At 42.4% G+C, this 144,179-nt stretch overlaps 2 protein-coding genes and 4 long non-coding RNA genes across 20 annotated transcripts in view; 3 read left to right on the plus strand and 3 right to left on the minus strand.

Moving 5' to 3' along the window:
* Positions 1–16,308: 16,308 nt before the first annotated feature.
* gareml (GRB2 associated, regulator of MAPK1-like) lies at positions 16,309–109,111 on the plus strand. 5 transcript variants are annotated; one of them, XM_052501237.1, is made up of 9 exons: positions 16,309–17,017; positions 17,233–19,210; positions 32,550–32,690; positions 55,972–56,102; positions 56,401–56,566; positions 57,060–57,274; positions 104,227–104,862; positions 107,764–107,924; positions 108,052–109,111. In XM_052501237.1, exons 2-9 carry the CDS (start codon positions 19,096–19,098, stop codon positions 108,638–108,640), a joined length of 2,154 nt encoding a protein of 717 aa, XP_052357197.1. In that variant the 5' UTR covers positions 16,309–17,017; positions 17,233–19,095; the 3' UTR covers positions 108,641–109,111. The 5 variants fall into 5 exon arrangements, with proteins under 5 accessions (XP_052357197.1, XP_052357198.1, XP_052357200.1 ...); XM_052501238.1 differs by having other exon boundaries at positions 16,309–16,945; XM_052501240.1 differs by having other exon boundaries at positions 16,309–16,873.
* Positions 108,872–109,660, minus strand: LOC127918039 (uncharacterized). Its single transcript, XR_008098529.1, has 3 exons — positions 109,602–109,660; positions 109,191–109,415; positions 108,872–109,017 (listed from the first exon to the last, which is right to left on the minus strand). It is a non-coding gene; the product is annotated as an uncharacterized LOC127918039 (long non-coding RNA).
* A 3,355-nt stretch (positions 109,661–113,015) lies between these two features.
* On the minus strand, positions 113,016–114,513 carry LOC127918040 (uncharacterized). 5 transcript variants are annotated; one of them, XR_008098530.1, is made up of 4 exons: positions 114,402–114,513; positions 114,039–114,368; positions 113,808–113,939; positions 113,016–113,191 (listed from the first exon to the last, which is right to left on the minus strand). It is a non-coding gene; the product is annotated as an uncharacterized LOC127918040 (long non-coding RNA). The 5 variants fall into 5 exon arrangements; XR_008098533.1 differs by having other exon boundaries at positions 114,039–114,236; positions 114,336–114,474; XR_008098535.1 differs by lacking the exon at positions 114,402–114,513 and having other exon boundaries at positions 113,841–114,005; positions 114,237–114,369.
* Positions 113,596–114,607, plus strand: LOC127918041 (uncharacterized). Of its 6 annotated transcripts, none has more exons than XR_008098538.1 (4): positions 113,596–113,659; positions 113,798–113,995; positions 114,029–114,160; positions 114,194–114,607. It is a non-coding gene; the product is annotated as an uncharacterized LOC127918041 (long non-coding RNA). The 6 variants fall into 6 exon arrangements; XR_008098541.1 differs by having other exon boundaries at positions 113,798–113,896; positions 113,930–114,061; XR_008098537.1 differs by having other exon boundaries at positions 113,798–114,061.
* An 11,695-nt stretch (positions 114,608–126,302) lies between these two features.
* Positions 126,303–144,179, plus strand: part of hadhb (hydroxyacyl-CoA dehydrogenase trifunctional multienzyme complex subunit beta) — a 24,272-nt gene continuing 6,395 nt past the window's right edge. The window contains exons 1-13 of the mRNA XM_035765197.2: positions 126,303–126,440; positions 126,920–126,994; positions 132,919–132,960; positions 133,046–133,142; positions 133,223–133,267; positions 133,486–133,585; positions 133,672–133,759; positions 139,950–140,137; positions 141,645–141,825; positions 142,075–142,196; positions 142,406–142,485; positions 142,583–142,630; positions 142,746–142,833. Coding sequence (XP_035621090.1) covers positions 126,925–126,994; positions 132,919–132,960; positions 133,046–133,142; positions 133,223–133,267; positions 133,486–133,585; positions 133,672–133,759; positions 139,950–140,137; positions 141,645–141,825; positions 142,075–142,196; positions 142,406–142,485; positions 142,583–142,630; positions 142,746–142,833 — 1,149 coding nt within the window. The 5' untranslated portion in view covers positions 126,303–126,440; positions 126,920–126,924. The remainder of the gene's footprint in view (positions 126,441–126,919; positions 126,995–132,918; positions 132,961–133,045; positions 133,143–133,222; positions 133,268–133,485; positions 133,586–133,671; positions 133,760–139,949; positions 140,138–141,644; positions 141,826–142,074; positions 142,197–142,405; positions 142,486–142,582; positions 142,631–142,745; positions 142,834–144,179) is intronic.
* Positions 143,415–144,179, minus strand: part of LOC127918042 (uncharacterized) — a 3,728-nt gene continuing 2,963 nt past the window's right edge. Inside the window, exons 3-4 of one of the 2 annotated variants that reach the window (XR_008098543.1) lie at positions 143,688–144,153; positions 143,415–143,624 (exon numbers count right to left, since the gene is read on the minus strand). This is a non-coding gene — a long non-coding RNA (uncharacterized LOC127918042). Of the gene's footprint in view, positions 144,154–144,179 lie in introns of both variants that reach the window. The other variant, XR_008098542.1, reaches the window with a different exon arrangement.

The following is a 144,179-nucleotide window of genomic DNA, read 5'->3' on the forward strand; positions in this document are numbered from 1 at the left end:
AGCAATAACATATCACATATATACAGCAATAACATATCACATATATACAGCAATAACATATATCACATATATACAGCAATAACATATATACAGCAATAACATATCACATATATACAGCAATAACATATCACATATATACAGCAATAACATATATACAGCAATAACATATCACATATATACAGCAATAACATATATACAGCAATAACATATCACATATATACAGCAATAACATATCACATATATACAGCAATAACATATATACAGCAATAACATATCACATATATACAGCAATAACATATCACATATATACAGCAATAACATATCACATATATACAGCAATAACATATCATATATACAGCAATAACATATCACATATATACCGCAATAACATATCACATATATACAGCAATAACATATCACATATATACAGCAATAACATATCACATATATACCGCAATAACATATCACATATATACCGCAATAACATATATACCAGCAATAACATATCACATATATACGCAATAACATATCATATATACAGCAATAACATATCACATATATACAGCAATAACATATCACATATATACAGCAATAACATATATACAGCAATAACATATCACATATATACAGCAATAACATATCACATATATACAGCAATAACATATCACATATATACAGCAATAACATATCACATATATACAGCAATAACATATCACATATATACAGCAATAACATATCACATATATACAGCAATCACATATATACAGCAATAACATATCACATATATACAGCAATAACATATATACAGCAATAACATATATACAGCAATAACATATCACATATATACAGCAATAACATATCATATATACAGCAATCACATATATACAGCAATAACATATCACATATATACAGCAATAACATATATACAGCAATAACATATCACATATATACAGCAATAACATATCACATATATACAGCAATAACATATCACATATATACAGCAATAACATATCACATATATACCGCAATAACATATCACATATATACAGCAATAACATATCACATATATACAGCAATAACATATCACATATATACAGCAATAACATATATACAGCAATAACATATATACAGCAATAACATATCACATATATACAGCAATAACATATCACATATATACAGCAATAACATATCACATATATACCGCAATAACATATCACATATATACAGCAATAACATATATACCGCAATAACATATCACATATATACCGCAATAACATATATACAGCAATAACATATCACATATATACCGCAATAACATATATACCGCAATAACATATCACATATATACAGCAATAACATATCACATATATACAGCAATAACATATCACATATATACAGCAATAACATATCATATATACAGCAATAACATATATACCGCAATAACATATATACAGCAATAACATATATACAGCAATAACATATCACATATATACAGCAATAACATATCATATGTATACAGCAATAACATATCACATATATACAGCAATAACATATCACATATATACAGCAATAACATATCATATATATACAGCAATAACATATCATATATACAGCAATAACATATATACAGCAATCACATATCACATATATACAGCAATAACACATATCACATATATACAGCAATAACATATCACATATATACAGCAATAACATATCACATATATACAGCAATAACATATCACATATATACAGCAATAACATATCATATATACAGCAATAACATATATACAGCAATCACATATCACATATATACAGCAATAACACATATCACATATATACAGCAATAACATATCATATATACAGCAATAACATATATACAGCAATAACATGTATACAGCAATAACATATCACATATATACAGCAATAACATATCACATATATACAGCAATAACATATCATATATATACAGCAATAACACATATCACATATATACAGCAATAACATATCATATATACAGCAATAACATATATACAGCAATAACACATATCACATATATACAGCAATAACACATATCACATATATACAGCAATAACATATCACATATATACAGCAATAACATATCATATATACAGCAATAACATATATACAGCAATAACACATATCACATATATACAGCAATCACATATATACAGCAATAACATATCACATATATACAGCAATAACATATATACAGCAATAACATATATACAGCAATAACATATCACATATATACAGCAATAACATATCATATATACAGCAATAACATATCATATATACAGCAATAACATATCACATATATACAGCAATAACATATCACATATATACAGCAATAACATATATACAGCAATAACATATATACAGCAATAACATATCACATATATACAGCAATAACATATCATATATACAGCAATAACATATATACAGCAATAACATATCACATATATACAGCAATAACATATATATACAGCAATAACATATCACATATATACAGCAATAACATATATACAGCAATAACATATCATATATACAGCAATAACATGTATACAGCAATAACATGTATACAGCAATAACATGTATACAGCAATAACATATATACAGCAATAACATGTATACAGCAATAACATATCACATGTATACAGCAATAACATGTATACAGCAATAACATGTATACAGCAATAACATGTATACAGCAATAACATATCACATGTATACAGCAATAACATGTATACAGCAATAACATATACAGCATAACATATACAGCAATAACATGTATACAGCAATAACATGTATACAGCAATAACATATCACATGTATACAGCAATAACATGTATACAGCAATAACATGTATACAGCAATAACATGTATACAGCAATAACATGTATACAGCAATAACATATCACATGTATACAGCAATAACATGTATACAGCAATAACATGTATACAGCAATAACATGTATACAGCAATAACATATATACAGCAATAACATATCACATATATACAGCAATAACATGTATACAGCAATAACATATCATATATACAGCAATAACATATCACATATATACAGCAATAACATATCATATATACAGCAATAACATATATACAGCAATAACATATCACATATATACAGCAATAACATATCACATATATACCGCAATAACATATACAGCAATAACATATATACAGCAATAACATATCATATATACAGCAATAACATATCACATATATACAGCAATAACATATCACATATATACAGCAATAACATATATACAGCAATCACATATCACATATATACAGCAATAACACATATCACATATATACAGCAATAACATATCATATATACAGCAATAACATATATACAGCAATAACATATATACAGCAATAACATATCATATATACAGCAATAACATATATACAGCAATAACATATATACAGCAATAACATATCACATATATACAGCAATAACATATCATATATACAGCAATAACATATCACATATATACAGCAATAACATATATACAGCAATAACATATATACAGCAATCACATATCACATATATACAGCAATAACATATCATATATACAGCAATCACATATATACAGCAATAACATATCACATATATACAGCAATAACATATATACAGCAATAACATATCACATATATACAGCAATAACATATCACATATATACAGCAATAACATATCACATATATACAGCAATAACATATCACATATATACAGCAATAACATATCACATATATACAGCAATAACATATCATATATACAGCAATAACATATATACAGCAATAACATATCATATATACAGCAATAACATATAATATATACAGCAATAACATATATACAGCAATAACATATATCATATATACAGCAATAACATATATACAGCAATAACATATATCACATATATACAGCAATAACATATCACATATATACAGCAATAACATATCATATATACAGCAATAACATATCACATATATACAGCAATAACATATCACATATATACAGCAATAACATATCATATATACAGCAATAACATATCACATATATACAGCAATAACATATCACATATATACAGCAATAACATATATACAGCAATAACACATATCACATATATACAGCAATAACATATCACATATATACAGCAATAACATATCATATATACAGCAATAACATATCATATATACAGCAATAACATATATACAGCAATAACATATATACAGCAATCACATATCACATATATACAGCAATAACACATATCACATATATACAGCAATAACATATATACAGCAATAACATATCACATATATACAGCAATAACATATCACATATATACAGCAATAACATATATACAGCAATAACATATCACATATATACAGCAATAACATATCATATATACAGCAATAACATATATACAGCAATAACATATATACAGCAATAACATATCACATATATACAGCAATAACATATATACAGCAATAACATATCACATATATACAGCAATAACATATCACATATATACAGCAATAACATATCATATATACAGCAATAACATATATACAGCAATAACATATCACATATATACAGCAATAACATATCATATATACAGCAATAACATATCATATATACAGCAATAACATATATACAGCAATAACATATATACAGCAATAACATATATACAGCAATAACATATCATATATACAGCAATAACATATCACATATATACAGCAATAACATATCACATATATACAGCAATCACATATATACAGCAATAACATATCACATATATACAGCAATAACATATATACAGCAATAACATATCACATATATACAGCAATAACATATATACAGCAATAACATATCACATATATACAGCAATAACATATCATATATACAGCAATCACATATATACAGCAATAACATATATACAGCAATAACATATATACAGCAATAACATATATACAGCAATAACATATCACATATATACAGCAATAACATATCACATATATACAGCAATAACATATCACATATATACAGCAATAACATATCACATATATACAGCAATAACATATATACAGCAATAACATATCACATATATACAGCAATAACATATCATATATACAGCAATAACATATATACAGCAATAACATATATACAGCAATAACATATCACATATATACAGCAATAACATATCATATATACAGCAATAACATATCACATATATACAGCAATAACATATCACATATATACAGCAATAACATATATACAGCAATAACATATATACAGCAATCACATATCACATATATACAGCAATAACATATCATATATACAGCAATCACATATATACAGCAATAACATATCACATATATACAGCAATAACATATATACAGCAATAACATATCACATATATACAGCAATAACATATCACATATATACAGCAATAACATATCACATATATACAGCAATAACATATCACATATATACAGCAATAACATATCACATATATACAGCAATAACATATCACATATATACAGCAATAACATATCACATATACAGCAATAACATATCACATATATACAGCAATAACATATCATATATACAGCAATAACATATATACAGCAATCACATATCATATATACAGCAATAACATATCACATATATACAGCAATAACATATCACATATATACAGCAATAACATATCACATATATACAGCAATAACATATCACATATACAGCAATAACATATCACATATACAGCAATAACATATCATATATACAGCAATAACATATATACAGCAATCACATATATACAGCAATAACATATCATATATACAGCAATAACATATCATATATACAGCAATAACATATATACAGCAATAACATATATACAGCAATCACATATCACATATATACAGCAATAACATATCATATATACAGCAATCACATATATACAGCAATAACATATCACATATATACAGCAATAACATATATACAGCAATAACATATCACATATATACAGCAATAACATATCACATATATACAGCAATAACATATCACATATACAGCAATAACATATCACATATATACAGCAATAACATATCATATATACAGCAATAACATATATACAGCAATCACATATCATATATACAGCAATAACATATCACATATATACAGCAATAACATATCACATATATACAGCAATAACATATCACATATATACAGCAATAACATATCACATATATACAGCAATAACATATCACATATATACAGCAATAACATATCACATATACAGCAATAACATATCATATATACAGCAATAACATATCATATATACAGCAATAACATATATACAGCAATAACATATATACAGCAATAACATATCACATATATACAGCAATAACATATCATATACAGCAATAACATAACATATATACAGCAATAACATGTATACAGCAATAACATATATACAGCAATAACATATATACAGCAATAACATATCACATATATACAGCAATAACATATCATATACACAGCAATAACATAACATATATACAGCAATAACATATATACAGCAATAACATATATCACATATATACAGCAATAACATATCACATATATACAGCAATAACATATCACATATATACAGCAATAACATATCACATATATATAGCAATCACATATCATATATACAGCAATAACATATATACAGCAATAACATATATCATATATACAGCAATAACATATCATATATACAGCAATAACATATCACATATACAGCAATAACATATCATATATATACAGCAATAACATATCACATATATACAGCAATAACATATCATATATACAATAACATATCACATATATACAGCAATAACATATATACAGCAATAACATATATACAGCAATAACATATCACATATATACAGCAATAACATATCATATATACAGCAATCACATATATACAGCAATAACATATATACAGCAATAACATATATACAGCAATAACATATATACAGCAATAACATATCATATATACAGCAATAACATATCATATATACAGCAATAACATATATACAGCAATAACATATATACAGCAATAACATATCACATATATACAGCAATAACATATCATATATACAGCAATCACATATATACAGCAATAACATATATACAGCAATAACATATATACAGCAATAACATATCACATATACAGCAATAACATATATACAGCAATCACATATATATAGCAATAACATATATACAGCAATAACATATCATATATACAGCAATAACATATCACATATATACAGCAATAACATATCACATATACAGCAATAACATATCACATATACAGCAATAACATATCACATATATACAGCAATAACATATCACATATATACAGCAATAACATATCACATATATACAGCAATAACATATCACATATATACAGCAATCACATATCATATATACAGCAATAACATATATACAGCAATATCATATATACAGCAATAACATGTATTATATATACAGCAATAACATATCACATATACAGCAATAACATATCATATATACAGCAATAACATATCACATATATACAGCAATAACATATCATATATACAATAACATATCACATATATACAGCAATAACATATATACAGCAATAACATATCATATATACAGCAATAACATATCACATATATACAGCAATAACATATATACAGCAATATCATATATACAGCAATAACATATATACAGCAATAACATATATACAGCAATAACATATATACAGCAATATCATATATACAGCAATAACATATCATATATACAGCAATAACATATATACAGCAATAACATATATACAGCAATAACATATATACAGCAATAACATATCATATATACAGCAATAACATATATACAGCAATAACATATATACAGCAATAACATATCACATATATACAGCAATAACATATCACATATATACAGCAATAACATATCATATATACAGCAATAACATATATACAGCAATCACATATCATATATACAGCAATAACATATCACATATATACAGCAATAACATATCACATATATACAGCAATAACATATCACATATATACAGCAATAACATATCACATATATACAGCAATAACATATCACATATACAGCAATAACATATCATATATACAGCAATAACATATCATATATACAGCAATAACATATATACAGCAATAACATATATACAGCAATAACATATATACAGCAATAACATATATACAGCAATAACATATATACAGCAATAACATATATACAGCAATAACATATCATATACACAGCAATAACATATCATATATACAGCAATAACATATATACAGCAATAACATATATCACATATATACAGCAATAACATATATACAGCAATAACATATCACATATATACAGCAATAACATATCACATATATACAGCAATAACATATCATATATACATCAATAACATATATACAGCAATATCATATATACAGCAATAACATGTATCATATATACAGCAATAACATATCACATATACAGCAATAACATATCATATATATACAGCAATAACATATCACATATATACAGCAATAACATATCATATATACAATAACATATCACATATATACAGCAATAACATATATACAGCAATAACATATCATATATACAGCAATAACATATCACATATATACAGCAATATCATATATACAGCAATCACATATCATATATACAGCAATAACATATATACAGCAATAACATGTATCATATATACAGCAATAACATATATACAGCAATAACATATCACATATATACAGCAATATCATATATACAGCAATAACATATATACAGCAATAACATATATACAGCAATAACATATCACATATATACAGCAATATCATATATACAGCAATAACATATATACAGCAATATCATATATACAGCAATAACATATATACAGCAATAACATGTATCATATATACAGCAATATCATATATACAGCAATAACATATATACAGCACATAACATATATACAGCAATAACATGTATCATATATACAGCAATAACATATATACATATATAACATATATACAGCAATCACATATATACAGCAATATCATATATACAGCAATAACATATCATATATACAGCAATAACATATCACATATATACAGCAATAACATATATACAGCAATAACATATCATATATACAGCAATAACATATCACATATATACAGCAATATCATATATACAGCAATCACATATCATATATACAGCAATAACATATCATATATACAGCAATAACATATATACAGCATAACATGTATCATATATACAGCAATCACATATCATATATACAGCAATAACATATCATATATACAGCAATAACATGTATCATATATACAGCAATAACATATATATAGCAATAACATATCACATATACAGCAATAATATATCATATATACAGCAATAACATATCATATATACAGCAATAACATATCATATATACAGCAATAACATATATACAGCAATATCATATTTACAGCAATAACATATCATATATACAGCAATAACATATATACAGCAATATCATATATACAGCAATAACATATATACAGCAATAACATATCATATATACAGCAATAACATATATACAGCAATAACATAACATATATACAGCAATAACATATCACATATATACAGCAATAACATATATACAGCAATAACATATATACAGCAATATCATATATACAGCAATAACATATATACAGCAATAACATATCATATATACAGCAATATCATATATACAGCAATAACATATATACAGCAATAACATATATACAGCAATATCATATATACAGCAATAACATATATACAGCAATAACATATATACAGCAATAACATATATACAGCAATATCATATTTACAGCAATAACATATCATATATACAGCAATAACATATCACATATATACAGCAATAACATATATACAGCAATAACATATCATATATACAGCAATAACATATCACATATATACAGCAATATCATATATACAGCAATCACATATCATATACAGCAATAACATATCATATATACAGCAATAACATATATACAGCAATAACATGTATCATATATACAGCAATCACATATCATATATACAGCAATAACATATCATATATACAGCAATAACATGTATCATATATACAGCAATAACATATATATAGCAATAACATATCACATATACAGCAATAATATATCATATATACAGCAATAACATATCATATATACAGCAATAACATGTATCATATATACAGCAATATCATATATACAGCAATAACATATATACAGCAATAACATATATACAGCAATAACATGTATCATATATACAGCAATAACATATATACAGCAATAACATATATACAGCAATAACATATATACAGCAATATCATATATACAGCAATAACATATCATATATACAGCAATAACATATCACATATATACAGCAATAACATATATACAGCAATAACATATCATATATACAGCAATAACATATCACATATATACAGCAATATCATATATACAGCAATCACATATCATATATACAGCAATAACATAACATATATACAGCAATAACATGTATCATATATACAGCAATCACATATCATATATACAGCAATAACATATCATATATACAGCAATAACATGTATCATATATACAGCAATAACATATATATAGCAATAACATATCACATATACAGCAATAATATATCATATATACAGCAATAACATATCATATATACAGCAATAACATATCATATATACAGCAATATCATATATACAGCAATAACATATATACAGCAATCACATATCATATATACAGCAATAACATATAACATATATACAGCAATAACATATCATATATACAGCAATAACATATATACAGCAATAACATATCACATATATACAGCAATCACATATCATATATACAGCAATAACATATATACAGCAATATCATATATACAGCAATAACATATCATATATACAGCAATAACATATCATATAACATATAACATATCACATATATACAGCAATAACATATCACATATATACAGCAATAACATATCATATATACAGCAATAACATATCACATATATACAGCAATAACATATATACAGCAATAACATATATCACATATATACAGCAATAACATGTATCATATACAGCAATAACATATATCACATATATACAGCAATAACATATCATATATACAGCAATAACATATATACAGCAATCACATATATACAGCAATAACATATCATATATACAGCAATAACATATCATATATACAGCAATAACATATATACAGCAATAACATATATACAGCAATCACATATCACATATATACAGCAATAACATATCATATATATAGCAATCGCATATATACAGCAATAACATATCACATATATACAGCAATAACATATATACAGCAATAACATATCACATATATACAGCAATAACATATCACATATATACAGCAATAACATATCATATATACAGAAATCACATATATCATATATCATATATACAGCAATAACATATCACATATATACAGCAATAACACATATCACATATATACAGCAATAACATATATACAGCAATAACATATATACAGCAATAACATATATACAGCAATAACATATATACAGCAATAACATATATACAGCAATAACATATCATATATACAGCAATAACATATATACAGCAATAACATATCATATATACAGCAATAACATATCATATATACAGCAATATCATATATACAGCAATAACATATATATAGCAATAACATATATACAGCAATCACATATCATATATACAGCAATAACATATCATATATACAGCAATAACATATATACAGCAATCACATATCATATATACAGCAATAACATATCATATATACAGCAATAACATATATACAGCAATAACATATCACATATATACAGCAATCACATATCATATATACAGCAATAACATATATACAGCAATATCATATATACAGCAATAACATGTATCATATATACAGCAATAACATGTATCATATATACAGTTATAACATATCACATATATACAGCAATAACATATCACATATATACAGCAATAACATATCATATATACAGCAATAACATATCACATATATACAGCAATAACATATATACAGCAATAACATGTATCATATATACAGCAATAACATGTATCATATATACAGTTATAACATATCACATATATACAGCAATAACATATATACAGCAATAACATATCACATATATACAGCAATAACATATAAACAGCAATAACATATATACAGCAATAACATATCATATATACAGCAATAACATATCATATATACAGCAATAACATATCATATATACAGCAATAACATATCATATATACAGCAATAACATATATACAGCAATAACATATCACATATATACAGCAATAACATATCATATATACAGCAATCACATATATACAGCAATAACATATATACAGCAATAACATATATACAGCAATAACATATCACATATATACAGCAATAACATATCACATATATACAGCAATAACATATCACATATATACAGCAATAACATATCACATATATACAGCAATAACATATCACATATATACAGCAATAACATATATACAGCAATAACATATATACAGCAATAACATATACAGCAATAAATATATCACATATATACAGCAATAACATATCACATATATACAGCAATATCATATCATATATACAGAAATCACATATATCATATATACAGCAATAACATATATCACATATATACAGCAATAACATATCACATATATACAGCAATAACATATCATATATACAGCAATAACATATATATATATATACAGCAATAACATATATACAGCAATAACATATATACAGCAATCACATATCATATATACAGCAATAATATATCACATATATACAGCAATAACATATCATATATACAGCAATAACATATCACATATATACAGCAATGACATATCATATATACAGAAATCACATATATCATATATACAGCAATAACATATCACATATATACAGCAATAACATATCACATATATACAGCAATAACATATCACATATATACCGCAATAACATATCATATATACAGCAATAACATATCATATATACAGCAATAACATATATACAGCAATAACATATATACAGCAATAACATATCATATATACAGCAATAACATATCATATATACAGCAATAACATATCATATATACAGCAATATCATATATCATATATCATATATACAGCAATAACATATCACATATATACCGCAATAACATATCATATATACAGCAATAACATATAATATATATATATATACAGCAATAACATATCATATATACAGAAATAACATATATACAGCAATAACATATCATATATACAGCAATAACATATCATATATACAGCAATATCATATATACAGCAATAACATATATATAGCAATAACATATATACAGCAATCACATATCACATATATACAGCAATAACATATCATATATACAGCAATCACATATATACAGCAATCACATATATACAGCAATCACATATATACAGCAATCACATATATACAGCAATAACATATATATAGCAATAACATATCACATATATACAGCAATAACATATATACAGCAATAACATATCACATATATACAGCAATAACATATCACATATATACAGCAATAACATATCACATATATACAGTAATAACATATATACAGCAATAACATATATATATAGCAATCACATATATACAGCAATCACATATCACATATATACAGCAATAACATATATACAGCAATAACATATCACATATATACATCAATAACATATATACAGCAATCACATATATACAGCAATAACATATATACAGCAATAACATATCACATATATACAGCAATAACATATATACAGCAATAACATATCACATATATACAGCAATAACATATCACATATATACAGCAATAACATATCACATATATACAGCAATAACATATCACATATATACAGCAATAACATATATACAGCAATAACATATCACATATATACAGCAATAACATATCACATATATACAGCAATAACATATCACATATATACAGCAATAACATATCACATATATACAGCAATAACATATATACAGCAATAACATATATACAGCAATAACATATCACATATATACAGCAATAACATATCATATATACAGCAATAACATATATACAGCAATAACATATCACATATATACAGCAATAACATATCATATATACAGCAATAACATATATATCATATATCACATATATAACATATAACATATAACATATATACAGCAATAACATATCATATATACAGCATATAACATATCATATATACAGCAATAACATATATACAGCAATAACATATCATATATATAGCAATAACATATATACAGCAATAACATATCACATATATACAGCAATCACATATATACAGCAATAACATATCATATATGCAGCAATAACATATCATATATACAGCAATAACATATATACAGCAATAACATATCACACATATACAGCAATCACATATATACAGCAATAACATAACATATATACAGCAATAACATATCACATATATACAGCAATAACATATCATATATACAGCAATAACATATCATATATACAGCAATATCATATATGCAGCAATAACATGTATCATATATACAGCAATATAGCGAGAGTTGCACCCCTTCTGAAAAAACCTACACTCGATCCCTCCGATGTCAACAACTACAGACCAGTATCCCTTCTCTCTTTTCTCTCCAAAACTCTTGAGCGTGCCGTCCTTGGCCAGCTCTACCGCTATTTTTCTCAGAATGACCTTCTTGATCCAAATCAGTCAGGTTTCAAGACTAGTCATTCAACTGAGACTGCTCTTCTCTGCATCACGGAGGCGCTCCGCACTGCTAAAGCTAACTCTCTCTCCTCTGCTCTCATCCTTCTAGACCTATCGGCTGCCTTCGATACTGTGAACCATCAGATCCTCCTCTCCACCCTCTCCGAGTCGGGCATCTCCGGCGCGGCCCACGCTTGGATTGCGTCCTACCTGACAGGTCGCTCCTACCAGGTGGCGTGGCGAGAATCTGTCTCCTCACCACGCGCTCTCACCACTGGTGTCCCCCAGGGCTCTGTTCTAGGCCCTCTCCTATTCTCGCTATACACCAAGTCACTTGGCTCTGTCATAACCTCACATGGTCTCTCCTATCATTGCTATGCAGACGACACACAATTAATCTTCTCCTTTCCCCCTTCTGATGACCAGGTGGCGAATCGCATCTCTGCATGTCTGGCAGACATATCAGTGTGGATGACGGATCACCACCTCAAGCTGAACCTCGGCAAGACGGAGCTCCTCTTCCTCCCGGGGAAGGACTGCCCGTTCCATGATCTCGCCATCACGGTTGACAACTCCATTGTGTCCTCCTCCCAGAGCGCTAAGAACCTTGGCGTGATCCTGGACAACACCCTGTCGTTCTCAACTAACATCAAGGCGGTGGCCCGTTCCTGTAGGTTCATGCTCTACAACATCCGCAGAGTACGACCCTGCCTCACACAGGAAGCGGCGCAGGTCCTAATCCAGGCACTTGTCATCTCCCGTCTGGATTACTGCAACTCGCTGTTGGCTGGGCTCCCTGCCTGTGCCATTAAACCCTACAACTCATCCAGAACGCCGCAGCCCGTCTGGTGTTCAACCTTCCCAAGTTCTCTCACGTCACCCCGCTCCTCCGCTCTCTCCACTGGCTTCCAGTTGAAGCTCGCATCCGCTACAAGACCATGGTGCTTGCCTACGGAGCTGTGAGGGGAACGGCACCTCAGTACCTCCAGGCTCTGATCAGGCCCTACACCCAAACAAGGGCACTGCGTTCATCCACCTCTGGCCTGCTCGCCTCCCTACCACTGAGGAAGTACAGTTCCCGCTCAGCCCAGTCAAAACTGTTCGCTGCTCTGGCCCCCCAATGGTGGAACAAACTCCCTCACGACGCCAGGACAGCGGAGTCAATCACCACCTTCCGGAGACACCTGAAACCCAAACCCCACCTCTTTAAGGAATACCTAGGATAGGATAAGTAATCCTTCTCACCCCCCCTAAAAGATCTAGATGCACTATTGTAAAGTGGCTGTTCCACTGGATGTCATAAGGTGTATGCACCAATTTGTAAGTCGCTCTGGATAAGAGCGTCTGCTAAATGACTTAAATGTAAATGTAATGTATGTATGTATATGCAATAACATATCATATATACAGCAATAACATATCACATATATACAGCAATAACATATATGCAGCAATAACATGTATCATATATACAGCAATAACATCATATATACTAAGAATTTGTTCTTAACTGACTTGCCTGGTAAAATAAGGGTTACATTTTTAAAAGAAACACACCTTGCCATTTTCATGTCCTCTAATTCTGAATAGCCCAGCTGAAGTAGATATCCCAACCGCCCATGAGGGCTTACTGTTTCTATGCTGAAGTAGATATCCCAACCGCCCATGAGGGCTTACTGTTTCTATGCTGAAGTAGATATCCCAACCGCCCATGAGGGCTTACTGTTTGGCACCAGATAGGACCCAGCTTTATTCTATGTTGAAGTAGATATCCCAACCGCCCATGAGGGCTTACTGTTTGGCACCAGATAGGACCCAGCTTTATTCTATGTTGAAGTAGATATCCCAACCGCCCATGAGGGCTTACTGTTTGGCACCAGATAGGACCCAGCTTTATTCTATGTTGAAGTAGATATCCCAACCGCCCATGAGGGCTTACTGTTTGGCACCAGATAGGACCCAGCTTTATTCTATGTTGAAGTAGATATCCCAACCGCCCATGAGGGCTTACTGTTTGGCACCAGATAGGACCCAGCTTTGTTCTATGTTGAAGTAGATATCCCAACCACCCATGAGGGCTTACTGTTTGGCACCAGATAGGACCCAGCTTTATTCTATGTTGAAGTAGATATCTCAACCGCCCATGAGGGCTTACTGTTTGGCACCAGATAGGACCCAGCTTTATTTATGTTGAGTCTGAAAATACAATGAATCAGTCTGTTCTCATTGGAAGAAAGGAAACTTGGCAGGTGTTATGTTCTTTTTAACAATGCCTTAAGTTACTTTGAGTTGCTAACATGTCTTCCATCCTCTTATCCTGACAAAAGGGAGCAATCGCACATGTAAAAACAAACAGCTCTTATCATGCAGTCAACTTCCCTCATCAGACTACCATAAAGGCCTGATTGGTGGAGGGCTGTAGAGATGGCTGTCCTTCTGGAAGGTTCTCCCATCCCTACAGAGGAACTCTAGAGCTCTGTCAGAGTGACCGTCTGGTTCTTGGTCACCTCTCTGACCAAGGACCTTCTCCCCCGATTGCTCAGTTTGACTGGGCAGCCAGCTCTAAGAAGAGTCTTAGTGGTTCCAAACTTCTTCCATTTAATAATGATGGAGGCCACTGTGTTCTTGGGGACCTTCAATGCTGCAGAAATGTTTTGGTACCCTTCCCCAGATCTGTACCTCGCCCCAAAAATTCCTTCGACCTCAAGGCTTGGTTTTTGCTCTGACATGCCCTGTCAACTGTGGGACCTTATATAGACAGGTGAGTGCCTTTCCAAATCATGTCCAATCAATTGAATTTATCACAGTTGGACTCCAATCAAGTTGTAGAAACATCTCAAGGATGATCAATGGAAACAGGATGCACCTGAGCTCAATTTCAAGTCTCATAGTAAAGGGTCTGAATACTAAATAAGGTATTTCTGTTTTTATTTGTAATACATTTGCAAAAATGTTTCAACCTTTTTTCACTTTGTCATTATGCGGTATTGTGATGTCATTATGGGTTATTGTGATGTCATTATGGGGTATTGTGATGTCATTATGGGGTATTGTGTGTAGATTGATGAGGGGAAAATAATATTGAATCCATTTTAGAATAAGGCTGTAACGTACCAAAATGTGGAAAAAATCAAGGGGGGTCTGAATACTTTCTGAATGCACTGTACATAAAATGTCTTAAGACATGGCATGAGTGTCTTGACAGGCTGTCTCTGGAAATCTCTTCAAGATGTGTTTTGAGACATGTCTTGAATGTAAGTATCTTGAGATGTCTCCATTGCATGTCTCAAGACAAAGGTGATGGCTGGGTAATTTACTTTGTGATTGGCTGGAGTGAAAACAACATTACTTCTCTGTAGTGAAGTACAACTATGTAGAAACAGGTCTGCAGTAGAACTCAGAAACCAATTACCTATATAAACCCTGGATCACTGTGTGTTGGCCATTGAGAGGCTTTGATGCCACCGGTTGGACATAGTAGGAGCAGTCCTCCATGGGAATGAATGCAATTCTACCGTTTTTCAATAAAATGTTTCAAGGAGAAAATGACGTGTATTTAACTCTTTTTGTTGTAATAGTACAATTACCAATCGTAAAAAATATACTTGAAGGAAAATGTCATTTTTGTTTAGCTCAAATACTGTATAATTTAAAAGTGTTCATTAAGGTGTGTAATAGAAACCAAGATTGATATTTAGATTCCATTAGAGTCATTCACCGTCGCACCGGTTTCAGCCCGCTTCCTCGCGAGGCAGTTGGTTTGAGCCTGTCAATTCTCCCGGCGGAGCTCATTCAGTAAACAACCAGCCTGGAGAATCCGCTGATGATTGGCTATTCGAGGGGAGGGAGTGACGCTTAGAGAGAGATGGGAGGAGGAGTAGAGATGTCCGCAAGAAGAACAGGAACAGAGCTCGCTAGTTCCCCCGCCCACACTCCGTGCACTTTCTCTCAAATCAACTTTCTCTCGCTCTCCAAAAAATGGTGAGACTGAGCGAAGAGCTGCACCATCCCGGACCTCTCCCGGTGTGGGGTGTGATGACGTAGTGCCAGTATGAGATATGATGGAGAAGCTTTGGACCAGCCTGTCGGAGGTGTCTTGGAGCTCCGTGTCGGTTCCATTAGATGCTGTGGTCAGTAAGGTCCGCTTGCCCTGTCTGGTCCGCCTGGCGCCTGGTAAGACCTTCGAGGACACACCTCACTGACTCCTCTATCCATCCTTCTCTTAGCCTACTACACCATCTTCTCCATCTTAACACAATATTCCTTCCTAAACACTAAACTGGCTCTATAACAGTATTATCCGTGTGGAGAATAATAATGATTGATTGAATTAGGAGAGTTTGGAAACTGTTTGGGAACTGGACACTAAAGAAGCAGCACTGGACACAAATAGTTTATAAACGTGTAAACGTTTGGGCAGGTCTACTGGTATGTCGACTACTCGGTCTGTAATAAAGATGACTTGTTGCAGCAGCTTCAATTGAACCCCTCACGGTAGCAAGTCTGTTATTTAACAGTATGGCCAAACCACCACAAAGTGTCTGTTGTGTCGCTAAAGTCCTGCTCTGCTTTTCATATGTAAATTCTGTAATCTGCCGGTGAGTGTTCTGAATACTAACGAGCAGTGCAAGGAAACCGAACGCCAGGTTTGAGGCATTTTACACTGGACAAAAAGCGTGCCCCCACCCCCCCTATGACAACACCCCCCTAGGTTTACAGAGATCTGACGACACCCTTTAGGTTTACATCGATCTGACTACAGCCCAGAGGTTTACATAGATCTGACAACACCCCCCTAAGTTTACATAGATCTGACAACACCGCCCTAGGTACCATAGAACTGACTACACCCCCCCAGGTTTACATAGATCTGACTACACCCCCCTAGGTTTACATAGATCTGACAACACCCCCCTTGGTTTACATAGATCTGACAACACCCCCCTAGGTTTACATAGATCTGACAACACCCCCCTAGGTACCATAGATCTGACTACACCCTCCTAGATTTACATAGATCTGACAACACCCCCCTAGGTACCATAGATCTGACTACACCCTCCGAGGTTTACATAGATCTGACAACATCCCCCTAGGTACTATAGATCTGACTAAACCCCCCCAGGTTTACATAGATCTGACTACACCCCCCTAGGTTTACATAGATCTGACTACACCCCCTAGGTTTACATAGATCTGACAACACCCCCCTAGGTTTACATAGTACTGACAACACCCCCCTAGGTTTACATAGTACTGACTACACCCCCTAGGTTTACATAGATCTGACAACACCCCCAAGGTTTACATAGATCTGACACACCCCCCTAGGTACCATAGATCTGACAACACCCCCCTAGGTTTACATAGATCTGACAACACCCCCAAGGTTTACATAGATCTGACACCCCCCCTAGGTACCATAGATCTGACTACACCCCCCTAGGTTTACATAGATCTGACAACACCCCCCTAGGTTTACATAGATCTGACAACACCCCCAAGGTTTACATAGTACTGACGACACCCCCAAGGTTTACATAGATCTGACTACACCCTCCTAGGTTTACATAGATCTGACAACATCCCCCTAGGTACTATAGATCTGACAACAGCCCCCTAGGTACCATAGATCTGACTAAACCCCCCCAGGTTTACATAGATCTGACTACACCCCCTAGGTTTACATAGATCTGACTACACCCCCCTAGGTTTACATAGATCTGACAACACCCCCCTAGGTTTACATAGTACTGACAACACCCCCCTAGGTTTACATAGTACTGACTACACCCCCTAGGTTTACATAGATCTGACAACACCCCCAAGGTTTACATAGATCTGACACACCCCCCTAGGTACCATAGATCTGACAACACCCCCCTAGGTTTACATAGATCTGACAACACCCCCAAGGTTTACATAGATCTGACACACCCCCTAGGTACCATAGATCTGACTACACCCCCCTAGGTTTACATAGATCTGACAACACCCCCCTTGGTTTACATAGATCTGACAACACCCCCCTAGGTTTACATAGTACTGACGACACCCCCAAGGTTTACATAGATCTGACAACACCCCCCAGGTTTACATAGATCTGACTACACCCCCCTAGGTTTACATAGATCTGACAACACCCCCCAAGGTTTAAAGAGATCTGACTACACCCCCTAGGTTTACATAGATTTGACAACACCCCCCTAGGTTTACATAGATCTGACAACACCGCCCAAGGTACCATAGAACTGACAACACCCCCAGGTTTACATAGATCTGACAACACCCCCCTAGGTTTACATAGTACTGACCACACCCCCAGGTTTACATAGTACTGACGACACCCCCAAGGTTTACATAGATCTGACAACACCCCCTAGGTTTACATAGATCTGACAACACCCCCTAGCTACCATAGATCTGACAACACCCCCTAGGTTTACATAGATCTGACAACACCCGCCGAGGTACCATAGATCTGACAACACCCCCTAGGTTTACATAGATCTGACAACACCCCCCTAGGTTTACATAGTACTAACTACACCCCCTAGGTTTACATAGATCGGACAACAACCCCTAGGTTTACATAGATCTGACAACACCCCCCTAGGTTTACATAGATCTAACTACACCCCCTAGGTTTACATAGATCGGACAACAACCCCTAGGTTTACATAGATCTGACAACACCCCCCTAAGTACCATAGATCTAACTACACCCTACTAGGTTTACATAGATCTGACAACACCGCCCTAGGTACCATAGAACTGACTATACCCCCCAGATTTACATAGATCTGACTACACCCCCCTAGGTTTACATAGATCTGACTACACCCCCCCAGGTTTACATAGATCTGACAACACCCCCCTAGGTTTAAATAGATCTGACTACACCCCCCTAGGTTTAAATAGATCTGACAAAAACCCCCCAGGTTTACATAGATCTGACAACACCCCCCAAGGTTTACATAGATCTGACTACACCCCCAAGGTTTACATAGATCTGACTACACCCCCCTAGTTTACATAGATCTGACTACACCCCCCTAGGTTTACATAGATCTGACAATACCCCCCTAGGTTTACATAGATCTGACTACACCCCCCTTGGTTTACATATACCTGACAACACCCCCCTAGGTTTAAAGAGATCTGACTGCACCCCCCTAGGTTTACATAGTACTGACAACACCCCCCTAGGTTTACATAGATCTGACAACACCGCCCAAGGTACCATAGAACTGACTCCACCCCCAGGTTTACATAGATCTGACTACACCCCCCTAGGTTTACATAGTACTGACAACAACCCCCTAGGTTTACATAGTACTGACTACACCCCCTAGGTACCATAGATCTGACAACACCCCCTAGGTTTACATAGATCTGACTTCACCCCCCTAGCTACCATAGATCTGACAACACCCCCTAGGTTTAAATAGATCTGACTACACCCCCCTAGGTTTACATAGATCTGACTACACCCCCTAGGTTGACATAGATTTGACAACACCCCCCTAGGTTTACATAGATCTGACAACACCCCCTAGGTTTACATAGATCTGACAACACCCCCCTAGCTACCATAGATCTGACAACACCCCCTAGGTTTACATAGATCTGACAACACCCGCCGAGGTACCATAGATCTGACAACACCCCCTAGGTTTACATCGATCTGACAACACCCCCCTAGGTTTACATAGTACTAACTACAAGACCTAGGTTGACATAGATCTAACTACACCCCCTAGGTTTACATAGATCGCACAACAACCCCTAGGTTTACATAGATCTGACAACACCCCCCTAAGTACCATAGATCTAACTACACCCTCCTAGGTTTACATAGATCTGACAAAACCCCCCTAGGTACCATAGATCTGACAACACCTCCCTTGGTACCATAGATCTGACAACACCCCACTAGGTTTACATAGATCTGACAACACCGCCCTAGGTACCATAGAACTGACTACACCCCCCAGATTTACATAGATCTGACTACACCCCCCTAGGTTTACATAGATCTGACTACACCCCCCTAGGTTTACATAGATCTGACAACACCCCCTAGGTTTAAATAGATCTGACAACAACCCCCCAGGTTTACATAGATCTGACAACACCCCCCAAGGTTTACATAGATCTGACTACACCCCCAAGGTTTACATAGATCTGACTACACCCCCCTAGTTTACATAGATCTGACTACACCCCCCTAGGTTTACATAGATCTGATTACACCCCCTAGGTTTACATATACCTGACTACACCCCCCTAGGTTTACATAGTACTGACAACAACCCCCTAGGTTTACATAGTACAGACTACACCCCCTAGGTACCATAGATCTGACAACACCCCCTAGGTTTACATAGATCTGACAACACCCCCCTAGCTACCATAGATCTGACAACACCCACTAGGTTTAAATAGATCTGACTACACCCCCCTAGGTTTACATAGATCTGACAACACCCCCCAAGGCTTACATAGATCTGACTACACCCCCCTAGGTTTACATAGATCTGACTACACCCCCCCCCAGTTTACATAGATCTGACTACACTCCCCTAGGTTTACATAGATCTGACTACACCCCCCTAGGTTTACATAGATCTGACTTCACCCCCCAAGGTTTACATATACCTGACAACACCCCCCAGGGTTGACAGAGATCTGACTACACACCCTAGGTTTACATAGATCTGACAACACCCCCCTAGGTTTACATAGATCTGACAACACCGCCCAAGGTACCATAGAAATGACTACACCCCCCAGGTTTACATAGATCTGACTACACCCCCCTAGGTTTACATAGTACTGACAACACCCCCCAATGTTTACATAGTACTGACTGCACCCCCTAATTACCATCGATCTGACAACACCCCCTCGGTTTAAATAGATCTGACTACACCCCCCTAGGTTTACATAGCTCTGACAACACCCCCCTAAGTACCATAGATCTGACAACACCCCCTCGGTTTAAATAGATCTGACTACACCCCCCTAGGTTTACATAGCTCTGACAACACCCCCCTAGGTACCATAGATCTGACAACACCCCCTCGGTTTAAATAGATCTGACTACACCCCCTAGGTTTACATAGCTCTGACAACACCCCCCTAAGTACCATAGATCTGACTACACCCTCCTAGGTTTACATAGATCTGACAACACCCCCTAGGTACCATAGATCTGACTACACCCCCCAGGTTTACATAGATCTGACTACACCCCCCTAGGTTTACATAGATCTGACAACACCCCCCAAGGTTTACATAGATCTGACTACACCCCCCTAGGTTTACATAGATCTGACTACACCCCCCTAGTTTACATAGATCTGACTACACCCCCCTAGGTTTACATAGATCTGACAACACCCCCTAGGTTTACATATATCTGACTTCACCCCCTAGGTTTACATATACCTGACAACACCCCCCAAGGTTTAAAGAGATCTGACTACACCCCCTAGGTTTACATAGATCTGACTACACCCCCCTAGTTTACATAGATCTGACTACACCCCCTAGGTACCATAGATCTGACAACACCCCCCTAGGTTTACATAGATCTGACAACACCCCCCAAGTTTACATAGATCTGACAACACCCCTCTAGGTTTACATAGATCTGACAACACCCCCCAAGGTACCATAGATCTGACTACACCCTCCTAGGTTTACATAGATCTGACAACACCCCCCAAGGTACCATAGATCTGACAACACCCTCCTAGGTTTACATAGATCTGACAACATCCCCCTAGGTACTATAGATCTGACAACACCTCCCAAGGTACCATAGATCTGACAACACCCCCCAAGGTTTACATAGATCTGACAACACCCCCCTAAGTTTACATAGTACTGACCACACCCCCCAGGTTTACATAGATCTGACAACACCCCCCAAGGTTTACATAGATCTGACTACACCCCCCTAGGTTTACATAGATCTGACTACACCCCCTAGTTTACATAGATCTGACTACACCCCCCTAGGTTTACATAGATCTGACAACACCCCCCTAGCTACCATATATCTGACAACACCCCCTAGGTTTACATAGATCTGACAACACCCGCCGAGGTACCATAGATCTGACAACACCCCCTAGGTTTACATAGATCTGACAACACCCCCCTACGTTTACATAGTACTAACTACACCACCTAGGTTTACATAGATCTAACTACACCCCCTAGGTTTACATAGATCGGACAACAACCCCTAGGTTTACATAGATCTGACAACACCCCCCTTGGTACCATAGATCTGACAACACCTCCCTTGGTACCATAGATCTGACAACACCCCACTAGGTTTACATAGATCTGACAACACCGCCCTAGGTACCATAGAACTGACTACACCCCCAGATTTACATAGATCTGACTACACCCCCCTAGGTTTACATAGATCTGACTACACCCCCCCAGGTTTACATAGATCTGACAACACCCCCCTAGGTTTAAATAGATCTGACAACAACCCCCCAGGTTTACATATATCTGACAACACCCCCCAAGGTTTACATAGATCTGACTACACCCCCAAGGTTTACATAGATCTGACTACACCCCACTAGTTTACATAGATCTGACTACACCCCCCTAGGTTTACATAGATCTGACAACACCCCCTAGGTTTACATAGATCTGACTACACCCCCCCCCCAGGTTTACATATACCTGACAACACCCCCCTAGGTTTAAAGAGATCTGACAACACCCCCTAGGTTTACATAGATCTGACAACACCCCCTAGCTACCATAGATCTGACAACACCCCCCTAGGTCTACATAGATCTGACTACACCCCCCAAGGTTTACATAGATCTGACAACACCCCCAAGGTTTACATAGATCTGACTGACACCCCCCAGTTTACATAGATCTGACTACACCCCCCAAGGTTTACATAGATCTGACTACACCCCCCAAGGTTTACATAGATCTGACAACACCCCCCTAGGTCTACATAGATCTGACTACACCCCCCAAGGTTTACATAGATCTGACTACACCCCCATAGGTTTACATAGATCTGACTACACCCTCCTAGGTTTACATAGATCTGACTACACCCTCCTAGGTTTACATAGATCTGACTACACCCTCCTAAGTTTACATAGATCTGACTACACCCCCCTAGGTTTACATAGATCTGACAACACCCCCTAGGTTTACATAGATCTGACTTCACCCCCAAGGTTTACATATACCTGACAACACCCCCAGGGTTGAAAGAGATCTGACTACACACCCTAGGTTTACATAGATCTGACAACACCCCCCTAGGTTTACATAGATCTGACAACACCGCCCAAGGTACCATAGAAATGACTACACCCCCCAGGTTTACATAGATCTGACTACACCCCCCTAGGTTTACATAGTACTGACAACACCCCCCAATGTTTACATAGTACTGACTGCACCCCTAATTACCATCGATCTGACAACACCCCCTCGGTTTAAATAGATCTGACTACACCCCCTAGGTTTACATAGCTCTGACAACACCCCCTAAGTACCATAGATCTGACAACACCCCCTCGGTTTAAATAGATCTGACTACACCCCCTAGGTTTACATAGCTCTGACAACACCCCCTAGGTACCATAGATCTGACAACACCCCCTCGGTTTAAATAGATCTGACTACACCACCTAGGTTTACATAGCTCTGACAACACCCCCTAAGTACCATAGATCTGACTACACCCTCCTAGGTTTACATAGATCTGACAACACCCCCCTAGGTACCATAGATCTGACTACACCCCCAGGTTTACATAGATCTGACTACACCCCCTAGGTTTACATAGATCTGACAACACCCCCAAGGTTTACATAGATCTGACTACACCCCCCTAGGTTTACATAGATCTGACTACACCCCTAGTTTACATAGATCTGACTACACCCCCTAGGTTTACATAGATCTGACAACACCCCCCTAGGTTTACATAGATCTGACTTCACCCCCCTAGGTTTACATATACCTGACAACACCCCCCAAGGTTTAAAGAGATCTGACTACACCCCCCTAGGTTTACATAGATCTGACTACACCCCCCTAGTTTACATAGATCTGACTACACCCCCCTAGGTACCATAGATCTGACAACACCCCCCTAGGTTTACATAGATCTGACAACACCCCCAAGTTTACATAGATCTGACAACACCCCTCTAGGTTTACATAGATCTGACAACACCCCCAAGGTACCATAGATCTGACTACACCCTCCTAGGTTTACATAGATCTGACAACACCCCCCAAGGTACCATAGATCTGACAACACCCCCCTAGGTTTACATAGATCTGACAACATCCCCCTAGGTACTATAGATCTGACAACACCTCCCAAGGTACCATAGATCTGACAACACCCCCAAGGTTTACATAGATCTGACAACACCCCCTAAGTTTACATAGTACTGACCACACCCCCAGGTTTACATAGATCTGACAACACCCCCAAGGTTTACATAGATCTGACTACACCCCCTAGGTTTACATAGATCTGACTACACCCCCTAGTTTACATAGATCTGACTACACCCCCTAGGTTTACATAGATCTGACAACACCCCCTAGCTACCATATATCTGACAACACCCCTAGGTTTACATAGATCTGACAACACCCCCGAGGTACCATAGATCTGACAACACCCCTAGGTTTACATAGATCTGACAACACCCCCTACGTTTACATAGTACTAACTACACCACCTAGGTTTACATAGATCTAACTACACCCCCTAGGTTTACATAGATCGGACAACAACCCCTAGGTTTACATAGATCTGACAACACCCCCTTGGTACCATAGATCTGACAACACCTCCCTTGGTACCATATATCTGACAACACCCCACTAGGTTTACATAGATCTGACAACACCGCCCTAGGTACCATAGAACTGACTACACCCCCAGATTTACATAGATCTGACTACACCCCCTAGGTTTACATAGATCTGACTACACCCCCAGGTTTACATAGATCTGACAACACCCCCTAGGTTTAAATAGATCTGACAACAACCCCCAGGTTTACATAGATCTGACAACACCGCCCTAGGTACCATAGAACTGACTACACCCCCAGATTTACATAGATCTGACACCCCCTAGGTTTACATAGATCTGACTACACCCCCAGGTTTACATAGATCTGACAACACCCCCAAGGTTTACATAGATCTGACTACACCCCCAAGGTTTACATAGATCTGACTACACCCCACTAGTTTACATAGATCTGACAACACCCCCTAGGTTTACATAGATCTGACTACACCCCCAGGTTTACATATACCTGACAACACCCCCTAGGTTTAAAGAGATCTGACAACACCCCTAGGTTTACATAGATCTGACAACACCCCTAGCTACCATAGATCTGACAACACCCCCTAGGTTTAAATAGATCTGACTACACCCCCTAGGTCTACATAGATCTGACAACACCCCCAAGGTTTACATAGATCTGACTACACCCCCAAGGTTTACATAGATGTGACTACACCCCCTAGGTTTACATAGATCTGACTACACCCCCATAGGTTTACATAGATCTGACTACACCCTCCTAGGTTTACATAGATCTGACTACACCCTCCTAGGTTTACATAGATCTGACTACACCCTCCTAGGTTTACATAGATCTGACTACACCCCCCTAGGTTTACATAGATCACCCCCAAGTACCAAGAATCAATCCGGTAACAAGCTCTCAATGAATCAATCTGTTAACAAGCTCTCAATGAATCAATCTGTTAACAAGCTCTCAATGAATCAATCCGGTAACAAGCTCTCAATGAATCAATCTGTTAACAAGCTCTCAATGAATCAATCTGTTAACAAGCTCTCAATGACTCAATCCGTTAACAAGCTCTCAATGAATCAATCTGTTAACAAGCTCTCAATGACTCAATCCGTTAACAAGCTCTCAATGAATCAATCTGTTAACAAGCTCTCAATGACTCAATCCGTTAACAAGCTCTCAATGAATCAATCTGTTAACAAGCTCTCAATGACTCAATCTGTTAACAAGCTCTCAATGAATCAATCTGTTAACAAGCTCTCAATGACTCAATCCGTTAACAAGCTCTCAATGAATCAATCTGTTAACAAGCTCTCAATGAATCAATCTGTTAACAAGCTCTCAATGACTCAATCCGTTAACAAGCTCTCAATGAATCAATCTGTTAACAAGCTCTCAATGAATCAATCTGTTAACAAGCTCTCAATGACTCAATTAACAAGCTCTCAATGACTCAATCTGTTAACAAGCTCTCAATGACTCAATCCGTTAACAAGCTCTCAATGAATCAATCTGTTAACAAGCTCTCAATGACTCAATCCGTTAACAAGCTCTCAATGAATCAATCTGTTAACAAGCTCTCAATGACTCAATCTGTTAACAAGCTCTCAATGACTCAATCCGTTAACAAGCTCTCAATGAATCAATCTGTTAACAAGCTCTCAATGACTCAATCCGTTAACAAGCTCTCAATGAATCAATCTGTTAACAAGCTCTCAATGAATCAATCTGTTAACAAGCTCTCAATGACTCAATCCGTTAACAAGCTCTCAATGAATCAATCTGTTAACAAGCTCTCAATGACTCAATCTGTTAACAAGCTCTCAATGAATCAATCCGGTAACAAGCTCTCAATGAATCAACCAGTAAACAGTATCACAATTAAAAACACAATAATTAGGGAATTAGTCACACCTGTGATGGTTGTAAGGTGTGTGTGCGTCTGGGTCTCTAGGGGAGTGTGTAGATGGTTGTAAGGTGTGTGTTTGTGCGTCTGGGTCTCTCGGGAGTGTGTAGATGGTTGTAAGGTGTGTGTGTGTGCGTCTGGGTCTCTAGGGGAGTGTGTAGATGGTTGTAAGGTGTGTGTGCGTCTGGGTCTCTCGGGAGTGTGTAGATGGTTGTAAGGTGTGTGTTTGTGCGTCTGGGTCTCTAGGGAGTGTGTAGATGGTTGTAAGGTGTGTGTTTGTGCGTCTGGGTCTCTAGGGGAGTGTGTAGATGGTTGTAAGGTGTGTGTTTGTGCGTCTGGGTCTCTAGGGAGTGTGTAGATGGTTGTAAGGTGTGTGTTTGTGCGTCTGGGTCTCTAGGGGAGTGTGTAGATGGTTGTAAGGTGTGTGTTTGTGCGTCTGGGTCTCTCGGGAGTGTGTAGATGGTTGTAAGGTGTGTGTTTGTGCGTCTGGGTCTCTAGGGGAGTGTGTAGATGGTTGTAAGGTGTGTGTGTGTGCGTCTGGGTCTCTAGGGGAGTGTGTAGATGGTTGTAAGGTGTGTGTTTGTGCGTCTGGGTCTCTAGGGGAGTGTGTAGATGGTTGTAAGGTGTGTGTTTGTGCGTCTGGGTCTCTAGGGGAGTGTGTAGATGGTTGTAAGGTGTGTGTTTGTGCGTCTGGGTCTCTAGGGGAGTGTGTAGATGGTTGTAAGGTGTGTGTTTGTGCGTCTGGGTCTCTAGGGGAGTGTGTAGATGGTTGTAAGGTGTGTGTTTGTGCGTCTGGGTCTCTAGGGGAGTGTGTAGATGGTTGTAAGGTGTGTGTTTGTGCGTCTGGGTCTCTAGGGAGTGTGTAGATGGTTGTAAGGTGTGTGTGCGTCTGGGTCTCTAGGGGAGTGTGTAGATGGTTGTAAGGTGTGTGTGCGTCTGGGTCTCTAGGGGAGTGTGTAGATGGTTGTAAGGTGTGTGTTTGTGCGTCTGGGTCTCTACGGGAGTGTGTAGATGGTTGTAAGGTGTGTGTTTGTGCGTCTGGGTCTCTAGGGAGTGTGTAGATGGTTGTAAGGTGTGTGTGTGTGCGTCTGGGTCTCTAGGGGAGTGTGTAGATGGTTGTAAGGTGTGTGTTTGTGCGTCTGGGTCTCTAGGGGAGTGTGTAGATGGTTGTAAGGTGTGTGTTTGTGCGTCTGGGTCTCTAGGGGAGTGTGTAGATGGTTGTAAGGTGTGTGTTTGTGCGTCTGGGTCTCTAGGGGAGTGTGTAGATGGTTGTAAGGTGTGTGTTTGTGCGTCTGGGTCTCTAGGGAGTGTGTAGATGGTTGTAAGGTGTGTGTTTGTGCGTCTGGGTCTCTAGGGGAGTGTGTAGATGGTTGTAAGGTGTGTGTTTGTGCGTCTGGGTCTCTAGGGGAGTGTGTAGATGGTTGTACGGTGTGTGTTTGTGCGTCTGGGTCTCTAGGGGTGTGTAGATGGTTGTAAGGTGTGTGTTTGTGCGTCTGGGTCTCTAGGGGAGTGTGTAGATGGTTTTGTAAGGTGTGTGTTTGTGCGTCTGGGTCTCTAGGGGAGTGTGTAGATGGTTGTACGGTGTGTGTTTGTGCGTCTGGGTCTCTAGGGGAGTGTGTAGATGGTGTAAGGTGTGTGTTTGTGCGTCTGGGTCTCTAGGGGAGTGTGTAGATGGTTGTAAGGTGTGTGTTTGTGCGTCTGGGTCTCTAGGGGAGTGTGTAGATGGTTGTAAGGTGTGTGTTTGTGCGTCTGGGTCTCTAGGGGAGTGTGTAGATGGTTGTAAGGTGTGTGTTTGTGCGTCTGGGTCTCTAGGGAGTGTGTAGATGGTTGTAAGGTGTGTGTTTGTGCGTCTGGGTCTCTAGGGGAGTGTGTAGATGGTTGTAAGGTGTGTGTTTGTGCGTCTGGGTCTCTAGGGGAGTGTGTAGATGGTTGTAAGGTGTGTGTTTGTGCGTCTGGGTCTCTAGGGGAGTGTGTAGATGGTTGTAAGGTGTGTGTTTGTGCGTCTGGGTCTCTAGGGAGTGTGTAGATGGTTGTAAGGTGTGTGTTTGTGCGTCTGGGTCTCTAGGGGAGTGTGTAGATGGTTGTAAGGTGTGTGTTTGTGCGTCTGTGTCTCTAGGGAGTGTGTAGCTGGTTGTAAGGTGTGTGTTTGTGCGTCTGTGTCTCTAGGGGAGTGTGTAGATGGTTGTAAGGTGTGTGTTTGTGCGTCTGGGTCTCTAGGGGAGTGTGTAGATGGTTGTAAGGTGTGTGTTTGTGCGTCTGTGTCTCTAGGGGAGTGTGTAGATGGTTGTAAGGTGTGTGTTTGTGCGTCTGTGTCTCTAGGGAGTGTGTAGATGGTTGTAAGGTGTGTGTTTGTGCGTCTGTGTCTCTAGGGGAGTGTGTAGATGGTTGTAAGGTGTGTGTTTGTGCGTCTGGGTCTCTAGGGGAGTGTGTAGATGGTTGTAAGGTGTGTGTTTGTGCGTCTGTGTCTCTAGGGGAGTGTGTAGATGGTTGTAAGGTGTGTGTTTGTGCGTCTGGGTCTCTAGGGGAGTGTGTAGATGGTTGTAAGGTGTGTGTTTGTGCGTCTGGGTCTCTAGGGGAGTGTGTAGATGGTTGTAAGGTGTGTGTTTGTGCGTCTGGGTCTCTAGGGGAGTGTGTAGATGGTTGTAAGGTGTGTGTTTGTGCGTCTGGGTCTCTAGGGGAGTGTGTAGATGGTCTGTGTGAGGGAGATATGGTGGTGGTTGTAACGTGTGTGTGTCTCTAGGGGAGTGTGTAGATGGTCTGTGTGAGGATGATATGGTGGTGCTACACTCGTGTCGTCAGTGGACCACCATCACCGCTCTCTCTCTGGAAGAAGGACACTACGTCATCGGACCCAAGATAGACATTCCTCTACAGTACCAGGGTGAGAACACACACACACACACACACACACACACACACACACACACACACACACACACACACACACACACACACACACACACACACACACACACACACACACACACACACACACACACACACACACACACACACACCTCTACAATACCAGGTGTTGTCTGTCATCTGCGGATCAGTGTTCTGTCTGCAGCTCTTCTCTGATTGGTCCGTGAGTTTCCTGTGTTCGCTCATCTAGTCCTGTGGAGTGTGTTAAATGTTATTTGTCACATGCGCCGAATACAACAAGTGAAGAACTTACAGTAAAATGCTGACTTACAAGCCCTGAACCAGCTTCACGAAAATACCTACAAAAAAAAGTTTTAGAAAAAGCAAGAGATAAGAATACCAAATAATTAAAGAGCAGCAGTAAATAACAATAACAACGCTTTTTACAGGGGGTACCGATACAGAGTCAATGTGAAGGCTATATACAGGGGGTACCGATACAGAGTCAATGTGGAGGCTATATACAGGGGGTACTGGTACAGAGTCAATGTGGAGGCTATATACAGGGGGTACCAGTACAGAGTCAATGTGGAGGCTATATACAGGGGTACCGGTACAGAGTCAATGTGGAGGCTATATACAGGGGTACCGATACAGAGTCAATGTGGAGGCTATATACAGGGGTACCGGTACAGAGTCAGTGTGGCGGCTATATACAGGGGTACCGATACAGAGTCAATGTGGAGGCTATATACAGGGGTACCGGTACAGAGTCAATGTGGAGGCTATATACAGGGTGTACCGGTACAGAGTCAGTGTGGAGGCTATATACAGGGGTACCGGTACAGAGTCAATGTGGAGGCTATATACAGGGGGTACCGGTACAGAGTCAATGTGAAGGCTATATACAGGGGGTACCGATACAGAGTCAATGTGGAGGCTATATACAGGGGTACGGTACAGAGTCAATGTGGAGGCTATATACAGGGGTACCGATACAGAGTCAATGTGGAGGCTATATACAGGGGTACCGGTACAGAGTCAATGTGGAGACTATATACAGGGGGTACCGATACAGAGTCAATGTGAAGGCTATATACAGGGGGAACTGATACAGAGTCAATGTGGAGGCTTTATACAGGGGTACCGGTACAGAGTCAATGGGAGGCTATATACAGGGGTACCGATACAGAGTCAATGTGGAGGCTATATACAGGGGTACCGGTACAGAGTCAATGTGGAGGCTATATACAGGGGTACCGGTACAGAGTCAATGTGGAGGCTATATACAGGGGTACTGATACAGAGTCAATGTGGAGGCTTTATACAGGGGTACCGATACAGAGTCAATGTGGAGGCTATATACAGGGGTACCGATACAGAGTCAATGTGGAGGCTATATACAGGGGTACCGATACAGAGTCAATGTGGAGGCTATATACAGGGGTACCGATACAGAGTCAATGTGAAGGCTATATACAGGGGTACCGATACAGAGTCAATGTGGAGGCTATATACAGGGGTACTGATACAGAGTCAATGTGGAGGCTATATACAGGGGGTACCGGTACAGAGTCAATGTGGAGGCTATATACAGGGGTACCGATACAGAGTCAATGTGGAGGCTATATACAGGGGTACCGATACAGAGTCAATGTGGAGGCTATATACAGGGGTACCGTTACAGAGTCAATGTGGAGGCTATATACAGGGGTACCGATACAGAGTCAATGTGGAGGCTATATACAGGGGTACCGGTACAGGGTCAATGTGGAGGCTATATACAGGGGTACCGGTACAGAGTCAATGTGGAGACTATATACAGGGGGTACCGATACAGAGTCAATGTGGAGGCTATATACAGGAGGTACCGGTACAGAGTCAATGTGGAGGCTATATACAGGGGTACCAGTACAGAGTCAATGTGGAGGCTATATACAGCGGGTACTGGTACAGAGTCAATGTGGAGGCTATATACAGGGGTACTGGTACAGAGTCAATGTGGAGGCTATATACAGGGGTACTGATACAGAGTCAATGTGGAGGCTATATACAGGGGTACCGGTACAGAGTCAATGTGGAGGCTATATACAGGGGGTACCGATACAGAGTCAATGTGGAGGCTATATACAGGGGTACCGATACAGAGTCAATGTGGAGGCTATATACAGGGGTACCGTTACAGAGTCAATGTGGAGGCTATATACAGGGGTACCGATACAGAGTCAATGTGGAGGCTATATACAGGGGTACCGGTACAGAGTCAATGTGGAGGCTATATACAGGGGGTACCGGTACAGAGTCAATGTGGAGACTATATACAGGGGTACCGATACAGAGTCAATGTGGAGGCTATATACAGGAGGTACCGGTACAGAGTCAATGTGGAGGCTATATACAGGGGTACCAGTACAGAGTCAATGTGGAGGCTATATACAGCGGGTACTGGTACAGAGTCAATGTGGAGGCTATATACAGGGGTACCGATACAGAGTCAATGTGGAGGCTATATACAGGGGTACCAGTACAGAGTCAATGTGGAGGCTATATACAGGGGTACCGATACAGAGTCAATGTGGAGGCTATATACAGGGGTACCGATACAGAGTCAATGTGGAGGCTATATACAGGGGTACTGGTACAGAGTCAATGTGGAGGCTATATACAGGGGTACCGATACAGAGTCAATGTGGAGGCTATATACAGGGGTACTGGTACAGAGTCAATGTGGAGGCTATATACAGGGGTACTGGTACAGAGTCAATGTGGAGGCTATATACAGGGGTACCAGTACAGAGTCAATGTGGAGGCTATATACATGGGGTACCAGTACAGAGTCAATGTGGAGGCTATATACAGGGGTACTGGTACAGAGTCAATGTGGAGGCTATATACAGGGGTACCAGTACAGAGTCAATGTGGAGGCTATATACAGGGTGTACCGATACAGAGTCAATGTGGGGCTATATACAGGGGGTACCGGTACAGAGTCAATGTGGAGGCTATATACAGGGTGTACCGGTACAGAGTCAATGTGGAGGCTATATACATGGGGTACCAGTACAGAGTCAATGTGGAGGCTATATACAGGGGTACTGGTACAGAGTCAATGTGGAGGCTATATACAGGGGTACCGATACAGAGTCAATGTGGAGGCTATATACAGGGGTACCGATACAGAGTCAATGTGGAGGCTATATACAGGGGGTACCGATACAGAGTCAATGTGGAGGCTATATACAGGGGGTACTGGTACAGAGTCAATGTGGAGGCTATATACAGGGGTACCGATACAGAGTCAATGTGGAGGCTATATACAGGGGTACCGATACAGAGTCAATGTGAAGGCTATATACAGGGGTACCGGTACAGAGTCAATGTGGAGGCTATATACAGGGGTACCGGTACAGAGTCAATGTGGAGGCTATATACAGGGGTACTGATACAGAGTCAATGTGGAGGCTTTATACAGGGGGTACCGATACAGAGTCAATGTGAAGGCTATATACAGGGGTACCGATACAGAGTCAATGTGGAGGCTATATACAGGGGGTACCGATACAGAGTCAATGTGGAGGCTATATACAGGGGGTACCGATACAGAGTCAATGTGGAGGCTATATACAGGGGGTACCGATACAGAGTCAATGTGGAGGCTATATACAGGGGTACTGATACAGAGTCAATGTGGAGGCTATATACAGGGGGTACCGGTACAGAGTCAATGTGGAGGCTATATACAGGGGTACCGATACAGAGTCAATGTGGAGGCTATATACAGGGGGTACCGATACAGAGTCAATGTGGAGGCTATATACAGGGGGTACCGTTACAGAGTCAATGTGGAGGCTATATACAGGGGGTACCGATACAGAGTCAATGTGGAGGCTATATACAGGGGTACCGGTACAGGGTCAATGTGGAGGCTATATACAGGGGGTACCGGTACAGAGTCAATGTGGAGACTATATACAGGGGTACCGATACAGAGTCAATGTGGAGGCTATATACAGGAGGTACCGGTACAGAGTCAATGTGGAGGCTATATACAGGGGGTACCGGTACAGAGTCAATGTGGAGGCTATATACAGGGGTACTGGTACAGAGTCAATGTGGAGGCTATATACAGGGGTACCGGTACAGAGTCAATGTGGAGGCTATATACAGGGGTACTGATACAGAGTCAATGTGGAGGCTATATACAGGGGTACCGGTACAGAGTCAATGTGGAGGCTATATACAGGGGGTACCGATACAGAGTCAATGTGGAGGCTATATACAGGGGTACCGGTACAGAGTCAATGTGGAGGCTATATACAGGGGTACCGATACAGAGTCAATGTGGAGGCTATATACTGGGGGTACCGATACAGAGTCAATGTGGAGGCTATATACAGGGGGTACCGATACAGAGTCAATGTGGAGGCTATATACAGGGGGTACTGGTACAGAGTCAATGTGGAGGCTATATACAGGGGTACCAGTACAGAGTCAATGTGGAGGCTATATACAGGGGTACTGGTACAGAGTCAATGTGGAGGCTATATACAGGGGGTACCAGTACAGAGTCAATGTGGAGGCTATATACAGGGTGTACCGATACAGAGTCAATGTGGAGGCTATATACAGGGGGTACCGGTACAGAGTCAATGTGGAGGCTATATACAGGGTGTACCGATACAGAGTCAATGTGGAGGCTATATACAGGGGTACTGGTACAGAGTCAATGTGGAGGCTATATACAGGGGTACCGGTACAGAGTCAATGTGGAGGCTATATACAGGGGTACCGATACAGAGTCAATGGGAGGCTATATACAGGGGTACCGATACAGAGTCAATGTGGAGGCTATATACAGGGGGTATCGGTACAGAGTCAATGTGGAGGCTATATACAGGGGGTACCGGTACAGAGTCAATGTGGAGGCTATATACAGGGGGTACCGATACAGAGTCAATGTGGAGGCTATATACAGGGGTACCGGTACAGAGTCAATGTGGAGACTATATACAGGGGTACCGATACAGAGTCAATGTGGAGGCTATATACAGGGGTACTGGTACAGAGTCAATGGGGAGGCTATATACAGGGGTACCAGTACAGAGTCAATGTGGAGGCTATATACAGGGGTACTGGTACAGAGTCAATGTGGAGGCTATATACAGGGGTACCGGTATAGAGTGAATGTGGAGACTATATACAGGAGGTACCGGTACAGAGTCAATGTGGAGGCTATATACAGGGGTACCGGTACAGAGTCAATGTGGAGACTATATACAGGGGGTACCGATACAGAGTCAATGTGGAGGCTATATACAGGGGTACTGGTACAGAGTCAATGTGGAGACTATATAGGGGTACCGGTACAGAGTCAATGTGGAGGCTATATACAGGGGGTACCGGTACAGAGTCAATGGGAGGCTATATACAGGGGTACCAGTACAGAGTCAATGTGGAGGCTATATACAGGGTGTACCAGTACAGAGTCAATGTGGAGGCTATATACAGGGGTACCGGTACAGAGTGAATGTGGAGACTATATACAGGGGTACCGGTACAGAGTCAATGTGGAGGCTATATACAGGGGTACCGGTACAGAGTCAATGTGGAGGCTATATACAGGAGGTACCGGTACAGAGTCAATGTGGAGGCTATATACAGGAGGTACCGGTACAGAGTGAATGTGGAGGCTATATACAGGGGTACTGGTACAGAGTCAACGTGGAGGCTATATACAGGGGGTACCGATACAGAGTCAATGTGGAGGCTATATACAGGGTGTACCAGTACAGAGTCAATGTGGAGGCTATATACAGGGGTACCGGTACAGAGTGAATGTGGAGACTATATACAGGGGGTACCGGTACAGAGTCAATGTGGAGGCTATATACAGGGGTACCGTTACAGAGTCAATGTGGAGGCTATATACAGGGGTACCGATACAGAGTCAATGTGGAGGCTATATACAGGGTGTACCGATACAGAGTCAATGTGGAGGCTTACATACAGGGGTACTGGTACAGAGTCAATGTGGAGGCTATATACAGGGTGTTACGGTACAGAGTCAATGTGGAGGCTATATACAGGGGTACCGGTACAGAGTCAATGTGGAGGCTATATACAGGGTGTACCGGTACAGTGTCAATGTGGAGGCTATATACAGGGGTACCGGTACAGAGTCAATGTGGAGGCTATATACAGGGGTACCGGTACAGAGTCAATGTGGAGGCTATATACAGGGGGTACTGGTACAGAGTCAATGTGGAGGCTATATGCAGGGGTACCGGTACAGAGTCAATGTAGAGGCTATATACAGGGGTACCGTTACAGAGTCAATGTGGAGGCTATATACAGGGGTACTGGTACAGAGTCAACATGGAGGCCATATACAGGGGGTACCGGTACAGAGTCAATGTGGAGGCTATATACATGGGGTACCGGTACAGAGTCAATGTGGAGACTATATACAGGGGTACCGGTACAGAGTCAATGTGGAGGCTATATGCAGGGGGAACCGGTACAAAGTCAATGCGGAGGCTATATATATATATATTTTTTTCACCTTTTTTTAACCAGGTAGGCTAGTTGAGAACACCTTTATTTAACCAGGTAGGCTAGTTGAGAACACCTTTATTTAACCAGGTAGGCTAGTTGAAAACACCTTTATTTAACCAGGTAGGCTAGTTGAAAACACCTTTATTTAACCAGGTAGGCTAGTTGAAAACACCTTTATTTAACCAGGTAGGCTAGTTGAAAACACCTTTATTTAACCAGGTAGGCTAGTTGAGAACACCTTTATTTAACCAGGTAGGCTAGTTGAGAACAAGTTCTCATTTCCAACTGCGACCTGGCCAAGAATAAAGCAAAGCAGTGTGAACAGACAACACAGAGTTACACATGGAGTAAACAATTAACAAGTCAATAACACAGTAGAAAAAAAGGGGAGTCTATATACAATGTGTGCAAAAGGCATGAGGAGGTAGGTGAATAATACAATATTGCAGATTAACACTGGAGTGATAAATTATCAGATGATCATGTACAGGTAGAGATATTGGTATTCAAAAGAGCAGAAAAGTAAATAAATAAAAACTGTGGGGATGAGGTAGGTGAAAATGGGTGGGCTATTTACCAATAGATTATGTACAGCTGCAGCGATCGGTTAGCTGCTCAGATAGCTGATGTTTGAAGTTGGTGAGGGAGATAAAAGTCTCCAACTTCAGCGATTTTTGTAATTCGTTCCAGAATCGTTCAGAATGAGGTGTTGGCTTTAGGGATGATCAGTGAGATACACCTGCTGGAGCGCGTGCTACGGGTGGGTGTTGCCATCATGACCAGTGAACTGAGATAAGGCGGAGCTTTACCTAGCATGGCCTTGTAGATGACCTGGAGCCAGTGGGTCTGGCGATGAATATGTAGCGAGGGCCAGCTGACTAGAGCATACAAGTCGCAGTGGTGGGTAGTATAAGGTGCTTTAGTGACAAAACGGATGGCACTGTGATAAACTGCATCCAGTTTGCTGAGTAGAGTGTTGGAAGCGATTTTGTAGATGACATCGCCGAAGTTGAGGATCGGTAGGATAGTCAGTTTTACTAGGGTAAGCTTGGTAGCGTGAGTGAAGGAGGCTTTTTTGCGGAATAGAAAGCCGACTCTTGATTTGATTTTCGATTGGAGATGTTTGATATGGGTCTGGAAGGAGAGTTTGCAGTCTAGCCAGACACCTAGGTACTTATAGGTGTCCACATATTCAAGGTCGGAACCATCCAGTGTGGTGATGCTAGTCGGGCATGCGGGTGCAGGCAGCGATCGGTTGAAAAGCATGCATTTGGTTTTACTAGCGTTTAAGAGCAGTTGGAGGCCACGGAAGGAGTGTTGTATGGCATTGAAGCTCGTTTGGAGGTTAGATAGCACAGTGTCCAATGACGGGCCGAAAGTATATAGAATGGTGTCGTCTGCGTAGAGGTGGATCAGGGAATCGCCCGCAGCAAGACCAACATCATTGATATATACAGAGAAAAGAGTCGGCCCGAGAATTGAACCCTGTGGCACCCCATAGAGACTGCCAGAGGACCGGACAGCATGCCCTCCGATTTGACACACTGAACTCTGTCTGAAAAGTAATTGGTGAACCAGGCAAGGCAGTCATCCAAAAACCGAGGCTACTGAGTCTGCCGATAAGAATCTGGTGATTGACAGAGTCGAAAGCCTTGGCAAGGTCGATGAAGACGGCTGCACAGTACTGTCTTTTATCGATGGCGGTTATGATGTCGTTTAGTACCTTGAGTGTGGCTGAGGTGCACCCGTGACCGGCTCGGAAACCAGATTGCATAGCGGAGAAGGTACGGTGGGATTCGAGATGGTCAGTGACCTGTTTGTTGACTTGGCTTTCAAGACCTTAGATAGGCAGGGCAGAATGGATATAGGTCTGTAACAGTTTGGGTCCAGGGTGTCTCCCCCTTTGAAGAGGGGGATGACTGCAGCAGCTTTCAATCCTTGGGGATCTCAGACGATATGAAAGAGAGGTTGAACAGGCTGGTAATAGGGGTTGCGACAATGGCGGCGGATAGTTTCAGAAATAGAGGGTCCAGATTGTCAAGCCCAGCTGATTTATACAGGTCCAGGTTTTGCAGCTCTTTCAGAACATCTGTTATCTGGATTTGGGTAAAGGAGAACCTGGAGAGTGCTGGGGCTGGGAGGAGCTGCGTTGTTCTCCGGAGCTGTTGGCCGAGGTAGGATAGCCAGGCAAATTTCGGAAGGCATGGCCAGCCGTTGAGAAATGCTTGTTGAAGTTTTCGATAATCATGGATTTATCAGGTGGTGACCGTTTTACCTAGCTTTAGTGCAGTGGGCAGCTGGGAGGAGGTGCTCTTGTTCTCCATGGACTTCACAGTGTCCCAGAACGTTTTGGAGTTGGACACTACAGGATGCAAATTTCTGCCTGAAGAAGCTGGCCTTAGCATTCCTGACTGACATGGCAGCAACACAACATAACAACACCATTGGTTCCTGACTTCCCTGAACAGTTGCATATCACCATGGGGACTATTTGATGCTATTGCAGGGGTAACAACACCATGGCAGTACAGCGTCAATGTGGAGGCATATACACCATGGCAGCAACACAACATAACAACACCGGTACAGCAGTCAATGCAGCGGGGGCACCGGTTAGTTGAGGTAATATGTACATGTAGGTAGAGTTATTGAAGTGACTATGCATAGATAATAACAGAGTAGCAGTATTTAACGAGGCAAGTCAGTTAAGAACAAATTCTTATTTACAATGACGACCTAACAAAAGGCAAAAGGCCTCCTTTGGGGACGGGGGGCTGGGGATACAAATCAATTAAATTAAAATATAGAACAAAACACACATCATGACAAGAGAGACAACAAAACACTACATAAAGAGAGACCTAAGACAACAACATGGCAGCAACACAACATAACAACACCATGGCAGCAACACAACATAACAACACCATGGCAGTAACACAACATAACTACAACATGGCAGCAACACAACATAACAACAACATGGCAGCAACACAACATAACAACACCATGGCAGTAACACAACATAACAACACCATGGCAGCAACACAACATAACAACACCATGGCAGTAACACAACATAACAACAACATGGCAGCAACACAACATAACAACACCATACACCATGGCAGCAACACAACATAACAACACCATGGCAGCAACACAACATAACAACACCATGGCAGCAACACAACATAACAACATAACAACACCATGGCAGCAACACAACATAACAACACCATGGCAGCAACACAACATAACAACACCATGGCAGTAACACAACATAATAACAACAACACAACATAACTACACCATGGCAGCAACACAACATAACAACACCATGGCAGCAACACAACATAACAACACCATGGCAGCAACACAACATAACAACACCATGGCAGCAACACAACATAACAACACCATGGCAGCAACACAACATAACAACACCATGGCAGCAACACAACATAACAACACCATGGCAGCAACACAACATAACAACACCATGGCAGCAACACAACATAACAACACCATGGCAGTAACACAACATAACAACACCATGGCAGCAACACAACATAACAACACCATGGCAGTAACACAACATAACAACACCATGGCAGCAACACAACATAACAACACCATGGCAGCAACACAACATAACAACACCATGGCAGCAACACAACATAACAACACCATGGCAGTAACACAACATAACAACACCATGGCAGCAACACAACATAACAACACCATGGCAGCAACACAACATAACAACACCATGGCAGCAACACAACATAACACCATGGCAGCAACACAACATAACATACACCATGGCAGCAACACAACATAACAACACCATGGCAGCAACACAACATAACAACACCATGGCAGCAACACAACATAACAACACCATGGCAGCAACACAACATAACAACACCATGGCAGCAACACAACATAACAACACCATGGCAGCAACACAACATAACACCATGGCAGCAACACAACATAACAACACCATGGCAGCAACACAACATAACAACACCATGGCAGCAACACAACATAACACCATGGCAGCAACACAACATAACTACACCATGGCAGTAACACAACATAACAACACCATGGCAGTAACACAACATAACAACACCATGGCAGCAACACAACATAACAACACCATGGCAGTAACACAACATAACAACACCATGGCAGCAACACAACATAACAACACCATGGCAGCAACACAACATAACAACACCATGGCAGCAACACAACATAACAACACCATGGCAGTAACACAACATAACAACACCATGGCAGCAACACAACATAACAACACCATGGCAGCAACACAACATAACAACACCATGGCAGTAACACAACATAACAACACCATGGCAGCAACACAACATAACAACACCATGGCAGTAACACAACATAACAACACCATGGCAGCAACACAACATAACAACACCATGGCAGCAACACAACATAACAACAACATGGCAGCAACACAACATAACAACACCATGGCAGCAACACAACATAACAACACCATGGCAGTAACACAACATAACAACACCATGGCAGCAACACAACATAACAACACCATGGCAGCAACACAACATAACAACACCATGGCAGCAACACAACATAACAACACCATGGCAGCAACACAACATAACAACACCATGGCAGCAACACAACATAACAACACCATGGCAGTAACACAACATAACAACACCATGGCAGCAACACAACATAACAACACCATGGCAGCAACACAACATAACAACACCATGGCAGCAACACAACATAACAACACCATGGCAGCAACACAACATAACAACACCATGGCAGCAACACAACATACCACAACACCATAACAACACCATGGCAGCAACACAACATAACAACACCATGGCAGCAACACAACATAACAACACCATGGCAGCAACACAACATAACAACACCATGGCAGTAACACAACATAACAACACCATGGCAGCAACACAACATAACAACACCATGGCAGCAACACAACATAACAACACCATGGCAGCAACACAACATAACAACACCATGGCAGCAACACAACATAACAACACCATGGCAGCAACACAACATAACAACACCATGGCAGCAACACAACATAACAACACCATGGCAGTAACACAACATAACAACACCATGGCAGCAACACAACATAACAACACCATGGCAGCAACACAACATAACAACACCATGGCAGCAACACAACATAACAACACCATGGCAGTAACATAACAACACCATGGCAGCAACACAACATAACAACACCATGGCAGCAACACAACATAACAACACCATGGCAGCAACACAACATAACAACACCATGGCAGCAACACAACATAACAACACCATGGCAGCAACACAACATAACAACACCATGGCAGTAACACAACATAACAACACCATGGCAGTAACACAACATAACAACACCATGGCAGCAACACAACATAACAACATAACATAACAACACCATGGCAGCAACACAACATAACAACACCATGGCAGCAACACAACATAACAACACCATGGCAGTAACACAACATAACAACACCATGGCAGCAACACAACATAACAACACCATGGCAAACAACAACATAACAACACCATGGCAGCAACACAACATAACAACACCATGGCAGCAACACAACATAACAACACCATGGCAGCAACACAACATAACAACACCATGGCAGTAACACAACATAACAACACCATGGCAGCAACACAACATAACAACACCATGGCAGCAACACAACATAACAACACCATGGCAGCAACACAACATAACAACACCATGGCAGCAACACAACATAACAACACCATGGCAGTAACACAACATAACAACACCATGGCAGTAACACAACATAACAACACACATAAACAACACACCATGGCAGCAACACAACATAACAACACCATGGCAGTAACACAACATAACAACACCATGGCAGCAACACAACATAACAACACCATGGCAGCAACACAACATAACAACACCATGGCAGCAACACAACATAACAACACCATGGCAGTAACACAACATAACAACACCATGGCAGCAACACAACATAACAACACCATGGCAGCAACACAACATAACAACACCATGGCAGTAACACAACATAACAACACCATGGCAGCAACACAACATAACAACACCATGGCAGCAACACAACATAACAACACCATGGCAGCAACACAACATAACAACACCATGGCAGTAACACAACATAACAACACCATGGCAGCAACACAACATAACAACACCATGGCAGTAACACAACATAACAACACCATGGCAGCAACACAACATAACAACACCATGGCAGCAACACAACATAACAACACCATGGCAGTAACACAACATAACAACACCATGGCAGCAACACAACATAACAACACCATGGCAGCAACACAACATAACAACACCATGGCAGCAACACAACATAACAACACCATGGCAGCAACACAACATAACAACACCATGGCAGTAACACAACATAACAACACCATGGCAGTAACACAACATAACAACACCATGGCAGCAACACAACATAACAACACCAACAACACAACATAACAACACCATGGCAGCAACACAACATAACAACACCATGGCAGCAACACAACATAACAACACCATGGCAGTAACACAACATAACAACACCATGGCAGCAACACAACATAACAACAACACAACATAACAACAACCATGGCAGCAACACAACATAACAACACCAACACCATGGCAGCAACACAACATAACAACACCATGGCAGCAACACAACATAACAACACCATGGCAGCAACACAACATAACAACACCATGGCAGCAACACAACATAACAACACCATGGCAGCAACACACCATAACAACACCAAGGCAGCAACACAACATAACAAAACCATGGCAGTAACACAACATAACAACACCATGGCAGCAACACAACATAACAACACCATGGCAGCAACACAACATAACAACACCATGGCAGCAACACAACATAACAACACCATGGCAGTAACACAACATAACAACACCATGGCAGCAACACAACATAACAACACCATGGCAGCAACACAACATAACAACACCATGGCAGTAACAACACAACACCATGGCAGCAACACAACATAACCATGGCAGCAACACAACATAACAACACCATGGCAGCAACACAACATAACAACACCATGGCAGCAACACAACATAACAACACCATGGCAGTAACACAACATAACAACACCATGGCAGCAACACAACATAACAACACCATGGCAGCAACACAACATAACAACACCATGGCAGTAACACAACATAACAACACCATGGCAGCAACACAACATAACAACACCATGGCAGCAACACAACATAACAACACAACACAACATAACAACACCATGGCAGCAACACAACATAACAACACCATGGCAGTAACACAACATAACAACACCATGGCAGCAACACAACATAACAACACCATGGCAGCAACACAACATAACAACACCATGGCAGCAACACAACATAACAACACCATGGCAGTAACACAACATAACAACACCATGGCAGTAACACAACATAACAACACCATGGCAGCAACACAACATAACAACACCATGGCAGCAACACAACATAACAACACCATGGCAGTAACACAACATAACAACACCATGGCAGTAACACAACTTAACTACAACATGGCAGAAACACAACATGGTACAAACATTATTGGGCACAAACAACAGCACAAAGGGCAAGAAGGTAGAGACAACAAGGCCTAAGAGGGTTTTATAAAAAGCATCAACCAGTGGGTCTTGCGACGGTTATACAGAGATGACCAGTTTACAGAGGAGTACAGAGTGCAGGGATTTGTCTTATAAGGAACATTGGTGGAAAATCTGATGGCCGCATGGTAAAGAACATCTAGCCGCTAGAGAGCACCCTTACCTGCTGATCTATAAATTATGTCTCAGTAAGCTAGCATGGGTAGGATGGTCATCTGAGTCAGGGTTAGTTTGGCAGCTGGTGTGAAAGGGGAGTGATTACGATAGAGGAAACCAAGTCTAGATTTAACTTTCGCCCGCAGCTTTGATATGTGCTGAGAGAAGGTAAGGAGGAGGGTTTATTCTCCAGGTCTTTAACCGTTTTCCAGAACTTCTTGGGGTGAGACCCACAGTGAGAGAACTGCTCCTTAAAGTAGCTAACTTTGGCCTTCCGGATAGCCTGAGTGCATTTCTCATTTGCCTGAATCAGAGCCAGTCAGCCTGAGTGTGTGTGCCGAGCCTTTCGCCAAATGGAATTCTTGAGGTGGAGTAACTCTTCAAGATCATGGTCGAACCAGGGGACCTGTTTTTAATTCTCCTTTTCTTTGTGGTGGCGTGTTTGTTGACAATACCGTCTTCAACAGAGGGGATCAAGCTGATTCTGTACCATTTTACAGAGGCCAGTTCATGAAGGAAGGCTTTCTCATTAAAGTTTTTTAGCAAGCGTCTGCTACAAATCAGGGCAGGTCGTTTCACTGAGCAGCCTTTATGAACACAGGCTGTAAAACAGTGATCACTAAGGTCATTAGAGAAAACACCAGACTGATACCTATCAGGACTATTTGTGAAGATAACATCAAGGAGAGTAGCCTTTTCTGGGTGTTTGGAATAATGCCTTGTGGGATTGGTAATAATCTCAGAAAGATTTAGGGAGTCATATTGCTTTAGGACTTGGTCAGGTGGTTAAGCATGTCCCAGTTTAGGTCAGCTAGCAGGACAAATTAAGACTTGGTGTAAAGAGGCCAGGAGAGAGCTACAGGCCGGTGCTGATGGAGATTGATAACACCCAGCAACAGTCAACAAAGAGATAGGGGTTGTTTGTGTGTCTCCATAGTGATGTATCTCTGTTCAGTGTGAGAATGGAGCTTGTTTAACGGTTACCATAACAACCCCTCTAGCTTCTGATTGGTTGAGAGAGGAGGCCAGAGTTAGCTGAGGTGGGGGGGGTTACGCCACTGGCAACAGTCTGCTTTTTAATATTTGTTATAGGAAGTCTGGACACTTCCTTTTCTCTCTGACTAGAAACCACGTTTAGAGACCACTTCTCCCCCATGTTTAGAGACCACATCTCCCCCATGTTTATAGACCACTTCTCCCCCATGTTTAGAGACCACGTCTCCTCCACGTTTATAGACCACTTGTCCCCCATGTTTAGAGACCACTTCTCCTCCATGTTTAGAGATCACGTCTCCCCCACGTTTAGAGACCACGTCTCCCCATGTTTAGAGACCACGTCTCCCCCATGTTTAGAGACCACGTCTCCTCCATGTTTAGAGATCACGTCTCCCCCATGTTTAGAGACCACGTCTCCTCCATGTTTAGAGACCACGTCTCCTCCATGTTTAGAGACCACGTCTCCTCCATGTTTAGAGACCACGTCTCCCCCATGTTTAGAGACCACTTCTCCCCCATGTTTAGAGACCACGTCTCCTCCACGTTTAGAGACCACGTCTCCTCCATGTTTAGAGACCACGTCTCCTCCACGTTTAGAGACCCTGTCTCCTCCATGTTTATAGACCCTGTCTCCTCCATGTTTAGAGACCACTTCTCCCCCATGTTTAGAGACCACGTCTCCTCCATGTTTAGAGACCACGTCTCCTCCATGTTTAGAGACCCTGTCTCCTCCATGTTTAGAGACCCTGTCTCCTCCATATTTAGAGACCACTTCTCCCCCATGTTTAGAGACCACGTCTCCCTCCACGTTTAGAGACCACGTCTCCTCCATGTTTATAGACCACGTCTCCTCCATGTTTAGAGACCACGTCTCCCCCATGTTTAGAGACCACGTCTCCCCATGTTTAGAGACCACGTCTCCCCATGTTTAGAGACCACGTCTCCTCCATGTTTAGAGACCACGTCTCCCCCATGTTTAGAGACCACTTCTCCCCCATGTTTAGAGACCACTTCTCCCCATGTTTAGAGACCACGTCTCCTCCACGTTTAGAGACCACTTCTCCCCCATGTTTAGAGACCACGTCTCCCCCATGTTTAGAGACCACTTCTCCTCCATGTTTAGAGACCACATCTCCCCCATGTTTAGAGACCACGTCTCCTCCACGTTTAGAGACCACTTCTCCCCCACGTTTAGAGACCACGTCTCCTCCATGTTTAGAGACCACTTCTCCCCCATGTTTAGAGACCACGTCTCCCCATGTTTAGAGACCACGTCTCCCCCATGTTTAGAGACCACGTCTCCTCCATGTTTAGAGACCACGTCTCCTCCACGTTTAGAGACCACTTCTCCCCCATGTTTAGAGACCACGTCTCCTCCATGTTTAGAGACCACGTCTCCCCATGTTTAGAGACCACGTCTCCTCCATGTTTAGAGACCACTTCTCCCCCATGTTTAGAGACCACGTCTCCTCCATGTTTAGAGACCACTTCTCCCCCATGTTTAGAGACCACATCTCCCCCATGTTTAGAGACCACGTCTCCCCCATGTTTAGAGACCACGTCTCCTCCATGTTTAGAGACCACGTCTCCCCATGTTTAGAGACCACGTCTCCTCCATGTTTAGAGACCACGTCTCCCCATGTTTAGAGATCACGTCTCCCCCACGTTTAGAGACCACGTCTCCTCCATGTTTAGAGACCACGTCTCCTCCATGTTTATAGACCACTTCTCCCCCATGTTTAGAGACCACGTCTCCCCCATGTTTAGAGACCACGTCTCCCCCATGTTTAGAGACCACGTCTCCTCCATGTTTAGAGACCACGTCTCCCCCATGTTTAGAGACCACGTCTCCCCAATGTTTAGAGACCACGTCTCCCCATTTTTAGAGACCATGTTTCACGTCTCCTCCATGTTTAGAGACCACGTCTCCTTCATGTTTAGAGACCACTTCTCCTCCATGTTTATAGACCACGTCTCCTCCATGTTTAGAGACCACGTCTCCCCATGTTTAGAGACCACGTCTCCTCCATGTTTAGAGACCACTTCTCCCCATGTTTAGAGACCACGTCTCCTCCATGTTTAGAGACCACTTCTCCCCATGTTTAGAGACCACGTCCCCCATGTTTCTCCTCCATGTTTATAGACCACGTCTCCCCATGTTTAGAGACCACGTCTCCTCCATGTTTAGAGACCACGTCTCCTCCATGTTTAGAGACCACGTCTCCCCCATGTTTAGAGACCACGTCTCCTCCACGTTAAGAGACCACGTCTCCCCCACGTTTAGAGACCACGTCTCCTCCATGTTTAGAGACCACGTCTCCTCCATGTTTAGAGACCACTTCTCCTCCATGTTTAGAGACCACGTCTCCTCCATGTTTAGAGACCACTTCTCCCCCATGTTTAGAGACCACGTCTCCTCCATGTTTAGAGACCACTTCTCCTCCATGTTTATAGACCACGTCTCCTCCATGTTTAGAGACCACTTCTCCCCCATGTTTAGAGACCACTTCTCCTCCATGTTTAGAGACCACGTCTCCTCCATGTTTAGAGACCACTTCTCCTCCATGTTTAGAGACCACGTCTCCTCCATATTTAGAGACCACTTCTCCCCCATGTTTAGAGACCACATCTCCCCCATGTTTAGAGACCACGTGTCTACCATGTTTAGAGACCACATCTCCCCCATGTTTAGAGACCACGTCTCCCCCATGTTTAGAGACCACCATGTTTAGAGACCACGTCTCCCCCATGTTCCTCCATGTTTAGAGATCACGTCTCCTCCATGTTTAGAGACCACGTCTCCTCCACGTTTAGAGACCACGTCTCCTCCATGTTTAGAGACCACGTCTCCTCCACGTTTAGAGACCACGTCTCCCCCACGTTTAGAGACCACGTCTCCTCCATGTTTAGAGACCACGTCTCCTCCATGTTTAGAGACCACGTCTCCTCCATGTTTAGAGACCACGTCTCCTCCATGTTTAGAGACCACGTCTCCTCCATGTTTAGAGACCACGTCTCCTCCATGTTTAGAGACCACGTCTCCTCCATGTTTAGAGACCACGTCTCCCCACGTTTAGAGACCACGTCTCCCCCATGTTTAGAGACCACGTCTCCTCCATGTTTAGAGACCACGTCTCCCCCATGTTTAGAGATCACGTCTCCCCCATGTTTAGAGATCACGTCTCCTCCATATTTAGAGACCACGCCCCCCCCAATGTTTAGAGACCACGTCTCCTCCATGTTTAGAGACCCCGTCTCCTCCACGTTTAGAGACCACGTCTCCCCCATGTTTAGAGACCACGTCTCCTCCACGTTTAGAGACCACTTCTCCCCATGTTTAGAGACCACGTCTCCCCCACGTTTAGAGACCACTTCTCCCCCATGTTTAGAGACCACGTCTCCTCCCACGTTTAGAGACCACTTCTCCCCCATGTTTAGAGACCACGTCTCCCCCATGTTTAGAGACCACGTCTCCTCCACGTTTAGAGACCACGTCTCCTCCATGTTTAGAGACCACGTCTCCTCCATGTTTAGAGACCACTTCTCCCCCATGTTTAGAGACCACTTCTCCCCCATGTTTAGAGACCACTTCTCCCCCATGTTTAGAGACCACGTCTCCTCCATGTTTAGAGACCACGTCTCCTCCATGTTTAGAGACCACGTCTCCTCCACGTTTAGAGACCACTTCTCCTCCACGTTTAGAGACCACGTCTCCTCCATGTTTAGAGACCACTTCTCCTCCATGTTTAGAGACCACTTCTCCTCCATGTTTAGAGACCACTTCTCCTCCATGTTTAGAGACCACTTCTCCCCCATGTTTAGAGACCACGTCTCCTCCATGTTTAGAGACCACTTCTCCCCCATGTTTAGAGACCACGTTCCTCCACGTTTAGAGATCACGTCTCCTCCATGTTTAGAGACCACGTCTCCTCCACGTTTAGAGACCACGTCTCCTCCATGTTTAGAGACCACGTCTCCTCCACGTTTAGAGACCACGTCTCCTCCATGTTTAGAGACCACGTCTCCTCCATGTTTAGAGACCACGTCTCCTCCATGTTTAGAGACCACGTCTCCTCCATGTTTAGAGATCACGTCTCCTCCACGTTTAGAGACCACGTCTCCTCCATGTTTATAGACCACGTCTCCTCCACGTTTAGAGACCACGTCTCCCCATGTTTAGATACCACTTCTCCCCATGTTTAGAGACCACGTCTCCTCCACGTTTAGAGACCACGTCTCCTCCCCCATGTTTAGAGACCACTTCTCCCCCATGTTTAGAGACCACGTCTCCTCCACGTTAAGAGACCACGTCTCCCCCATGTTTAGAGACCACTTCTCCTCCATGTTTAGAGACCACGTCTCCTCCACGTTTAGAGACCACGTCTCCCCCACGTTTAGAGACCACGTCTCCCCATGTTTAGAGACCACGTCTCCCCCATGTTTAGAGACCACTTCTCCCCCATGTTTAGAGACCACGTCTCCCCCATGTTTAGAGACCACTTCTCCTCCATGTTTAGAGACCACGTCTCCCCCATGTTTAGAGACCACGTCTCCTCCACGTTAAGAGACCACGTCTCCCCCACGTTTAGAGACCACTTCTCCCCCATGTTTAGAGACCACTTCTCCCCCATGTTTAGAGACCACGTCTCCTCCATGTTTAGAGACCACGTCTCCTCCATGTTTAGAGACCACGTCTCCTCCACGTTTAGAGACCACTTCTCCTCCACGTTTAGAGACCACTTCTCCTCCATGTTTAGAGACCACTTCTCCTCCATGTTTAGAGACCACTTCTCCTCCATGTTTAGAGACCACTTCTCCCCCATGTTTAGAGACCACTTCTCCCCCATGTTTAGAGACCACGTCTCCTCCACGTTTAGAGACCACTTCTCCCCACGTTTAGAGACCACGTCTCCTCCATGTTTAGAGACCACTTCTCCTCCATGTTTTTGTATTTATATTTATTATGGATCCCCATTAGTTCCTGCCAAGACAGCAGCTACTCTTCCTGGGATTTATTATGGATCCCCAGTAGTTCCTGTCAAGGCAGCAGCTACTCTTCCTGGGGTTTATTATGGATCCCCATTAGTTCCTGCCAAGGCAGCAGCTACTCTTCCTGGGGTTTATTATGGATCCCCATTAGTTCCTGCCAAGGCAGCAGCTACTCTTCCTGGGGTTTATTATGGATCCCCATTAGTTCCTGTCAAGGCAGCAGCTACTCTTCCTGGGGTTTATTATGGATCCCCATTAGTTCCTACCAAGGCAGCAGCTACTCTTCCTGGGGTTTATTATGTAGTACTGTGGAATAGAGTTCCATGTAGTCATGGCTCTCTTGTGGGTACTTTGGAATAGAGTCCCATTGTAGTCATGGCAGCATGTGGGGTGGATCCCCATTACTGTGGAATGGAGTTCCATGTAGTCATGGCTCTTATGTAGTACTGTGGAATAGAGTTCCATGCAGTCATGGCTCTATGTAGTACTGTGGAATAGAGTCCCATGTAGTCATGGCTCTATGTAGTACTGTGGAATAGAGTCCCATGTAGTCATGGCTCTATGTAGTACTGGGGAATAGAGTTCCATGTAGTCATGGCTCTATGTAGTACTGTGGAATAGAGTCCCATGTAGTCATGGCTCTATGTAGTACTGTGGAATAGAGTCCCATGTAGTCATGGCTCTATGTAGTACTGTGGAATGGAGTTCCATGTAGTCATGGCTCTATGTAGTACTGTGGAATAGAGTTCCATGTAGTCATGGCTCTATGTAGTACTGTGGAATAGAGTTCCATGTAGTCATGGCTCTATGTAGTACTGTGGAATAGAGTTCCATGTAGTCATGGCTCTATGTAGTACTGTGGAATAGAGTTCCATGTAGTCATGGCTCTATGTAGTACTGTGGAATAGAGTTCAATGTAGTCATGGCTCTATGTAGTACTGTGGAATAGAGTTCTATGTAGCCATGGCTCTATGTAGTACTGTGGAATAGAGTTCTATGTAGCCATGGCTCTATGTAGTACTGTGGAATAGAGTTCCATGTTGTCTTGGCTCTCTCTATGTAGTACTGTGCACCTCCCATAGTCTGTTCTGGACTTGGGGACTGTAAAGAGACCTCTGGTGGCATGTCTAGTGGGAGCCAGGAGAGATTGAAATGCATATTATTAATATTAGCTCTGTGTACATCCAAGGGTCAGCCGTGCTGCCCTGTTCTGAGCCATTTGTCATTTTCCTAAGTCCCTTTTTGTGGCAACTGACCACACGACTGAACAGTAGTCCAAGTGTGACAAAACTAGGGCCTGTAGGACCTGCCTTGTTGGTAGTGCTGTTAAGAAGGTAGAAACTAGGGCCTGTAGGACCTGCCTTCGTCATAGTGCTGTTAAGAAGGTAGAAACTGGGGCCTGTAGGACCTGCCTTGTTGATAGTGCTGTTAAGAAGGTAGAAACTAGGGCCTGTAGGACCTGCCTTGTTGATAGTGCTGTTAAGAAGGTAGAAACTAGAGCCTGTAGGACCTGCCTTGTTGGTAGTGTTGTTAAGAAGGTAGAAACTAGGGCCTGTAGGACCTGCCTTGTTGATTGTGTTGTTAAGAAGGTAGAAACTAGGGCCTGTAGGACCTGCCTTGTTGATAGTGCTGTTAAGAAGGTAGAAACTAGGGCCTGTAGGACCTGCCTTGTTGATAGTGTTGTTAAGAATGTAGAAACTAGGGATTGTAGGACCTGCCTTGTTGATAGTGTTGTTAAGAAGTAGAAACTAGGGCCTGTAGGACCTGCCTTGTTGATAGTGTTGTTAAGAAGGTAGAAACTAGGGCCTGTAGGACCTGCCTTGTTGATAGTGTTGTTAAGAAGGTAGAAACTAGGGCCTGTAGGACCTGCCTTGTTGATAGTGTTGTTAAGAAGGTAGAAACTAGGGCCTGTAGGACCTGCCTTGTTGATAGTGTTGTTAAGAAGGTAGAAACTAGGGCCTGTAGGACCTGCCTTGTTGATAGTGTTGTTAAGAAGGTAGAAACTAGGGCCTGTAGGACCTGCCTTGTTGATAGTGTTGTTAAGAAGGTAGAAACTAGGGTCTGTAGGACCTGCCTTGTTGATAGTGTTGTTAAGAAGGTAGAAACTAAGGCCTGTAGGACCTGCCTTGTTGATTGTGTTGTTAAGAAGGTAGAAACTAGGACCTGTAGGACCTGCCTTGTTGATAGTGTTGTTAAGAAGGTAGAAACTAGGGCCTGTAGGACCTGCCTTGTTGATAGTGTTGTTAATTAAGAAGGTAGAAACTAGGGCCTGTAGGACCTGCCTTGTTGATAGTGTTGTTAAGAAGGTAGAAACTAGGGTCTGTAGGACCTGCCTTGTTGATAGTGTTGTTAAGAAGGTAGAAACTAGAGCCTGTAGGACCTGCCTTGTTGATAGTGTTGTTAAGAAGGTAGAAACTAGGGCCTGTAGGACCTGCCTTGTTGATAGTGTTGTTAAGAAGGTAGAAACTAGGGCCTGTAGGACCTGCCTTGTTGATAGTGTTGTTAAGAAGGTAGAAACTAGGGCCTGTAGGACCTGCCTTGTTGATAGTGTTGTTAAGAAGGCAGAACAGTGCTTTATTATGGCCAGACTCCCCATCTCAGCTACTGTTGTATCAATATGTTTTGACCAGGACAGTTCAGGAAATTGCACAATTTCCACATTATGCATTACAACATTTAGTTGAGGTTTAGTGAATGATTTGTCCCAAATACAATGCTTTTAGTTGTTGAAATATTTAACTAAATGTACCATGTCTCTCCCTGTCTGTGTGTAGGTAGGTTCCGTCTGATAGATGAAGACAGAGACGTTAGGGACCCCATCCAGTATTTCTCCTCGGTGGAGGAAGTGGCCGGAATGTTCCCTGACCGCGTCTTCGCCATGGAAACTATCAGCTTCACTGTCAAGGTCAGGGGTGAAGGAGCTTCAGTCAGCTCTACGCTGTCTATTTCAGCTATACATCACTAACCCTGCTCTGTGTGTGTGTGTGTGTGTGTGTGTGTGTGTGTGTGTGTGTGTGTGCGTGTGTGTGTGTGTGTGTGTGTGTGTGTGTGTGTGTGTGTGTGTGTGTGTGTGTGTGTGTGTGTGTGTGTGTGTGTGTCGTTGTGTGTGCAGCCTGTGTGTGTGTGTGTGTGTGTGTGTGTGTGTGTGTGTGTGTGTGTGTGTGTGTGTGTGTGTGTGTGTGTGTGTGTGTGTGTGTGTGTAGGTTCTGTCAGGGGAGTTCAGTGAGGACAGTGAGTCGTACAGTGTGGTGCTGCAGCCTGGTGATGAGCTGTCACTCACGGGAAAGGCAGAGTTCCTCACAGCCACGCCCACCACGGAGAAGACTGGACTGAGCGCGCTCCTGAGACGCCTGGGGAAGACCCCCCGCAGTAAGACCCACACTCCACACCCTGAGCTCTCTCTCTGTTTCACACCACACCCTGAGCTCTCCCTCTATTTCACACCACACCCTGAGCTCTCCCTCTATTTCACTCCACACCCTGAGCTCTCCCTCTATTTCACTCCACACCCTGAGCTCTCTCTCTGTTTCACACCACACCCTGAGCTCTCTCTCTATTTCACTCCACACCCTGAGCTCTCTCTCTGTTTCACACCACACCCTGAGCTCTCTCTCTGTTTCACACCACACCCTGAGCTCTCTCTCTGTTTCACACCACACTCTGAGCTCTCCCTCTATTTCACACCACACCCTGAGCTCTCTCTCTATTTCACACCACACTCTGAGCTCTCTCTCTGTTTCACACCACACTCTGAGCTCTCTCTTTATTTCACACCACACTCTGAGCTCTCTCTCTGTTTCACACCACACTCTGAGCTCTCTCTTTATTTCACACCACACTCTGAGCTCTCACTTTGTTTCAGGCAAAACTCCATGTCTGGTGTGTATGAACCATCGGACCAATCAGAGCATCTCTCTGCCCTTCGCCTGCCGAGGACGGTTCTGCACGCGCTCCCCTCTGGAGCAGGGCATGCTGGGAGCTGACCACACGGTGCGCAGCATCATCGAAAGGGTCCGACTTCCTGTTAATGTTACCGTGCCGACCAGACCACCACGGAACCCCTACGACCGCCACGTGGTGAGACATCAAATCAAATGTTATTTGTCACATGCTTTGTAAACAACAGGAGACTAACAGTGAAACTGACGGACCCTTCCCAACAACGCAGAGAGAAAGAGTGTTGAGAAAAGTAATAACACCCAACATTATCTTGGCTACATGGGGAACCAGTAATGAGCGAATGTGAAGAGTCAAAAAAAGTACAAAAAGAGTCCTGTTAACTATTTTAACTAACTATTTAGCAATCTTATGGCTTGGGGTTAGAAGTTGTTCAGGCTCCTGTTGGTTCCAGCTTGCCATGCGGTAGCAGAGAGAACTGTCTATGGCTGGTGTCTGGAGTCTTTGACAATTTTTAGGGCCTTGGTCTGACACAGTGTGTTATATAGGTCCTAGATGGCAGGGAGCTTGGCCCCAGTGATGGCCTGGGCCGTATACACTACCCTCTGTAGTGTAGTGCCTTGTGGTCGAAGCGGTGATGCAGCCAGCCAATATTCTGCAAAAATGTCTTCTTCAACTTAAAAAGTAGCTACAAATATTTAAATGTAAAAAAAAAAAACATAAAATAAATAGTTTAAACGTTATTGAAAAACCATCCTGTGGCTATTTCTGAATACCTGGTATACAGTATACTGCCCAAGACTAGTTTGGACCATGATAGATCCTTAGTGATGTGGATGCGAATGGACTCTCAACCCGTTGATGTGGATGGGGGTGGCTCGGCCCTCCATTTCCTGTAGTCCACAATCAGCTCCTTTGCTGACGTTGAGGGAGAGGTTGTTATTCTGGCACCACCCGGCCAGGTCTCTGACCTCCTCCCTATAGGCTGTCTCATTGTTGTCAGTGATCAGGCCTACCACTGTTGGGTCGTCAGCAAACGTAATGATGGTGTTGGAGTCGTGCTTGGCTACGCAGTCGTGGGTGAACAGGGAGTACAGGAGGGGACTAAGTACACACCCCTGAAGGGCCCCAGTGTTGAGGATCATCGTGGTGGATGTGTTGTTGCCTACCCTTACCACCTGGGGGCGGCCCATCAGGAAGTCCAGGATCCAGTTGCAGAGGGAGGTGTTTAGTCCCAGGGTCCTTAGCTTCGTGATGAGCTTTGAGGGCACTATGGTGTTGAACACTGAGCTGTAGTCAATGAACAGCATTCTCACGTAGGTGTTCCTCTAGTCCAGGTGGGAAAGGGCAGTGTGGAGTGCAATAGAGACTGATTCATCTGTGGATCTGTTTGGGCGGTATGCAAATTGGAGTGGGTCTAGGGTTTCTGGGATAATGGTGTTTGTGTGAGACATGACCAGCATTTCAAAGCACTTCATGGCAACAGACGTGAGTGCTACGTGTCGGTCGTCATTTAGGCAGGTTACCTTAGTGTTACTGGGCACAGGGACTATGGTGGTCTGCTTGAAACATGTTGGTATTACAGACTCAGATACGGAGAGGTTGAAAATGTCAGTGAAGACACTTGCCAGCTGGTCAGTGCTCTGAGTACACATCCTGGTAACCCATCTGGTCCCAAGGCCTTGTGAATGTTATGGAGAGCATGGCCGATGATAACATGTTCTGTACTGTAGGGGACTAACTGTGTTCTGTACTGTAGGGGACTAACTGTGTTCTGTACTGTAGGGGACTAACTGTGTTCTGTACTGTAGGGGACTAACTGTGTTCTGTACTGTAGGGGACTAACTGTGTTCTGTACTGTAGGGGACTAACTGTGTTCTGTACTGTAGGTGACTGTGTTCTGTACTGTAGGGGACTAACTGTGTTCTGTACTGTAGGGGACTAACTGTGTTCTGTACTGTAGATGACTAACTGTGTTCTGTACTGTAGATGACTAACTGTGTTCTGTACTGTAGATGACTAACTGTGTTCTGTACTGTAGATGACTAACTGTGTAACTGTGTTCTGTACTGTAGATGACTAACTGTGTTCTGTACTGTAGGTGACTGTGTTCTGTACTGTAGATGACTAACTGTGTTCTGTACTGTAGATGACAAACTGTGTTCTGTACTGTAGATGACTAACTGTGTTCTGTACTGTAGATGACTAACTGTGTAACTGTGTTCTGTACTGTAGATGACTAACTGTGTTCTGTACTGTAGGTGACTGTGTTCTGTACTGTAGATGACTAACTGTGTAACGGTGTTCTGTACTGTAGATGACTAACTGTGTCCTGTACTGCAGATGACTAACTGTGTTCTGTACTGTAGGTGACTGTGTACTGTACTGTAGATGACTAACTGTGTTCTGTACTGTAGGTGACTAACTGTGTTCTGTACTGTAGGGGACTAACTGTGTTCTGTATTGTAAATGACTAACTGTATTATGTACTGTAGGGGACTAACTGTGTAACTGTGTTCTGTACTGTAGGGGACTAACTGTGTTCTGTACTGTAGGTGACTGTGTTCTGTATGTAGATGACTAACTGTATTCTGTACTGTAGGGGACTAACTGTGTTCTGTACTGTAGGGGACTAACTGTGTTCTGTACTGTAGGGGACTAACTGTGTTCTGTACTGTAGGGGACTAACTGTGTTCTGTACTGTAGGGGACTAACTGTGTTCTGTACTGTAGGGGACTAACTGTGTTCTTTACTGTAGATGACTAACTGTGTAACTCTGTTCTGTACTGTATTTGACTAACTGTGTTCTGTACTGTAGGGGACTAACTGTGTTGTGTACTGTAGGGACTAACTGTGTTCTGTACTGTAGGTGACTGTGTTCTGTACTGCAGGGGACTAACTGTGTTCTGTACTGTAGGGGACTAACTGTGTTCTGTACTGTAGGTGACTGTGTTCTGTACTGTAGGGGACTAACTGTGTTCTGTACTGTAGGGGACTGACTGTGTTCTGTATGTAGGGGACTAACTGTGTTCTGTACTGTAGGGGACTAACTGTGTTCTGTACTGTAGATGACTAACTGTGTTCTGTACTGTAGATGACTAACTGTGTTCTGTACTGTAGATGACTAACTGTGTTCTGTACTGTAGGTGACTGTGTTCTGTACTGTAGATGACTAACTGTGTTCTGTACTGTAGATGACAAACTGTGTTCTGTACTGTAGATGACTAACTGTGTTCTATACTGTAGGGGACTAACTGTGTAACTGTGTTCTGTACTGTACATGACTAACTGTGTTCTGTACTGTAGATGACTAACTGTGTTCTGTACTGTAGATGACTAACTGTGTAACTGTGTTCTGTACTGTAGATTACTAACTGTGTTCTGTACTGTAGGTGACTGTGTACTGTACTGTAGATGACTAACTGTGTTCTGTACTGTAGGTGACTAACTGTGTTCTGTACTGTAGGGGACTAACTGTGTTCTGTACTGTAGGTGACTAACTGTGTTCTGTACTGTAGGTGACTAACTGTGTTCTGTATTGTAAATGACTAACTGTATTCTGTACTGTAGGGGACTAACTGTGTAACTGTGTTCTGTACTGTAGATGACTAACTGTGTTCTGTACTGTAGATGACTAACTGTGTTCTGTACTGTAGGGGACTAACTGTGTTCTGTACTGTAGGGGACTAACTGTGTTCTGTACTGTAGGTGACTAACTGTGTTCTGTACTGTAGGGGACTAACTGTGTTCTGTACTGTAGGTGACTAACTGTGTCTGTACTGTAGGGGACTAACTGTGTTCTGTACTGTAGGTGACTGTGTCTGTACTGTAGGTGACTGTGTTCTGTACTGTAGGGGACAAACTGTGTTCTGTACTGTAGATGACTAACTGTATTCTGTACTGTAGGGGACTAACTGTGTTCTGTACTGTAGATGACTAACTGTGTTCTGTACTGTAGATGACTAACTGTGTAACTCTGTGTTCTGTACTGTAGATGACTAACTGTGTTCTGTACTGTAGATGACAAACTGTGTTCTGTACTGTAGATGACTAACTGTGTTCTGTACTGTCGATGACTAACTGTGTAACTGTGTTCTGTACTGTAGGGGACTAACTGTGTTCTGTACTGTCGATGACTAACTGTGTTCTGTACTGTAGGTGACTGTGTTCTGTACTGTAGATGACTAACTGTGTTCTGTACTGTAGATGACAAACTGTGTTCTGTACTGTAGATGACAAACTGTGTTCTGTACTGTAGATGACTAACTGTGTTCTGTACTGTAGGTGACTGTGTACTGTACTGTAGATGACTAACTGTGTTCTGTACTGTAGGGGACTAACTGTGTTCTGTACTGTAGGGGACTAACTGTGTTCTGTACTGTAGGTGACTGTGTTCTGTATGTAGGGGACTAACTGTGTTCTGTACTGTAGGGGACTAACTGTGTTCTGTACTGTAGGGGACTAACTGTGTTCTGTACTGTAGGGGACTAACTGTGTTCTGTACTGTAGGGGACTAACTGTGTTCTTTACTGTAGATGACTAACTGTGTAACTCTGTTCTGTACTGTATTTGACTAACTGTGTTCTGTACTGTAGGGGACTAACTGTGTTGTGTACTGTAGGGGACTAACTGTGTTCTGTACTGTAGGTGACTGTGTTCTGTACTGCAGGGGACTAACTGTGTTCTGTACTGTAGGGGACTAACTGTGTTCTGTACTGTAGGTGACTGTGTTCTGTACTGTAGGGGACTAACTGTGTTCTGTACTGTAGGTGACTAACTGTGTTCTGTACTGTAGGTGACTGTGTTCTGTACTGTAGGGGACTAACTGTGTTCTGTACTGTAGATGACTAACTGTGTTCTGTACTGTAGATGACTAACTGTGTTCTGTACTGTAGATGACTAACTGTGTTCTGTACTGTAGGTGACTGTGTTCTGTACTGTAGATGACTAACTGTGTTCTGTACTGTAGATGACAAACTGTGTTCTGTACTGTAGATGACTAACTGTGTTCTGTACTGTAGGGGACTAACTGTGTAACTGTGTTCTGTACTGTACATGACTAACTGTGTTCTGTACTGTAGATGACTAACTGTGTTCTGTACTGTAGATGACTAACTGTGTAACTGTGTTCTGTACTGTAGATTACTAACTGTGTTCTGTACTGTAGGTGACTGTGTACTGTACTGTAGATGACTAACTGTGTTCTGTACTGTAGGTGACTAACTGTGTTCTGTACTGTAGGGGACTAACTGTGTTCTGTACTGTAGGTGACTAACTGTGTTCTGTACTGTAGGTGACTAACTGTGTTCTGTATTGTAAATGACTAACTGTATTCTGTACTGTAGGGGACTAACTGTGTAACTGTGTTCTGTACTGTAGATGACTAACTGTGTTCTGTACTGTAGGGGACTAACTGTGTTCTGTACTGTAGGGGACTAACTGTGTTCTGTACTGTAGGGGACTAACTGTGTTCTGTACTGTAGGGGACTAACTGTGTTCTGTACTGTAGGTGACTAACTGTGTCTGTACTGTAGGGGACTAACTGTGTTCTGTACTGTAGGTGACTGTGTCTGTACTGTAGGGGACTAACTGTGTTCTGTACTGTAGGTGACTGTGTTCTGTACTGTAGGGGACAAACTGTGTTCTGTACTGTAGATGACTAACTGTATTCTGTACTGTAGGGGACTAACTGTGTTCTGTACTGTAGGGGACTAACTGTGTTCTGTACTGTAGGGGACTAACTGTGTTCTGTACTTTAGGGGACTGACTGTGTTCTGTACTGTAGATGACTAACTGTGTTCTGTACTGTAGATGACTAACTGTGTTCTGTACTGTAGATGACTAACTGTGTAACTGTGTTCTGTACTGTAGGGGACTAACTGTGTTCTGTACTGTCGATGACTAACTGTGTTCTGTACTGTAGGTGACTGTGTTCTGTACTGTAGATGACTAACTGTGTTCTGTACTGTAGATGACAAACTGTGTTCTGTACTGTAGATGACAAACTGTGTTCTGTACTGTAGATGACTAACTGTGTTCTGTACTGTAGGGGACTAACTGTGTATATGTGTTCTGTACTGTACATGACTAACTGTGTTCTGTACTGTAGATGACTAACTGTGTAACTGTGTTCTGTACTGTAGATGACTAACTGTGTCCTGTACTGCAGATGACTAACTGTGTTCTGTACTGTAGGTGACTGTGTACTGTACTGTAGATGACTAACTGTGTTCTGTACTGTAGGTGACTAACTGTGTTCTGTACTGTAGGGGACTAACTGTGTTCTGTACTGTAGGGGACTAACTGTGTTCTGTACTGTAGGTGACTGTGTTCTGTATGTAGGGACTAACTGTGTTCTGTACTGTAGGGGACTAACTGTGTTCTGTACTGTAGGGGACTAACTGTGTTCTGTACTGTAGGGGACTAACTGTGTTCTGTACTGTAGATGACTAACTGTGTAACTCTGTTCTGTACTGTATTTGACTAACTGTGTTCTGTACTGTAGGGGACTAACTGTGTTGTGTACTGTAGGGGACTAACTGTGTTCTGTACTGTAGGTGACTGTGTTCTGTACTGTAGATGACTAACTGTGTTCTGTACTGTAGATGAATAACTGTGTTCTGTACTGTAGATGACAAACTGTGTTCTGTACTGTAGATGACTAACTGTGTTCTGTACTGTAGGGGACTAACTGTGTTCTGTACTGTAGGGGACTAACTGTGTTCTGTACTGTAGGTGACTGTGTTCTGTACTGTAGGGGACTAACTGTGTTGTGTACTGTAGGGGACTAACTGTGTTCTGTACTGTAGGGGACTGACTGTGTTCTGTACTGTAGATGACTAACTGTGTTCTGTACTGTAGATGAATAACTGTGTTCTGTACTGTAGATGACAAACTGTGTTCTGTACTGTAGATGACAAACTGTGTTCTGTACTGTAGGGGACTAACTGTGTAACTCTGTTCTGTACTGTACATGACTAACTGTGTTCTGTACTGTAGATGACTAACTGTGTGCTGTACTGTAGATGACTAACTGTGTAACTGTGTTCTGTACTGTAGATGACTAACTGTGTCCTGTACTGCAGATGACTAACTGTGTTCTGTACTGTAGGTGACTGTGTACTGTACTGTAGATGACTAACTGTGTTCTGTACTGTAGGTGACTAACTGTGTTCTGTACTGTAGATGACTAACTGTGTTCTGTATTGTAAATGACGAACTGTATTCTGTACTGTAGGGGACTAACTGTGTAACTGTGTTCTGTACTGTAGATGACTAACTGTGTTCTGTACTGTAGGGGACTACCTGTGTTCTGTACTGTAGGGGACTAACTGTGTTCTGTACTGTAGGTGACTAACTGTGTTCTGTGCTGTAGGGGACTAACTGTGTTCTGTACTGTAGGTGACTAACTGTGTCTGTACTGTAGGGGACTAACTGTGTTCTGTACTGTAGGTGACTGTGTCTGTACTGTAGGGGACTAACTGTGTTCTGTACTGTAGGTGACTGTGTTCTGTACTGTAGGGGACTAACTGTGTTGTGTACTGTAGGGGACTAACTGTGTTCTGTACTGTAGGTGACTGTGTTCTGTATGTAGGGGACTAACTGTGTTCTGTACTGTAGGGGACTAACTGTGTTCTGTACTGTAGGTGACTGTGTTCTGTACTGTAGGGGACTAACTGTGTTCTGTACTGTAGGGGACTAACTGTGTTCTGTACTGTAGGTGACTGTGTTCTGTACTGTAGGGGACTAACTGTGTTCTGTACTGTAGATGACTAACTGTGTTCTGTACTGTAGATGACTAACTGTGTTCTGTACTGTAGATGACTAACTGTGTTCTGTACTGTAGGTGACTGTGTTCTGTACTGTAGATGACTAACTGTGTTCTGTACTGTAGATGACAAACTGTGTTCTGTACTGTAGATGACTAACTGTGTTCTGTACTGTAGGGGACTAACTGTGTAACTGTGTTCTGTACTGTACATGACTAACTGTGTTCTGTACTGTAGATGACTAACTGTGTTCTGTACTGTAGATGACTAACTGTGTAACTGTGTTCTGTACTGTAGATTACTAACTGTGTTCTGTACTGTAGGTGACTGTGTACTGTACTGTAGATGACTAACTGTGTTCTGTACTGTAGGTGACTAACTGTGTTCTGTACTGTAGGTGACTAACTGTGTTCTGTACTGTAGGTGACTAACTGTGTTCTGTACTGTAGGTGACTAACTGTGTTCTGTATTGTAAAATGACTAACTGTATTCTGTACTGTAGGGGACTAACTGTGTAACTGTGTTCTGTACTGTAGATGACTAACTGTGTTCTGTACTGTAGATGACTAACTGTGTTCTGTACTGTAGGGGACTAACTGTGTTCTGTACTGTAGGGGACTAACTGTGTTCTGTACTGTAGGTGACTAACTGTGTTCTGTACTGTAGGGGACTAACTGTGTTCTGTACTGTAGGTGACTAACTGTGTCTGTACTGTAGGGGACTAACTGTGTTCTGTACTGTAGGTGACTGTGTCTGTACTGTAGGGGACTAACTGTGTTCTGTACTGTAGGTGACTGTGTTCTGTACTGTAGGGGACTAACTGTGTTCTGTACTGTAGGGGACAAACTGTGTTCTGTACTGTAGATGACTAACTGTATTCTGTACTGTAGGGGACTAACTGTGTTCTGTACTGTAGGGGACTAACTGTGTTCTGTACTGTAGGGGACTAACTGTGTTCTGTACTGTAGATGACTAACTGTGTTCTGTACTGTAGATGACAAACTGTGTTCTGTACTGTAGATGACTAACTGTGTTCTGTACTGTCGATGACTAACTGTGTAACTGTGTTCTGTACTGTAGGGGACTAACTGTGTTCTGTACTGTCGATGACTAACTGTGTTCTGTACTGTAGGTGACTGTGTTCTGTACTGTAGATGACTAACTGTGTTCTGTACTGTAGATGACAAACTGTGTTCTGTACTGTAGATGACAAACTGTGTTCTGTACTGTAGATGACTAACTGTGTTCTGTACTGTAGGGGACTAACTGTGTATATGTGTTCTGTACTGTACATGACTAACTGTGTTCTGTACTGTAGATGACTAACTGTGTAACTGTGTTCTGTACTGTAGATGACTAACTGTGTCCTGTACTGCAGATGACTAACTGTGTTCTGTACTGTAGGTGACTGTGTACTGTACTGTAGATGACTAACTGTGTTCTGTACTGTAGGTGACTAACTGTGTTCTGTACTGTAGGGGACTAACTGTGTTCTGTACTGTAGGGGACTAACTGTGTTCTGTACTGTAGGTGACTGTGTTCTGTATGTAGGGGACTAACTGTGTTCTGTACTGTAGGGGACTAACTGTGTTCTGTACTGTAGGGGACTAACTGTGTTCTGTACTGTAGGGGACTAACTGTGTTCTGTACTGTAGATGACTAACTGTGTAACTCTGTTCTGTACTGTATTTGACTAACTGTGTTCTGTACTGTAGGGGACTAACTGTGTTGTGTACTGTAGGGGACTAACTGTGTTCTGTACTGTAGGGGACTAACTGTGTTCTGTACTGTAGGTGACTGTGTTCTGTACTGTAGGGGACTAACTGTGTTGTGTACTGTAGGGGACTAACTGTGTTCTGTACTGTAGGGGACTGACTGTGTTCTGTACTGTAGATGACTAACTGTGTTCTGTACTGTAGATGAATAACTGTGTTCTGTACTGTAGATGACAAACTGTGTTCTGTACTGTAGATGACAAACTGTGTTCTGTACTGTAGGGGACTAACTGTGTAACTCTGTTCTGTACTGTACATGACTAACTGTGTTCTGTACTGTAGATGACTAACTGTGTTCTGTACTGTAGATGACTAACTGTGTAACTGTGTTCTGTACTGTAGATGACTAACTGTGTCCTGTACTGCAGATGACTAACTGTGTTCTGTACTGTAGGTGACTGTGTACTGTACTGTAGATGACTAACTGTGTTCTGTACTGTAGGTGACTAACTGTGTTCTGTACTGTAGATGACTAACTGTGTTCTGTATTGTAAATGACGAACTGTATTCTGTACTGTAGGGGACTAACTGTGTAACTGTGTTCTGTACTGTAGATGACTAACTGTGTTCTGTACTGTAGATGACTAACTGTGTTCTGTACTGTAGGGGACTAACTGTGTTCTGTACTGTAGGGGACTACCTGTGTTCTGTACTGTAGGGGACTAACTGTGTTCTGTACTGTAGGTGACTAACTGTGTTCTGTGCTGTAGGGGACTAACTGTGTTCTGTACTGTAGGTGACTAACTGTGTCTGTACTGTAGGGGACTAACTGTGTTCTGTACTGTAGGTGACTGTGTCTGTACTGTAGGGGACTAACTGTGTTCTGTACTGTAGGTGACTGTGTTCTGTACTGTAGGGGACTAACTGTGTTGTGTACTGTAGGGGACTAACTGTGTTCTGTACTGTAGGTGACTGTGTTCTGTACTGCAGGGGACTAACTGTGTTCTGTACTGTAGGGGACTAACTGTGTTCTGTACTGTAGGTGACTGTGTTCTGTACTGTAGGGGACTAACTGTGTTCTGTACTGTAGGGGACTAACTGTGTTCTGTACTGTAGGTGACTGTGTTCTGTACTGTAGGTGACTAACTGTGTTCTGTACTGTAGATGACTAACTGTGTTCTGTACTGTAGATGACTAACTGTGTTCTGTACTGTAGATGACTAACTGTGTTCTGTACTGTAGGTGACTGTGTTCTGTACTGTAGATGACTAACTGTGTTCTGTACTGTAGATGACAAACTGTGTTCTGTACTGTAGATGACTAACTGTGTTCTGTACTGTAGGGGACTAACTGTGTAACTGTGTTCTGTACTGTACATGACTAACTGTGTTCTGTACTGTAGATGACTAACTGTGTTCTGTACTGTAGATGACTAACTGTGTAACTGTGTTCTGTACTGTAGATTACTAACTGTGTTCTGTACTGTAGGTGACTGTGTACTGTACTGTAGATGACTAACTGTGTTCTGTACTGTAGGTGACTAACTGTGTTCTGTACTGTAGGGGACTAACTGTGTTCTGTACTGTAGGTGACTAACTGTGTTCTGTACTGTAGGTGACTAACTGTGTTCTGTATTGTAAATGACTAACTGTATTCTGTACTGTAGGGGACTAACTGTGTAACTGTGTTCTGTACTGTAGATGACTAACTGTGTTCTGTACTGTAGATGACTAACTGTGTTCTGTACTGTAGGGGACTAACTGTGTTCTGTACTGTAGGGGACTAACTGTGTTCTGTACTGTAGGTGACTAACTGTGTTCTGTACTGTAGGGGACTAACTGTGTTCTGTACTGTAGGTGACTAACTGTGTCTGTACTGTAGGGGACTAACTGTGTTCTGTACTGTAGGTGACTGTGTCTGTACTGTAGGGGACTAACTGTGTTCTGTACTGTAGGTGACTGTGTTCTGTACTGTAGGGGACTAACTGTGTTCTGTACTGTAGGGGACAAACTGTGTTCTGTACTGTAGATGACTAACTGTATTCTGTACTGTAGGGGACTAACTGTGTTCTGTACTGTAGGGGACTAACTGTGTTCTGTACTGTAGGGGACTAACTGTGTTCTGTACTGTAGATGACTAACTGTGTTCTGTACTGTAGATGACAAACTGTGTTCTGTACTGTAGATGACTAACTGTGTTCTGTACTGTCGATGACTAACTGTGTAACTGTGTTCTGTACTGTAGGGGACTAACTGTGTTCTGTACTGTCGATGACTAACTGTGTTCTGTACTGTAGGTGACTGTGTTCTGTACTGTAGATGACTAACTGTGTTCTGTACTGTAGATGACAAACTGTGTTCTGTACTGTAGATGACAAACTGTGTTCTGTACTGTAGATGACTAACTGTGTTCTGTACTGTAGGGGACTAACTGTGTATATGTGTTCTGTACTGTACATGACTAACTGTGTTCTGTACTGTAGATGACTAACTGTGTAACTGTGTTCTGTACTGTAGATGACTAACTGTGTCCTGTACTGCAGATGACTAACTGTGTTCTGTACTGTAGGTGACTGTGTACTGTACTGTAGATGACTAACTGTGTTCTGTACTGTAGGTGACTAACTGTGTTCTGTACTGTAGGGGACTAACTGTGTTCTGTACTGTAGGGGACTAACTGTGTTCTGTACTGTAGGTGACTGTGTTCTGTATGTAGGGGACTAACTGTGTTCTGTACTGTAGGGGACTAACTGTGTTCTGTACTGTAGGGGACTAACTGTGTTCTGTACTGTAGGGGACTAACTGTGTTCTGTACTGTAGATGACTAACTGTGTAACTCTGTTCTGTACTGTATTTGACTAACTGTGTTCTGTACTGTAGGGGACTAACTGTGTTGTGTACTGTAGGGGACTAACTGTGTTCTGTACTGTAGGGGACTAACTGTGTTCTGTACTGTAGGTGACTGTGTTCTGTACTGTAGGGGACTAACTGTGTTGTGTACTGTAGGGGACTAACTGTGTTCTGTACTGTAGGGGACTGACTGTGTTCTGTACTGTAGATGACTAACTGTGTTCTGTACTGTAGATGAATAACTGTGTTCTGTACTGTAGATGACAAACTGTGTTCTGTACTGTAGATGACAAACTGTGTTCTGTACTGTAGGGGACTAACTGTGTAACTCTGTTCTGTACTGTACATGACTAACTGTGTTCTGTACTGTAGATGACTAACTGTGTAACTGTGTTCTGTACTGTAGATGACTAACTGTGTCCTGTACTGCAGATGACTAACTGTGTTCTGTACTGTAGGTGACTGTGTACTGTACTGTAGATGACTAACTGTGTTCTGTACTGTAGGTGACTAACTGTGTTCTGTACTGTAGATGACTAACTGTGTTCTGTATTGTAAATGACGAACTGTATTCTGTACTGTAGGGGACTAACTGTGTAACTGTGTTCTGTACTGTAGATGACTAACTGTGTTCTGTACTGTAGATGACTAACTGTGTTCTGTACTGTAGGGGACTAACTGTGTTCTGTACTGTAGGGGACTAACTGTGTTCTGTACTGTAGGGGACTAACTGTGTTCTGTACTGTAGGTGACTAACTGTGTTCTGTGCTGTAGGGGACTAACTGTGTTCTGTACTGTAGGTGACTAACTGTGTCTGTACTGTAGGGGACTAACTGTGTTCTGTACTGTAGGTGACTGTGTCTGTACTGTAGGGGACTAACTGTGTTCTGTACTGTAGGTGACTGTGTTCTGTACTGTAGGGGACTAACTGTGTTCTGTACTGTAGGGGACAAACTGTGTTCTGTACTGTAGATGACTAACTGTATTCTGTACTGTAGGGGACTAACTGTGTTCTGTACTGTAGGGGACTAACTGTGTTCTGTACTGTAGGGGACTAACTGTGTTCTGTACTGTAGATGACTAACTGTGTAACTCTGTGTTCTGTACTGTAGATGACTAACTGTGTAACTGTGTTCTGTACTGTAGGGGACTAACTGGGTTCTGTACTGTAGGGGACTAACTGTGTAACTCTGTGTTCTGTACTGTAGATGACTAACTGTGTTCTGTACTGTAGATGACTAACTGTGTAACTCTGTGTTCTGTACTGTAGCTGACTAACTGTGTAACTCTGTTCTGTACTGTAGCTGACTAACTGTGTTCTGTACTGTAGATGACTAACTGTGTAACTCTGTGTTCTGTACTGTAGGTGACTAACTGTGTTCTGTACTGTAGATGACTAACTGTGTAACTCTGTGTTCTGTACTGTAGATGACTAACTGTGTAACTGTGTTCTGTACTGTAGAGGACTAACTGTGTTCTGTACTGTAGGTGACTGTGTTCTGTACTGTAGGTGACTAACTGTGTTGTGTACTGTAGGGGACTAACTGTGTTCTGTACTGTAGGGGACTGACTGTGTTCTGTACTGTAGATGACTAACTGTGTTCTGTACTGTAGATGAATAACTGTGTTCTGTACTGTAGATGACAAACTGTGTTCTGTACTGTAGATGACAAACTGTGTTCTGTACTGTAGGGGACTAACTGTGTAACTCTGTTCTGTACTGTACATGACTAACTGTGTTCTGTACTGTAGATGACTAACTGTGTTCTGTACTGTAGATGACTAACTGTGTAACTGTGTTCTGTACTGTAGATGACTAACTGTGTCCTGTACTGCAGATGACTAACTGTGTTCTGTACTGTAGGTGACTGTGTACTGTACTGTAGATGACTAACTGTGTTCTGTACTGTAGGTGACTAACTGTGTTCTGTACTGTAGGGGACTAACTGTGTTCTGTATTGTAAATGACGAACTGTATTCTGTACTGTAGGGGACTAACTGTGTAACTGTGTTCTGTACTGTAGATGACTAACTGTGTTCTGTACTGTAGATGACTAACTGTGTTCTGTACTGTAGGGGACTAACTGTGTTCTGTACTGTAGGGGACTAACTGTGTTCTGTACTGTAGGGGACTAACTGTGTTCTGTACTGTAGGTGACTAACTGTGTTCTGTGCTGTAGGGGACTAACTGTGTTCTGTACTGTAGGTGACTAACTGTGTCTGTACTGTAGGGGACTAACTGTGTTCTGTACTGTAGGTGACTGTGTCTGTACTGTAGGGGACTAACTGTGTTCTGTACTGTAGGGGACTGACTGTGTTCTGTACTGTAGGGGACTGACTGTGTTCTGTACTGTAGATGACTAACTGTGTTCTGTACTGTAGATGACTAACTGTGTAACTCTGTGTTCTGTACTGTAGGGGACAAACTGTGTTCTGTACTGTAGATGACTAACTGTATTCTGTACTGTAGGGGACTAACTGTGTTCTGTACTGTAGGGGACTAACTGTGTTCTGTACTGTAGGGGACTAACTGTGTTCTGTACTGTAGATGACTAACTGTGTAACTCTGTGTTCTGTACTGTAGATGACTAACTGTGTAACTGTGTTCTGTACTGTAGGGGACTAACTGGGTTCTGTACTGTAGGGGACTAACTGTGTAACTCTGTGTTCTGTACTGTAGATGACTAACTGTGTTCTGTACTGTAGATGACTAACTGTGTAACTCTGTGTTCTGTACTGTAGATGACTAACTGTGTTCTGTACTGTAGATGACTAACTGTGTAACTCTGTGTTCTGTACTGTAGGTGACTAACTGTGTTCTGTACTGTAGATGACAAACGGTGTTCTGTACTGTAGATGACTACTGTGTTCTGTACTGTAGGTGACTGTGTTCTGTACTGTAGATGACTAACTGTGTTCTGTACTGTAGATGACAAACTGTGTTCTGTACTGTAGATGACTAACTGTGTTCTGTACTGTCGATGACTAACTGTGTAACTGTGTTCTGTACTGTAGGGGACTAACTGTGTTCTGTACTGTAGGGGACTAACTGTGTTCTGTACTGTAGGGGACTGACTGTGTTCTGTACTGTAGATGACTAACTGTGTTCTGTACTGTCGATGACTAACCGTGTAACTGTGTTCTGTACTGTAGGGGACTAACTGTGTTCTGTACTGTAGGGGACTGACTGTGTTCTGTACTGTAGATGACTAAGTGTGTTCTGTACTGTAGATGACTAACTGTGTTCTGTACTATAGGGGACTGACTGTGTTCTGTACTGTAGATGACTAACTGTGTTCTGTACTGTCGATGACTAACTGTGTAACTCTGTGTTCTGTACTGTAGGTGACTAACTGTGTTCTGTACTGTAGATGACAAACTGTGTTCTGTACTGTAGATGACTACTGTGTTCTGTACTGTAGGTGACTGTGTTCTGTACTGTAGATGACTAACTGTGTTCTGTACTGTAGATGACAAACTGTGTTCTGTACTGTAGATGACTAACTGTGTTCTGTACTGTCGATGACTAACCGTGTAACTGTGTTCTGTACTGTAGGGGACTAACTGTGTTCTGTACTGTCGATGACTAACTGTGTAACTGTGTTCTGTACTGTAGGGGACTAACTGTGTTCTGTACTGTAGGGGACTGACTGTGTTCTGTACTGTAGGGGACTAACTGTGTTCTGTACTGTAGACGACTAACTGTGTTCTGTATTGTAAATGACGAACTGTATTCTGTACTGTAGGGGACTAACTGTGTAACTGTGTTCTGTACTGTAGATGACTAACTGTGTTCTGTACTGTAGATGACTAACTGTGTTATGTACTGTAGGGGACTAACTGTGTTCTGTACTGTAGGGGACTAACTGTGTTCTGTACTGTAGGTGACTGTGTTCTGTACTGTAGGGGACTAACTGTGTTCTGTACTGTAGGGGACAAACTGTGTTCTGTACTGTAGATGACTAACTGTATTCTGTACTGTAGGGGACTAACTGTGTTCTGTACGTGCTTTTACACCTGCATTGTTTGCTGTTTGGGGTTTTAGGCTGGGTTTCTGTACAGCACTTTGAGATATCAGCTGATGTACGAAGGGCTATATAAATAAATTTGATTTGATTTGATTTGATTTGATACTGTAGGGGACTAACTGTGTTCTGTACTGTAGATGACTAACTGTGTAACTCTGTGTTCTGTACTGTAGATGACTAACTGTGTAACTGTGTTCTGTACTGTAGGGGACTAACTGTGTTCTGTACTGTAGGGGACTAACTGTGTTCTGTACTGTAGATGACTAACTGTGTTCTGTACTGTAGGGGACTAACTGTGTTCTGTACTTTAGGGGACTGACTGTGTTCTGTACTGTAGATGACTAACTGTGTTCTGTACTGTAGATGACTAACTGTGTAACTCTGTGTTCTGTACTGTAGATGACTAACTGTGTTCTGTACTGTAGATGACTAACTGTGTAACTCTGTGTTCTGTACTGTAGGTGACTAACTGTGTTCTGTACTGTAGATGACAAACGGTGTTCTGTACTGTAGATGACTACTGTGTTCTGTACTGTAGGTGACTGTGTTCTGTACTGTAGATGACTAACTGTGTTCTGTACTGTAGATGACAAACTGTGTTCTGTACTGTAGATGACTAACTGTGTAACTGTGTTCTGTACTGTAGATGACTAACTGTGTAACTGTGTTCTGTACTGTAGATGACTAACTGTGTTCTGTACTGTAGATGACTAACTGTGTAACTCTGTGTTCTGTACTGTAGGTGACTCACTGTGTTCTGTACTGTAGATGACAAACGGTGTTCTGTACTGTAGATGACTAACTGTGTTCTGTACTGTAGATGACTAACTGTGTTCTGTACTGTAGATGACAAACTGTGTTCTGTACTGTAGATGACTAACTGTGTTCTGTACTGTCGATGACTAACTGTGTAACTGTGTTCTGTACTGTAGGGGACTAACTGTGTTCTGTACTGTAGGGGACTAACTGTGTTCTGTACTGTAGGGGACTGACTGTGTTCTGTACTGTAGATGACTAACTGTGTTCTGTACTGTCGATGACTAACCGTGTAACTGTGTTCTGTACTGTAGGGGACTAACTGTGTTCTGTACTGTAGGGGACTAACTGTGTTCTGTACTGTAGGGGACTAACTGTGTTCTGTACTGTAGGGGACTGACTGTGTTCTGTACTGTAGATGACTAACTGTGTTCTGTACTGTAGATGACTAACTGTGTTCTGTACTGTAGATGACTAACTGTGTAACTCTGTGTTCTGTACTGTAGGTGACTAACTGTGTTCTGTACTGTAGATGACAAACGGTGTTCTGTACTGTAGATGACTACTGTGTTCTGTACTGTAGGTGACTGTGTTCTGTACTGTAGATGACTAACTGTGTTCTGTACTGTAGATGACAAACTGTGTTCTGTACTATAGATGACTAACTGTGTTCTGTACTGTCGATGACTAACTGTGTAACTGTGTTCTGTACTGTAGGGGACTAACTGTGTTCTGTACTGTAGATGACTAACTGTGTAACTGTGTTCTGTACTGTAGGGGACTAACTGTGTTCTGTACTGTAGGGGACTGACTGTGTTCTGTACTGTAGGTGACTAACTGTGTTCTGTACTGTAGGGGACTAACTGTGTTCTGTATTGTAAAATGACGAACTGTATTCTGTACTGTAGGGGACTAACTGTGTAACTGTGTTCTGTACTGTAGATGACTAACTGTGTTCTGTACTGTAGATGACTAACTGTGTTATGTACTGTAGGGGACTAACTGTGTTCTGTACTGTAGGGGACTAACTGTGTTCTGTACTGTAGGTGACTGTGTTCTGTACTGTAGGGGACTAACTGTGTTCTGTACTGTAGGGGACAAACTGTGTTCTGTACTGTAGATGACTAACTGTATTCTGTACTGTAGGGGACTAACTGTGTTCTGTACGTGCTTTTACACCTGCATTGTTTGCTGTTTGGGGTTTTAGGCTGGGTTTCTGTACAGCACTTTGAGATATCAGCTGATGTACGAAGGGCTATATAAATAAATTTGATTTGATTTGATTTGATTTGATACTGTAGGGGACTAACTGTGTTCTGTACTGTAGATGACTAACTGTGTAACTCTGTGTTCTGTACTGTAGATGACTAACTGTGTAACTGTGTTCTGTACTGTAGGGGACTAACTGTGTTCTGTACTGTAGGGGACTAACTGTGTAACTCTGTGTTCTGTACTGTAGATGACTAACTGTGTAACTGTGTTCTGTACTGTAGGGGACTAACTGTGTTCTGTACTTTAGGGACTGACTGTGTTCTGTACTGTAGATGACTAACTGTGTTCTGTACTGTAGATGACTAACTGTGTAACTCTGTGTTCTGTACTGTAGATGACTAACTGTGTTCTGTACTGTAGATGACTAACTGTGTAACTCTGTGTTCTGTACTGTAGGTGACTAACTGTGTTCTGTAATGTAGGTGACAAACTGTGTTCTGTACTGTAGATGACTAACTGTGTTCTGTACTGTAGGTGACTGTGTTCTGTACTGTAGATGACTAACTGTGTTCTGTACTGTAGGTGACTAACTGTGTTCTGTACTGTCGATGACTAACTGTGTAACTGTGTTCTGTACTGTAGGGGACTAACTGTGTTCTGTACTGTAGATGACTTACTGTGTTCTGTACTATAGGGGACTGACTGTGTTCTGTACTGTAGATGACTAACTGTGTTCTGTACTGTCGATGACTAACCGTGTAACTGTGTTCTGTACTGTAGGGGACTAACTGTGTTCTGTACTGTCGATGACTAACTGTGTAACTCTGTGTTCTGTACTGTAGGTGACTAACTGTGTTCTGTACTGTAGATGACAAACTGTGTTCTGTACTGTAGATGACTACTGTGTTCTGTACTGTAGGTGACTGTGTTCTGTACTGTAGATGACTAACTGTGTTCTGTACTGTAGATGACAAACTGTGTTCTGTACTGTAGATGACTAACTGTGTTCTGTACTGTCGATGACTAACCGTGTAACTGTGTTCTGTACTGTAGGGGACTAACTGTGTTCTGTACTGTAGGGGACTAACTGTGTTCTGTAATGTAGGTGACTAACTGTGTTCTGTACTGTAGATGACTAACTGTGTTCTGTACTGTAGGTGACTGTGTTCTGTACTGTAGATGACTAACTGTGTAACTCTGTGTTCTGTAATGTAGGTGACTAACTGTGTTCTGTACTGTAGGGGACTAACTGTGTTCTGTACTGTAGGTGACTGTGTTCTGTACTGTAGATGACTAACTGTGTAACTCTGTGTTCTGTATTGTAGGTGACTAACTGTGTTCTGTACTGTAGGGGACTAACTGTGTTCTGTACTGTAGGTGACTGTGTTCTGTACTGTAGATGACTAACTGTGTTCTGTACTGTAGATGACTAACTGTGTAACTGTGTTCTGTACTGTAGATGACTAACTGTGTCCTGTACTGTAGGTGACTAACTGTGTTCTGTACTGTAGGGGACTAACTGTGTTCTGTACTGTAGGTGACTGTGTTCTGTATGTAGGGGACTAACTGTGTTCTGTACTGTAGGGGACTAACTGTGTTCTGTACTGTAGGGACTAACTGTGTTCTGTACTGTAGGGGACTAACTGTGTTCTGTACTGTAGGTGACTGTGTTCTGTATGTAGGGGACTAACTGTGTTCTGTACTGTAGGGGACTAACTCTGTTCTGTATTGTAGGGGACTAACTGTGTTCTGTACTGTAGGGGACTAACTGTGTTCTGTACTGTAGGTGACTGTGTTCTGTATGTAGGTGACTAACTGTGTTCTGTACTGTAGGGGACTAACTGTGTTCTGTACTGTAGGGGACTAACTGTGTTCTGTACTGTAGGGGACTAACTGTGTTCTGTACTGTAGGGGACTAACTGTGTTCTGTACTGTAGATGACTAACTGTGTAACTCTGTTCTGTACTGTATTTGACTAACTGTGTTCTGTACTGTAGGGGACTAACTGTGTTGTGTACTGTAGGTGACTGTGTTCTGTATGTAGGGGACTAACTGTGTTCTGTACTGTAGGGGACTAACTGTGTTCTGTACTGTAGGGGACTAACTGTGTTCTGTACTGTAGGAGACTAACTGTGTTCTGTACTGTAGGGGACTAACTGCGTTCTGTACTGTAGATGACTAACTGTGTTCTGTACTGTAGGTGACTGTGTTCTGTACTGTAGATGACTAACTGTGTAACTCTGTGTTCTGTAATGTAGGTGACTAACTGTGTTCTGTACTGTAGATGACTAACTGTGTTCTGTACTGTAGGTGACTGTGTTCTGTACTGTAGATGACTAACTGTGTAACTCTGTGTTCTGTAATGTAGGTGACTAACTGTGTTGTGTACTGTATTTGACTAACTGTGTTCTGTACTGTAGGGGACTAACTGTGTGTGTACTGTAGGGGACTAACTGTGTTCTGTACTGTATTTGACTAACTGTGTTCTGTACTGTAGGGGACTAACTGTGTTCTGTACTGTAGGGGACTAACTGTGTTCTGTACTTTAGGGGACTGACTGTGTTCTGTACTGTAGATGACTAACTGTGTAACTGTGTTCTGTACTGTAGGGGACTAACTGTGTTCTGTACTGTAGGGGACTAACTGTGTTCTGTACTTTAGGGGACTGACTGTGTTCTGTACTGTAGATGACTAACTGTGTTCTGTACTGTAGATGACTAACTGTGTTCTGTGTTCTGTACTGTAGATGACTAACTGTGTAACTCTGTGTTCTGTACTGTAGGTGACTAACTGTGTTCTGTACTGTAGATGACTAACTGTGTAACTCTGTGTTCTGTACTGTAGATGACTAACTGTGTTCTGTACTGTAGATGACTAACTGTGTAACTCTGTGTTCTGTACTGTAGGTGACTAACTGTGTTCTGTACTGTAGATGACAAATGGTGTTCGGTACTGTAGATGACTACAGTGTTCTGTACTGTAGGTGACTGTGTTCTGTACTGTAGATGACTAACTGTGTTCTGTACTGTAGATGACAAACTGTGTTCTGTACTGTAGATGACTAACTGTGTTCTGTACTGTCGATGACTAACTGTGTAACTGTGTTCTGTACTGTAGGGGACTAACTGTGTTCTGTACTATAGATGACTAACTGTGTTCTGTACTGTAGGTGACTGTGTTCTGTACTGTAGATGACTAACTGTGTAACTCTGTGTTCTGTAATGTAGGTGACTAACTGTGTTGTGTACTGTATTTGACTAACTGTGTTCTGTACTGTAGGGGACTCACTGTGTTGTGTACTGTAGGGGACTAACTGTGTTCTGTACTGTAGGGGACTAACTGTGTTCTGTACTGTAGGGGACTAACTGTGTTCTGTACTGTAGGGGACTAACTGTGTGCTGTACTGTAGGGGACTGACTGTGTTCTGTACTGTAGATGACTAACTGTGTTCTGTACTGTAGATGACTAACTGTGTTCTGTACTGTAGATGACAAACTGTGTTCTGTACTGTAGATGACGAACTGTGTTCTGTACTGTAGGGGACTAACTGTGTAACTGTGTTCTGTACTGTACATGACTAACTGTGTTCTGTACTGTAGATGACTAACTGTGTTCTGTACTGTAGATGACTAACTGTGTAACTGTGTTCTGTACTGTAGATGACTAACTGTGTCCTGTACTGCAGATGACTAACTGTGTTCTGTACTGTAGGTGACTGTGTACTGTACTGTAGATGACTAACTGTGTTCTGTACTGTAGGTGACTAACTGTGTTCTGTACTGTAGGGGACTAACTGTGTTCTGTATTGTAAATGACGAACTGTATTCTGTACTGTAGGGGACTAACTGTGTAAATGTGTTCTGTACTGTAGATGACTAACTGTGTTCTGTACTGTAGATGACAAATGTGTTCTGTACTGTAGGGGACTAACTGTGTTCTGTACTGTAGGGGACTAACTGTGTTCTGTACTGTAGGGGACTAACTGTGTTCTGTACTGTAGGTGACTAACTGTGTTCTGTGCTGTAGGGGACTAACTGTGTTCTGTACTGTAGGTGACTAACTGTGTCTGTACTGTAGGGGACTAACTGTGTTCTGTACTGTAGGTGACTGTGTCTGTACTGTAGGGGACTAACTGTGTTCTGTACTGTAGGTGACTGTGTTCTGTACTGTAGGGGACTAACTGTGTTCTGTACTGTAGGGGACAAACTGTGTTCTGTACTGTAGATGACTAACTGTATTCTGTACTGTAGGGGACTAACTGTGTTCTGTACTGTAGGGGACTAACTGTGTTCTGTACTGTAGGGGACTAACTGTGTTCTGTACTGTAGATGACTAACTGTGTAACTCTGTGTTCTGTACTGTAGATGACTAACTGTGTAACTGTGTTCTGTACTGTAGGGGACTAACTGTGTTCTGTACTGTAGGGGACTAACTGTGTTCTGTACTGTAGACGACTAACTGTGTTCTGTACTGTAGGGGACTAACTGTGTTCTGTACTGTAGGGGACTAACTGTGTTCTGTACTGTAGGGGACTAACTGTGTAACTCTGTGTTCTGTACTGTAGATGACTAACTGTGTAACTGTGTTCTGTACTGTAGGGGACTAACTGTGTTCTGTACTGTAGGGGACTAACTGTGTTCTGTACTTTAGGGGACTGACTGTGTTCTGTACTGTAGATGACTAACTGTGTTCTGTACTGTAGATGACTAACTGTGTAACTCTGTGTTCTGTACTGTAGATGACTAACTGTGTTCTGTACTGTAGATGACTAACTGTGTAACTCTGTGTTCTGTACTGTAGGTGACTAACTGTGTTCTGTACTGTAGATGACTAACTGTGTAACTCTGTGTTCTGTACTGTAGATGACTAACTGTGTTCTGTACTGTAGATGACTAACTGTGTAACTCTGTGTTCTGTACTGTAGGTGACTAACTGTGTTCTGTACTGTAGATGACAAACGGTGTTCTGTACTGTAGATGACTACTGTGTTCTGTACTGTAGGTGACTGTGTTCTGTACTGTAGATGACTAACTGTGTTCTGTACTGTAGATGACAAACTGTGTTCTGTACTATAGATGACTAACTGTGTTCTGTACTGTCGATGACTAACTGTGTAACTGTGTTCTGTACTGTAGGGGACTAACTGTGTTCTGTACTGTAGATGACTTACTGTGTTCTGTACTGTAGGTGACTGTGTTCTGTACTGTAGATGACTAACTGTGTAACTCTGTGTTCTGTAATGTAGGTGACTAACTGTGTTGTGTACTGTATTTGACTAACTGTGTTCTGTACTGTAGGGGACTAACTGTGTTGTGTACTGTAGGGGACTAACTGTGTTCTGTACTATAGGGGACTAACTGTGTTCTGTACTGTAGGGGACTAACTGTGTTCTGTACTGTAGGGGACTAACTGTGTTCTGTACTGTAGGGGACTGACTGTGTTCTGTACTGTAGGAGACTAACTGTGTTCTGTACTGTAGGGGACTAACTGCGTTCTGTACTGTAGATGACTAACTGTGTTCTGTACTGTAGGTGACTGTGTTCTGTACTGTAGATGACTAACTGTGTAACTCTGTGTTCTGTAATGTAGGTGACTAACTGTGTTCTGTACTGTAGATGACTAACTGTGTTCTGTACTGTAGGTGACTGTGTTCTGTACTGTAGATGACTAACTGTGTAACTCTGTGTTCTGTAATGTAGGTGACTAACTGTGTTGTGTACTGTATTTGACTAACTGTGTTCTGTACTGTAGGGGACTAACTGTGTTGTGTACTGTAGGGGACTAACTGTGTTCTGTACTGTAGGGGACTAACTGTGTTCTGTACTGTAGGGGACTAACTGTGTGCTGTACTGTAGGGGACTGACTGTGTTCTGTACTTTAGGGGACTGACTGTGTTCTGTACTGTAGATGACTAACTGTGTAACTGTGTTCTGTACTGTAGGGGACTAACTGTGTTCTGTACTGTAGGGGACTAACTGTGTTCTGTACTTTAGGGGACTGACTGTGTTCTGTACTGTAGATGACTAACTGTGTTCTGTACTGTAGATGACTAACTATGTAACTCTGTGTTCTGTACTGTAGATGACTAACTGTGTAACTCTGTGTTCTGTACTGTAGGTGACTAACTGTGTTCTGTACTGTAGATGACTAACTGTGTAACTCTGTGTTCTGTACTGTAGATGACTAACTGTGTTCTGTACTGTAGATGACTAACTGTGTAACTCTGTGTTCTGTACTGTAGGTGACTAACTGTGTTCTGTACTGTAGATGACAAATGGTGTTCGGTACTGTAGATGACTACAGTGTTCTGTACTGTAGGTGACTGTGTTCTGTACTGTAGATGACTAACTGTGTTCTGTACTGTAGATGACAAACTGTGTTCTGTACTGTAGATGACTAACTGTGTTCTGTACTGTCGATGACTAACTGTGTAACTGTGTTCTGTACTGTAGGTGACTAACTGTGTTCTGTACTGTAGATGACTAACTGTGTTCTGTACTGTAGGTGACTGTGTTCTGTACTGTAGATGACTAACTGTGTAACTCTGTGTTCTGTAATGTAGGTGACTAACTGTGTTGTGTACTGTATTTGACTAACTGTGTTCTGTACTGTAGGGGACTCACTGTGTTGTGTACTGTAGGGGACTAACTGTGTTCTGTACTGTAGGGGACTAACTGTGTTCTGTACTGTAGGGGACTAACTGTGTTCTGTACTGTAGGGGACTAACTGTGTGCTGTACTGTAGGGGACTGACTGTGTTCTGTACTGTAGATGACTAACTGTGTTCTGTACTGTAGATGACTAACTGTGTTCTGTACTGTAGATGACAAACTGTGTTCTGTACTGTAGATGACGAACTGTGTTCTGTACTGTAGGGGACTAACTGTGTAACTGTGTTCTGTACTGTACATGACTAACTGTGTTCTGTACTGTAGATGACTAACTGTGTTCTGTACTGTAGATGACTAACTGTGTAACTGTGTTCTGTACTGTAGATGACTAACTGTGTCCTGTACTGCAGATGACTAACTGTGTTCTGTACTGTAGGTGACTGTGTACTGTACTGTAGATGACTAACTGTGTTCTGTACTGTAGGTGACTAACTGTGTTCTGTACTGTAGGGGACTAACTGTGTTCTGTATTGTAAATGACGAACTGTATTCTGTACTGTAGGGGACTAACTGTGTAAATGTGTTCTGTACTGTAGATGACTAACTGTGTTCTGTACTGTAGATGACAAATGTGTTCTGTACTGTAGGGGACTAACTGTGTTCTGTACTGTAGGGGACTAACTGTGTTCTGTACTGTAGGGGACTAACTGTGTTCTGTACTGTAGGTGACTAACTGTGTTCTGTGCTGTAGGGGACTAACTGTGTTCTGTACTGTAGGTGACTAACTGTGTCTGTACTGTAGGGGACTAACTGTGTTCTGTACTGTAGGTGACTGTGTCTGTACTGTAGGGGACTAACTGTGTTCTGTACTGTAGGTGACTGTGTTCTGTACTGTAGGGGACTAACTGTGTTCTGTACTGTAGGGGACAAACTGTGTTCTGTACTGTAGATGACTAACTGTATTCTGTACTGTAGGGGACTAACTGTGTTCTGTACTGTAGGGGACTAACTGTGTTCTGTACTGTAGGGGACTAACTGTGTTCTGTACTGTAGATGACTAACTGTGTAACTCTGTGTTCTGTACTGTAGATGACTAACTGTGTAACTGTGTTCTGTACTGTAGGGGACTAACATTGTTCTGTACTGTAGGGGACTAACTGTGTTCTGTACTGTAGGGGACTAACTGTGTTCTGTACTGTAGGGGACTAACTGTGTTCTGTACTGTAGGGGACTAACTGTGTTCTGTACTGTAGATGACTAACTGTATTCTGTACTGTAGGGGACTAACTGTGTTCTGTACTGTAGGGGACTAACTGTGTTCTGTACTGTAGGGGACTAACTGTGTTCTGTACTTTAGGGGACTGACTGTGTTCTGTACTGTAGATGACTAACTGTGTTCTGTACTGTAGATGACTAACTGTGTAACTCTGTGTTCTGTACTGTAGATGACTAACTGTGTTCTGTACTGTAGATGACAAACTGTGTTCTGTACTGTAGATGACTAACTGTGTTCTGTACTGTCGATGACTAACTGTGTAACTGTGTTCTGTACTGTAGGGGACTAACTGTGTTCTGTACTGTCGATGACTAACTGTGTAACTCTGTGTTCTGTACTGTAGGTGACTAACTGTGTTCTGTACTGTAGATGACAAATGGTGTTCTGTACTGTAGATGACTACTGTGTTCTGTACTGTAGGTGACTGTGTTCTGTACTGTAGATGACTAACTGTGTTCTGTACTGTAGATGACAAATGTGTTCTGTACTGTAGGGGACTAACTGTGTTCTGTACTGTAGGGGACTAACTGTGTTCTGTACTGTAGGGGACTAACTGTGTTCTGTACTGTAGATGACTAACTGTGTTCTGTACTGTAGGTGACTGTGTTCTGTACTGTAGATGACTAACTGTGTAACTCTGTGTTCTGTAATGTAGGTGACTAACTGTGTTGTGTACTGTATTTGACTAACTGTGTTCTGTACTGTAGGGGACTAACTGTGTTGTGTACTGTAGGGGACTAACTGTGTTCTGTACTGTAGGGGACTAACTGTGTTCTGTACTGTAGGGGACTAACTGTGTTCTGTACTGTAGGGGACTAACTGTGTTCTGTACTGTAGGGGACTGACTGTGTTCTGTACTGTAGATGACTAACTGTGTTCTGTACTGTAGATGACTAACTGTGTTCTGTACTGTAGATGACAAACTGTGTTCTGTACTGTAGATGACGAACTGTGTTCTGTACTGTAGGGGACTAACTGTGTAACTGTGTTCTGTACTGTACATGACTAACTGTGTTCTGTACTGTAGATGACTAACTGTGTTCTGTACTGTAGATGACTAACTGTGTAACTGTGTTCTGTACTGTAGATGACTAACTGTGTCCTGTACTGCAGATGACTAACTGTGTTCTGTACTGTAGGTGACTGTGTACTGTACTGTAGATGACTAACTGTGTTCTGTACTGTAGGTGACTAACTGTGTTCTGTACTGTAGGGGACTAACTGTGTTCTGTATTGTAAATGACGAACTGTATTCTGTACTGTAGGGGACTAACTGTGTAAATGTGTTCTGTACTGTAGATGACTAACTGTGTTCTGTACTGTAGATGACAAATGTGTTCTGTACTGTAGGGGACTAACTGTGTTCTGTACTGTAGGGGACTAACTGTGTTCTGTACTGTAGGGGACTAACTGTGTTCTGTACTGTAGATGACTAACTGTGTTCTGTGCTGTAGGGGACTAACTGTGTTCTGTTCTGTAGGTGACTAACTGTGTCTGTACTGTAGGGGACTAACTGTGTTCTGTACTGTAGGTGACTGTGTCTGTACTGTAGGGGACTAACTGTGTTCTGTACTGTAGGTGACTGTGTTCTGTACTGTAGGGGACTAACTGTGTTCTGTACTGTAGGGGACAAACTGTGTTCTGTACTGTAGATGACTAACTGTATTCTGTACTGTAGGGGACTAACTGTGTTCTGTACTGTAGGGGACTAACTGTGTTCTGTACTGTAGGGGACTAACTGTGTTCTGTACTGTAGATGACTAACTGTGTAACTCTGTGTTCTGTACTGTAGATGACTAACTGTGTAACTGTGTTCTGTACTGTAGGGGACTAACATTGTTCTGTACTGTAGGGGACTAACTGTGTTCTGTACTGTAGGGGACTAACTGTGTTCTGTACTGTAGGGGACTAACTGTGTTCTGTACTGTAGGGGACTAACTGTGTTCTGTACTGTAGGGGACTAACTGTGTAACTCTGTGTTCTGTACTGTAGATGACTAACTGTGTAACTGTGTTCTGTACTGTAGGGGACTAACTGTGTTCTGTACTGTAGGGGACTAACTGTGTTCTGTACTTTAGGGGACTGACTGTGTTCTGTACTGTAGATGACTAACTGTGTAACTGTGTTCTGTACTGTAGATGACTAACTGTGTAACTGTGTTCTGTACTGTAGGGGACTAACATTGTTCTGTACTGTAGGGGACTAACTGTGTTCTGTACTTTAGGGGACTGACTGTGTTCTGTACTGTAGATGACTAACTGTGTAACTCTGTGTTCTGTACTGTAGATGACTAACTGTGTAACTGTGTTCTGTACTGTAGGGGACTAACATTGTTCTGTACTGTAGGGGACTAACTGTGTTCTGTACTGTAGTCGACTGACTGTGTTCTGTACTGTAGGGGACTAACTGTGTTCTGTACTGTAGGGACTAACTGTGTTCTGTACTGTAGATGACTAACTGTGTAACTCTGTGTTCTGTACTGTAGATGACTAACTGTGTAACTGTGTTCTGTACTGTAGGGACTAACATTGTTCTGTACTGTAGGGGACTAACTGTGTTCTGTACTGTAGTCGACTGACTGTGTTCTGTACTGTAGGGGACTAACTGTGTTCTGTACTGTAGGGGACTAACTGTGTTCTGTACTGTAGGGGACTAACTGTGTAACTCTGTGTTCTGTACTGTAGATGACTAACTGTGTAACTGTGTTCTGTACTGTAGGGGACTAACTGTGTTCTGTACTGTAGGGGACTAACTGTGTTCTGTACTTTAGGGGACTGACTGTGTTCTGTACTGTAGATGACTAACTGTGTAACTCTGTGTTCTGTACTGTAGATGACTAACTGTGTAACTGTGTTCTGTACTGTAGGGGACTAACATTGTTCTGTACTGTAGGGGACTAACTGTGTTCTGTACTTTAGGGGACTGACTGTGTTCTGTACTGTAGATGACTAACTGTGTAACTCTGTGTTCTGTACTGTAGATGACTAACTGTGTAACTGTGTTCTGTACTGTAGGGGACTAACATTGTTCTGTACTGTAGGGACTAACTGTGTTCTGTACTGTAGTCGACTGACTGTGTTCTGTACTGTAGGGGACTAACTGTGTTCTGTACTGTAGGGGACTAACTGTGTTCTGTACTGTAGGGGACTAACTGTGTAACTCTGTGTTCTGTACTGTAGATGACTAACTGTGTAACTCTGTGTTCTGTACTGTAGATGACTAACTGTGTTCTGTACTGTAGATGACTAACTGTGTAACTCTGTGTTCTGTACTGTAGGTGACTAACTGTGTTCTGTACTGTAGATGACAAATGGTGTTCTGTACTGTAGATGACTACTGTGTTCTGTACTGTAGGTGACTGTGTTCTGTACTGTAGATGACTAACTGTGTTCTGTACTGGAGATGACAAACTGTGTTCTGTACTGTAGATGACTAACTGTGTTCTGTACTGTCGATGACTAACTGTGTAACTGTGTTCTGTACTGTAGATGACTAACTGTGTCCTGTACTGCAGATGACTAACTGTGTTCTGTACTGTAGGTGACTGTGTACTGTACTGTAGATGACTAACTGTGTTCTGTACTGTAGGTGACTAACTGTGTTCTGTACTGTAGGGGACTAACTGTGTTCTGTATTGTAAATGACGAACTGTATTCTGTACTGTAGGGGACTAACTGTGTTCTGTACTGTAGGGGACTAACTGTGTTCTGTACTGTAGGGGACTAACTGTGTTCTGTACTGTAGATGACTAACTGTGTAACTCTGTGTTCTGTACTGTAGATGACTAACTGTGTAACTGTGTTCTGTACTGTAGGGGACTAACAGTGTTCTGTACTGTAGGGGACTAACTGTGTTCTGTACTGTAGGGGACTGACTGTGTTCTGTACTGTAGGGGACTAACTGTGTTCTGTATTGTAGATGACTAACTGTATGCTGTACTGTAGGGGACTAACTGTGTTCTGTACTGTAGGGGACTAACTGTGTTCTGTACTGTAGGGGACTAACTGTGTAACTCTGTGTTCTGTACTGTAGATGACTAACTGTGTAACTGTGTTCTGTACTGTAGGGGACTAACTGTGTTCTGTACTGTAGGGGACTAACTGTGTTCTGTACTTTAGGGGACTGACTGTGTTCTGTACTGTAGATGACTAACTGTGTTCTGTACTGTAGATGACTAACTGTGTAACTCTGTGTTCTGTACTGTAGGTGACTAACTGTGTTCTGTACTGTAGATGACTAACTGTGTAACTCTGTGTTCTGTACTGTAGATGACAAACGGTGTTCTGTAGTGTAGATGACTACTGTGTTCTGTACTGTAGGTGACTGTGTTCTGTACTGTAGATGACTAACTGTGTTCTGTACTGTAGATGACAAACTGTGTTCTGTACTGTAGATGACTAACTGTGTTCTGTACTGTCGATGACTAACTGTGTAACTGTGTTCTGTACTGTAGGGGACTAACTGTGTTCTGTACTGTAGGGGACTAACTGTGTTCTGTACTGTAGGGGACTAACTGTGTTCTGTACTGTAGGGGACTGACTGTGTTCTGTACTGTAGATGACTAACTGTGTTCTGTACTGTCGATGACTAACCGTGTAACTGTGTTCTGTACTGTAGGGGACTAACTGTGTTCTGTACTGTCGATGACTAACTGTGTAACTCTGTGTTCTGTACTGTAGGTGACTAACTGTGTTCTGTACTGTAGATGACAAACTGTGTTCTGTACTGTAGATGACTACTGTGTTCTGTACTGTAGGTGACTGTGTTCTGTACTGTAGATGACTAACTGTGTTCTGTACTGTAGATGACAAACTGTGTTCTGTACTGTAGATGACTAACTGTGTTCTGTACTGTCGATGACTAACCGTGTAACTGTGTTCTGTACTGTAGGGACTAACTGTGCTCTGTACTGTAGGGGACTAACTGTGTTCTGTACTGAAGGGGACTAACTGTGTTCTGTACTGTAGGGGACTGACTGTGTTCTGTACTGTAGATGACTAACTGTGTTCTGTACTGTCGATGACTAACCGTGTAACTGTGTTCTGTACTGTAGGGGACTAACTGTGTTCTGTACTGTCGATGACTAACTGTGTAACTCTGTGTTCTGTACTGTAGATGACTAACTGTGTTCTGTACTGTAGATGACAAACTGTGTTCTGTACTGTAGATGACTAACTGTGTTCTGTACTGTCGATGACTAACCGTGTAACTGTGTTCTGTACTGTAGGGGACTAACTGTGTTCTGTACTGTCGATGACTAACTGTGTAACTGTGTTCTGTACTGTAGGGGACTAACTGTGTTCTGTACTGTAGGGGACTAACTGTGTTCTGTACTGTAGGGGACTGACTGTGTTCTGTACTGTAGACGACTAACTGTGTTCTGTACTGTAGATGACTAACTGTATTCTGTACTGTAGGGGACTAACTGTGTTCTGTACTGTAGGGGACTAACTGTGTTCTGTAATGTAGGTGACGAACTGTGTTCTGTACTGTAGATGACTAACTGTGTTCTGTACTGTAGGTGACTGTGTTCTGTACTGTAGATGACTAACTGTGTAACTCTGTGTTCTGTACTGTAGGTGACTAACTGTGTTCTGTACTGTCGATGACAAATGGTGTTCTGTACTGTAGATGACTACTGTGTTCTGTACTGTAGGTGACTGTGTTCTGTACTGTAGATGACTAACTGTGTTCTGTACTGGAGATGACAAACTGTGTTCTGTACTGTAGATGACTAACTGTGTTCTGTACTGTCGATGACTAACTGTGTAACTGTGTTCTGTACTGTAGATGACTAACTGTGTCCTGTACTGCAGATGACTAACTGTGTTCTGTACTGTAGGTGACTGTGTACTGTACTGTAGATGACTAACTGTGTTCTGTACTGTAGGTGACTAACTGTGTTCTGTACTGTAGGGGACTAACTGTGTTCTGTATTGTAAATGACGAACTGTATTCTGTACTGTAGGGGACTAACTGTGTTCTGTACTGTAGGGGACTAACTGTGTTCTGTACTGTAGGGACTAACTGTGTTCTGTACTGTAGATGACTAACTGTGTAACTCTGTGTTCTGTACTGTAGATGACTAACTGTGTAACTGTGTTCTGTACTGTAGGGGACTAACAGTGTTCTGTACTGTAGGGGACTAACTGTGTTCTGTACTGTAGGGGACTGACTGTGTTCTGTACTGTAGGGGACTAACTGTGTTCTGTATTGTAGATGACTAACTGTATGCTGTACTGTAGGGACTAACTGTGTTCTGTACTGTAGGGACTAACTGTGTTCTGTACTGTAGTGGACTAACTGTGTAACTCTGTGTTCTGTACTGTAGATGACTAACTGTGTAACTGTGTTCTGTACTGTAGGGGACTAACTGTGTTCTGTACTGTAGGGGACTAACTGTGTTCTGTACTTTAGGGGACTGACTGTGTTCTGTACTGTAGATGACTAACTGTGTTCTGTACTGTAGATGACTAACTGTGTAACTCTGTGTTCTGTACTGTAGGTGACTAACTGTGTTCTGTACTGTAGATGACTAACTGTGTAACTCTGTGTTCTGTACTGTAGATGACAAACGGTGTTCTGTAGTGTAGATGACTACTGTGTTCTGTACTGTAGGTGACTGTGTTCTGTACTGTAGATGACTAACTGTGTTCTGTACTGTAGATGACAAACTGTGTTCTGTACTGTAGATGACTAACTGTGTTCTGTACTGTCGATGACTAACTGTGTTCTGTACTGTCGATGACTAACTGTGTAACTGTGTTCTGTACTGTAGGGGACTAACTGTGTTCTGTACTGTAGGGGACTAACTGTGTTCTGTACTGTAGGGGACTGACTGTGTTCTGTACTGTAGATGACTAACTGTGTTCTGTACTGTCGATGACTAACCGTGTAACTGTGTTCTGTACTGTAGGGGACTAACTGTGTTCTGTACTGTCGATGACTAACTGTGTAACTCTGTGTTCTGTACTGTAGGTGACTAACTGTGTTCTGTACTGTAGATGACAAACTGTGTTCTGTACTGTAGATGACTACTGTGTTCTGTACTGTAGGTGACTGTGTTCTGTACTGTAGATGACTAACTGTGTTCTGTACTGTAGATGACAAACTGTGTTCTGTACTGTAGATGACTAACTGTGTTCTGTACTGTCGATGACTAACCGTGTAACTGTGTTCTGTACTGTAGGGGACTAACTGTGTTCTGTACTGTAGGGGACTAACTGTGTTCTGTACTGTAGGGGACTAACTGTGTTCTGTACTGTAGGGGACTGACTGTGTTCTGTACTGTAGATGACTAACTGTGTTCTGTACTGTAGATGACTAACTGTGTAACTCTGTGTTCTGTACTGTAGGGGACTAACTGTGTTCTGTACTGTAGATGACTAACTGTGTAACTCTGTGTTCTGTACTGTAGGTGACTAACTGTGTTCTGTACTGTAGATGACAAACTGTGTTCTGTACTGTAGATGACTACTGTGTTCTGTACTGTCGATGACTAACTGTGTTCTGTACTGTAGATGACTAACTGTGTTCTGTACTGTCGATGACTAACTGTGTAACTGTGTTCTGTACTGTAGGGGACTAACTGTGTTCTGTACTGTAGGGGACTAACTGTGTTCTGTACTGTAGGGGACTGACTGTGTTCTGTACTGTAGATGACTAACTGTGTTCTGTACTGTAGATGACTAACTGTATTCTGTACTGTAGGGGACTAACTGTGTTCTGTACTGTAGGGGACTAACTGCGTTCTGTAATGTAGGTGACGAACTGCGTTCTGTACTGTAGATGACTAACTGTGTTCTGTACTGTAGGTGACTGTGTTCTGTACTGTAGATGACTAACTGTGTAACTCTGTGTTCTGTAATGTAGGTGACTAACTGTGTTCTGTACTGTAGATGACTAACTGTGTTCTGTACTGTAGGTAACTGTGTTCTGGAGTGTAGGGGACTAACTGTGTTCTGTACTGTAGATGACTAACTGTGCTCTGTACTGTAGATGACTAACTGTGACAGAACTGTGTTCTGTACTGTAGGTAACTGTGTTCTGGAGTGTAGGGACTGACTGTGTTCTGTACTGTAGATGACTAACTGTGCTCTGTACTGTAGGTGACAAACTGTGTTATGTACTGTAGATGACTAACTGTGTTCTGTACTGTAGATGACTAACTGTGTAACTGTGTTCTGTACTGTAGGTGACTAACTGTGTAACTGTATTCTGTACTGTAGATGACTAACTGTATTCTGTACTGTCGATGATGACTACCTGTATAACTCTGTGTTCTGTACTGTAGGTGACTAACTGTGTTCTATACTGTCGATGACTAACTGTGTAACTCTGTGTTCTGTACTGTAGGTGACTAACTGTGTAACTGTGTTCTGTACTGTAGGTGACTAACTGTGTTCTGTACTGTCGATGACTAACTGTGTAACTCTGTGTTCTGTACTGTAGGTGATTAACTGTGTAACTGAGTTCTGTACTGTAGGTGACTAACTGGGTAACTGTGTTCTGTACTGTAGATGACTAACTGTGTTCTGTACTGTAGGTGACTGACTGTGTTCTGTACTGTAGATGACTTACTGTGTTCTGTACTGTAGATGACTAACTGTGTTCTGTACTGTAGATGACTAACTGTGTTCTGTACTGTAGGTGACTGACTGTGTTCTGTACTGTAGATGACTAACTGTGTTCTGTACTGTAGATGACTAACTGTGTTCTGTACTGTAGATGACTAACTGTGTTCTGTACTGTAGGTGACTGACTGTGTTCTGTACTGTAGATGACTAACTGTGTTCTGTACTGTAGATGACTAACTGTGTTCTGTACTGTAGGGGACTAACTGTGTTCTGTACTGTAGGTGACTAACTGTGTAACTGTGTTCTGTACTGTAGCTGACTAACTGTGTAACTGTGTTCTGTACTGTAAGGGCCTAACTGTGTAACTGTGTTCTGTACTGTATATGACTAACTGTGTTCTGTACTGTAGATGACTAACTGTGTTCTGTACTGTAGCTGACAAACTGTGTTCTGTACTGTAGATGACTAACTGTGTTCTGTACTGTAGATGACTAACTGTGACAGAACTGTGTTCTGTACTGTAGGTAACTGTGTTCTGGAGTGTAGGGGACTAACTGTGTTCTGTACTGTAGATGACTAACTGTGCTCTGTACTGTAGGTGACTAACTGTGTTCTGTACTGTAGATGACAAACTGTGTTCTGTACTGTAGATGACTACTGTGTTCTGTACTGTAGGTGACTGTTTTCTGAACTGTATATGACTAACTGTGTTCTATACTGTAGGTGACTAACTGTGTCTGTACTGTAGATGACTAACTGTGTAACTCTGTTTTCTGTACTGTATATGACTAACTGTGTTCTATACTGTAGGTGACTAACTGTGTAACACTGTGTTCTGTACTGTAGGTGACTAACTGTGTAACTGTGTTCGGTACTGTAGATGACTAACTGTCGTCTGTACTGTAGATGACTAACTGTGTAACTGTGTTCGGTACTGTAGATGACTAACTGTCTTCTGTACTGTAGATGACTAACTGTGTCTGTACTGTAGATGACTAACTGTGTAACTGTGTTCTGTACTGTAGATGACTAACTGTGTTCTGTACTGTAGATGACTAACTGTGTTCTGTACTGTAGATGACTAACTGTGTCTGTACTGTAGATGACTAACTGTGTAACTGTGTTCTGTACTGTAGGTGACTAACTGTATTCTGTACTGTAGATGACTAACTGTGTTCTGTACTGTAGATGACTAACTGTGTCTGTACTGTAGATGACTAACTGTGTAACTGTGTTCTGTACTGTAGGTGACTAACTGTATTCTGTACTGTAGGTGACTAACTGTATTCTGTACTGTAGATGACTAACTGTATTCTGTACTGTCGATGACTACCTGTATAACTCTGTGTTCTGTACTGTAGGTGACTAACTGTGTTCTATACTGTCGATGACTAACTGTGTAACTCTGTGTTCTGTACTGTAGGTGACTAACTGTGTAACTGTGTTCTGTACTGTAGGTGACTAACTGTGTTCTGTACTGTCGATGACTAACTGTGTAACTCTGTGTTCTGTACTGTAGGTGATTAACTGTGTAACTGAGTTCTGTACTGTAGGTGACTAACTGTGTAACTGTGTTCTGTACTGTAGATGACTTACTGTGTTCTGTACTGTAGATGACTAACTGTGTTCTGTACTGTAGATGACTAACTGTGTTCTGTACTGTAGATGACTAACTGTGTTCTGTACTGTAGATGACTAACTGTGTTCTGTACTGTAGATGACTAACTGTGTTCTGTACTGTAGATGACTACTGTGTTCTGTACTGATGACTAACTGTGTTCTGTACTGTAGGTGACTACTGTGTTCTGTACTGTAAATGACTAACTGTGTTCTGTACTGTAGATGACTAACTGTGTTCTGTACTGTAGATGACTAACTGTGTTCTGTACTGTAGGGGACTAACTGTGTTCTGTACTGTAGATGACTAACTGTGTTCTGTACTGTAGATGACTAACTGTGTTCTGTACTGTAGATGACTAACTGTGTTCTGTACTGTAGATGACTAACTGTGTAACAAACTGTGTTCTGTACTGTAGGATGACTAACTGTGTTCTGTACTGTAGATGACAAACTGTGTTCTGTACTGTAGATGACTACTGTGTTCTGTACTGAGGTGACTGTGTTCTGTACTGTAGATGACTAACTGTGTTCTGTACTGACAAACTGTGTTCTGTACTGTAGATGACTAACTGTGTTCTGTACTGTCGATGACTAACCGTGTAACTGTGTTCTGTACTGTAGATGACTAACTGTGTTCTGTACTGTAGGGGACTAACTGTGACTGAAGGGGACTAACTGTGTTCTGTACTGTAGGGGACTGACTGTGTTCTGTACTGTAGATGACTAACTGTGTTAACTGTCGATGACTAACCGTGTAACTGTGTTCTGTACTGTAGATGACTAACTGTGTTCTGTACTGTAGATGACTAACTGTGTTCTGTGTTCTGTACTGTAGGTGACTAACTGTGTTCTGTACTGTAGATGACAAACTGTGTTCTGTACTGTAGATGACTAACTGTGTTCTGTACTGTCGATGACTAACCGTGTAACTGTGTTCTGTACTGTAGGGGACTAACTGTGTTCTGTACTGTCGATGACTAACTGTGTAACTGTGTTCTGTACTGTAGGGACTAAACTGTGACTAACTGTGTTCTGTACTGAAGGGGACTGACTGTGTTCTGTACTGTAGACTGTAGATGATTAACTGTGTAACTGTGTTCTGTACTGTAGATGACTAACTGTATTCTGTACTGTAGGGGACTAACTGTGTTCTGTACTGTAGGTGACTAACTGTGTTCTGTACTGTAGATGACTAACTGTGTTACTGTGTGACTGTGTTCTGTACTGTAGATGACTAACTGTGTAACTCTGTGTTCTGTAATGTAGGTGACTAACTGTGTTCTGTACTGTAGATGACTAACTGTGTTCTGTACTGTAGGTAACTGTGTTCTGGAGTGTAGGGGACTAACTGTGTTCTGTACTGTAGGTGACTGTGTTCTGTACTGTAGATGACTAACTGTGTTCTGTACTGTAGGTAACTGTGTTCTGGAGTGTAGGGGACTGACTGTGTTCTGTACTGTAGATGACTAACTGTGCTCTGTACTGTAGGTGACAAACTGTGTTATGTACTGTAGATGACTAACTGTGTTCTGTACTGTAGATGACTAACTGTGTAACTGTGTTCTGTACTGTAGGTGACTAACTGTGTAACTGTGTTCTGTACTGTAGGTGACTAACTGTATTCTGTACTGTAGATGACTAACTGTATTCTGTACTGTCGATGACTACCTGTATAACTCTGTGTTCTGTACTGTAGGTGACTAACTGTGTTCTATACTGTCGATGACTAACTGTGTAACTCTGTGTTCTGTACTGTAGGTGACTAACTGTGTAACTGTGTTCTGTACTGTAGGTGACTAACTGTGTTCTGTACTGTCGATGACTAACTGTGTAACTCTGTGTTCTGTACTGTAGGTGATTAACTGTGTAACTGAGTTCTGTACTGTAGGTGACTAACTGGGTAACTGTGTTCTGTACTGTAGATGACTAACTGTGTTCTGTACTGTAGGTGACTGACTGTGTTCTGTACTGTAGATGACTTACTGTGTTCTGTACTGTAGATGACTAACTGTGTTCTGTACTGTAGATGACTAACTGTGTTCTGTACTGTAGGTGACTGACTGTGTTCTGTACTGTAGATGACTAACTGTGTTCTGTACTGTAGATGACTAACTGTGTTCTGTACTGTAGATGACTAACTGTGTTCTGTACTGTAGGTGACTGACTGTGTTCTGTACTGTAGATGACTAACTGTGTTCTGTACTGTAGATGACTAACTGTGTTCTGTACTGTAGGGGACTAACTGTGTTCTGTACTGTAGGTGACTAACTGTGTAACTGTGTTCTGTACTGTAGCTGACTAACTGTGTAACTGTGTTCTGTACTGTAAGGGCCTAACTGTGTAACTGTGTTCTGTACTGTATATGACTAACTGTGTTCTGTACTGTAGATGACTAACTGTGTTCTGTACTGTAGCTGACAAACTGTGTTCTGTACTGTAGATGACTAACTGTGTTCTGTACTGTAGATGACTAACTGTGACAGAACTGTGTTCTGTACTGTAGGTAACTGTGTTCTGGAGTGTAGGGGACTAACTGTGTTCTGTACTGTAGATGACTAACTGTGCTCTGTACTGTAGGTGACAAACTGTGTTATGTACTGTAGATGACTAACTGTGTTCTGTACTGTAGATGACTAACTGTGTAACTGTGTTCTGTACTGTAGGTGACTAACTGTATTCTGTACTGTAGGTGACTAACTGTGTTCTGTACTGTAGATGACTAACTGTGTTCTGTACTGTAGATGTGACAGAACTGTGTTCTGTACTGTAGATGACTAACTGTTCTGGAGTGTAGGGGACTGACTGTGTTCTGTACTGTAGATGACTAACTGTGCTCTGTACTGTAGGTGACAAACTGTGTTATGTACTGTAGATGACTAACTGTGTTCTGTACTGTAGATGACTAACTGTGTAACTGTGTTCTGTACTGTAGGTGACTAACTGTGTAACTGTGTTCTGTACTGTAGGTGACTAACTGTATTCTGTACTGTAGATGACTAACTGTATTCTGTACTGTCGATGACTACCTGTATAACTCTGTGTTCTGTACTGTAGGTGACTAACTGTGTTCTATACTGTCGATGACTAACTGTGTAACTCTGTGTTCTGTACTGTAGGTGACTAACTGTGTAACTGTGTTCTGTACTGTAGGTGACTAACTGTGTTCTGTACTGTCGATGACTAACTGTGTAACTCTGTGTTCTGTACTGTAGGTGATTAACTGTGTAACTGAGTTCTGTACTGTAGGTGACTAACTGGGTAACTGTGTTCTGTACTGTAGATGACTAACTGTGTTCTGTACTGTAGGTGACTGACTGTGTTCTGTACTGTAGATGACTTACTGTGTTCTGTACTGTAGATGACTAACTGTGTTCTGTACTGTAGATGACTAACTGTGTTCTGTACTGTAGGTGACTGACTGTGTTCTGTACTGTAGATGACTAACTGTGTTCTGTACTGTAGATGACTAACTGTGTTCTGTACTGTAGATGACTAACTGTGTTCTGTACTGTAGGTGACTGACTGTGTTCTGTACTGTAGATGACTAACTGTGTTCTGTACTGTAGATGACTAACTGTGTTCTGTACTGTAGGGGACTAACTGTGTTCTGTACTGTAGGTGACTAACTGTGTAACTGTGTCTGTACTGTAGCTGACTAACTGTGTAACTGTGTTCTGTACTGTAAGGGCCTAACTGTGTAACTGTGTTCTGTACTGTATATGACTAACTGTGTTCTGTACTGTAGATGACTAACTGTGTTCTGTACTGTAGTGACAAACTGTGTTCTGTACTGTAGATGACTAACTGTGTTCTGTACTGTAGATGACTGACTGTAGTGTAACTGTGTTCTGTACTGTAGATGACTAACTGTGTTCTGTACTGTAGATGACTAACTGTGTTCTGTACTGTAGATGACTAACTGACAGAACTGTGTTCTGTACTGTAGGTAACTGTGTTGTGTAGGGGGACTAACTGTGTTCTGTACTGTAGATGACTAACTGTGCTCTGTACTGTAGGTGACAAACTGTGTTATGTACTGTAGATGACTAACTGTGTTCTGTACTGTAGATGACTAACTGTGTAACTGTGTTCTGTACTGTAGGTGACTAACTGTGTGTTCTGTACTGTAGGTGACTAACTGTATTCTGTACTGTAGATGACTAACTGTATTCTGTACTGTCGATGACTACCTGTATAACTCTGTGTTCTGTACTGTAGGTGACTAACTGTGTTCTATACTGTCGATGACTAACTGTGTAACTCTGTGTTCTGTACTGTAGGTGACTAACTGTGTAACTGTGTTCTGTACTGTAGGTGACTAACTGTGTTCTGTACTGTCGATGACTAACTGTGTAACTCTGTGTTCTGTACTGTAGGTGATTAACTGTGTAACTGAGTTCTGTACTGTAGGTGACTAACTGTGTAACTGTGTTCTGTACTGTAGATGACTAACTGTGTTCTGTACTGTAGGTGACTGACTGTGTTCTGTACTGTAGATGACTTACTAACTGTAGATGACTAACTGTGTTCTGTACTGTAGATGACTAACTGTGTTCTGTACTGTAGGTGACTGACTGTGTTCTGTACTGTAGATGACTAACTGTGTTATGTACTGTAGATGACTAACTGTGTTCTGTACTGTAGATGACTAACTGTGTTCTGTACTGTAGGTGACTGACTGTGTTCTGTACTGTAGATGACTAACTGTGTTCTGTACTGTAGATGACTAACTGTGTTCTGTACTGTAGGGGACTAACTGTGTTCTGTACTGTAGGTGACTAACTGTGTAACTGTGTTCTGTACTGTAGATGACTAACTGTGTAACTGTGTTCTGTACTGTAAGGATGACTGTGTAACTGTGTTCTGTACTGTAGATGACTAACTGTGTTCTGTACTGTAGCTGACAAACTGTGTTCTGTACTGACTAACTGTGTTCTGTACTGTAGATGACTAACTAACTGTGTTCTGTACTGTAGGTAACTGTGTTCTGGAGTGTAGGGGACTAACTGTGTTCTGTACTGTAGATGACTAACTGTGTTCTGTGACAAACTGTGTTCTGTACTGTGTGACTAACTGTGTTCTGTACTGTAGATGACTAACTGTGTTCTGTACTGTAGATGACTAACTGTGTAACTGTGTTCTGTCTGTGTTCTGTACTGATGACTAACTGTGTTCTGTACTGTAGATGACTAACTGTGTTCTGTAACTGTGTGTGACTGTAGGTGACTAACTGTGTTCTGTACTGTAGATGACTAACTGTGTTCTGTACTGTGACTAACTGTGTTCTGTACTGTAGATGACTAACTGTGTAACTGTGTTCTGTACTGTAGGTGACTAACTGTGTTCTGTACTGTAGATGACTAACTGTGTAACTGTGTTCTGTACTGTAGATGACTAACTCTGTACTGGATGACTAACTAACTGTGTTCTGTACTGTAAGGTGGACTGACTGTGTTCTGTACTGTAGAGGTGACAAACTGTGTTCTGTACTGTAGATGACTAACTGTGTTCTGTACTGTAGATGACTAACTGTGTAACTGTGTTCTGTACTGTAGGTGACTAACTGTGTAACTGTGTTCTGTACTGTAGGTGACTAACTGTGTTCTGTACTGTAGATGACTAACTGTATTCTGTACTGTCGATGTGATACTGTATAACTGTGTTCTGTACTGTAGGTGACTAACTGTGTTCTGTACTGTAGATGACTAACTGTGTAACTCTGTGTTCTGTACTGTAGGTGACTAACTGTGTTCTGTACTGTAGATGACTAACTGTGTTCTGTACTGTAGATGACTAACTGTGTAACTCTGTGTTCTGTACTGTAGGTGACTAACTGTAACTGAGTTCTGTACTGTAGATGACTAACTGTGTTCTGTACTGTAGATGACTAAACTGTGTAACTGTGTTCTGTACTGTAGATGACTAACTGTGTTCTGTACTGTAGATGACTAACTGTGTTCTGTACTGTAGATGACTAACTGTGTTCTGTACTGTAGGTGACTACTGTGTTAACTGTGTTCTGTACTGTAGATGACTAACTATTCTGTACTGTAGATGTAACTGTGTTCTGTAGATGACTAACTGTGTTCTGTACTGTAGATGACTAACTGTGTTCTGTACTGTAGGTGACTAACTGTACTGTACTGTAGATGACTAACTGTGTTCTGTACTGTAGATGACTAACTGTGTTCTGTACTGTAGGTGACTAACAAACTGTGTTCTGTACTGTAGATGACTAACTGTGTTCTGTACTGTAGATGACTAACTGTGTTCTGTACTGTAGATGACTAACTGTGTAACTGTGTTCTGTACTGTAGGTGACTCTGTGTACTGTAGATGACTAACTGTATTCTGTACTGTTTTTTTTTCGATGATGACTACTGTGTTCCTGTGATAACTGTGTTCTGTACTGTAGGTGACTAACTGTGTTCTGTACTGTCGATGACTAACTGTGTAACTCTGTGTTCTGTACTGTAGGTGACTAACTGTGTAACTGTGTTCTGTACTGTAGGTGACTAACTGTGTTCTGTACTGTCGATGACTAACTGTGTAACTCTGTGTTCTGTACTGTAGGTGATTAACTGTGTAACTGAGTTCTGTACTGTAGGTGACTAACTGTGTAACTGTGTTCTGTACTGTAGATGACTAACTGTGTTCTGTACTGTAGATGACTGACTGTGTTCTGTACTGTAGATGACTTACTGTGTTCTGTACTGTAGATGACTAACTGTGTTCTTCTGTACTGTGTTAGATGACTAACTGTGTTCTGTACTGTAGGTGACTGACTGTGTTCTGTACTGTAGATGACTAACTGTGTTCTGTACTGTAGATGACTAACTGTGTTCTGTACTGTAGATGACTAACTGTGTTCTGTACTGTAGGTGAACTGTGTTCTGTACTGTAGATGACTAACTGTGTTCTGTACTGTAGATGACTAACTGTGTTCTGTACTGTAGGGACTAACTGTGTTCTGTACTGTAGGTGACTAACTGTGTAACTGTGTTCTGTACTGTAGGTGACTAACTGTGTAACTGTGTTCTGTACTGTAAGGGCCTAACTGTGTGCTGTGTTCTGTACTGTATATGACTAACTGTGTTCTGTACTGTAGATGACTAACTGTGTTCTGTACTGTAGCTGACAAACTGTGTTCTGTACTGTAGATGACTAACTGTGTTCTGTACTGTAGATGACTAACTGTGACAGAACTGTGTTCTGTACTGTAGGTAACTGTGTTCTGTAGTGTAGGGGACTAACTGTGTTCTGTACTGTAGATGACTAACTGTGCTCTGTACTGTAGGTGACAAACTGTGTTATGTACTGTAGATGACTAACTGTGTTCTGTACTGTAGATGACTAACTGTGTAACTGTGTTCTGTACTGTAGGTGACTAACTGTGTAACTCTGTTTTCTGTACTGTATATGACTAACTGTGTTCTATACTGTAGGTGACTAACTGTGTCTGTACTGTAGATGACTAACTGTGTAACTCTGTTTTCTGTACTGTATATGACTAACTGTGTTCTATACTGTAGGTGACTAACTGTGTAACACTGTGTTCTGTACTGTAGGTGACTAACTGTGTAACTGTGTTCGGTACTGTAGATGACTAACTGTCTTCTGTACTGTAGATGACTAACTGTGTCTGTACTGTAGATGACTAACTGTGTAACTGTGTTCTGTACTGTAGATGACTAACTGTGTTCTGTACTGTAGATGACTAACTGTGTTCTGTACTGTAGATGACTAACTGTGTCTGTACTGTAGATGACTAACTGTGTAACTGTGTTCTGTACTGTAGGTGACTAACTGTATTCTGTACTGTAGATGACTAACTGTGTTCTGTACTGTAGATGACTAACTGTGTTCTGTACTGTAGATGACTAACTGTGTAACTGTGTTCTGTACTGTAGGTGACTAACTGTGTTCTGTACTGTTCTGATGACTAACTGTGTAACTGTGTTCTGTACTGTAGGTGACTAACTGTATAACTCTGTGTTCTGTACTGTAGATGACTAACTGTGTTCTGTACTGTAGATGACTAACTGTGTTCTGTACTGTAGGTGACTAACTGACTGTGTTCTGTACTGTAGATGACTAACTGTAACTGTATGTACTGTGTTCTGTACTGTACTGTGTTCTGTACTGTAGGTGACTAACTGTGTTCTGTGTTCTGTGTTCTGTACTGTAGATGACTAACTGTGTTCTGTACTGTAGATGACTAACTGTGTTCTGTACTGTAGATGACTAACTGTGTAACTGTGTTCTGTACTGACTAACTGTGTAACTGTGTTCTGACTGTAACTAACTGTGTAACTGATGTTCTGTGTACTGTACTGTAGATGACTAACTAGCTGACAAACTGTGTTCTGTACTGTAGATGACTAACTGTGTTCTGTACTGTAGATGACTAACTGTGACTGTGTTCTGTACCAAACTGTGTTCTGTACTGTGTGTTCTGTAACTGTGTTCTGTAGGGGACTAACTGTGTTCTGTACTGTAGATGACTAACTGTGCGATGACTAACTGTGTTCTGTACTGTAGATGACTAACTGTGTTCTGTAGATGACTAACTGTAGTTCTGTGGTGACTAACTGTGTAACTCTGTGTTCTGTACTGTAGATGACTAACTGTGTTCTGTACTGTAGATGACTAACTGTGTCTGTACTGTAGATGACTAACTGTGTTCTGTACTGTAGGTGACTAACTGTGTTATACTGTAGGTGACTAACTGTGTCTGTACTGTAGGTGACTAACTGTGTAACTGTGTTCTGTACTGTAGATGACTAACTGTGTCTGTACTGTAGATGACTAACTGTGTAACTGTGTTCGGTACTGTAGATGACTAACTGTCTTCTGTACTGTAGATGACTAACTGTGTCTGTACTGTAGATGACTAACTGTGTAACTGTGTTCTGTACTGTAGATGACTAACTGTGTTCTGTACTGTAGATGACTAACTGTGTTCTGTACTGTAGATGACTAACTGTGTCTGTACTGTAGATGACTAACTGTGTAACTGTGTTCTGTACTGTAGGTGACTAACTGTATTCTGTACTGTAGATGACTAACTGTGTTCTGTACTGTAGATGACTAACTGTGTCTGTACTGTAGATGACTAACTGTGTAACTGTGTTCTGTACTGTAGGTGACTAACTGTATTCTGTACTGTAGGTGACTAACTGTATTCTGTACTGTAGATGACTAACTGTATTCTGTACTGTCGATGACTACCTGTATAACTCTGTGTTCTGTACTGTAGGTGACTAACTGTGTTCTATACTGTCGATGACTAACTGTGTAACTCTGTGTTCTGTACTGTAGGTGATTAACTGTGTAACTGAGTTCTGTACTGTAGGTGACTAACTGTGTAACTGTGTTCTGTACTGTAGATGACTTACTGTGTTCTGTACTGTAGATGACTAACTGTGTTCTGTACTGTAGATGACTAACTGTGTTCTGTACTGTAGGTGACTGACTGTGTTCTGTACTGTAGATGACTAACTGTGTTCTGTACTGTAGATGACTAACTGTGTTCTGTACTGTAGATGACTGACTGTGTTCTGTACTGTAGATGACTAACTGTGTTCTGTACTGTAGGTGACTGACTGTGTTCTGTACTGTAGATGACTAACTGTGTTCTGTACTGTAGATGACTAACTGTGTTCTGTACTGTAGATGACTAACTGTGTTCTGTACTGTAGGTGACTAACTGTGTAACTGTGTTCTGTACTGTAGATGACTTACTGTGTTCTGTACTGTAGATGACTAACTGTGTTCTGTACTGTAGATGACTAACTGTGTTCTGTACTGTAGGTGACTGACTGTGTTCTGTACTGTAGATGACTAACTGTGTTCTGTACTGTAGATGACTAACTGTGTTCTGTACTGTAGATGACTAACTGTGTTCTGTACTGTAGGTGACTGACTGTGTTCTGTACTGTAGATGACTAACTGTGTTCTGTACTGTAGATGACTAACTGTGTTCTGTACTGTAGGGGACTAACTGTGTTCTGTACTGTAGGTGACTAACTGTGTAACTGTGTTCTGTACTGTAGCTGACTAACTGTGTAACTGTGTTCTGTACTGTAGCTGACTAACTGTGTTCTGTACTGTAGGTGACTAACTGTGTAACTGTGTTCTGTACTGTAAGGGCCTAACTGTGTAACTGTGTTCTGTACTGTATATGACTAACTGTGTTCTGTACTGTAGCTGACAAACTGTGTTCTGTACTGTAGATGACTAACTGTGTTCTGTACTGTAGATAATTAACTGTGTAACTGTGTTCTGTACTGTAGCTGACTAACTGTGTAACTGTGTTCTGTACTGTAGCTGACTAACTGTGTTCTGTACTGTAGGGGACTAACTGTGTTCTGTACTGTAGGTGACTAACTATGTAACTGTGTTCTGTACTGTAGCTGACTAACTGTGTAACTGTGTTCTGTACTGTAGGTGACTAACTGTGTTCTGTACTGTAGGTGACTAACTGTGTTCTGTACTGTAGGTGACTAACTGTGTTCTGTACTGTAGGTGACTAACTGTGTTCTGTACTGTAAGGGCCTAACTGTGTAACTGTGTTCTGTACTGTAGCTGACTAACTGTGTAACTGTGTTCTGTACTGTAGCTGACTAACTGTGTAACTGTGTCTTGTACTGTAGCTGACTAACTGTGTAACTGTGTCTTGTACTGTAGGTGACTAACTCTGTGATTCTGTCTGACTCCAGGTGAGAGAGGGGCATCGCTACAAGCTGTTGAACATTGTCAGTAAGACAGTGGTGTTGTGTCTCGTCCTACGGCCAATACAACTGGTTCCCTCCCACTTCCTGTTGCTACGCTGCATGCCACGCTTCTCTGTGGCTACGCCCTCTGCAACTACAGACAGCCTGTTGCTACGGCAACATGCCAGCTTCGACCCTGATGGGTACAGCCGAGCCGTCCGTGAGACGCGTCCAGAACTCAGCGAGGAGAGAGTGTGTGTGAGCGAGGACGGTGTGTGTGTGAGCCCGCGGAGGGGAGGTGTGTGTGTGTCAGCGCAGGACTCTCAGCTGCTGTCCGTGTGTGTGTTCGCTGGGGGCGGAGTTACAGACAACGTCAGCCAATCGCAACGCTGCAGAGACTCTCTAGGGGAGGGGACAGAGTACCTCTCTCCCAATTGGACAGAGGCTGAGCTGCAGACCAGTGAAGAGATCCCCTACGAGGAACTGTGGACCAATCAGACTGCAGAGGGCCTGGGGAAGGCAGAGCCAAACCGCATCTCCGTCCATTCCTCTTCCTCTTTGGATGGATTGCTGGGGACTGCCCGCCTCGCCATGGTGACAAGAGTATCAACCCCGCCCCCTGTACCTCCAAAATCAGACGCAGTGAGTCTCTCCCATAGAGATACCTGGAGAGCACCTCTCCTATCTGTACTATATTGATACCTAGAGAGCACCTCTCCGTCTATATCAGAGAGAGGAGAGGTGCTCTCTCTGGTATATCTATACCATAGAGATACCCTCGCCTATCTATATCATAGAGATACCTTGAGAGCACCTCTCCTATCTATACCATAGAGATAGGCCCGTTCTTCTCTTCTCCTCTCCCCTGCTACTCTTCCCGGGTCCTTAGTGTACAAGAAAAAGTAGTGCACTATGTTTTCTGTCAACATACCTGGTGAAATAATGGTTACAACAACTCTAAGGGGTGGGGCCCTATAAAATCTGTACTTTTTTTTTAACTAATAATGTTCCCCCCTGGTTTTACATTTGTATTTGTTTTTCATAGAGAAACAACAGGTCTGAGTGATTTCAATGCTTACATCACATTAAATACCTTATTTTTTATGTTTGAAAGAAAACTAACAAATGTCGATCCCCCCCCATTGTGCATCTAGCAAGTGAGGAATGTGCTGTCTAACTTGCCGGTCTAGTGATGGTTCTGGACGGCTGCTGCTAATTTCATGGCAACGTTTGCAAATAATAGATACAAAGTATGTACTTCTGCCAGGTGAGCCTACTTTGCAATTAACATTTCAAGATGCACTATGCAAAAACAATTGTAAAAAAGACTCAAAAACACATCTTAAGAACGGGACGCATAGAAATTGCTCACATAGAACAGATCTACCACTTCTTAGACTTGCTTTAAATGATAATGACTTATAGGTGGGCTGCGAGCTATTGGTAGCTGGCGATCAACCTTTTGGAGCCCCCTGCCATAGAGATACCTAGAGAGCCCCTCTCCTATCTATGCCATAGAGATACCTAGAGAGCACCTCTCCTATCTATGCCATAGAGATACCTAGAGAGCACCTCTCCTATCTATGCCATAGAGATACCTAGAGAGCACCTCTCCTATCTATGCCATAGAGATACCTAGAGAGCACCTCTCCTATCTGTGACAGCATGGGCAGCACCAATGAGGGATGTCTCCATTTGTAAGTAGTCCACTGGGTGGGACATCCTATAGGTTAAGGAAGAACAGAATTCCATCCAGGTCATTAGGAGAATGAAGGCGATTCAGGTCATTAGGAGGTATCAGCCAATGAATGACGGCGATTCAGGTCATTAGGAGGGATCAGCCAATGAATGACGGCGATTCAGGTAAGGAAGATCAGGACGTGTCCTCCGAAGTATGCACCGCCAAGCCGTGCTGCTTCTGAACCCGGAAGTCAACCGAACCAACGTATCAGAGGAAACACCGTTCGACTGATGACCCCAGGCAGCTTGCAGGCACCTGGTCTGCCAAACCCTCCCCGGGCGGTGCTCCCGGTCATGGCTGGCTGTGACACCGCCTGGGAGGCCCAAATGATGTTTACAGGGTTGGAATCACATTTATATGTGTTGTGTAAAAATAAAAATAAAATAGTTGTGCCAGACATTTTATAGATAAAAAGATTACTTGCGTATCGTTTTTAAAATACTTTTCTCCTCCGAGAAAACAACAGAGGGGTGTAGCTGGACGCACATGATTATCCTTGGCCTCGGTAGGAGCCTCGGTAGATACCAGCCAAGACCGGGAGCACCGCCCGGGGAGGGTTTGGCAGACCGGGTGCCTGCAAGAGCCTCGGTAGGAGTCTTGGTAGGAGCCTCGGCCGGAGCCTCGGTAGGAGTCTTGGTAGGAGCCTCGGCAGGAGCCTCGGTAGGAGCCTCGGTAGGAGTCTCGGTAGGAGTCTCGGTAGGAGCCTCGGTAGGAGCCTCGGTAGGAGCCTCGGTAGGAGCCTCGGTAGGAGTCTCGGTAGGAGCCTCGGCCGGAGCCTCGGTAGGAGCCTCGGCAGGAGCCTCGGTAGGAGTCTCGGTAGGAGTCTCGGCAGGAGCCTCGGTAGGAGCCTCGGTAGGAGCCTCGGCAGGAGCCTCGGTAGGAGCCTCGGTAGGAGCCTCGGTAGGAGCCCCGGTAGGAGCCTCGGTAGGAGGCTGTTGAAGCTGCAATATGTAACGTTTTGGACGATCTCACCAAATTCACATAGAAAGCAAGTCTAAGAAAAGGCATATCTGTTCTATGTGTGCTATCTCTATGCTTCCCATGCTTAAGTTTAGTTTGTACCTGTTCAGACAACACCCTCCAGGTGGCAGTAAATCATCAACCTTGGGTTCATTCCTGTTCAGACAACACAGTTTGTCTTCCGACTGTCAGAAATAGAAGATGAAACTTCAAAATGGTGGAAACCCCTAATGGTGCTGTTCATGCTAAATCAGCCTTTGTGTCAGAAAAGCCCTCTAACCATCTTCATGCTAAAGTTCACACTTCACACAAAGCCGTGTTAAAAAAAGCCCCACCCCCACTCTCTCTCTCTCTCCATCTGGTTGTTAAACTTATTGATACACACTTACTGGAATTGGTCACACACACACACTCACTCTGTGTGCTTCAAATCAAACTTTATTATTCAAATGCGCAGAATAAAAGAAGTGTAGACCTTACCGTGAAATGCTGATTTACAAGCCCCTAACCAACAATGCAGTTTGTATGCTGAAGAGTGTGTTTCAGGAGTGAAAGGTTGAGAGTGACATTTACCAGCATGCCAACACACACACACGCACACACACACACACACACACACACACACACACACACACACACACACACACACACACACACACACACACACACACACACACACACACACACACATATAGACACACATTCCTTGCACATTCCTCTGGAAATTCTTCAGACTCTATAGCAACTACTCTTTCTATGTGTGTGTGTGTGTGTGTGTGTGTGTGTGTGTGTGTGTGTGTGTGTGTGTGTGTGTGTGTGTGTGTGTGTGTGTGTGTGTGTAGGTGAGAGAAGAGTGCAGGTTCCTGATCGCTCCTCCAGTTCCTCCTCGATGCTGTAAAGGAGACTCCTCCCCTTCCTGTCCAAGCCCCACCCCCAGTCCACCGGTCCCGCCCCGCTTCCCTCAGACACATCTCTCCTATTACTCTTCTGGACCACCCAACAGGTACACACACACACACACACACACACACACACACACACACACACACACACACACACACACACACACACACACACTAACCATACTCTCTCATCTTTCCCTCTCTCTCTTTCCATCTTTTCCTCTCTAGTTGTTCTGTCTCTCCTCCAGACTCGTCTCTCTACTGTTATCCATGTTCCTGGACTGACCCCTCCCACATCAGCCCTGAGTCAATCCCTGCTCTCCCTGCTGACAGCTTGGCCAATCCCCAGCCAGCGCAGGCCACCTGGGTGGAGCCGTGGAGCTATAATTCCTCCTCCTTCTCCCGGCTGAGGCTTCCGCCCCCTCAGAGTCGATTCGCTCCCTTCGGAGCACTTAACCCCTTTAACCGCCCTAGTCCCTCCCCCTGCCCTTCCCCAGAGCCTATACCAGCCAATCAGACAGCAGAGCTCTCCAGAGGCGCCGAGGGAGGTGGGACATGCGAGGGGTCGACTCCGCCTAGTGACCCTGCCTGGCGCCCGCCCACTGACCTGTCTGCCCTCTCATTGGAGGAGGTGTCTGCCAGTCTGAGGTTCATTGGCCTATCAGAGGCAGCGGTGGGCGTGTTCCAGAGAGAGCGCGTTGACGGGAGCCTCCTGGTTCAGCTCGACGAGGAGACCCTGTCACATGACTTCCACCTCAGCCGACTGCACGTCACCAAGATCACACAGTTCATACAGGGCTGGAGGCCCAAGATTTAACACCTATTGTGACACTGTCACAAGGTGTTTATCACAACATTGGAGGCTGCTGATTGGAGGACGGCTCATAAAAATGGCTGGAATGGAAACCATGTGTTTGATGTACTTGATAGCATTCCACTCCAGCCTTTACCACGAGCCCATCCTCTCCGATTACGGTGCCACCAACCTCCTGTGCGATCTACGTAAAGAACGAATGCAAGGTTTGCTATTTTAATGAAGTACTGTAAAGCCGCTCGAGGCGAAGGTTGCCCCTAACTGAAACACTACAGATAAACACTACAGATAAAAACTACAGATAAGGAAATTGTCAGATCAATAAATAGTTTCTCACTATTCCATCTGTGTTGGATTGTCTTTCGACTCCACCAGGCGGCCTTGTCGTCTGCTCCACCAGGCGGCCTTGTCGTCTGCTCCACCAGGCGGCCTTGTCGTCTACTCCACCAGGCGGCCTTGCCGTCTACTCCACCAGGCGGCCTTGTCGTCTTCCACCAGGCGGCCTTGTCGTCTACTCCACCAGGCGGCCTTGTCGTCTACTCCACCAGGCGACCTTGTCATCTACTCCACCAGGCGGCCTTGTCGTCTGCTCCACCAGGCGGCCTTGTCGTCTACTCCACCAGGCGGCCTTGTCGTCTACTCCACCAGGCGGCCTTGCCGTCTACTCCACCAGGCGGCCTTGTCGTCTACTCCACCAGGCGGCCTTGTCGTCTGCTCCACCAGGCGGCCTTGTCGTCTACTCCACCAGGCGGCCTTGTCGTCTACTCCACCAGGCGGCCTTGTCGTCTACTCCACCAGGCGACCTTGTCCACCACCAGGCGGCCTTTGTCTTGTCTACTCCACCAGGCGGCCTTGCCTACTCTACCAGGCGGCCTTGTGCTCCACCAGGCGGCCTTGCCGTCTACTCCACCAGCCTTGTCGTCTTACTTACCAGGCGGCCTTGTCGTCTACTCCACCAGGCGACCTTGTCGTCTACTCCACCAGGCGGCCTTGTCGTCTACTCCACCAGGCGGCCTTGTCCACCAGGCGGCCTTGCGGCTCCACCAGGCGGCCTTGTCGCCTACTCCACCAGGCGGCCTTGTCGCTACTCCACCAGGCGACCTTGTCGTCTACCTCCACCAGGCGGCCTTGTCGCCTCCACCAGGCGGCCTTGTCGTCTACTCCACCAGGCGGCCTTGCCTTCATTCTTCCACCAGGCGGCCTTGTCGTCTACTCCACCAGGCGGCCTTGTCGTCTACTCCACCAGGCGGCCTTGCCTTCATTTTTCAGCGGACCAGGAGTGCCAACTTAGCCCAGATGAGAACTTAGCCCAGATGAACTGTCCCCTGTTTGCAAAAGTAGCACACCCATGAACACACCCTGTACTTTCTGTCTGTTCGCTGTAGGCACCCTCAGTGGGCAGCTTCCTCAGTGGGCAGCTTCCTCAGTGGGCAGCTTCCTCAGTGGGCAGCTTCCTCAGTGGGCAGCTTCCTCAGTGGGCAGCTTCCTCAGTGGGCAGCCTGTGACATGACTTCCACTTTAGGACGTTAACAAGGCGACACTCCATCTTAACTCCTCCTCCACATTCACTTGATTGGTTGCACAGTACAGAAGAGAACCCCCCCCCCCCGACAGTAAAAATGTTTTTCTCTTCAGGACCAGAAAGAAGGAAACACTGCTTAGGTATTTATTTTCCTCTTGCAACGTTAGGTTAGCCATCCTACATGTCCCTTCTTATTGGTTGAATCAGATGCTGTGTACCTTCCGATTGGATGAACCGGAAGGTGTGCCTTCGCTATTCTTCTTGGGGCGGCAGGGTAGTTAGAGCATTGGACTAGTAACCGGAAGGTTGCAAGTTCAAATCCCCGAGCTGACAAGATACAAATCTGTCGTTCTGCCCCTGAACAGGCAGTTAACCCACTGTTCCCAGGCCGTCATTGAAAATAAGAATTTGTTCTTAACTGACTTGCCTAGTTAAATAAAGGTAAAAATAAAAATGGATTGGAGGAGGAGAGATAGGGACTCTATACTGCCAGTTGGAGGATGATTAGTGAAGTGTGCATTTAAATCTCCATGTTTCAAGGTGAACATGTATCCCCCTGCTGGCCAGTCAACATATTACAGAAAGCCTTTGGTTTGTGGAGCACCAGTTTAAGGTCTGGATTCAATCAGATCGTTGGAGTCATCCAATCGGTGACAAGCTGCTCTTGCGATCATTAACCCTTCCTTAACCTTATTGAGTGAATTAAGAAGGAATGGCGATGTAATTTGTAGCGAAATGTGGTTTTCCATTAAAATAATAATTACTGTGTTCTAAACACGACGTAATAAAGGAACTTGTGTTGCAAGATAATAAGATAAGTCAGACGGGAGAGTTTGAGTGATGAAGTTGGACAGAGAATCAACATCTCTTTGCAAGAAACACTTGGATGAACTGTAAAAACACATATATTCTGTCAATTGAGCCTTATTCTCTGGCAGATGTCATACAAACTGTTATATGTGGATAATAGCTGATTTACTTGTCATTTCAATAGGCCTTGGCTACTAAATACAATCTGGGTTTATGATTGTAATTCAACTTTGCCATGGTTTGCTTAGCTAGATGCAGGTAGCCTATAACTCCTGATAGGCCTGTTAGATAGGCTACAGTAGGCTAGGCAAGATGTAAAATGAACAATTTACTACAGTAGCTTGCTTAGTTCAAATTGACAGACTAATTTATTGAATCTGAATAGCGAGGAGATTTCTGTAAAAAGTGTTTGTGTTGTCCAATAGCCTGGATTTGACAGCTCCAACGCAGTTCTACCTTAGAACACCTCAAAATAATCGCTATGCGGATCTGATTGAATCTAGCCCTAAGGTCTTTGATAGGCTGATTAGGAATTTGTTCCAGGAAATAATCTGCTACCTGGTAAGGTTTGCAAAGGGCTAATGTGTGCCAGGTTATCTGATGGGACAGCTACAAGTTAGCATTCTGTCACATGACACTACATCAACCATTTTAATTGACTGATGCTTAAACTTAACCTTGAACTTAAACTTTTTCTAATGTTTGCCAGTATGGTGTTTGTTATGCAACGTTTTGGATCCTTCAGATAGAAATAGCCTTTGTAGACCAAATATGTCTTTGACGTGTAGAATAAGGAATAACATCAACTCAGTTCATGGCATTTATATCTGCAACTGAACGGGCCCTGCAGTAACTACAAACTGTAGAGTTAACTAAACCCCTGGTTGTGGCCCTGCAGTAACTACAAACTGTAGAGTTAACTAAACCCCTGGTTGTGGCCCTGCAGTAACTACAAACTGTAGAGTTAACTAACCCCTGGTTGTGGCCCTGCAGTAACTACAAACTGTATAGTTAACTAAACCCCTGGTTGTGGCCCTGCAGTAACTACAAACTGTAGAGTTAACTAAACCCCTGGTTGTGGCCCTGCAGTAACTACAAACTGTAGAGTTAACTAAACCCCTGGTTGTGGCCCTGCAGTAACTACAAACTGTAGAGTTAACTAAACCCCTGGTTGTGGCCCTGCAGTAACTACAAACTGTAGAGTTAACTAAACCCCTGGTTGTGGCCCTGCAGTAACTACAAACTGTAGAGTTAACTAAACCCCTGGTTGTGGCCCTGCAGTAACTACAAACTGTAGAGTTAACTAAACCCCTGGTTGTGGCCCTGCAGTAACTACAAACTGTAGAGTTAACTAACCCCTGGTTGTGGCCCTGCAGTAACTACAAACTGTAGAGTTAACTAACCCCTGGTTGTGGCCCTGCAGTAACTACAAACTGTAGAGTTAACTAAACCCCTGGTTGTGGCCCTGCAGTAACTACAAACTGTAGAGTTAACTAACCCCTGGTTGTGGCCCTGCAGTAACTACAAACTGTAGAGTTAACTAAACCCCTGGTTGTGGCCCTGCAGTAACTACAAACTGTAGAGTTAACTAAACCCCTGGTTGTGGCCCTGCAGTAACTACAAACTGTATAGTTAACTAACCCCTGGCTGTGGCCCTGCAGTAAATACTAACTGTAGAGTTAACTAAACCCCTGGTTGTGGCCCTGCAGTAACTACAAACTGTATAGTTAACTAACCCCTGGTTGTGGCCCTGCAGTAACTACAAACTGTAGAGTTAACTAAACCCCTGGTTGTGGCCCTGCAGTAACTACAAACTGTAGAGTTAACTAACCTCTGGCTGCTAAAGGGGGTTGCTATGGTGATTTGCTATGGTGAGGGCTAGTGTTGGTCTCTTTACTGATGATGATGAGGATGTTAAACCAGGGTTTGTAGTGATGAGGATGTTTAACCAGGGTTTGTAGTGATGAGGATGTTTAACCAGGGTTTGTAGTGATGAGGATGTTTAACCAGGGTTTGTAGTGATGAGGATGTTAAACCAGGGTTTGTAGTGATGAGGATGTTAAACCAGGGTTTGTAGTGATGAGGATGTTTAACCAGGGTTTGTAGTGATGAGGATGTTAAACCAGGGTTTGTAGTGATGAGGATGTTAAAGGTGTTCTAAGAAAATTATAATTTAAGATGGCTTCAACATTAAATAGCTGAGAACATGTTGCATAGAACACCTTAAAACATAATTTCTAGTGAATGAGGGTTTGATCACCTTGAAACATAATGTCTATGAGGATGTTTAAAACATTTGTAGTATGAGGTTTAACAGGGTTTTGAAACATAATGTTTAACAGGGTAGTGATCACCTTGAAACATAATGTCTATGAGGTCTTTCACCAGGGTTTGAAACATAATGTTAAACCAGGGTTTGATCACCTTGAAAGACCATGGTTTGTAGAGGTGAGGATCACCTTGAAACATAATGTCTACTGAGGTCTGATCACCAGGGTTTGAAAGATAATGTCTAAACAGAGGTCGGATCACCTTGAAACATAATGTCTACTGAGGTCTGAAACCAGGGTTTGAAAGATAATGTTTACAGAGGTCGGATCACCTTGAAAGATAATGTCTATGAGGTCTGAACACCTTGAAACATAATGTCTACTGAGGTCTGATCACCTTGAAAGATAATGTCTAATGAGGTCTGATCACCTTGAAAGATAATGTCTAACTGAGGTCTGATCACCTTGAAACATAATGTCTACTGAGAGGTCTGAACAGGTGTTTGAAAGATAATGTCTAATGAGGTCTGATCACCTTGAAAGATAATGAGAAATGAGGTCTGATCACCTTAAAACATAATGTCTAATGAGGTCTGAACACCTTAAAACATAATGTCTAATGAGGTCTGAACACCTTAAAACATAATGTCTACTGAGGTCTGAACACCTTGAAAGATAATGTCTACTGAGGTCTGAACACCTTGAAACATAATGTCTACCGAGGTCTGAACACCTTGAAACATAATGTCTACTGAGGTCTGAACACCTTGAAAGATAATGTCTACAGAGGTCTGATCACCTTGAAAGATAATGTCTACAGAGGTCTGATCACCTTGAAAGATAATGTCTACTGAGGTCTGAACACCTTGAAACATAATGTCTACTGAGGTCTGAACACCTTGAAAGATAATGTCTACTGAGGTCTGAACACCTTGAAACATAATGTCTACTGAGGTCTGATCACCTTGAAAGATAATGTCTACAGAGGTCGGATCACCTTGAAACATAATGTCTACTGAGGTCTGAACACCTTGAAACATAATGTCTACTGAGGTCTGAACACCTTGAAAGATAATGTCTACTGAGGTCTGAACACCTTGAAACATAATGTCTACTGAGGTCTGATCACCTTGAAAGATAATGTCTACAGAGGTCGGATCACCTTGAAAGATAATGTCTAATGAGGTCTGATCACCTTGAAAGATAATGTCTACAGAGGTCTGATCACCTTGAAACATAATGTCTACTGAGGTCTGAACACCTTGAAAGATAATGTCTACAGAGGTCGGATCACCTTGAAAGATAATGTCTAATGAGGTCTTAAGGATGTCTATGATCAATAGAAAATGAAATTACCTCTCAACTGAGCACTTGATTTGTCTGACACACACACACACACACACACACACACACACACACACACACACACACACACACACACACACACACACACACACACACACACACACACACACACACACACACACACACACACACACACACACACACAGTGGATGTTGTGGAGTTTATTGGAAAAGTCCAGCACAGTCATCAATATAAATAACATCAGAAACACATACACATGTTTAGTGTAAACTACAGCATCTACAGCATTACTAAACCCCCACCTCCTTAGCGTTCTCTGGTCTACAGCATTACTAAACCCCCACCTCCTTAGAGTTCTCTGGTCTACAGCATTAATAAACCCCACCTCCTTAGAGTTCTCTGGTCTACAGCATTAATAAACCCCCACCTCCCTAGAGTTCTCTGGTCTACAGCATTAATAAACCCCCACCTCCTTAGAGTTCTCTGGTCTACAGCATTAATAAACCCCCACCTCCTTAGAGTTCTCTGGTCTACAGCATTAATAAACCCCACCTCCCTAGAGTTCTCCTACAGCATTAATAAACCCCACCTCCTTAGAGTTCTCTGGTCTACAGCATTAATAACTCCCCACCTCCCTAGAGTTCTCTGGTCTACAGCATTAATAAACCCCCACCTCCCTAGAGTTCTCTAGAGTTCTCTACAGCATTAATAAACCCCACCTCCCTAGAGTTCTCTGGTCTACAGCATTAATAAACCCCCACCTCCTTAGCGTTCTCTGGTCTACAGCATTAATAAACCCCCACCTCCTTAGAGTTCTCTGGTCTACAGCATTAATAAACCCCCACCTCCTTAGAGTTCTCTGGTCTACAGCATTAATAAACCCCACCTCCTTAGAGTTCTCTGGTCTACAGCATTAATAAACCCCACCTCCCTAGAGTTCTCTGGTCTACAGCATTAATAAACCCCACCTAGAGTTCCTGGTCTAGAGTTCTCTGGTCTACAGCATTAATAAACCCCACCTCCCTAGAGTTCTCTGGTCTACAGCATTAATAAAACCCTGGTCACAGCATTAATAAACCCCACCTCCCTAGAGTTCTCTGGTCTACAGCATTAATAAACCCCACCTCCCTAGAGTTCTCTGGTCTACAGCATTAATAAACCCCACCACCCTAGAGTTCTCTGGTCTACAGCATTAATAAACCCCACCTCCCTAGAGTTCTCTGGTCTACAGCATTAATAAAAACCCCCACCTCCCTAAACCCCACCTCCCTAGAGTTCTCTGGTCTACAGCATTAATGGTCTACAGCATTAATAAACCCCACCTCCCTAGAGTTCTCTGGTCTACAGCATTAATAAACCCCACCTCCTTAGAGTTCTCTGGTCTACAGCATTAATAAACCCCACCTCCCTAGAGTTCTCTGGTCTACAGCATTAATAAACCCCACCTCCTACAGAGAGTTCTCTGGTCTACAGCATTACAGCATTAATAAACCTCCCTAGAGTTCTCTGGTCTACCATTAATAAACCCCACCTCCCTAGAGTTCTCTGGTCTACAGCATTAATAAAACCTCCTTAGAGTTCTCCCAACCTCCCTAGAGTTGTCTGGTCTACAGCATTAATCCTTAGAGTTCTCTGGTCTACAGCATTAATAAACCCCACCTCCCTAGAGTTCTCTGGTCTACAGCATTAATAAACCCCACCTCCCTAGAGTTCTCTGGTCTACAGCATTAATAAACCCCACCTCCCTAGAGTTCTCTGGTCTACAGCATTAATAAACCCCACCTCCCTAGAGTTCTCTGGTCTACAGCATTAATAAACCCCACCTCCCTAGAGTTCTCTGGTCTACAGCATTAATAAACCCCACCTCCCTAGAGTTCTCTGGTCTACAGCATTAATAAACCCCACCTCCCTAGAGTTCTCTGGTCTACAGCATTAATAAACCCCCACCTCCCTAGAGTTCTCTGGTCTACAGCATTAATAAACCCCACCTCCCTAGAGTTCTCTGGTCTACAGCATTAATAAACCCCACCTCCCTAGAGTTCTCTGGTCTACAGCATTAATAAACCCCACCTCCCTAGAGTTCTCTGGTCTACAGCATTAATAAACCCCACCTCCCTAGAGTTCTCTGGTCTACAGCATTAATAAACCCCACCTCCCTAGAGTTCTCTGGTCTACAGCATTAATAAACCCCACCTCCCTAGAGTTCTCTGGTCTACAGCATTAATAAACCCCACCTCCCTAGAGAGCATTAATCTCTAGAGTTCTCTGGTCTACAGCATTAATAAACCCCACCTCCCTAGAGTTCTCTGGTCTACAGCATTAATAAAACCTCCCCCTGGTCACAGCATTAATAAACCCCACCCCTAGAGTTCTCTGGTCTACAGCATTAATAAACCCCACCACCCCTAGAGTTCTCTGGTCTACAGCATTAATAAACCCCACCTCCTTAGAGTTCTCTGGTCTACAGCATTAATAAACCCCACCTCCCTAGAGTTCTCTGGTCTACAGCATTAATAAACCCCCACCAGCATTAATAAACCCCACCTCCCTAGAGTTCTCTGGTCTACAGCATTAATAAAACCTCCCTAGAGTTCCCACAGCATTAATAAACCCCACCCCTAGAGTTCTCTGGTCTACAGCATTAATAAACCCCACCTAAACCCCACCCCTAGAGTTCTCTGGTCTACAGCATTAATAAACCCCACCTGGTCCCTAGAGTTCTCTGGTCTACAGCATTAATAAAACCCCACCTCCCTAGAGTTCTCTGGTCTACAGCATTAATAAAACCCCCCACCTAAACCCCACCCCTAGAGTTCTCTGGTCTACAGCATTAATAAACCCCACCTCCCTAGAGTTCTCTGGTCTACAGCATTAATAAACCCCACCTCCCTAGAGTTCTCTGGTCTACAGCATTAATAAACCTCCCCCACCTCCCTAGAGTTCTCTGGTCTACAGCATTAATAAACCCCCACCTCCCTAGAGTTCTCTGGTCTACAGCATTAATAAACCCCACCTCCCTAGAGTTCTCTGGTCTACAGCATTAATAAACCCCACCTCCCTAGAGTTCTACAGCTGGTCTAGAGTTCTCTGGTCTACAGCATTAATAAACCCCCACCTCCCTAGAGTTCTCTGGTCTACAGCATTAATAAACCCATTAATAAACCCCACCTCCCTAGAGTTCTGGTCTACAGCATTAATAAACCCCACCTCCCTAGAGTTCTCTGGTCTACAGCATTAATAAACCCCACCTCCCTAGAGTTCTCTGGTCTACAGCATTAATAAACCCCACCTCCCTAGAGTTCTCTGGTCTACAGCATTAATAAACCCCACCTCCCTAGAGTTCTCTGGTCTACAGCATTAATAAACCCCACCTCCCTAGAGTTCTCTGGTCTACAGCATTAATAAACCCCACCTCCCTAGAGTTCTCTGGTCTACAGCATTAATAAACCCCACCTCCCTAGAGTTCTCTGGTCTACAGAGAGTTCTCTGGTCTACAGCATTAATAAACCCCACCTCCTAGAGTTCTCTGGTCTACAGCATTAATAAACCCCACCTCCCTAGAGTTCTCTGGTCTACAGCATTAATAAACCCCACCTCCCTAGAGTTCTCTGGTCTACAGCATTAATAAACCCCACCTCCCTAGAGTTCTCTGGTCTAAAACCCCACCTCCCTAGAGCATTAATAAAAACCCCACCTGGTCCAGCATTAATAGAGTTCTCTGGTCTACAGCATTAATAAAACCCCACCTCCCTAGAGTTCTCTGGTCTACAGCATTAATAAACCCCACCTCCCTAGAGTTCTCTGGTCTACAGCATTAATAAAACCCTCCTTAGAGTTCACCTCCCTAGAGTTCTCTGGTCTACAGCATTAATAAACCCCACCTCCCTAGAGTTCTCTGGTCTACAGAATTAATAAACCCCACCACCCTAGAGTTCTCTGGTCTACAGCATTAATAAACCCCACCTCCCTAGAGTTCTCTGGTCATACAGCATTAATAAACCCCACCTCCCAATAGTTCTCTGGTCTACAGCATTAATAAACCCCACCACCCTAGAGTTCTCTGGTCTACAGCATGAATAAACCCCCACCTCCTTAGAGTTCTCTGGTCTACAGCATTAATAAACCCCCACCTCCCTAGAGTTCTCTGGTCTACAGCATTAATAAACCCCACCTCCCTCGAGTTCTCTGGTCTACAGCATTAATAAACCCCACCTCCCTAGAGTTCTGGTCTACAGCATTAATCTGTTCTCTGGTCTACAGCATTAATAAACCCCACCCTGGTCACAGCATTAATAAACCCCACCTCCTAGAGTTCTCTGGTCTATAAACAGCATTAATAAACCCCACCTCCCTAGAGTTCTCTGGTCTACAGCATTAATAAACCCCACCTCCCTAGAGTTCTCTGGTCTACAGCATTAATAAACCCCACCTCCCTAGAGTTCTCTGGTCTACAGCATTAATAAACCCCACCTCCCTAGAGTTCTCTGGTCTACAGCATTAATAAACCCCACCACCCTAGAGTTCTCTGGTCTACAGCATTAATAAACCCCACCTCCCTAGAGTTCTCTGGTCTACAGCATTAATAAACCCCACCTCCCTAGAGTTCTCTGGTCTACAGCATTAATAAACCCCCACCTCCCTAGAGTTCTCTGGTCTACCTCCCTAGAGCATTAATAAACCCCACCTCCCTAGAGTTCTCTGGTCTACAGCATTAATAAACCCCACCTCCCTAGAGTTCTCTGGTCTCCTAGACAGCATTAATAAACCCCACCTCCCTAGAGTTCTCTGGTCTACAGCATTAATAAACCCCACCTCCCTAGAGTTCTCTGGTCTACAGCATTAATAAAAACCCTCTGGTCTACAGCATTAATCCCTAGAGTTCTCTGGTCTACAGCATTAATAAACCCCACCTCCCTAGAGTTCTCTGGTCTACAGCATTAATAAACCCCACCTCCCTAGAGTTCTCTGGTCTACAGCATTAATAAACCCCCACCTCCCTAGAGTTCTCTGGTCTACAGCATTAATAAACCCCCACCTCCCTAGAGTTCTCTGGTCTACAGCATTAATAAACCCCACCTCCCTAGAGTTCTCTGGTCTACAGCATTAATAAACCCCCACCTCCCTAGAGTTCTCTGGTCTACAGCATTAATAAACCCCCACCTCCCTAGAGTTCTCTGGTCTACAGCATTAATAAACCCCCACCTCCCTAGAGTTCTCTGGTCTACAGCATTAATAAACCCCCACCTCCCTAGAGTTCTCTGGTCTACAGCATTAATAAACCCCCACCTCCCTAGAGTTCTCTGGTCTACAGCATTAATAAACCCCCACCTCCCTGGAGTTCTCTGGTCTACAGCATTAATAAACCCCACCTCCCTAGAGTTCTCTGGTCTACAGCATTAATAAACCCCACCTGCCTAGAGTTCTTTGATTAGATATACTAACAGACTGCAGTTGCATGGGGACGCTGACTAAACCATCCAATGAGAGCCCAGCAGTGTTGAGGCTCGTCAAATAAGTTTGGAGGTGAGCTGGAGCGGGTGGGGTTACTTGTGGAACTTCCTAGTTGGGTCCCTCGCATGGTCCAATAGCAGCTGGCAGGGCGTGAACTGATGACCATAAACATCTTCATCAAGACTCATCATCGCTACGAGACGCTCCTCACCAATGGAATCAACGAATTGGAAAGGATATGGCCTCACATATAATAGCAACCTGTATGATTGGATGCCATGTGTTTGTAGTCAGGTGGTGTCCAGTATTTAGTGTGTGTGTGTGTGTATCCATAGTGTGTGTTTAACGTGTGTGTGTGTCGTACCTCCCAGACAAGGAGGGAAGCCCAGACCGAACACAGCTTCAATGATTCCCTCCTTTGGATGACCCATAATGCCCTGCTGCAGACACAGCACTGCCTCGTTGAAAAAAACATTCAAAATCTGACATTCATATGGCATCGGGAAAATATAATAACCAGGTAGGCTAGTTGAGAACACCTTTATTTAACCAGGTAGGCTAGTTGAGAACACCTTTATTTAACCAGGTAGGCTAGTTGAGAACACCTTTATTTAACCAGGTAGGCTAGTTGAGAACACCTTTATTTAACCAGGTAGGCTAGTTGAGAACACCTTTATTTAACCAGGTAGGCTAGTTGAGAACACCTTTATTTAACCAGGTAGGCTAGTTGAGAACACCTTTATTTAACCAGGTAGGCTAGTTGAGAACACCTTTATTTAACCAGGTAGGCCAGTTGAGAACACCTTTATTTCATCAGGTAGGCCAGTTAAGAACACCTTTATTTAACCAGGTAGGCCAGTTGAGAACACCTTTATTTCATCAGGTAGGCCAGTTGAGAACACCTTTATTTAACCAGGTAGGCCAGTTGAGAACACCTTTATTTCATCAGGTAGGCTAGTTGAGAACACCTTTATTTAACCAGGTAGGCCAGTTGAGAACACCTTTATTTAACCAGGTAGGCCAGTTGAGAACACCTTTATTTAACCAGGTAGGCCAGTTCAGAACACCTTTATTTAACCAGGTAGGCCAGTTGAGAACACCTTTATTTAACCAGGTAGGCCAGTTGAGAACACCTTTATTTCACCAGGTAGGCCAGTTGAGAACACCTTTATTTAACCAGGTAGGCCAGTTGAGAACACCTTTATTTAACCAGGTAGGCTAGTTGAGAACACCTTTATTTAACCAGGTAGGCTAGTTGAGAACACCTTTATTTAACCAGGTAGGCTAGTTGAGAACACCTTTATTTAACCAGGTAGGCCAGTTGAGAACACCTTTATTTAACCAGGTAGGCCAGTTGAGAACACCTTTATTTAACCAGGTAGGCCAGTTGAGAACACCTTTATTTAACCAGGTAGGCCAGTTGAGAACACCTTTATTTAACCAGGTAGGCCAGTTGAGAACACCTTTATTTAACCAGGTAGGCTAGTTGAGAACACCTTTATTTAACCAGGTAGGCCAGTTAAGAACACCTTTATTTAACCAGGTAGGCTAGTTGAGAACACCTTTATTTAACCAGGTAGGCTAGTTGAGAACACCTTTATTTAACCAGGTAGGCTAGTTGAGAACACCTTTATTTAACCAGGTAGGCCAGTTGAGAACACCTTTATTTAACCAGGTAGGCCAGTTGAGAACACCTTTATTTGACCAGGTAGGCCAGTTGAGAACACCTTTATTTGACCAGGTAGGCCAGTTGAGAACACCTTTATTTGACCAGGTAGGCCAGTTGAGAACACCTTTATTTGACCAGGTAGGCCAGTTGAGAACACCTTTATTTGACCAGGTAGGCCAGTTGAGAACACCTTTATTTGACCAGGTAGGCCAGTTGAGAACACCTTTATTTGACCAGGTAGGCCAGTTGAGAACACCTTTATTTAACCAGGTAGGCCAGTTGAGAACACCTTTATTTCATCAGGTAGGCCAGTTAAGAACACCTTTATTTAACCAGGTAGGCCAGTTGAGAACACCTTTATTTCATCAGGTAGGCCAGTTGAGAACACCTTTATTTAACCAGGTAGGCCAGTTGAGAACACCTTTATTTCATCAGGTAGGCTAGTTGAGAACACCTTTATTTAACCAGGTAGGCCAGTTGAGAACACCTTTATTTAACCAGGTAGGCCAGTTGAGAACACCTTTATTTAACCAGGTAGGCCAGTTCAGAACACCTTTATTTAACCAGGTAGGCCAGTTGAGAACACCTTTATTTAACCAGGTAGGCCAGTTGAGAACACCTTTATTTCACCAGGTAGGCCAGTTGAGAACACCTTTATTTAACCAGGTAGGCCAGTTAAGAACACCTTTATTTAACCAGGTAGGCTAGTTGAGAACACCTTTATTTAACCAGGTAGGCTAGTTGAGAACACCTTTATTTAACCAGGTAGGCCAGTTGAGAACACCTTTATTTAACCAGGTAGGCCAGTTGAGAACACCTTTATTTAACCAGGTAGGCCAGTTGAGAACACCTTTATTTAACCAGGTAGGCCAGTTGAGAACACCTTTATTTAACCAGGTAGGCCAGTTGAGAACACCTTTATTTAACCAGGTAGGCCAGTTGAGAACACCTTTATTTAACCAGGTAGGCTAGTTGAGAACACCTTTATTTAACCAGGTAGGCCAGTTAAGAACACCTTTATTTAACCAGGTAGGCTAGTTGAGAACACCTTTATTTAACCAGGTAGGCTAGTTGAGAACACCTTTATTTAACCAGGTAGGCCAGTTGAGAACACCTTTATTTAACCAGGTAGGCCAGTTGAGAACACCTTTATTTAACAAGGTAGGCCAGTTGAGAACACCTTTATTTGACCAGGTAGGCCAGTTGAGAACACCTTTATTTAACCAGGTAGGCTAGTTAAGAACACCTTTATTTAACCAGGTAGGCTAGTTGAGAACACCTTTATTTAACCAGGTAGGCCAGTTGAGAACACCTTTATTTAACCAGGTAGGCCAGTTGAGAACACCTTTATTTAACCAGGTAGGCTAGTTGAGAACACCTTTATTTAACCAGGTAGGCTAGTTGAGAACACCTTTATTTAACCAGGTAGGCCAGTTGAGAACACCTTTATTTAACCAGGTAGGCCAGTTGAGAACACCTTTATTTAACCAGGTAGACCAGTTGAGAACAACTTCTCATTTACAACTGCGACCTGGCCAAGATAAAGCAAAGCAGTGTGAACAGATAACAACACAGAGTTACACATGGGATAAACAAACGTATAGTCAATAATACAGTAGGAAAATCTATAAACAGTATATATACAGCATGTGCAAATGAAGTAGGATAAGAGACGTAAGGCAATAAATAGGCCGTAGTGGAGAAATAATTACAATATAGAGATTAAACACTGGAATGATAGATGTGCAGAAGATGAGTGTGCAAGTAGAGATACCGGGATACCGGGGTCCTTTAGGGAATGCCTACACTGAAGTGCTGGTGTGCAATAACAATTTGCCAATGATGTAAGGTACTTAAGTAGTACTTTCAAGTATTTTTACTTTAGTAGTTTTTTTGGGTATCTGTACTCTACTTTACTATTTATATTTTTGACAACTTTTACTCTTACTTCACTACATTCCTCGAGAAAATGATGTACTTTTTACTCCCTACATTTTCCCTTACACCCAAAAGTACTTCTTACATTTTGAACGCTTAGCAGGACAGAAAAATGGTCTAATTCACACACTTATCAAGAGAACATCCCTGGTCATCTCTACTGCCTCTGATCTGGCGGACTCACTAAACACGTTTCATTCGTAAATTATGTCCAAGTGTTGGAGTGTGCCCCTAGCTATCCGTAAATTTAAAAACCGAGGAAATGGTGCGGTCTGGTTTGCTTTATACAGTTGATGTCGGAAGTTTACATACACTTAGGTTGGAGTCATTGAAACTCGTTTTTCAACCCCTCCACACATTTCTTGTTAGATAACTATAGTTTTGGCAAGTCTGTTAGGACATCTACTTAGTGCATGACACAAGTAATTTTTCCAACAATTCTTTACAGACAGATCATTTCACTGTATCACAATTCCAGTGGGTCAGAAGTTACAGACACGAAGTTGACTGTGCCTTTAAAAAGCTTGGACATTTCCAGAAAATGTCATGGCTTTAGAAGCTTATGATAGGTTAATAGACATCATTTGGAGGGGTACCTGTGGATGTATTTCAAGGCCTACCTTCAAACTCAATGCCTCTTTGATTGACATCATGGGAAAATCAAAAGAAATCAGCCAATTGTAGACCTCCACAAGTCTGGTTCATCCTTGGAGCAATTTCCAAACACCTGAAGGTACCAAGTTCATCTGTACAAACAATAGTACGCAAGTATAAACACCATGGGACCACGCAGCCGTCATACCGCTCAGGAAGGAGATGCGTTCTGTCTCCTAGAGATGAACTTACTTTGGTGTGAAAAGTGCAAATCAATACCAGAACAACAGCAGAGGACTTTGTGAAGATGCTGGAGGAAACAGGTACAACAGTATCTATATCCACAGTAAAACAAGTCCTATATCGACATAACCTGAAAGGCTGCTCAGCAAGGAAGAAGCCACTGATTCAAAAGCGCCATGAAAAAGCCAGACTACGGTTTGCAACTGCACATGGGGACATAGATTGTACTTTTTGTAGAAATGTCCTCTGGTCTGATGGAACAAAAATATAACTGTTTGGCCATAATGACCATCGTTATGTTTGGAGGAAAAAGGGGGAGGATTGCCAGCCGAACACTATCCCAACCGTGAAGCACGGGGGTGGCAGCATCATGTTGTGGGGGTGCTTTGCTGCAGGAGGGACTGGTCCACTTCACAAAATAGATGGCATCATGAGGGAGGGAAATTACGTGGATATATTGAAGCAACATCTCAAGACATCAGTCAGGAAGTTAAAGCTTGGGCGCAAATGGGTCTTCCAAATGGACAATGACCCCCAAGCATACTTCCAAAGTTGTGGCAAAATGGCGAAAGGGCAACACAGTCAAGGTACTGGAGTGGCCATCACAAAGCCCTGACCTCAATCCTATAGAAAATGTGTAGAACTGAAAAAGCGTGTGCGAGCAAGGAGGCCTACGGGTAGCCTATTGGTTAGAGCACTGGACTTGTAACTGAAAGGGTGCAAGCTCGAATCCCCGAGCTGACAAGGTAAAAATCTGTCGTTAACCCACTGTTCCTAGGCCGTCATTGAAATAAGAATTTGTTCTTAACTGACTTGCCTAGCTAAATAAAGGTAAAATAAAAATTACACCAGCTCTGTCAGGAGGAATGGGCCAAAATTCACCCAATTTATTGTGGAAATATTTGACCCAACTTAAACAATTTAAAGGCAATGCTACCATATACTAATTGAGTTCATGTAAACTTCTGACCCACTGGGAATGTAATTTAAGAAATAAAAGTTGAAATTAATCATTCTCTATACTATTATTCTGACATTTCACATTCTTAAAATAAAGTGGTGATCCAACTGACCTAAGACAGGGAATTAAATGTCAGGAATTGTGAAAAACTGAGTTTAAATGTATTTGGCTGAGGTGTATGTAAACTTCTGACTTCAACTGTATAGGACTTTGAAATGATTTATACTTTTACATTTACTTTTGATACTTACGTATATTTAAAGCCAAATACTTTGACTTTTCCTCAAGCAATATTATACTGGGTGACTTTTACTTGACTCATTTTCTATTAAGGTATCTTTATTTTTACTGTAGTATGACAATTGGGTACCTTTTCTACCACTGCAATTCGCCCTAGCACTCCTATTTTGCAATGGGTAAAGTCTACCAAACGCAATTCAACCTATTTGTTACAGATTCTAAAACGCAGTCTACTCTGTTATTTTTTGGGGGGGAATCAGAGAACTGTATGGAGATAAAAATGTGCCATTGATGAGAAAATGTGCAGATTGTAGGCCTTAATCCATCCGGCTCCACCTTCGCCACTGGGCTTCCTTTCATCACCATATTTGGTAGTGAGTGTAAACACCATCCGGATGCTCAATATTTTTTACATCTGTTGAAATATCTGGCTCGTTGTTCTATCTGTGGCTTCAGAAGGACCCGTTTACACTCAGAGAAGAGACGAAAGGTCGCCGTTAAGAAATGTTGTCATATATTCATCGTTGAATTAGTCAAAAGTAAAAACTATTTTTATAAATCTTTAGTTAGATTTTGACGATATTATCTCCAGTGAAAGGTAAAAATAGGTTTCATACCTCATGAGTTTTTTTACGCTTTAAATTGGGCATCTCTTAGGACAACCAAACCCCTTTACGGGTCCTGAGAACACAGGCGGTTTGATAGTCCGCATCTGATTCAGGACACAGACGCCGGAGAGACACACCGACAGGAGAGCTTTGCCGGGAGACAGATATAAGGTAAAGAGCGTTAGTTGCACTAAACCACATTTAATGCAACATTGGGATACATTTAACTACAGCTACTAACAATGTGTGTGAATTAATGAAGTCCCGCTAGTGTACAGGGTTAGAGACTGTCTCGTCACTCTGCCCTTGTCATTCTCTGGAAGGGGATCTGGGTGAAGGGTCACCGCTGGGTTGAGGGGTGGGGCTGGTTGTAAAGTGTAGTAGGTTAAATCCTATATACCTCAGTGATTATATCTGTCATCATCTCCATATCTACAACACACAGTAAATCAACACATTATCGAAACTACAGCTACGAAGTAGCTTTAACCGCAACATGCGCCAGTCTCTGTGGAGGGGCTACTGCGTAACATTCAGCTTATTTTCAAATCATCGTGTTCATGGCTGGAGCCTACAGCCTGTAGGGCACAACTACTGTATTACTGCACTTCCTACTCTATTGATATGGACCACATTGTTTGTGTTGACAGATAAAATGGCGTCCATGTTGATGAACTCTCTACGGTGCTGTCCTCCAGTCAACCCTGCCTGGGCTGTACAGTATGGTGAGACACACACACACACACACACACACACACACACCAAACAGGGTTTCGGACAAGTGGCCGGCGGCATTTGAATTGATCAGACATTTACCGGACTCATATGCTTCAGGGAAAACATCATTCTAAACAGCACACCTCTTGGTCCATATTTGACAGGTTAAATCTTTGTTAAACATTTTTAAAGAGGGGGAATAAGATGCAACAGCTAGAGTGGGTTGTTAAATATGCACTGTGTAGAAAACGTGCTGCCATATCCTGGTTACTAAACTTGTATTGGTTTGCCTAATTTCAGTTCATGACAAATCAAGCAAGTATAGTGTAGGGAATCATTGTACCATTTACACTCTTGTGAAATATATTTTACATAACCAAAAATATTGTTTGAAGCTAGAGTACAAAACTGAAAGTAAAGGAAAAATCCACCCAAAACCACAAATTCCTATACTTTACAGTGTTACATAACACTGAGAACAAATTTTTTTTTTGAACAAATGTTTCATTTTGCATTATATACTGACACATGTAACTGCAATAATTTTAATGAATTTACTGATTTACACAAGACAAAATCAAATCGGCCCACCCACTGGGGAGCCAGGCCCAGACAATCAGAATGAGTTATTCCACACACAAGGGCTTTATTACAGACATAAATGCTCCACAGCCCCCCCCCCCCCAGATGATCCAGGTGAAGGAGGTCCTGAGCTGAAGTTGATGTGAAGCCGGTTTGACGTACTGCCAAGTTCTCTGAAACAACGTTGGAGGAGGCTTATGGTAGAGAAATTAACATTAAATTCTCTGGCAACAGCTCTGGTGGCTTTTCCTTCAGTCAGCATACCTATTGCATGCTCTCTCAACTTGAGACATTTGTGGCATTGTGTTGTGAGAACTGCACACTTTAAAGTTGCCTTTTATTTCCCCAGCACAAGTTGCACCTGTGTAATGATAATGCAATTTAATCAGATTCTTGATATGCCACACTTGTCAGGTGGATGGATTATCTTTTCAAAGGAGAAATCCTCTCTAACAGGGATGTAAACAAATGTGTGTGCAAAATTTGAGAGAAATATGCATTTTGTGCAAATGGGAAAAATTGATAGGATTTTTTTTGTTTGTTTCAGCTCATGAATCATGGGACCAACACTTTTTACATGTTCAGTGTTGTAAGGTTGGTAGCAACGTGGAAATCGTTGTGGAAATCGGTTTCAGCTCAAGTCTACTACTAACCCACAATGCTCTGTATGGGCAGGCTAGGTAGCCAGTGTAGCTACACACAATAATACTAAAGTAAATATCAGCATGTGAAGTAGCTAGTTAGTGCAGTTAAGCAATTTTACAGCTATCAATTTAGGAGTCTACAATCTCACCATGTTCAACCTGCCGATTGACGTGCCGCAGAGTGGAGTCTGACCTACATGTCCTGGAGGACAGGCAGTGTGTTCCTGGTGATGTATTGGGCTGACTGCACCACGCTCTGGAGAGCCCTGCGGTTGCAGACGGTGCACTTGCCATATCAGGCGGTGATACAGGATGCTCTCAATGGTGCATCCGTAAAAGTTTGAGGGTCTTCGTGGCCAAGCCGAATTTCTTCAACGTCCTAAGGTTGAAGAGGCGCTGTTGTGCCTTCACCACACTGTCTTTGTGGGGGGACCATTTTAGATTGTCAGTGATGTGTACGCCGAGAAACTTAAAGCTTTTCACCTTCTCAACTGCTGTCCCGTATGTGGATAGGGGCCTGCTCCAGGAGATGGGCGACAGGCGAACATAGGGCCTACAGGAGAGACACATGAGGGTCAAGGCAGCAGCAAAGATTCCATAAGAGGCTGTCAGCAGATTCACTCAGAACAGAACCCACAACAGCTGTTTTAGCTGGAATCAACATGTTTGAACAGTGTTACAATCGAGAGTGACTAGTGGTGACTGTTGGACAAGGGAAAACAGCTACATGAGATCCAACTTTTACGTGAACCCACACCATACTGTAAGCATGAGCGAGGCCACAAATAATGTCCAGAAGTGGTCCTTCTGTGGCTCAGTTGGTAGAGCATGGCGCTTGTAACGCCAGGGTAGTGGGTTCGATTCCCGGGACCACCCATACGTAGAATGTATGCACACATGACTGTAAGTCGCTTTGGATAAAAGCGTCAGCAAAATGGCATTTATTATTATATTATTAAATGACTGCTGTCATGTCGACACATTCATTATAATGGTATTATTGCTTTTGTGCCGATTTTCACAAAGCGCTGATGTTTAGGCTACTGCTATTTTTTTCATTGCGCGTCTTGCTCAACGTGCGTTTTGTTGGTTTGGGTATTTTTAGTTCAGTGGCGGTTGGTGCTGTTTTAAGATGAGGAAAATATGACATTTTTTTTTATGGCCGTTGTCTTATTTCTGAAACAGTGTATTGGATGACTGTCATATTCCATTTACCCACTTCAATGTAACATTAACAGGTTTAGGCTATTACATGATACTCTAATGTTCCCTGCACCCATCATGAGGTTGCTACAACCTGGCCTATGAATGAAAGTTTACAACGTAGGTCTAGAGAAATGAGAGGAATCAATATGACAGATAGTAACACATTAAACACCACCTTGCACATGTGCTTGCATCTAGCTGATCTAAGGTGTAATCATGAGTCCAACAGCAAATTTGGGTATGTTTTCCCCGCTTCCGGTTTAAGAAAAGTTTTTCGGAATCGACGCGATGACTGCACCCCTGATCTCTCACAATTCACGGTTCATTTTGCTCGTTGTATAATTCCTTCTCGCATCTACGAGCTCTCCTCACCTTTTTGCTTTGCTTCTGGACTTCAGTGCACAACACATCAGCTGTCTGTGACCCTGTGAGAACCCCTCCAAGCCAAACCTTCATATCATAACTGCTACACACAGCCTACATCATTGTCAACATACACTACATGACCAAAAGTATGTGGACACCTGCTCATGGGTATTAATATGGAGTTGGACCCCCCCTTTACTGCTATAACAGCCTCTACTCTTCTGGGAAGGCTTTCCACTAGATATTGGAACATTGCTGCTATAACAGCCTCCACTCTTCTGGGAAGGCTTTCCGCTAGATGGAACATTGCTGGAGGTACTTGCTTCCATTCAGCCACGAGCATTAGAGAGGTCGGCACCGATGTTGGGCGATTAGCCTGGCTTGCAGTTGGCGTTCCAAGTCTTCACAAAGGTGTTCATTGGGCTTGAGGTCAGGGCTCTGTGTAGGCCAGTCAATTTCTAACACACCCATCTCGACAAACCACTTCTGTATTGACCTCGCTTTGTGCATGATGACATTGTCATGCTGAAACAGGATTCCCCAAACTGTTGCCACAAAGTTGGAAGCACAGAATCATCTAGAATGTCATTGTATGCGCTATCATTAAGATTTCCCTTCACTGGAACTAAGGGGCCTAGCCCGAACCATGAAAAACAGCCCCGACTATTTTTCCTCTTCCACCAAACTTTACCGTTGGTTCTGCATTGGGTCAGGTAGTGTTTTCCTGGCATCCGCCAAACCCATATTTGTCTGTTGGACTGCCAGATGGTGAAGCGTGATTCACCTCATGTTATGCAATGCTAGGTAGCTGTAGCTTTCAGTACTAGAAGAATTCTCGGATCCTTTGATTGGGTGGACAACATGTTAGTTCAAGCTGCAAGAGCTCTTGATAGGTTAGACTTCCTCTGCAAGTTGTCATAATTACTGTGTAAGTCTATGGAAGGGGGTGAGAAACACGAGCCTCCTAGGTTTTCTATTGAAGTCAATGTACCCAGAGGAGGATGGAAAAAGCTGTGCTCCGGCTACACCAATGTGCTCCCACGGTGGTGTTGAGGCTACTGTAGACCTTCATAACTGTTTTAATCAGTTATTTGATGACGTGAATATAATGAGTATAGTTTTATCTAAACATGATAACTTTTTACGTTTCACTATTTGTTTTTATTAAATTCCCTTTGTCCTCTGAGGAGCTGGTTTTGTTATATAATGAAACTGTTCCAACGCTTTCTGTTTCATAGTTGTAACAAATGACGAGTTTATTTTACACTTATTTTTTTTTTTTTTTACATTTTTAGTCTGCGGTAACAAACTAATGGACATTTTTTATTATGCTTTTTCAAATATTTACATTTCATTTTCTAATGTTACCTTAGAGCACTTGTGTCAAACCCCACGGAGGGCTGAGTGCCTGTGGGATTTCACACCTCCCATTTACTTCATTAATGAAGGTCACTAATTAGGAAGGAACTCCTCTCTCACCTGGTTGTCTAGGTTGTAATTGGATGGGAAAAACCAGCAGACACTAAGCCCTCCATGGAATGAGTTGGAGACCCCTGCCTTCATCCATCGAGGCCAGGTTTTTCTAGTTGGATTTATTTAGACTGGTGGCTATCGGTACTGCTTGAAGTCTGACTTTAAATATGCAAACGATCATTTTGACTCATTGCACTTTGAGGATGAAATGCACAGTGTTTCTATTTTATGATATTTATCAGGGTACTGCTAGTGTAAAATATACAGATTTAGAAGTCAGGGGTTCAAGTTATTGAAAACTGTCAGATTGACTGTCTTGGCGGTTCTAGTGTTAATGTTTCACTCCATCACCATCCAGTTATCCAGTAATATAATAATAATAATAATAATAATTATCCAGTTATCCAGTAATATAATAATAATAATTATCCAGTAATATAATAATAAATAATAATAATAATAATTATCCAGTCATCCTGTTATTCCACTGCGAGGCTCTGTACATTTGCTGTGATAAATAAGATGCATGACGACTAAAGAAAATACACATATCGCAAATGAACCTGTAGACCAGTAATGAACCTGTAGACCAATAATGAACCTGTAGACCAATAATGAACCTGTAGACCAGTAATGAACCTGGAGACCAGTAATGAACCTGGAGACCAGTAATGAACCTGTAGACCAGTAATGAACCTGGAGACCAGTAATGAACCTGTAGACCAGTAATGAACCTGTAGACCAGTAATGAACCTGGAGACCAGTAATGAACCTGGAGACCAGTAATGAACCTGGAGACCAGTAATGAACCTGTAGACCAGTAATGAACCTGGAGACCAGTAATGAACCTGGAGACCAGTAATGAACCTGTAGACCAGTAATGAACCTGGAGACCAGTAATGAACCTGGAGACCAGTAATGAACCTGGAGACCAGTAAGTATGACAAGGCAATTGTATTTACATCACCTGTTATTTACATTTTTCCCGGGACAATTTGACCGACTCCCCCCAACTTTTTAATTTTTTTTGGTTTATGGGCCAAAAGCCGGCTATTACCGGTTAATGGAAACCCTTAAACACACAACTGTGTTGACTAGGATGAGATGAGATCATGCTGTCTTTGTACCAAACTCTGTTTTACTGGGGTGAAAATAAATCTTGGTCCACCGAGTGTAGTCTGTTCTGTAGTCTGTTCTGTAGTCTGTTCTCTTGACCAATCCATTGGTCAACATGTTCAACCCAGTGTTTTTCCATATAGATACTAGATGAAGCTGCTGAACTTGTCTGATGCTTTAAGCACTGTGATAACTTTTAAGAACCACTACTACGTATCGGCCTCACGGCCTTCGTCAGGGCTTTGCGTTTCGTCCTCACGGCCTTCCTCTGAGCTTTACGTATCGGCCTCACACCCTTCCTCTGAGCTTTACGTATCGGCCTCACGCCCTTCCTCAGAGCTTTACGTATCGGCCTCACGGCCTTCGTCAGGGCTTTTGAGTTAAATTAGCACCCTTATGTAGACCTAGCCCCACCCACATCCGAGGTTAAGGAAAAACAAACAAGTGATACCAAATATAACAGAATAAAGTGTGTAAGTAAGACATTAAACACGTGATAAATGAAACCGGGTCAGCCCTTGTCACTCACTCTGTTTTCTCTACAGCGACCCGCTCCCTCAGTACATCTGTCCAGCTCCATGCCCAGGGTAAGTCTACACACACACTATTTGAGCGCCCTGCGTTCGTGACGGCACACACAGTCTACTATATATTCTTTGTCTGTGTGTCCAGTCCAGACTAAGAGTAAGAAGACATTGGCCAAACCTGGAGTGAAGAACATAGTTCTGGTGGAAGGAGTCCGAACACCGTTCCTGCTCTCAGGAACCACGTAAGGCTGGGGGCACATAGGTTTGGTTGGGGTGGGAGGGGTTGAAAAGGTGTCTGTGTTCAAAATGTATCTGTTTCCAGATATGCTGATCTGATGCCCCATGACCTTGCCAGAGCAGCTCTACAGTAAGTCATCTCTGTTTAATACACCATCTCACAACGCCTCTCCATGTGACCTGCTTGTTCTGTGTATGTACTGACATGTGTAATTCATAGATGCTTAACATAAAAACTAAAACCAAATGGATGTGAAGTCGTTTTGTAATGTTTTTCCTGTTAGTCGTTGGAAACCCGGTAAGAGGAGCTGTCGCTAATGGGGATCTCCCACTGGTGTGTCTGTGTAGGGGTCTGCTGCATAAAACCAGTCTCCCTAAAGATGCAGTAGATTACATCATCTATGGAACCGTCATCCAGGAGGTGAAGACCAGCAACGTGGCTAGAGAGGTACACACACACACACACACACACACACACACACACCACCCCCCTTCCCTGTCACACGTATGCTGAGTGTATAATGTGTTTTCCAGGCTTCGTTGGGAGCAGGCTTCTCTGATAAGATCCCATCTCACACCGTCACCATGGCCTGCATCTCCTCCAACGTCGCTATGACAACAGGTCTGTAATTATGACCACATGTACCGGTCTGTGATTTTTGTATTTATTATGGATCCCCATTAGTTCCTGCCAAGGCAGCAGCTACTCTTCCTGGGGTTTATTATGGATCCCCATTAGTTCCTGCCAAGGCAGCAGCTACTCTTCCTGGGGTTTATTATGGATCCCCATTAGTTCCTGCCCATGTAGCAGCTACTCTTCCTGGGGTTTATTATGGATCCCCATTAGTTCCTGTCAAGGCAGCAGCTACTCTTCCTGGGGTTTATTATGGATCCCCATTAGTTCCTGCCGAGGCAGCAGCTACTCTTCCTGGGGTTTATTATGGATCCCCATTAGTTCCTGTCAAGGCAGCAGCTACTCTTCCTGGGGTTTATTATGGATCCCCATTAGTTCCTGCCCAGGCAGCAGCTACTCTTCCTGGGGTTTATTATGGATCCCCAGTTCCTGCCCAGGCAGCAGCTACTCTTCCTGGGGTTTATTATGGATCCCCACTAGTTCCTGTCAAGGCAGCAGCTACTCTTCCTGGGGTTTATTATGGATCCCCATTAGTTCCTGCCAAGGCAGCAGCTACTCTTCCTGGGGTTTATTATGGATCCCCATTAGTTCCTACCAAGGCAGCAGCTACTCTTCCTGGGGTTTATTATGGATCCCCATTAGTTCCTACCAAGGCAGCAGCTACTCTTCCTGGGGTTTATTATGGATCCCCATTAGTTCCTGCCCAGGCAGCAGCTACTCTTCCTGGGGTTTATTATGGATCCCCCCTGTCAAGGCAGCAGCTACTCTTCCTGGGGTTTATTATGGATCCCCATTAGTTCCTACCAAGGCAGCAGCTACTCTTCCTGGGGTTTATTATGGATCCCCATTAGTTCCTGTCAAGGCAGCAGCTACTCTTCCTGGGGTCCAGCAACATTTAGGCAGATGTACATTATAATACATTATAATACATTATAATACATTCATAACAGATTTCACAGTACATTGTTCCCTCAGCATCTTCTCTACTACCACATATCTACAACACAAGATCTGTGTGTCTGTTTGTTGCTTCAGTACCTGCTGTTCCATAAGGTGTATTTATATATATACTGCTCAAAAAAAAAGGGAACACTAAAATCTAGATCTGAATGAATGAAATATTCTTATGAAATACTTTTTTCTTTACATAGTTGAATGTGCTGACGACAACAATCACGCAAAAATTATCAATGGAAATCAAATTTACCAACCCATGGAGGTCTGGATTTGGAGTCACACTCAAAATTAAAGTGGAAAACCACACTACAGGCTGATCCAACTTTGATGTAATGTCCTTAAAACAAGTCAAAATGAGGCTCAGTAGTGTGTGTGGCCTCTACGTGCCTGTATGACTCCCCCTACAATGCCTGGGCATGCTCCTGATGAGGATGGTCTCCTGAGGGATCTCCTCCCAGACCTGGACTAAGACATCCGCCAACTCAGTCTGGACCTGGACAGTCTGTGGTGCAACGTGGCGTTGGTGGATGGAGCGAGACATGATGTGCACAATTGGATTCAGGTCTGGGGAACGGGCAGGCCAGTCCATAGCATCTATGCCTTCCTCTTGCAGGAACTGCTGACACACACTAGCCACATGAGGTCTAGCATTGTCTTGCATTAGGAGGAATCCAGGGCCAACCGCACCAGCATATGGTCTCAAAAGGGGTCTGAGGTACCTAATGGCAGTCAGGCTACCTCTGGCAAGCATATGGAGGGCTGTGCGGCCCCACAAAGAAATGCCACCCCACACCATGACTGACCCACCGCCAAACTGGTCATGCTGGAGGATGTTGCAGGCAGCAGAATGTTCTCCACGGCGTCTCCAGACTGTCACGTCTGTCACATGTGCTCAGTGTGAACCTGCTTTCATCTGTAAAGAGCACAGGACGCCAGTGGCGAATTTGCCAATCTTGGTGTTCTCTGACAAATGCCAAATGTCCTGCACGGTGTTGGGCTGTAAGCACAACCCCCACCTGTGGACGTCGGGCCCTTATACCACCCTCATGGAGCCTGTTTCTGAATGTATGAGCAGACACATGCACATTTGTGGCCTGCTGGAGGTCATTTTGCAGTGCTCTGGCAGCGCTCCTCTTGCTCCTCCTTGCACAAAGGCGGAGGTAGCGGTCCTGCTGCTGGGTTGCTGCCCTCCTACGGCCTCCTCCACGTCTCCTGATGTACTGGCCTGTCTCCTGGTAGCGCCTCCATGCTCTGGACACTACGCTGACAGACACAGCAAACCTTCTCGCATTGATGTGCCATCCTGAATGAGCTGCACTACCTGAGCCACTTGTGTGGGTTGTAGACTCCGTCTCATGCTACCACTAGAGTGAAAGCACCGCCAGCATTCAAAGTGACCAAAACATCAGCCAGGAAGCATAGGAACTGAGAAGTGGTCTGTGGTCACCACCTGCAGAACCACTCCTTTATTGGGGGTGTCTTGCTAATTGCCTATAATTTCCACCTGTTGTCTATTCCACTTGCACAACAGCATGTGAAATGTATTGTCAATCAGTGTTGCTTCCTAAGTGGACAGTTTGATTTCATAGAAGTGTGATTGACTTGGAGTTACATGGTGTTGTTTAAGTGTTCCCTTTAGTTTTCTGAGCAGTGTATTAGCCATATCTAGGAAAACCAAAGTTCCAAAGGCTGGGCCTAATATAGTGTATAAGAGGTCAGGCTGGGCCTAATATAGTGTATAAGAGGTCAGGCTGGGCCTAATATAGTGTATAAGAGGTCAGGCTGGGCCTAATATAGTGTATAAGAGGTCAGGCTGGGCCTAATATAGTGTATAAGAGGTCAGGCTGGGCCTAATATAGTGTATAAGAGGTCAGGCATAAGAGGTCAGGCTGGGCCTAATATAGTATATAAGAGGTCAGGCTGGGCCTAATATAGTGTATAAGAGGACAGGCTGGGCCTAATATAGTGTATAAGAGGACAGGCTGGGCCTAATATAGTGTATAAGAGGACAGGCTGGGCCTAATATAGTGTATAAGAGGACAGGCTGGGCCTAATATAGTGTATAAGAGGACAGGCTGGGCCTAATATAGTGTATAAGAGGACAGGCTGGGCCTAATATAGTGTATAAGAGGACAGGCTGGGCCTAATATAGTGTATAAGAGGACAGGCTGGGCCTAATATAGTGTATAAGAGGACAGGCTGGGCCTAATATAGTGTATAAGAGGACAGGCTGGGCCTAATATAGTGTATAAGAGGACAGGCTGGGCCTAATATAGTGTATAAGAGGACAGGCTGGGCCTAATATAGTGTATAAGAGGACAGGCTGGGCCTAATATAGTGTATAAGAGGACAGGCTGGGCCTAATATAGTGTATAAGAGGACAGGCTGGGCCTAATATAGTGTATAAGAGGACAGGCTGGGCCTAATATAGTGTATAAGAGGACAGGCTGGGCATAATATAGTGTATAAGAGGACAGGCTGGGCATAATATAGAGTATAAGAGGACAGGCTGGGCATAATATAGAGTATAAGAGGACAGGCTGGGCATAATATAGTGTATAAGAGGACAGGCTGGGCATAATTTTATTTATTTTTTATTTTATTTCACCTTTATTTAACCAGGTAGGCTAGTTGAGAACAAGTTCTCATTTGCAACTGCGACCTGGCCAAGATAAAGCATAGCAGTGTGAACAGACAACAGAGTTACACATGGAGTAAACAATTAGCAAGTCAATAACACAGTAGAAAAAATGGGCAGTCTATATACAATGTGTGCAAAAGGCATGAGGAGGTAGGCGAATAATACAATTTTGCAGGTTAACACTGGAGTGATAAATGATCAGATGGGCATGTACAGGTAGAGATATTGGTGTGCAAAAGAGCAGAAAAGTAAATAAATAAAAACAGTATAAAAACAGTATGGGAATGAGGTAGGTGAAAAAGGGTGAGCTATTTACCTATAGACTATGTACAGCTGCAGCGATCGGTTAGCTGCTCGGATAGCTGATGTTTGAAGTTGGTGAGGGAGATAAAAGTCTCCAACTTCAGCGATTTTGCAATTCGTTCCAGTCACAGGCAGCAGAGTACTGGAACGAAAGGCGGCCAAATGAGGTGTTGGCTTTAGGGATGATCAGTGAGATACACCTGCTGGAGCGTGTGCTACGGATGGGTGTTGCCATCGTGACCAGTGAACTGAGATAAGGCGGAGCTTTACCTAGCATGGACTTGTAAATAATATAGTGTATAAGAGGACAGGCTGGGCCTAATATAGAGTATAAGAGGACAGGCTGGGCCTAATATAGAGTATAAGAGGACAGGCTGGGCATAATATAGAGTATAAGAGGACAGGCTGGGCATAATATAGAGTATAAGAGGACAGGCTGGGCATAATATAGAGTATAAGAGGACAGGCTGGGCCTAATATAGTGTATAAGAGGACAGGCTGGGCATAATATAGTGTATAAGAGGACAGGCTGGGCATAATATAGTGTATAAGAGGACAGGCTGGGCCTAATATAGTGTATAAGAGGACAGGCTGGGCCTAATATAGTGTATAAGAGGACAGGCTGGGCCTAATATAGTGTATAAGAGGACAGGCTGGGCCTAATATAGTGTATAAGAGGACAGGCTGGGCCTAATATAGTGTATAAGAGGACAGGCTGGGCCTAATATAGTGTATAAGAGGACAGGCTGGGCCTAATATAGTGTATAAGAGGACAGGCTGGGCCTAATATAGAGTATAAGAGGACAGGCTGGGCCTAATATAGAGTATAAGAGGACAGGCTGGGCCTAATATAGTGTATAAGAGGTCATACAATACGTTTTGTAGTGATTCATATGTTGTTGATGTGAAGAATATCTGATCCAGAGAGGGGTGGTTCAGGCTGTGTACAGGACACAACAGCCAAAGGTACAGAGTTCTGGTCCAGAGAGTGGTGGTTCAGGCTGTGTGCAGGACACAACAGCCAAAGGTACAGAGTTCTGGTCAAGAGAGTGGTGGTTCAGGCTGTGTGCAGGACACAACAGCCAAAAGGACAGAGTTCTGGTCCAGAGAGGGGTGGTTCAGGCTGTGTACAGGACACAACAGCCAAAGGTACAGAGTTCTGGTCCAGAGAGGGGTGGTTCAGGCTGTGTGCAGGACACAACAGCCAAAAGGACAGAGTTCTGGTCCAGAGAGGGGTGGTTCAGGCTGTGTACAGGACACAACAGCCAAAGGGACAGAGTTCTGGTCCAGAGAGGGGTGGTTCAGGCTGTGTGCAGGACACAACAGCCAAAAGGACAGAGTTCTGGTCCAGAGAGTGGTGGTTCAGGCTGTGTGCAGGACACAACAGCCAAAAGGACAGAGCTCTGGTCCAGACAGCATGGCCCGGGGGGGGGAGGGTCACAGTGGTCCAGGCAGTTGATTGATTAGGACAGGGAGAGGCAGCTGGAGGATCACCTAATCCCCCGACAGAAGACAGCTGGTACAGTGGCTCAAAGTGATGATGGCCACAGGTACCGACCGGTGTGTGACTATGGCCACAGGTACCGGTGTGTGACTTGTGTGTTGTAGGTGTGGGGCTGATCACAGCAGGCCAGTGTGATACTATAGTAACTGTGTGTGTGTTGTAGGTGTGGGGCTGATCACAGCAGGCCAGTGTGATACTATAGTAACTGTGTGTGTGTTGTAGGTGTGGGGCTGATCACAGCAGGCCAGTGTGATACTATAGTAACTGTGTGTGTGTGTGTGTTGTAGGTGTGGGGCTGATCACAGCAGGCCAGTGTGATACTATAGTAACTGTGTGTGTGTGTTGTAGGTGTGGGGCTGATCACAGCAGGCCAGTGTGATACTATAGTAACTGTGTGTGTGTTGTAGGTGTGGGGCTGATCACAGCAGGCCAGTGTGATACTATAGTAACTGTGTGTGTGTTGTAGGTGTGGGGCTGATCACAGCAGGCCAGTGTGATACTATAGTAACTGTGTATGTGTTGTAGGTGTGGGGCTGATCACAGCAGGCCAGTGTGATACTATAGTAACTGTGTATGTGTTGTAGGTGTGGGGCTGATCACAGCAGGCCAGTGTGATACTATAGTAACTGTGTGTGTGTGTGTGTTGTAGGTGTGGGGCTGATCACAGCAGGCCAGTGTGATACTATAGTAACTGTGTGTGTGTTGTAGGTGTGGGGCTGATCACAGCAGGCCAGTGTGATACTATAGTAACTGTGTGTGTGTGTGTGTTGTAGGTGTGGGGCTGATCACAGCAGGCCAGTGTGATACTATAGTAGCTGGAGGGGTGGAGTTTATGTCGGACGTTCCTATTCGTCACAGCAGGAAGATGAGGAAGACCATGTTGGCTCTGAACAGAGCGAAGACCCTCGGACAACGCCTCAGCCTTATAGGCTCTATCAGGATGGCTCATCTCACACCTGAGGTGTGTGTTATGTATACCACGTGTTTAACTTCAGGAAATTAATTTGTGATTGTCGTATGTGGGTTTTATACAGTGCCTTTGGAAAGTATTCAGCCCCCTTGACTTTCTTCACATGTTGTTACTTTAAAGCCTTATTCTAATATTGATGAAATAAATAAAAATCCTCAGCTCTATACACACAGATCTATACACAACATCCCATAATAACAAGGCGTGAACAGGTTTAGATATTTCAGTAAATCTATTTAAAAACAGATCCTTAATGTCAGTACTCAGCCTGTTTGCTATGAGACTCGAGCTCCAGTGCATTCTGTTTACATTGATCATCCTTGAGATATTTCGACAACTTGATTGGAGTCCAAATGTGGTAAATTCAACTGATTTGGAAAAGCACACCTGTCTATGTAAGGTCTCCCAGTTGACAGTGAATATCCGAGCAAAAACCAAGCCGTTAGGTCGAAGGAATTGTCCGTAGAGCTCCCAAGACAGGGTTGTGTCGAGGCACAGATATGGGGAAGGGTACAAAAAATGTCTGCTGCGTTGAAGTTCCCCAAGAACAGTGGCCTCCATTCTTTAATGGAAGAAGTTTGGAATTACCAAGGCTCAGGGAGGTGACCAAGAACCCGATGGTCACTCTGACAGAGATCTAGAGTTCCTCAGTAGAGATGGGAGAACCTTCCAGAAGGACAACCATCTCTGCAGCACTCCACCAATCAGGCCTTTATGGTAGAGTGGCCAGACGGAAGCCACTCCTCAGTAGAGGCAACATGACAGCCTGCTTGGATCATGAAGACCAAGATTCTCTGGTCTGATGAAACTAAGATTGAACTCTTGGAATGCCAAGCGTCACATCTGGAGGAAACCAGGAACCATCTCTACGGTGAAGCATGGTGGTGGCAGCATCGTGCTGTGGGGATGTTTTTCAGCGGCAGGGACTGGGAGACTAGTCTGGATCGAGGGAAAGATGGACGGAGCGAAGTACAGAGATCCATGATGAAAACCTGCTCCAGAGGACCTCAGACTGGGGCAAAGGTTCACCTTCCAACAGGGCAATGACCCTATGCACACAGCCAAGACAACGTAGGAGTGGCTTCGGGACAAGTCTCTGAATGTCCTTGAGTGACCCAGCCAGAGCCCGGACTTGAACCTGATTGAACATCTCTGGAGAGACCTTATAAAAGCTGTGCAGCGACGCTCCCCATCCAACCTGACAGAGCATGAGAGGATCTGCAGAGGAGAATGGGAGAAATTCCCCAAATACAGGGGTGCCAAGGTTGTAGTCTCATACCCAGGAAGACTTGAGGCTGTAATCACTGACAAAGGTTCTTCAAAAAAGTACCAAGTAAAGGGTATGAATACTTATGTAAATGTGATATTTCAGTTTTTGTAGTTAAATAAATTAAAACATTTTAAAATTTAAGGCTGTAACTTAACAAAGTGGAAAGTCAAGGCGTTTGAATACTTCCTGAAGGCACTGTATAGTGTTTTATATAATGTGTGTGTTTAGCTGCCTGCTGTAGCAGAGTTCTCCACGGCAGAGACGATGGGTCACAGTGCAGACCGTCTTGCTGCGGCGTTCGGAGTGACTCGGCTGGAGCAGGATGAGTTCGCTCTACGATCACACACACTAGCCAAACAGGCTCAGGATGCAGGACTCCTCAGTGACGTCATCAGCTTCAAGGTGCCAGGTAACCATGTTGACACATGGTGGTTTTAGGGTGTTGGAGAGACTAGTGACCAGAGGATTAGTTAGTCCATCATGCCAGTGGTTACCAAATTGTTAAAATGGACGTGGTATAATTTCTAAATTTGGTTGGGGTGTTTCCCAATGATGGAAGGGGAGACCTAAGTGAGAACGTTTGGCAACCCCTGCATCAAACAGAGCATTCTATGACTGCCATGATCACAAATATTGGTGTGTGTGTGTGTGTGTGTAGGTCGTGACACGGTCGCCAAGGACAACGGGATCCGTCCATCTTCCATGGAACAGCTGGCCAAACTGAAACCTGCCTTTATCAAACCTCATGGCACTGTTACTGCTGCTAACTCTTCCTTTCTGGTACACACAGACACAGACACAGACACAGACACAGACACAGACACAGACACAGAGAGAGAACTGTTACTGCTGCTAACTCTTCCTTTCTGGTACACACACAGAGCACTGTTACTGCTGCTAACTCTTCCTTTCTGGTACACACACACACACACACAGAGAGAGCTTTTACTTGACACTTCAAATGACTGAGTTTAAATTGTGTTCCTCAGACCGATGGTGCATCAGCTGTCCTCATCATGTCAGAAGAGAAAGCCCTGGCCATGGGATACAAGCCCAAAGCCTACCTCAGGTACTCTGTTATACTGTATTAGTGCTCTTATACTATACTACATAAAAGTATCTGCAGTGTAGTCGTGTGTTGTATATCTGCTGTGTGTGTTCTGCAGAGACTTTGTGTTCGTGTCTCAGGACCCCAAAGACCAGCTGCTGCTTGGGTGAGTAACCCGGACATACAGTAGACCTGAACCTTTAACCCAGCTATAGTAGCTCTGTGGTCTATATAACCTTAGAGGAGGATGAGTAGGTCAGGAGTTTGTTTCTCCTCTTCAGGCCAGCATATGGAACCCCGAAGGTTCTGGCACGCGCAGGGTTGACGATGGATGACATCGATGTCTTCGAGTTCCATGAGGCCTTTGCTGTGAGTTACTCTGTCCTACATGTTGTATCTCCTTTGTGGAGCTCAGTATAAGTTCTACACCCTTCCAGTTCCTCAGTGTCCACATCACTAAGGACTTGACATGGTCCCCGCACACCAACTCAGTCATGAAGATGGCATGGCAGCGCCTCTTTTCCCTCAGGAGGTTAAAGATTTGGCCCTCAGATCCTCCAGCTACACCACCGAGAGCATCTTGACTGGCTGCATCACCCCTTGGTATGGCAACTGCACCGGTCCTGAATGGCAGGCACCTCAACCCTAGTGATGTACTGCCCTCTGTAGCGCCTTAAGGTCAGATGCTGAGAGTTGCCATACCAGGCGGTGATGCAACCGGTCAGGATGCTCTCGATGGTGCAGCTGTAGAAATTTGAGGATCTGGGGACCCATGCCAAATCCTTCCAGTCTCCTGAGGGGGAAAATATGTTGTGGTGCCTTCATGACTGTCTTGGGGTGTTTGGACCATGACAGTTCGTTGGTGATGACTAAGGAAACTAAACTCTCGACCCGCTCCACTACAGTCCCGTCTGTTAATGGGGTGCCTGTTCGGCCCTCCTTTTCTTGAAGTCCATGATTAGCTTATTTTGCCCAGTACATCTTAATGGTCCCAAAACTATCTCTACTGACCCTACACCCACACACTGCACTTTATATACACACTCACAAACACACTACTTTCTATACACGTGTGTGTGTGACCAGTACAATTTGATTTGACACACACTTTCACACTAATCATATGCTGTTCTTTATTTGACTCTTATCCACATATCTACCTCAAATACCTTATTATTATCTATCCTAATGTCACTTTACCCTGCCTTCATGTACATATCTACCTCAAATACCTTATTATTATCTATCCTGATGTCACTTTACCCTGCCTTCATGTACATATCTACCTCTAATACCTTATTATTATCTATCCTGATGTCTCTTTACCCTGCCTTCATGTACATATCTACCTCAAATACCTTATTATTATCTATCCTGATGCCTAGTCACTTTACCCTGCCTTCATGTACATATCTACCTCAAATACCTTATTATTATCTATCCTGATGCCTAGTCACTTTACCCTGCCTTCATGTACATATCTACCTCAAATACCTTATTATTATCTATCCTGATGCCTAGTCACTTTACCCTGCCTTCATGTACATATCTACCTCAAATACCTTATTATTATCTATCCTGATGTCTAGTCACTTTACCCTGCCTTCATGTACATATCTACCTCAAATACCTTATTATTATCTATCCTGATGTCTAGTCACGTTACCCTGCCTTCATGTACATATCTACCTCTAATACCTTATTATTATCTATCC

This window comes from Oncorhynchus keta, unplaced genomic scaffold (assembly GCF_023373465.1).
Source record: "Oncorhynchus keta strain PuntledgeMale-10-30-2019 unplaced genomic scaffold, Oket_V2 Un_contig_12886_pilon_pilon, whole genome shotgun sequence".
In the NCBI taxonomy this organism is placed as follows: Eukaryota; Metazoa; Chordata; class Actinopteri; order Salmoniformes; family Salmonidae; genus Oncorhynchus; species Oncorhynchus keta.

Bases quoted from the DNA above. Each gene is read 5' to 3' on its own strand.
- gareml (XM_052501237.1), top strand. From the start codon at position 19,096: ATGATGGAGAAGCTTTGGACCAGCCTGTCGGAGGTGTCTTGGAGCTCC. The intron at 32,691-55,971 runs GTGAGAACACAC...GTCTGTGTGTAG, and splicing joins CATTCCTCTACAGTACCAGG to GTAGGTTCCGTCTGATAGAT. The intron at 107,925-108,051 runs GTACACACACAC...TTTCCTCTCTAG, and splicing joins TCTTCTGGACCACCCAACAG to TTGTTCTGTCTCTCCTCCAG.